Below are 144179 nucleotides of genomic sequence, written 5' to 3' on the forward strand. Positions count from 1 at the left end.
TGCCTTCAAATTCACCCTCAGAGTGCCATTAAGGAGGGAAAAGATACTGCAAGTTTTCTAGCCCAGCTGCTCTGGGCAGTGGGTTGTTTCATGTGCAAAACACATCTTTCACCTCCAGTTTCTCCTGGGAATGTTGCAGTGAGGGCCTGAAGGTGGCAGTTCCCTGTCTCACCTGTGACCATAATGCTGGCTACCTGAGAGCAACAATTCCCATAAGCATATCCATGAATGCTGGATGCTCCATGTCTGTACCAGGATATTTATCCCTTTGCCAGGCTCGTACAGCCAAGTTTTCAGGCTATCTCCAGCCAGAGATAAACCAGCACAGAGATGCCACTCCCACCCTGTGTGGAGCTATGGAACACAAGGGATTGCTCTTTGCTATTCCTTGCCAAAGTACTTATTTGCTGATGAAAAAGCTCGTGACACAGCATGCACCACGAGTAGGAAAAGCTGCTCTACTCTGCAGGGTTCACAAGCCAAGAGGTGAACACAGAAGAGAAGACACTAAAAACACGGAGGGCTGAGTATAAATAGAGAGATAAGGCAGCTTTCAGGGAGAAGATTGATGTTACAAATGCCAAGGGTCATGTTTTCTGTTACAGCAAATAAAGCCTCGTTGAACCCTGGTGAAGTTCATTGGGGCTGTGCCAAGCCTTTGATACACGAGAAGCGAGTTCAAGGCAGCACCTGGGAGGCAAAATCCAGTCCCAAACTCCTGTGCCCTTCACAGAGGTCAGTCACCTCTCTCCGAAATTCCTTCCAGAGACACCAGGGAACATGGGAGACGTCAGCATAGAGCCCACAAGTCCGGAAAGCTTAATAAATTCAATGCCATTATCTTAATTCTAAAGCACTGGAACCTGATGCTTCACTTCTCTCAACACATGTCATCTTCTTGGGTGATGTTTAGCTCTCCATGGGAAGCATGTCTTTGTGTGCCTGATATTTTTTCAGATTATTACAGCAGCATCCACACCTTAAAAATCCTTTTCCTTGAAAAAGCAAGTGCCAAACCTCTCAAAGAGGGTCACAGTTCACAGTCATCAAAGTAATGCCACACACTTGAAATCCTTCACTGTCATCCACCTCTTGATACAGAAAATGAGAATGGCACATTTCTGGGATATCATTATGTCATTGGAATTTGCACTGTCAAAAATAGGCAGGAACCATGGAAAATCAGTTCTTGTCAATCCAGTTAAATCTAACACGATTTAGTCTGGATTAGGAGAGGCTTTCCCTGGTTTGCATAGCCAATCTGGCAGATTGTGGGCATCAAACTATTTTTTTGCTTACAAAGAAAGAAGAGTTGTCTGGGGGGAAAAAAAAAAGAAAAAATCAAACCCATACCACAACTATCTGGAAAATTTCATTTGTGTGAGACAAATTCCTCCCAGATAGCATTAACTCAAGAGAATGTACTGTCATTTCTCATTGCCCCCAGAAATGGGGTTTTATTTTTCATGTGTGTTGAAGGGACTTAGAACACAACACTTCTCTCCATTAGCAGATGTAATGTTTTGCTGACATGTAGTGAGGATGCTTAATTTGCCTGCACAAATATATCCTGGAGGCAGCAGATATATAAGGAATGCATCAGGATAGGGAATCAAATGAGCAGCATAAACTCTGGGATATTCATCAGCTCAACCAAGAGAAATGAACTGCAGCAGCCAGTGAGTCTTTCTTTAAATCTGATTCGTAGTAAGAAGGGCTGGAGGGAGAACTCCCAACCTTCATATCTGGTTGGACTCTTTCTCTCCAAGAGGTTGTTACTGAGTGAAAAGGGACAGGCAGGGCTGTTCTCATTTCTTTGCTGCAAGGAGGATTTTGAATAGGAGGTTTTGAGCTGGAAACAAGGCATTCCCCAGCTACACAAACAGGAGGAAAGTCAATAGTCTTACAAGGGGTGTTCACCGACTGCCAAAAGCAAAATCAGGCAGTGGCAGAAATTCATTCCTTACAGTGACACTGGTTTGTTTGGGGGGTGAGAGAATGAGCTCGTGGGGGAGCCTCAGACAGGCTGATACCATCACATGGACCACTCAGAGAGTCTCTGATTTATTATTTTCTTTGGAAACAGCCAGATTTCATAGATACAGGAGAGTCAACCAGCAAGTTTCAGGCTCAGGCGGTTTCCTACCGAGCTGCTAAAAAACCCCTCAGTCTGGGGGAAACAGGGGGCTGTGTTCCCCTCTCCTTATCCTCCAGCACCGTGCCTGAGCCCCAGGCTCCAGCAAAACCCTGTGATTCCTGTGCTGTTTCCCTGCCTGCTCCCTGCAGGCAGCCTGGCACCGCAGGGATACGCCGGCACGGTCTGGGCGTGCGGCAGGGCTGGAGAGGAGCCAGCCCAGGGTCCTGCTCCTGGGGGAGCAACTGCCTTGGACACGGCTGAACAGACCAAGGCTGCTGTCTGCTGAGATGAAAGAGCTCCCTCTCTGCATGCAAAAGAGGCAGCTTGAGTTTGCTGCTCATTTGGGAAGAGGAGTGGAAAATAAAAAACAAAAAAAACCAAAAAACCAAAACCATTGCATGAGCTCTTGTGACTGATCCCAGAATCAGAGAATCCCAGAATATGCTGAGTTGGAAGGGACCTACAAGCATCATCAAGTTCGACCCTTAGCCCTGCACAGGACCACCCCCAAGAGTCACACCCTGTGCCTGAGAGCGTCATCCAAATGCTCCTTGAGCTCTGGTAGCCTTGGTGCTGTGCCCACTGCCCTGGGGAGCCTGGTAGTGCCCAACCACCCTCTGGGGGAAGAACCTTTTCCTGAGATCCAACCTAACCCTGCCCTGACACAACTTCAGGCCATTCCCTGGAGTCCTGTCCCTGATCCCCCCAGAGCAGAGCTCAGTCCCTGCCCCTCCTCTGCCCCTCCTGAGGAAGTTGGAACTACAGTGAGCTCTCCCCTCAGTCTCCTCCATCTGAACACACCAAGTGCCCTCAGTGTCCTCACACGGCCCCTCAAGGCCCTTCACCATCTTCACTGCCCTCATTTGGACCCAATGAGTGTCCTGGTGTGTGTCCAGTGCTTTGGATGCCAGATGGACCTTTCCTCATGCTGGAGTTGGACTTAAAAAAGAGAAAGTGATAACTCAGCCCAGCAGGTGTAAAAAATGGGGTAGTGCTCTGAATTGAGGCCAAAAATGCTCTGCTGGGCTCTGACTCCAGCACGTCACCTTCTTCCCAGTCTCTGGCCAGCCATAGATCAGGCCACTGCCCCCCAGGGCTCTGCCAGACCCCTCAGGGCTCTGCCAGACCCCTCAGGGCTCCAGCACTCACAGAGTAGAAACCAGTTGGATGGACCATGAGATCTGCATTCACAACATGAAGGCAAAGAAGATGCTGACTGTGGAAATGATGTCTTTTTATAGTTTAATTCTTGATGAGATGAATGTGGCAGTTCAAGCTTCCCAAAATTTATTTCAGGCTCCCAGTAAACTCAGGTACATCCATTCTCAGGGGTTTTGGAAACTTTGGCCATGGCTTGTGAAGCCAAAGGTGGATAAAAGCTTGGATCCTGGAGAACCATAGAATTATGGAATCTTGGAATTGTGTAGTTTGGTAAAGACTTCTAAGATCATCGAGTCCAAACACGTCAAGTCCATCACTAAGCCATGTCCCCAAGTGCCACCAGCAAACCCAAGCAGACAATGTGGGAAGAGTCCTGAATTTTTTATTCACTCTCTATTGCATTTTTCAGTTTATACCTTACAACAATTATTTACAACATTTATCACAAAATTTAGTCTAGAAAATCGTCTTTTCAGCTGGTAAGCCTTTAAACACAGTTCATTATATTCAAAGCAGAGGTTCTCATTATGCAGTCAAAAACTGGGGGTTGATCTATGGACACCAGTGGCAAATACTCCCTGTAGGCAGCAGCTCTGTGATGCATTTGACCTGGCTGTGTAAAACGTTCCATTTCCTGCCTCCTCCACAAAAGCACATGCTGTGTCACATCCTCTGATGATAAGGTGGAGGCTTTATCTCCCTCTCTAGAGCGTGGTTTAGCCCAAGCTTTTAGCTTGTGTAATCTCTGGCGTCAATCACCGATGGTTTCCCTGCTTCATGTGCCTTCTGCTGCCAAGGACTCTTTGTGAGTGGTGAAGAAGACAATTATCTCTCAACAGTGAGGGTAAAATGTCTCTTCATGACATCTCTCATGATGGTCACAACTGGTAGGAATCCCCCCCTTCTCTGGGCACCTTTTATCTCAAGAATTATGGTCGTAGTGATGCTGAAATTCTGCTTATCATCCTTCTGCCCACAGAGCACTGCCCTCGGTGCCTTTTCTCTCCTCCTTGGCTCTGCAAAGCTCTGAGGAGAAAAGGAGAGGCAGGAACCTGGTTCCTCTGTGCCTTTGGCACGTCATGTACCCTGGAGCAGTTTTACAATGTTCCCAGTGTAAATAGTGCTGTTTTAATAATGCATGGGTTTCTACTCACCTGAATTCATTCCAGTTCCAGCAGACTGCCATCTTGAGTTCAGGGAAAGTTCTGGCTTGTTTGGCTGTTTGCACAAGTTTTTTTTTTTTTGGCTTGTTCTTCCTGAGCCCAAAGAGTTTCTCTTTTTCTGCCTAAATATAAATAAGATTAATTTTTTTTTAATTATTATAAGAAAACTGTTTTATCCAAGTACTTCGTGAGTGGATGGTCCCCTGTGGATATGTAATAGTAATTGCAAAGCTTGTTTTTTCTGCTCCCAGTGGCTTTGATTGTGTGAAAATAGATGTTGAGTACTATGAAGCAATTAATCCTTAGTTCTCCTGGGAGTTTGGTAGGTAATTATTGCTATCTTTAGCTTGCAGAGTGAGGTGAGCATCAGGAATTTGCCCTTGCCCCAGAGACCAAGGACAAGATTGTAGCCTGCCTGTTTCAGGTAGATCCTTTTAATTGAAATATTCCATTTCTGCTCTTCAGATTTTTCATCTTCTGCACTGACTTATCCACCCTTGCTGCCCTCAGGGCTTTATGAGGGCATATCATTGAGCAGGTGGAGATTTCTAGGAGAATTTCACTGGAAAACTGTTGGAGACTGCTGGGGATGGAAAGGGAAGAAGGTCTGAGCTTTCAGCCCTGCTGGATTGTGGTCGACTGGCTTCAGGTTTCTCTTAGGGTCACTCTTGTATCTGCACACAAGGCCACACCACGCTGAACAGGGAGACCCAAACCACAGGAAACCACCAACTGTTTATGCTGCATTTTGCAAATAATGAAGTCCTGGAGGTGGGTGTAATTGTCCTGTTTGCAAAACGCCCCAGCCAATGTTTTCCTGCCTCTAATCCCAACGCAAATAATACACAGGAATTTATTTCTCTGTTTGTTTATGGAATAGCGATGCCATCGCTGCATTCAAATAAAGCCACAAAGTGGAAAGCAGAACAGATGCATTGTGTCGGCTTTGGAGAGAAAGCTAAAAGGGGAACAGAACCCCAAGGGCACAGAACAGCAAACCCAGCCCTCAGCAAACTACAGCATGAATCAGCTCTCAAATATTGTCCTTCTAGACACTGCTGTTATTAGTCTTATTATTTCTGATTGCCAGGGGCAGAGAGGAAAAAAACACAGGCAGGAAACGACCCAGTTGCTTTTATTTACCTCTATTATTATCTCCACCAAAATTTCTTACGTTTGTATGATATTTTCCCAAGCAACACTCAGAGAGATAAAACATTTTATGGTGGATGCCTCAGCACAAATGTTAATTACCTTTAAGGAAATGGGTTAAATAATGGTAATGTAATAAGGCAGCCACAAAGATGGACTAGACCAAGCCAGTGATCACTGAAGTAACTGTGCTGCTGCTGATGTGAAGAGGAATTAGATCAAGGTTTTCTTGAATTGTTCATGACTGAGATTAGAAAAGAAACACCTTATACTCTGCAATATCAATTTATGAGCAGACAGCCTGTTCAACACCGAGCAGCTGCCACCCTCCCAACCCCACATCACAGTCCTGGAGCTTAGGAAAGACTTTTGCAGAGAGATGTTGGATGGAAACGCTGTGGGGAGAGTCCAAGCCTCCCAGCACAGCAAAATGGGAGCTGAACTGCAGCCCAGTTTAATGGAAAGTGAAGCAAATGAGAAAAATCCCCCACAACATCCCTCAGTGATTTATACAGAGATAGGCTCAAAACACAACCATCCTTTGGGGGAAATATGCCTTGGTATCAGAATATATGAGTAAGTCAGTTTAATCCTTGGGAATGTACCTGTGCCCACCCACCCAAGACAAAAATGAAGGTTTAAACCATGACCATCACTATGCCACTCTGAAAAAAACACAGTGCACCAATGCTTTGAGTACTTCTGGCTCCAATTCTTGTTCCAAAGAGGATAAACAGGGAGAAGAACAGGTGCAGAAGAGGGTAAAAATGATGCCAAAGGTACAGCACAGGCTCCAAGTGTGGGGATCCAGGGAGCGTGGGAGGTTTTTGGCCTGTAAAAGAGGGACTGATCCAAAATCTTCAGCCACATGGAGAAAAGAATGTGTGTTCACTGATACTGGCAGTGTAAGATTTGGGGGCAGGAGGTGGGTTCAGACCAAACGAGAAGATTCCTGCCGACACCATGGAGTTAATTTGCTGCCTTGTGAGAAATTATCAAACTTTTTAGAGGGTTGTGTGAAGTCAGCGAAGAATTGATGAGGCTGGTGGAAAAAAAACATGAGCTGGCCCCCTCTCTTATCTTGCACCTGGCTAGAGCAAGGACTAACCACGGGGTGATGTCTGGGGGGGCAGCAGAGCTCTCACAGCCTGATGTTGAGGCCCAGAAAAGCCCCCACAGCTCTGTGCCAGCCGTGAGCTTCGCTCCCCCTCCACGGGCACAACAAGCCTTGCCATAAATCTGGGCGTATCAGGAGATAAGGATGCTTGCAAAGACCCTCTAGTGAAGGTCAGGCTGCCTTCACTGCCCTCAGTGAGTGAAGGAGGATCAAAACATTTATTTTACCTATTATATCAACCATAAATTCTGACTGAAAGCAGCCAAGACCCTCATCAAGCCCTATTTGCATATTAACTTTCACACCTCTAAGGATGCAAATGAAGAGAGGATATGCCTTACATGTGTGACCAAAGCCACCAAGTCCCATCTATAATTGTTCTACCCCTTTGGGAAGGGAGAAAAATTATAATATAAAAGAAGAGGGGTTTGAGGAAATAGAAGATGAAGAAGGGAAAAAAAAAAAAAAGAGGGAAAACAACTCTGTTTGCTCGGGATCAGTCTGTGGACTATGTCTCTCCTCCTCTCTTGAGTGGACACCTTTAGGTGAGCTTTGAGTCTCCAACTGTGTTGGAGCAAACTCAGGGATATATATATATGTAAGTATATATATATGTATATAACAGATCTCTGTTACTATACTTTCTGTCACACCACATATTAACACTGTAATTACTGCATTTATCACTGAAAACCCTTAATCTGCTTTCTTATTGCTTTAACAAACCTGACTATGGGGGAGTCTGGACTCAGTCAGACCAATATTATTGGATTAATAAATTACACTATTTGTGAATCTGTGATCACACAAGTTCTTATTGAACCAGATTTATAATGTTGAAACCAAACTATTTGTTAATCACGGAAGTTCTTATTGAACACGACCAGACTTAAGGTGCTGAATTGGTTAAAATCAAGAATTAAGCCCATCTGCACCCAGCCCCTCTGATCTCTGAGGACCAGCTGGATCACAAGGGGGGTTATTTCCTGCCAAATTTCTCTACCCTTAACACAACAAGCCTACAGGGTGTTTGCCAAGCTGGACCTTCACCCAGCACAGTCCACAGGGTAAAAAGTACCATTGAAAAGTGGTTCAGACTTTTGCCGAGACAAAAAAAACCCTCAGATTTCCTGTCTGCAGAGAAACTAAAGAGCAATATCTCCCAATACCTTTGCTCCCTCCTCTGAAATCTGTCCTTATCAAGCTACTTGAAGCTGTTCAGGCTGCATAAATAAATGAAATAAGGAAACATCAAGTGGATATTATTAGGGGGCAGATGCAGTGACCAGCTAACTGGACATGCCCCTGTCATTTTACCATCCAAACTGAGGTTTGCTGCATGCTCAAATCCTTGTACAAATAATTAATATAATTAACATCTCCCTCCTTTTACACTAGCAATTATCAGCCATGATCAGGCCTACAATGGGAAACAAGGGATAGGATTTGTATTTCTCATATCAAATGTAAAAGAAAAGGGAGAAAAGTCTTCCCAATATCAACAAAACCACAGGTCTTTCCATAAAAGTGGAGGGAAAATATATTAAAGATGTTTTTTTCACCCTTTGCAGTTTATCTTTAAAAAGTGAACGTTTTAGTGATTTGCTAACAAGAGCTAAAGAGTGGATATAACTTTAGGGTTTTAACCATTAAGCCCTTTCCCTAAAATTGGCAGGTTTCTTGGTTGTGTCAGTAAGTTGAACAGCCTGGAATTAGGGAGCCATCTCCAGGGCCTCCCAAATATAAGGATTTGGTTTTCTTTCCTTGGCAGGTGGTTTGCAAGACAACAAATCTGTCCATCTGTTTGAGCTTGAAAATGCAGCGGGGTTGGGGAGAAAGGAACAGCAAGGAGGATGTTATTTTTCTTGTTGTTACCTTTATTTATAGGATTTGTTTTGCTTCTCATGTTAAAGCAAGTTATACCTTGTGGTTTGTCTTGAGCTGAAAGGAGCATTGCCCTTAATATTGAATTAAATGTGCTGGAGAGGGGAAAGATTTCCACATTTTCATTAAAAATGAAGGTCAGTCTCGTCTTGAGCTGAGAAAATCCAGAAACACCATGTCACTGACCTGCAGCATGGAACTGTTCCCTCTTTTTTCTGGGGACAAGGGCAAAGAAAGGACATTCAGATCACTGAATTGGGTTGGGATTTGCAAACTTTGGGCCACTTGACCCCTTCTTACCAAGCAGATGTTTCAGAGGAAGCCAAATGCCACCAGCAGTGCTGGGTCACGTTCCCAGCATGGAAATACTGGGACATCTCCTTTCCCTGCCATCCCTGCCAACAAGGCCATGTGCCACCACCCTCTTCAGTGTCCCTCAGGGCTGAACCCAGCAGGGACTTCTGGCTGTGGATCTGCAATCTTCTCACTCTGGAGCTGGAGGAATCCCACAGTGAACATGGAAAATCCAGCTTTGCTGATGTCCTCAGCCTTGGTTTCTCTCCAGCCCATTGATGTGCTTAAAACAAATTAAAAAAAATATACATAAAAAAGTGAGAAACTAACAATTAACAAAGGAAGTGAATGAAAAGAGAAGGAAAAAGGAAATAAAAGAAAGGGAGAAGGGGAAAGCAGAGGCGAAGGGAAAGATGAAGAGATGTAGACTGGGAAAGGGATAAATAGGGGAAAATGGAGCAAAAGGGGGAAATGGGGAAAAAAAGAAAAAAGGGGAGAGAAGGGGGAAAAGAAAAAGAAAGATGGAAATGGAAACACAGGGGAAAAAAGGAAGAGGGAGGAAAGGGGAAATAGGGAAAGGAAATGTGGGAAATAAGAGAGGAAGGGCAGGAGAGGGAGAATGGGGAAAAGAGTAAAAGAGGAATAAAGGAGAAAAAGGGAAAATGGAAAAAGAGAAATGAAAAAAATGAAAATAGGAGAGAGAGAAGGGAAAGAGGAAAGAAAAGAAAGATGGAAACAGGAAAACAGAGAAAAGAAACAGGGAGGAAAGGGGGAAACAGTGAAAAGGAAACATGGGAAATAGAAGAGAAAGGGGGAGGAGACGGAGAAGAGGAGAAAAGGAAAAGGGAAATAAAGGGAAAAAAGAGAAATGGAAAAAGAGAAAGGGAAAAATGAAGAGGGAAGAGGAGAGGGAGAAGGGAAAGAGGAAAGAAAAGAAAGATGGAAACAGGGAAAAACAGAGAAAAGAAACAGGCAGGAAAGGGGGAAATAGTGAAAAGGAAACTTGGGAAATAGGAGAGAAAGCAGGAGGAGAGGGGGGAAAGGGAAATAAAGGAAAAAAGAGAAATGGAAAAAGAGGAAAGGAAAGAATGAAAAGGCAAGAGGAGAGGGAGAAGGGAAAGAGGAAAGAAAGGAGAAGGGAAGGGTAAAGAAGGAAATCAGGAGAAAAAAGATAAGAGAGGGGAAAAAAGGGGGGGGAGGAGGCAAAAGAAGGGAAAATTAATAAAGGGCAAAAGAAGACGGGGGAAAAAAATGGAAGGGGGAGGGAGGAAACGAGTGCAGTGAGGGAGTAGGAAGAGGGAAGGAGCGGAGGGAAGGAGCACCCCGGGCAGCGCTGTCCCCCCCGGGCCCGGCCGTACCTGGGCGGGCGGGGGGCGGTGCCGGGCCCGCCCCGTGCGGGGGGCGGTGCGGGAGGGGAGCGGGCTCGGGGCCGGGGCTGCCTCCTCCTCCTCTCCCTCCTCCTCCTCTCCCTCCTCCTCCTCTCCCTTCTCCTCCTCCTCCTCCTCCTCTCCCTCCGTGCCCCGCTGGATGCGCCCAGCCCGGCGCCGGGAGCCGAGCGCTGCCCGCCGCCGCTCCGCCGGGCTCCGGCCGGGATGGGGAATGTCGTCAGGATGGGGAACGCCGGCGGGATGGGGAAGAACGCGGTGCTGGGCGTCGCGGTGCTGCTTCTCGGCTGCCTCCTGTCCGCGGTGAGTGACCGAGGGGCTGCGGGATCCAGCGGGATCCAGCGGGACCCGCTCCCTGCGCTCGCTGTGCCGCGGGCAAACTTTGGGCAACTTTGGGAGCGCTGCCGGGTGAGGGCAGGTGGATCCGTTCGCTTCCCTAATCCCCCCGTCCAGATGTTTGCTGATCTGGCAAACAGCAGTCGCTTGGTTTCCCTTTTTATTCAGGTGTGCGTCCTCTCCGGGAGTGAGAGGCTCCCTTGAGCTGGAGGAATTCCCTTTGGGATTTTAGCGTTTTGTTTCACGACCGGCTCTCGGTTTCGCTGCCGTTCAGGTTTGCAGCCCGGCTTTCGCTTTGCTTCGGGTTTCTGTTCAGGAGCTCGGTGGTTCCATGCAAAGCTCTCCCCCGCCCCAAAACGGGGGATAACGGGATGAGAATTCCCAGAGGCGATTCAGCGGCAGGGCAGGGGGCTCTGGGGTGGGAGTGGGACCTTCCCCCAGCTGCCCACGGCAAGTTCCGCAAAGTGCTGCTCTCCAACAGCGCAACCTCATGTGGATGCGCTGTGTGAGGGAGGAGCAGGAGCTGGGAGCAAAGGATGTGTTTTCTGGCTGCCGTGTCCCTCCTGGATGTGATTTCCACGCTTGCGGGTCCCTTACTGGGGCAGTGCCGTTTCCTCCCCGGCCGCAGATGGTTCGTAGCTCGGTGCAGGATGAGCAAACGGGGCTGTTTCTGCTGGCGATGTGTCTGTGCTCACACACACAAATACACACACACGTGTGTGCGGGAGCTGATTCCCTGTGCCACCGGGACTCCTGCACATTTCTCTGAGCTACCTGGTCTAGTGGAAGGTGTCCCTGCCCATGGCAGGGGGCTGGAACTGGGTGATTTTTAAGGTCCCTTCGGAACCGTTCCGTGATTCTGTGATTTCAGGCTTTGTTCTCGCAGCCTTGTTTCCTTGCAGTGTTTGATTTCTAGTGAGCCCGTTTCTAATTCAGCAGGCTGGGGGAGGAGGGAGGTTGGGAGCTGGCTGTGTCTGAGTTTCCCTCTCACTCTTAACCTTCTCCCACACTTGTTTTCTCTCGGGAAGGTGAGGTTGCCTCACCAGCATCCCGAGGTTGCCCACTGGAACTGGGTTATGCTGTCAGTACTTTGTTGCTGACCACTTCTGTTTGCACTGCTGGGCTGGTGGGCATGGAATCATCTCAGAATGGCTTGAGTTGGAAGGGACCTCGAAGATCATCTCATTCCAATGCCCTTGCCATGGTCAGGGACATCTTTCAGTAGATCAGGTTGCTCAGAGCTCCATCCAGCCTGACCTTAAAGCAGAGTCAGACCAACCAAGCCAAGCTCAGAGTGGAAGTTAACCCAAATGTGTCACTGCATCACTCACCTCCCCTTTCTTCTCCCCTTGTCCCTCAAGAAATGAAACAAGTGGACTTATTTCAATTTTTTTTTTGGCTGTCACCACATGCCACCCAGCCATCTACATAGCCAAAGACTTTTTTGGTGGTAGAACAGGCTGTGAAAATGGATTAAAGCATTAAAAAAAAATGACCAGGCAATTAGTTCTTGGAATTCTACAGAGTTTGCTTTAGGGAAAAAAACAAAGTAGCTGATGTCCAGGGCTGGAACTGGGGACCGGGAGAAGGGGACAGTATTCCCATCAGCTGCTGGAGGTGCTCCAGCTTTTAATTCCACTGAAGCCCCTGGCAAAAATCCCATTTCTTTAAAGATTGTTGGCATGAAGAGATCCTCTGGGGCCAGATCCTGCAGAGGGGGAAGTCAGGCATCTGCTGAAGTTCACCCTGGAAGTGGTGACAGGACTGAGCCCTTTTACTGATGCTCTGGGGTAGTCATTGCTGTCAAAAAGCACAAAGCCCTAAAGGTTTGGGACAACACCAGGCACAGAGTGGGTGCAATCCTGTGACTCGTTCCTTTTCAAACCTTTCATTATTCTGTTGTGTTAATGTTCCTGGGACCTGGTTCATACTGGTGGGTTAAAAAGATTCACGTGCTCCTTATCAGCACTGATCTGCAAGGTGACCAGTACTGACATGCTTGAGAAAATCCCTCTTTGTTTTGTTTCTCAGCTTAAACCTTGGATTTTGTGCTCATTTTTAAAGCAAAAGTAGCTCTGCAATCGTAACCTGGCTCTGGGACCTGTGATGGCTCAGAAGAGTTTGGTTTGGTTGAGGGTTTTGGGTTTTTTTCTCAAATAATTTATTGTGCTAATTTTTATCGGTGCGTCCTTGGGAAAACTCTGAACGGGGAACAATCGGCTGATCAACAGGTTCAGTGCAATAAAAGCTTTGCAGCCATGTGGTTCCTAATTGCTGTTATAACCTCTCACCTCGGCCTCTCATGGTCTCCCAAGTGTGGAAGGAAAAAAGGGAATTGGGCAAATCTCATTTGCTGTAGTTCACCAGGCCACGCTCATCCAAGACCTGCCCTGGGCAGCTTTGAACAGTGGCAAGAAAAGGGCTAAAGTTGGTGGTGGGGGCACAATGTCAATGCACAATAATCCCTTTTAGGTTCTTTTGTGTCGTTTTGCCTTTTTGAGGATGAATTTAAGTTAATTTGGCCTGAAGAGCTACGAATTAGACACTTTTTTCAGTGTGTGTCTAGAAAATGAGATGTGGATAATTGGAAGCAGTTGGTGGATTCCACGTGCCTTCAGACTACGAGATCCTTGAATTAGCCAGATCTGCCCAGCTGGTGTAATCTGTACTTTTCTTCAGAGTTTTACTCTGCTCCAGCCATGAAATAGAATAAAAAAGAATGGAATGGAAAAGAGTAACAAACCCAGATCTGATCCTTCATCAGTCCGAGTGTAAATGCTGGAAATGGGACCAGTGGTGAAAAATCAGTTAAATTTAAGCTCGTGGCACAACCACTTCAGCTGCATCTGGTTCTCTTTCCTCCTGACATTGACTGAGAACCTAAAAAGTGAGATAAATATATTTTAAAGAAAATAATCACTGTTTTTGCCAAAAATACAAGATACTCACTAGAATCCTCAAGTCTAGTTCCTGCACCCAGCACAAAGATCCTTCAGCTTAACAACATGTGTTTAACAAAGGCCTTGCCACAAAGCCTCAGTGTACCACTGGGGGTGTGATTTATTAAATTTATACTTGTAGAAATGCATGACTGACTTTATTTAGGAGAACCAGTTGCCCAACCTTGTGTCTGGGTAGCTCTGAAAGTCTCGTCTCTTTATAAAGCTGAAAGTTTTCAGAGAACATTTATAATCAGCAATATATTTATTGTAGAAATTCTTATTTAGAGCACAACAGAAAAAAATTGAAAAATAGGCCAAAAAACCCCCCCCTGCATCTGAGTTAAAAACCTGCTCTGTGGAATATTTAAGGCTATTTCCAGCAGTGTGTTACTCCAGCCCACCAGTGTGTCAGCAGAGGGATTCACACCAGCATTATCACATCCTCCCTCCAGCCAAGAGGTCTGTCTCCAGCAGGAAAACTCCAGAGAACCAGGCAGGGTGGGAATTGTGATGTATTTTAAAAGGAGATGAGTCTTTAAAAAGAAAAAGGGATATTTGCCAAACACTCAGCATCAGGAGGAGGATGGGACCATGGACAGAGAAAGCTGCCTGGCTGGTGAATTTGGGAGTGAGGGTGGATTTTCCCCTTTTTACAGCACTTTAAAAATATTCTGGTTCAGACTCCTTCCTTTTGTAACATCAGTGGTGTGAGAGCCCCAGGGCTGCACCAGATAAAAATGCAAATTGGGGTGTGCTGTGTTTTGTGCTGAGTCTGTCAGGTGGTGGCTTGTGAGGCTGCCCTGACATTTTGGTTTTGTTTCGTTGTTTCCCAGTGGTGTGACTTTTCTGAGTCTCTTCTCTGTCTCTTCTCACTTGGCTTTCCAAGGAGGGGTCATGGAAGTTGGTGGATGCAAAGCAGGGGGATGCTCTGCACATTTGGCAGGTGGGGCGTGAGTAAGTGATGGGATCATGTCGGTGAAGAGGGGCTTTGGCTCTCCAGAGGCTGCCTTGGGAATGGCAAAAAGACAGAGTTTATATCAATATTCAGGGGGGAATAATAATAATAATAATAAATAATAAATAATAATAATAAAGGATAGCAGCTTTTCCCCTTTACCAGATGGTCTTCAGCACAAACAACTGGAAAGAGTGGTAACTTGTCAGAACCAATCTTCCACTTCATGTCCTGACTTAGTCTGGTAGGACTGGGAAGTTATCTGGTATTCCAGCTAGATTGTAGACACAAATCCTTTTGGGAGATGAAGAACAGAGGGAAGAGGGACAGGAATATCTCACTGTTCAGCATCAAGTGTCCAGTTTATTGGCAGCCTGAGGAAAGGCACCAGACACTGCGTAGATCAATGAGACCCAAGATATGATGATCTTGTTTTCAAGTCGGATCTGAGCTCACTTGGAGGGGATTTGTCACACTCTGCATGGCCTCAAATTCAGGAAAAGGCTCAAATTATCTGTGCAGGATAAAAACTGTTCCTCAAGTTTTGAGGGGGAACAGGACTCAGCTTGGTTTTGTGAACGCAGTGGGTCACATCCTGCCCTCAGACCAAGTCAGGCCCAGTGTGGCAGTGTCACTTCACTGCTGTGAGTGGGATCCCTACTGCATCCCACCAACTCCAGGGAAATGGGTATGTGGTTTTCCAATGCCTGGGAAAGGTTGTGGGATTAAATATAGCCCCATTCTCTGCTCTCATCAACTCTCTCTCTTCCGCATTGGAAAGAAGAGGAAAGTCCTTTGCAAGAACCAAAATCTGGGAAATGCAGCCAAGAAAAACCCTCAGTTCTGGGCCAAAAACATAAATAGAATGGGTTGGAGATGCTTGGAGACCCCAAAGCAGGAGGGGTTGGAGTTCTGGCCCATCAGGTGGGACAGAGAGCACGGATGGACAGAGAGACAGACTTGCCAAGCCTGCCTGTGCCATGGCACTGATTTGTCCTCCTGCCCTGTGCAGCCAGGCAGGGTTTCCCTCTGTGAGTGCTGAGTCCTTGCTGTCCCATTGCTCCCTCCCTTCCACGCTCCCAGATGTTTTCCAGAAGTCACGAGCTCTCACAGCTTCAGCTGGGTGGAAACTGAGCCAAGAGGGGAGATGCTTTTGCCTCTGAAAATGAGCTCCCAGAGGACTGCAGTGGAAGAAAAGTCAGACCTTTTGTTTTGAGGTATGAGAGGGCCAGGGACGTGATTCCAACCACCAGACTGGCCTCCCTCCAGAGCTCTCACAGCTACTGCCATGGCAGGGAGGTCCTGTCCATGGTGAGAAGGCTGTTCACCAGCTGAGCAGTCTTCTTGTCACTGTTCCCTCTTGGAGCAGCCCACAGTGTGCTTGGCTTCCTGCCTGACCACCCAGGATTTCTCTGGGATGATTCATCATCCTGGGCACAAGCTTCACCTTTTGCATTACAAGACCAGGATGCAGGGAGAGTTCATTCATTAGTGCTCAGAAAGTGCCCTGGGGAAGGTTTGGAGGAGAAGATGAGCTCCCCAAAACCACTGTTTACTGGATACTCCTTGCATCATTATACACCCCTTTATTTGTTAAAGACTTCTTTAACACTGAAAACCTAAAGGCTTTTGGAGATGCAAATAAAAGTGCAAAGTTTCTTTCTGATAAGGATGTTAATACAATGCCAACATTTTCTACCCTGAAACTTCAGCTTTGTTGGGAGCATCTACTGGCTCCAGCCTTGCTGCAAATCACTTTTAAACAGCTCAGCCTCATGCATAAACCCTAATGAGGGAAGAGCTATAATAGCAAGAGCACTTATGTTTAATAATTGCCAATCTGCACAAACATAAATAGCCCGTGTGAACACGGCTTGACCTGCTGGCAGGAAGCAGGTGAGGTGAAGAGGCAGAAGCAGATGTGATATTTCTCTGCTGTTCCAGTCCTTGCCTCTGATGTTCTTGCCCCCACTCCTGTGAATGCAGATGTGGTGCCCTGGTAGGAAGTTGGCTTAGGTGGCATCGGCTCTCAGTTCATTAGTTTTCAGATGGTTGGTTTGTTAAGTGAATTTAGGGACATTTTTGTGTGCTGTGGGTTGCTTAGGGCTGGAAAGCCCACATTAGTGCTGCTTTAGTGGCAGTTTATTGGGCCAGATTTTATCTGCAGCACTGACTGTTAGATATATTTAGTATTTCCGGCACTTAAAAGACTTACTCCTGTACAGGAATTTTAGAGACCCTGCTGTACCTTACATTAGCAAAGTCACTTTTCCAGTCAACTGTAACAGTGGATATTAACAGCCTTAATCTCCCCCATTAGTCACATTAGGTGGATTTCTCCCCCCCAGGGCAGTCACTAACTATCCATTTCACTGTTTGCATTGCTGGGAGATGGAGATTTACACTCCTGTCGTTGGCATTTACACTGAATGGGAATTATTTTCTAATTCAGAATCAAATTGGGATTATTTTGTGATGCATTTCTCTAGTGAGCTGGACAAACAGGGTTGGTGATGTCTTGACAAACCGCTGGATGTCATGGCTTGGCTCCATTGATCTGCATCAATTTAAAGTGGGGAGGAGACCAAAGGAGTTGAATATGGAGACCCCAACTCTGTTTGCTGAGCCACCACCCCCATGATCTTCCTCTTTCAGCAGGGATATTGCTGGTCCTGACAGCTGGGAGGCTGAGTATGAGCTCCACAGTTTTTTTCCTCCTCATCCCTGTCATCTCATCACGAGGGAAGGGGAAAAAGAAAAAAAATCTATCTAAATACAATTCTTGTCTGCAGGGGAAAATATCAATACTTTGTGTCTCCTTTTCAAAGCTGAAATCTATCGGGTGTCTTTTAAAAAGCTGTTCCTTCGAGGCTCCAACCTTGATTCTGTGTTTAACAGATGTTTCAGTTAATACCTGGCGACTTGTAACATCACAACCAACATCTGAGCAGCGTCTCCAGGGCCCTTATAAATGTCCCAGCTATCCAGCCTGGGAGATTCCTTGCAGGTGTCCTCAGGGTGGGATTCCCCTGACAGATCAGGACAAGTTCTGGCATTTCTGTGTAGCTCCCACTGTGGTCAGCCTTGTCAGGTCTGTGCTGCTGCTCCCTCTCAGGCCCCTCAGGCCATTTGACACGTGGGAAAATATCCTGTTGTCCCACATCATCACTTTCCAGGGAGTGAAGCCCCTGCAGGTGCTCTGTTATTTGGAGTCCCTGCCCATGGCAGAGGAGTTGGAATGAGATGATCTTTAACGTTCCTTCTGGGACCATTCTGGGATTCTCTGACTCTGATGCTGTGAGCAATGAAAATAAATTATCTCAGATGGCACCACGTGCCTTGTTATGCACCTTTCTGAACCCTCACTGACTACAGTTCAACTCTTAGGTAGATTTAAGATCTTAAGCTCCAAGCTGAATCCCTCCCCAGGTTTCTCATGGTGTGTAAGAAGGAAAAAAAAGAAGGAAATTTGCTCCATGCTGAGCTTTTCCCTGCAACCTGCTTTATTCATTACCCAAAAGCAGCTTTTATTTCATCTCTCCTAAGTGGCAGCTCAAACTTGGAGGAACACATCCCCTTGCAAGGCAGGAAGGAAATGAAATGGAATATACTGACTGTGATGACCACCCTCCCCCCCAAAAAAAAAAAAATCCACAACAATTCAGCACATTTGCACCAAAATAAAAAGCAGCTTCAATGCTGGCATCAGCATTTTTATGTGCTCAGCTTGGAAAGGGCCAGAATCCAAATCCTGCTGGAGATTATACCCCTTCCACCTTTATTTTGCCATAGCCACATCCAATTCTTACTTTAAGTGAATGTAGTGATTATTTTTATAGCTTCTTTCCCTTTACAGACCCCTGTCCATTTGTCAGGGGGCAGGGGAACCCCTTTGGAAAGTTGATCCCATTTGTGTGTATGTGGGATACATGCACCTGCTTTTTTTTTTTTTTTTAATTATTTTTAAGTCACCTTTCACAGCCCTCAGGAGCTTCCTGAGCAGAGATTAAAGGCAGTGCCCTGACAGACTGTGATTTCTTGCAGAGGGAGGGAGGGAGGGAATGGAATTTTTTCCAGGACCATTCAGCTCTTGCTGGAAGGAAAACCTCTCAGCCCCGGGGCTACAGCAGCACTGGCTGATGTGGTTTGTGGATCCCGCTGCTAAAGCCACTTCATCCTCCTCAGCATGAGGGCTCAGTCCTCAGCTCTGCCCAGTATTTCCTGGCTGCTTTTCTCCCTGTAATTTGGGACAGTTCAGCCAGGATGTTGGTACTTTCTTCCCCTTGTTGAGCTGGGAGCTCCATGGAGGGGTGATGGAGCCCCTCTGCCAGCCTTGCCCTACCTGGGCACCCCTTTGAGAATCCCTCTCTGGAAGGTCACAGGGTTTTCCTATTGCCCTGGGGTCGTTTCAAAGCAAGATCCAAGTGCAAAAGAGCCAACCCTGAGAGAAGCCACTTGTTTCCCTCAAAGTCTGGATCCACCTATTTAGTTATTTTTCATTTTCATCCTCACTTTTAAGAATAATTAGGCTTTTCCAGCCTTTTTTAACAATAGAAACAGCTTGTCTTTGTGCTTGACATACTCAAAGGCAGAGAAAAATGCTGCTGCTGAGACAGTTCCCAGCTTTACAGGGCACCAAAAGGAGGCCAAACGTGAAGACTTACTGAGATGCTGAAGTGTCAACTGCTAAGCTGAGTGAATTTTTGGGGGGAATGATATTAAGCTCAGCTGCAGATCCATGTGGGTCTCAGCTCTGCTGTGCACTTAATTCCAGTGCTCCAGGGATTCCTCTCAAAGGATTTTCCCACCCTTTCTGCTTTGCTCTACTCCCTGACTCTCCTTGTACAGTTTATTTCTTGCACAGTTTCTCCTTTTCCACCTGCTGGAGATGGTGCTTTGTAGCTGGGGCACAGGGATTCTTCTTCTTTCATCATCTCCAAACAGTTTCCTTTGCAGCACCGTTTCTGGCAAAATTAAACTTTGTTCCTCCTTGCCCTGCTCTCTCCTCCCTTTCCTGGGAATTCATGCAGCAAACGGAATATCAAAGGCTTATCTTTAGGCTGTTTGTGTACAATGCAGATGAGGGAAGGTTTTATCAAGAGAAATAACAGCCTATATTGGAACAACTGAAATATATAATTATACATATCTTTTCCTATATATTTATACATAGAAAAATACCTACTTTCAGGCATAGAGGTACTTCTTGATGTTTGAAGGAGAAACAAAGCTGAGTAGTCTTTGCTCTGGGTTTGGCTTGAAGGTGTTTCTCAGTGGGACATGGAATAAAAACCTGTTGGTTGTGGAGTGTCTTGTTGCAAAACCATCGCTCCCATCCTTCTGTGCTACAGACCTACAACATATCTCTGAAAGTCAAGCTCACAAATCAACAATCATGGCTCTTCTGGGCATTAGAGCCCTTAAAATTCCGTGGAGACAGTGATTTTTATGACATGCCACAGTTTTCCTCACGTCTGGCCACCTGCTCATTCCTTGGTGCCACAGAGGTGATAAGTCTTGCCTGTGCCTGCAGTCCCCCAAAGGACTGAGGCTCCCACCTCCCTGACTTAGTGATTTATTTGCTCTGCAGGTGCTAATTACTCCTTTTTTTGTGTGTAATTAACAAACTTTACTCAACTTAGAACAGTGATTTCAGACCTATGCAATGTGCAGCCTGAAGTTTCCTCAGTGTGTTCCAGAGGGAAAGAGCTTTAAAAGCTCTTTTTTTCTATCTCTGGGTGTACCAGTCAGTCCAATAAAAAAATATTATGTCCCATATATCAGTAGTCAATCAAGGCTGTGACAGCACTTGATAAAACTGTGGTATGAGATGTTACTTTTAGAGACCCATTCATCTTGATCCTCAATTCTTTTGGAGACGCTTCAGTGGCTGAAGGTGCTCTGGGAGTGCATGATCTACACTGTAATTTAATTTACACACCATGAGGAAGAGATGTTGAAGTGTATATTTCTGCCTTCCACCTTGGCTTTTGTTTTCATTTGGATCTTACAAGCTTGGGGAGACAAGGCAAGAACAACCTTTCTGTCTCCTTGAGGTGCCTGCCAACATAGGGCTCCTATTGTATTCATACAGTTATTTACCTTTCATTTCTTAAAATTCACTTTTTTACTGTGCTGCTTTCACTGGAAAGCTGTTCCTAGAGCTCTGGTAGTTAAATTGTATTAGCCAATCCCTGATGGTTGTGTAGATGGAAAGGAAATTAAAAGTTTAAGCTTGCTGCCTTGGGCCTACTTGACCTGAACCTCAGAAATGTCTTAGGGGACCAGTAAGCATCTGGAAATATTTTTAAACCTTGCTATAAAGCTGGAGTTGTCTGTTCAAATTGGTTTGCCATGTGGTGTTGTTACAGGGAGATAAAACAAAGCCAGGATTTATTGAGGGGACATCTTCCAAAACCATTACATTCTGTTGTGGAAGAGGAGCTGAGTAAAGGTTGTGATTTTCTGAAGGGAAGGCACCTCACGCTCTCGACAGCACATGTATCTGCTCTTTGGAAAGAGAGGTGGGAAGGGAAAACAGTCCATGTGGCTGTTGCAAGCTGGGATGGAGGCCCCAGGGACTGGCCAGGACCTGTGATCCCAGCATGGAATTGCCTGGGGATATGGGGAGGACAGGGATGAGGGAGAGGATGGAGATGGTGGTAGCTGGGAGCCACTGGCAAGAGAGACTTGAGGGCAGGAACTGCAGCTGCAGAGGGATTAGGAACCACAACCTTTGGGTACATCCATTGTGGAATAACCCCAAATTTGAGCTGAATTTAGTGTGGGTTGACCCCGGGTTTGCTGATCCCACTGTGGTCCCTGCTGTTTAGAAGAATCCCAGAGCTGTAGCATTCCCAGGGATGGCCCGTGCTGGGAATACTGAGCAGCCCAGGTGCAGTTTTCTCTCTCCTGAACTGCTTTATTCCAGCATGAGTTTAGTGGTTTCTTGTTTATTTTTTTTTCTCTGCATATTCATCTAATAGTGTATTTCCCCTCCTGTCCCTCTCTGCTGCAGATCTGACAGGATTTGCTATTACACAACTGCAGCCATCATCATCATCAAACAGCAACTTTGTCTTTGATTTGGGCTTGCTTTCTTCCCCACTATGGGACCACTGAGAAGTCAAGTCTCTCTTTTCAGAAGGGGTATTAAAAATGCTTGGCAGCTTGATGCCCCTCTCCTTTGCAATTGTTTCTTCTCTGCCAGTTCACCACTCAAGCTTCCTGGGCTGTCAGCTCTGAACACAAGTATTAAATATATATTGCAACCCTGGGAGGAGAGCCCAACCAGCCAGAGTGCAATGGACCTAAAAATAAATGCTGATTTCCCTTGCAGAGCAGCCTGGGGAAAAGTACAGGCAAGGAACAGCATCCACTGGGGCAACCATAAGTAGCAGGAGATGAACCACTAAATTCAGCTGCAGTGGAGAGAGAGGCAGCAGTTCAGGATGAAGCTGAGCAGCTCTGAGTTCAGCTCCAGACTCTGGAAATGAACATTCTGCTAGGGGTGGTCTTGTGACTGATTGACTAAAACCCAACCTGGGAATGAGAAAAATATACTTCCTCTACTCACTTTTTGCTTGTTTCTTTTCACTTTTGTCTGCCTACGTCCTGAAGGTGTTGTAATTCGTGTTTGGCTGGATTAGCCTTGCAAATCGATGTCACAAGGATGATGCTGTCAGCCTGTACATGTGATAACATCAGGGAATGGAAGCATCTTCTTTTCCTTCACGGAAGAATTAGGAGAAATTTCTTCACTGAAATTGCTGCCAAGGATTGGAACGGGCTGCCCAGGGAATTGGAGGAATCACCATCCCTGGAAGTGTTCAAAAAAATGTGTAAATGTGGTGCTTAAAGACACAGTTTAGTGGTGGATGTGGCAGTACTGGGTTAGTGGTTGGACTCTATGATCACAGAGGTCTTTTGTGGTCAGACTCCACGATCTTTTCCAGCCTTGAGGATTCCATGATTCTAAAGTGAAGGGCTGGTGCTGGAGTGTTTGTATGCTCGATAGGGTTGAATTTGGCTGGGGGTAGGAAGGTTTGTAGCAGCGAGGGAGTGAGGTGTGAGAACAACCTGCCAAGAGCTGCATTGAGAGCCAGAAAACCAACATCTTCTGTGCTGGAGGTTGGCCCATTTCTGAAGGGGAAGTGTGTCTGTCACAGGGGCTGTCCCAGGAGGAGCCTGCCCGTGATGTGTGTGTTATTCAGGTGCTGTGCAGGGAGAGGAGTTGCTGTGATCCTGTTCACAGGGCAGTGCTCTCCCTCCTGCTCAAGGAAAAACTGACCAAGACAAAACCACCTTTAGCAGGAGGAAAGTATTACCAAAGTGGGGATCTCCCTGTCAGTGCAGGAACAGAAGCTTGGTAGCGTTTGGAGCCACATCCATGTTTTGACTTTGAGGCTGATCAGTGTATGAGACAGAAACAGGTCATCTTGGAAAGAGAACCATTTCTTCTGGTTGAGAAATGAAAATCCAGTATAGAAATGCAGTGTAGTTTGTTGAGAGATGGGCAGGATCTCTCTAGGGTTTCATATGGTCATCATAGAATCATGGAAAGGTTTGGGTTGGAAGGGACCTTTAAGGATCATCTCATTCCAACCCCCCTGCCATGGGCAGGGACACCTTCCACTATCCCAGGTTGCTCCAAGCCCCATCCAGCCATGGCCTTGGACACTTCCAGGGATGGGGCAGCCACAGCTTCTCTGGGCAACCTGTGCCAGTGTTTCACAACTCTCACAGTGAAGAACTTCTTCCTAACATCTAATAAATCTCTTCTCTTAGTTTAGAACCATTCCCCCCTGTCCTATCACTATCTGCCCATGTAAAAAGTTACTTTCCCTCTCTTTTATAAACCCCCTTTAAGTACTGGAAGAGTGCAATGAGTTCTACCCAGAGTTTGGTCCCTCCAGTGTTGCAGTTTTGCCATGTCCCTGCTGGAAAGGTCCCACTGATGATCCCTCTTTTGGCAATCTTCCCCTTGGCCTCTTTGTTTTGGAATGTGTGTGTGAGTGTGCTGGGCTCACTGCTGGATGTGTTTGTGTGTCAGGAAGCTCAAAGCCAGCTGGAGGACTTTGCTCTCCATGTGACAGGGGCCACTGCCCTGTCCCAAATTACCCCCAGTTTCAAGGGATCCATCCACAGTGGACTCAGGCCTTCCTGTGCCAGCCTACAGCGTCATCATTCAGGTTGTCATGAGGATCAGGAAGGAGTGTTTTCTTAGGGAGGAGAGACAGGGAAAGGTTTTCATCAGGATGGCAGTGCTCAGACAGGGGTTGGGTTGGCAGCCCCAGCATGGTGCTTCTCAGAGCACATATGGTCTGATTCTTGTAAATCTTGGGTCATTTTGCCTTTTTAAGGGTGTATTCAAGGTGATTTGGCCTGAAGAGCTACGAATTAGACACTTTTTTTTCAGGGTGTGTCTAGAAAATGAGATGTGGATAATTGGAGGCAGTTGGTGGATTCCACGTGCCTTCAGACTACGAGATCCTTGAATTCACCACATCTGCCCAGCTGGTGTAATTTGTACTTTTCTTCAGGGTTTGACTCTGCTCCAGCCATGAAACAGATTTGTGGGGGAAAAGAATAAAAAAAACTCAGATCTGGTCCTTCATCAGTCCGAGCATAAACGTTTCAGACAAGAGAGAGGTGAAGATTATTATTTTGGATTGCTCTCATGTGAGAAACAAGGAGTCTCACCCAGGTTCTTCACACTGTACTAAAATAACAACAGCAAGATTGAAAACTGAGCTTCTCCCCCGGAAAGATGCAGCCAACCATCTCCAACCCCACATGGACAGGAGCTGCTCAGAAGGGATGAGAGGGAGAGAAATTTAAAATTGAATTTGTACCATGAGGTCTGCAGTGGGGACACCATTAACCTTCTGCAGAGCTCACCAGTTAGGGACTGGAGCTGCTGTCTCACAGTGGGGGGTGTGGGCACTGTCAAATGAAATATAATTGATCTTAAGGCCAAGATATAAAGATTGTCGACCAAACTCTCTTCACATAGACCTTGCTGGCTGTTTGCCTTCTAAATGTATTTTACTTAAAAAAAAACCCCAAACCTTTTAGTTGAGGAATATTCTCAGAAAGGTGTTTTTTTTTTGTTTATAAAGTTGCGAAGGGTGGGGGAGATATTTATCCTTGGGGATTTTAATTCTTGGTTGATGGGGAAATAAAAATAGGGTTGCTTTTCACCCTTTTTCTTCTCATCAAGAAACTGGAAATGCTCATGATTCCTGAGTTATTTTTCTTAACAAAAGGGTGAATAAAGAAAAGAAAAACCTTGTTTTGAAACTTTCTTTTCAGAAATATGCCACACCTTTAATTGGTGGCAGAGCCATTTCTGGGAAGGAGGGAAATACCACTTTCCTCATTCCCGAGCTGCCAGTCTGACACCCTCAGAGAAGGAATAATGATCTGTGTCACAGATCAGGTGATGGAAGACTTTCACTTTGGAAAGTTGTTCTATCACAACGATTTGTTTGAATCATATTCAGTCTTAGAGTCAGGAGATCTCTAACTCACTTCAGCAGCAGCAGATTTAATTGGGGAAGAAAATGTCCAGGCTTAGAAATATAATATTGGACTAAAGTTGTTTAAGAGTCTGAGAAGTTCCTGATCACTGGGATCAGGGGTTTTGGGTGTCTCCTGGGGAGAATATCAGTGGGTTACCCCCAAGTTGCGTTTACCTGCAGAATGGTGGCAGGGAAAAACTGCATTTTCTTCATTCTGTGGGAGACACAGAGATCAATGTGTCCATTCTTGGGTTTGGCTGGGAGATGGTTATTCCAACCTCTAATCCAGCTCCTTGTCCTACTGGAGCTAAAAATCGAGTAACTCTCCCGATGGAAGTAACATCTGATCTCCTTTCTGTCTGCAAGGAAAATGCTGCTGAGTTCCTGTGACAGTGCTGTCCTGATGGGAAGTCCCATAGGATCATGGGTTCAAGACCTCAGTTCCAGCATCTGCCTCAGCATCCCTCTTTCCAAGCAGGAGCTGGCGCGGAAAACAGAGAGATAAAAGCGTGCAGGGGCTCGGTCACACATTCCTTGGGCCCAAGGAATTTCACTGGAAGCTGTGCTTGGGAAAATCCTACCCCTGCAGTCACCGTGCCCAGCCAGAATAAATCAGCTTAGCCCCTGCTGACGTGGCCATTGCTGTGCCCTCGGAGGGTCTGACAGGAGGATTAATGCTCCTGGAAATTGTTACCCTGGAAGGCTGAACCCAAAAAGCAGCACCGGTGCTCCCTGTGATCCAGGGGCTGTGGCACATGGGGTGTTCCTCAGGGAACTCCTCAAGGAGGGGGGTTGGCACAGTTTGTTGTTGCCCTTATCACGATCCGTAAAATTTGTGGTCGCCATATGGAGAGCCCCTGGCAAAGGAAGAGGACTCTGGCAGCAAGCCTGGATGATGATGCTTGGGAAGAAAGAGGTCCTTAACCATTGGAGTGGGATGGTGGGGTGAATCCGCTGGGAATGGGTTCAGCATTTGGCCTGAGGGCACTTCCAAGACAGTGGAAAACCTTTCAGTTGTCTATGAAGACAAATAGCAGCACAGCCAAGGATTTGGAATTAAATGTATAGAGATTAAATCCTATAGAGATCCTTTCCTTAGGAAATTTCCAGGATTCAGCAAATTGAAACATTGAGTGAACTCCAGCTAGTTCAGCCACAGGGAATGAGCTTTTGCATATGCCTTTTTATAGAGATTTTGTATGTTCTCTCTGACTTTTTCTGGTCTATAAATGGGGTGAGGAGAGTTCATGTGGGACAGTGTCCAAAGGGTTACACATGGTTTAGTAGAGTGAGTTTGCTGTACAGCCTTGGAAAATGGGGACTGGGATGACAAAGGTTTCCATGTTTCTTTTGTAATCAGCTAAGTGCTCTCACTCTGATAAGCCAAATATGATTTTAATTAAAAAGCCATTCCAGCTGGATTTAATTTTTGTGCCACTGAAGAGGCAAATTGCTTTGTATATAAAGAGGGGAAAAAAAATAATTGTCTTCTTGTTCCAAAGAGTTTTAATCCACAGTGGCTTGGATTCCAGGTCAGGGATAATTCCCCTACTTCTGGGAAGAAATGTGGTGATTTTTGCTTTCTCACATCTCCTTTAAGATATCCCTGCTTTGACACCACGTGTTAAGGAGTTAATTGTGCCATCCCAGGAGGATGCTGCATTCCAAGGAGCCAACCTTGACTTTTGTTCCTTTTAAATGATGGCTTATAAGAGGAGAGTCCAACGTTTTGGTGCTGAGGGAAACACTTCCCTCTATTTTCTATCCTGCATTTCATTTTGTGGAGCAAAGCCTGGAGCTGGTGCTGGGCTAAATCTGGGGGATATTTAGCCATGTTTGGTGGAAAATGGGTGTGTACACCTGGGAGAAAATGAAGATGTTATTCTGCTCCCTTACATTTTTCAGTCTTATCTGCTCAAGGTGTTTAGTTGGGGCATGAGATGCTGCTGTCAAATATCCCTGGTGACAACTGTCTGACAGCAGTTTGTGTCACCAAGGACACGGATGACACATCTTCCCCAAAGGCTGATAGACAAGAAGAGCAGCTGGATCAGAAATGCAGCAAGGTGATAGTTACAAACTCCACCCAGAGCTCTCAAAGGTCTTGCAGATTTAATTTTATTTATTTGTTTTTTTGTTTATTTTGATTTCATTTCTTCACCCCCAAGAATATTTCCAGTCTGTATAATCACAGTTATGGTCTGGAGTGTTGCTGTAAATAACTGGGGGAGGATCACTGAGTTTCCCTTTCCTAAAGCTCTTTGAAAGGCTCAGTTTTGGATGTGTAGCTGGGCAGGCTGCTGGGTGTGTACAGCAGGATATGGCTCCTTGCCCAGCTTGGGAAAACTGTGGAAGAACATTCCCTCCTCCCTTGAGGTCCTGTGAGCATGTAAAGCACATCAGTTATAACACAGCTATAATTACTGACGTAACAGGCTTTATATTGGCACATACACCTCACAAAAAGGTACTAATCATTTTAGGCTTTTGACTTTAGGCTTTGTTGCTGCTCTTTCCTCACCCTGTGCTGCTGCTGTGTCTTCTGTGTGATCCCCTTGAGCCCGAGCCTGGGAATTGGGGAATGAATTTAAGAGGCAAAGCCGCATTTCCACACTTGGAGAAACCACTTTCTCCCAGAAATACTCTTGGCCTGATAAACCTGGGAGGGATGCACAGGGCACAGCTCTGTCCTGGTGCCAGTTTTGCTGTGATTTAGAAGTGTCTCATCTTTCTGCTGTGTCAAAAAGTGCCATAAATTCTCATCAAAAATAACAGGCCCCAATAACGTGTGCAGGGCTGGGAATGGGATGTTCTGGGCAGGAAGCAACCCTTAGAGGCAGGAAAGCTAGCAAAGGGAAGTTAATGGCAAGAACCAGATGATGGTGAACACAATGTCCACTGCAGTGGTCAAGCACAGGCTGTTGAGCAGAATATCCTCATTTTTCACTTGTCTGGGTGGTGGGTTGTGGAGCTGAGAAGAGTTTCTGAAGGAATCTTGGCCTCAAATGTGATTCCTGTTGGCAGTAACTTGAACTGCCTTGTCTGGAAGATCTTCCCTGGCTGGAGAAGCCTCTGCCAAGGCAGTATGAGGCTGTGCCACTGAGATGCATTTTCAGCTCTGACCACAGACAATCCTCAGGGGAAAGATTAAACTCTCCACAGAAGAATAAAGCAGTTGGGTTGTGAAATCCCAGCACTAAAGACACGTTTTAGGTCCATGTTGCCAGATTAAGACCCAGATGAGTCTGATAAGCCACGTGCAGCGCAACCCTCTTACATGATGGGGCACCTAAAATAGCCAAGTGGGTTAAAGTGCGATCCCAGAGCTCATCTGCAGGCACAGGGATTGCACAATCCATCGGTTTTCATTAAGTACATCCAAATAGCTCAGAATTGGCAGGTGCAGCCAGAGGTCACCGTGTCCCCAGCTCAGTACAGCAAGGCTGGGCTTGTGGGGTCCAGCAAACCCAGAACTGAGGACATGGATGTTCTTGCTTTGAAGACCAGCAAAAAAAAAAAAAGAAGTAAGAATGGTGTATCTGCCCTTCATCCAAGCTGGATTTCTTTCTTCCATACTCTGGAACAGAGGAGGATATTAAGCAAAGGACAGTGAGACTCCAGGCCTCCTTCACCTGTTAGTAAAGAACTGGGTTTAGAGCTGCTGGTCACTTTGGGCAACCCCAAAAGCCAACGAAGCAAAACCGGCAGCGAAAATCATGAAATTATTTAAAAAAAAAAAAAAAAAAAAGGAAAAAGAAAAGAAAATATCGATTTCTCGTTTATTTATCACATGGATTACAAGATATTTGGTATCTTCCCTGTGCCATCAAGATGATGAGAAGCTGCTGCTGCTGGGGTGATAGAATCAGGAAATGGCTTCGGTGAGAAGGGACCGTGAAGTTCATCTCATTCCAACCCCCCTGCCATGGGCAGGGACACCTTCCACTGGACCAGGATGTACCAACCATGCCAGGAAAAAGGAAGATACCTGATGGAATCTTGGGAATTGGCAGCACCCAGTGGCTCCCACAGTTTCAATATGACTTTGCTTTGCGTCTTCTTGCTTCATGACTTGGATATTTAGACCTTGATCAGGCTTTTCTAACAAAAATACCTTAATCGAAGAGAAGTGCCCCTAAAGTGGAATTTGTGATGACTTCTGTGCAGCATTTCCCCCTCTTGAAGCCCAGAACATTATTGAAACTTCATCATTTGAATGTGGTTTTTTTCCAAACATAGAGCAGCAAGAGCATGATTAGAGGCCAGCAGCTATTTGGGAAAATCCAAGTGGAATGAAACATCTCAGTGGCTGGGCCAAGATCTGATATCCAAACCCAGGAAGTCTGTGCAGTTGTAACTATATTAAGATTAGAGTAATCCCTGATGGGAAGGATAGATTATTTTATTTGGCAAATTCCTAAAAGCAGCTAATTTTCACCAGTTACCACCAGCAGGTTGAGTCCAAAAACCTGTTTCTGATAAAGTATAACTTGTTCTCTGTTGAACTCTTCCTTTTCAGGAGCTGAGCTGGGCAGCCCAACATATTTCCCCTCACCCCTGCTATTAATCCAGATAATCTGGAGAGGGTTATGAATTTCTGTAGGTTTTCACTTCACAACTAGATGTAATTTTCTGACTGTAGAGGAACTCTGAGAACATTCAACACCTCATTTAGCTGCCTAAATGTCGGTTCCCAGAGTTATTGAGATAACCTTGGAGTGAGGACACCCATGCCTTGCTCCAGGAGGGTGCAGAGCTCCTCTACATCCTTTTGTGCTTCCTTTCCACACCTTCCTTTGTTCTTTATTGCCCTTTTAAAATCGTTGACGTGAGTGGTGTCACAGGGCAGATCTTCCCAATGCCTTGGAGAAAAGGAGGATTTTCTTCTTGTTCCTCCCCACTGTTCAGTTTATAGAGCAAACAGTTTTGTTTGCCTTTTCTCAGCAGCACATAACTGGGAGTTCATGCTGAATTATTTCCCTCTTTCAGTCCCTAAATTCTCTGCTTCTTTGCCAAAATTCAGGCTACCATACTGGAGGGCTTTGCTGAATCTGTTCTCTTTTGAGTCCAGGTTTTTTATTTGGCTGGATTCAAATAGATCTTCTCAGCCAGCAATTACAAGTGCTTTGAGGTGCAAGTTATCCAGGCCTGCTAATTTTAAATGTTTGCCTCTCGTAGAAGCTGTTTAACATCTGCCTTTGTTATTAATGAATTGGAAAAAGCTTTTTCATCACCATCAGAGCCAATCACGTTTCACTGCTGCTTTCCAAATACAGGTCAAAATCACACGTTGAACTTTCCTCTACTGCAGTGTACAATCTGTAAAATTTTGTTGGTTGTGACATTTTTTGTTACAAAAAAAAAAATCAAACAACCAAAAAAACTCCAAGGAAACAAAACTCAAAACCAACTAAAGAAAAACAAAAAAACCTAGAAATGTTCATTTCTCATTAATCTCTTATTTTTATCAGCTGTGGATTTTTCCTGATGTCTTCAGGGTCTCATATAATGCTTTTAAACTTCATGGTACTACATTTACATTTCTTCATCTATATTTGTCTTAGTTCAGTAAATATTGGGTTGTTGGTTTACTTATTTATTTTCACTTCCAATTCCCCCTTTTAACCCGTAGTTGAACTGATATTAAGTTTTTACTCCAAGTTAATCATTTGCACTGGGAAACCAGGCTTGGCTTGGATCATCATCCCTTTGGCTGCCTGGCCCGTCCTTCCAGAAGAACCATGACCTGTCTCACAGCACTGAGCAACCTGGGCTAGTGGAAGGTGTCCCTGCCCATGGCAGGGGGGTGGAACTGGATGATCTTTAAGGTCCTTTCCAACCCAAACCATCCTGTGATTCCATGATCCTATAAATAGGGCAGCCAGGGGTGGGTGGTGAAGGAGGTTCCCCATCATCAAGCTGGTGCCAGGCCATCAGGAAGAGAAGGTTCCATGGCAGGTGGGATGCCCAGAAGACAAGAGGAAGACGGGTTTTATTACGGAGGCATCATTTGGGGAACCATAGGGATATTTTAATAGGGCACTCCAACATGCTGCTGTTACTTTCTGGATGACAGGGAAGGGAATTTGGCACTGAGAAAAAGATAACATAATCTTAATGACGTCATTCTGGAAGCGCAGGGATGCGCTCCCGGAAAAGTTGGGAAGGATCAACAGAGCAAAGCACGTACGTGCAGCCATCCACTTCCTACAACAACTGTTTACTCAAAAATCGACTTTAATAAACAGTATAATCAGCACAGGGAAATTTCCCACAGTTCACAGAGAGGACTTAAGAGCTGAACTTCATTCATTTCACGCGGGGGGGGTGGTTTTAGAGTTGTTATGAACAACTTAAGTGCTGTTTCATTAACAATTTTACAGTTTACCACAATTAATAACACCAGAGAAGAAAACTAAACATGCTAAATATTAAACTCTCAAACTTTCAGTAAGTAGAGCATGTGCAAATGGGGATCCCCTGTTTGGTGTCATTGTTTCTAGAGATATGTCTGTGTTTATAAAACATATTCGCTATTCATGTGACTTGGATGGCAAGTGAAAAACTTGGCTGGGTTCTGTCAATTAATGGTTTTAAAACATTTTTGGACTATGTTACATGCCCATGCTTGAAGTGTTACTGTGGTGAATGCCTTCTGCAGGAAATCTGGGACTTCCAGGAGTTTATGATGTGGCTGAGAAGCCTCTGCTGCAGGTAAAACTTTGGAGGGAAGAAGGACTGGATTTTTTAATTGTTATTATTTTTATTCTTTTAATGATGCCCCCTGGTTGCTTTAGGATGGCTGGTGTTTTGAGGTTATTTCCTCCCAAGGCATTCTGTGATTAGAAACTTTGATGGCAGCTTGAGCTATAGCAGAGGGACATTTAAAGGAGTTTTAAATCTTCATCTCAATGTAAACAGAATCATTTAGGTTGGAAAAGACCTGGAAGATCATCGGCTCCAACCATTAACCCAGCACTGCCATGTTCACCACTAAACCATGTCCCCAATCCAGAGCTTCTTGAAGGCATAAGATTTATCCTTCTTGGATGGATAAACTCAGCTGGACTCGTTGTAATCATCCACTGTGTGACTTAGAAGATGTCATCTTATTTCCAGTTGCACCCTGAATTAATATCCTGACAGGACAGTGGTGCAGGCAAAGGTCTTACACTGGTTGATGTTAAAGCACCAGGCAAAACGTCACTGACATGAAGCTGTTGTAGACAAAAGGTGAAGGAATATCATGGATCACCAAGGAACTAAAAGGGCACAGGCAGTTGGGGTAGAAAACAGCATTTTCAAGAGCAGTGAAGTCCTGTGTTCACAGTGTCCCCCCCAGACAGACGCTCGTTCAGGGGCACAGAGGTTCTCACGTCAAGGGTGGCTGAAAGGAGGTTGTGGTGAGGTGGAAGTCAGTCTCTTCTCACAAGTAAGAAGTGATAGGATGAGAGGAAACAGCCTCAACTTGCACCAGGGAGGTTTAGATTAGATATTAGGAATGATTTCCTCATGGAAACAATTGTCAGGCACTGGAACAGGCTGCACTGGAACAGGCTGCCCGTGGAGTCCCCATCCCTGGAGGGATTTAAAAGCCACGTAGCTGTGGTGCCTGGGGGCATGGGTGGATGTGGCAGTGCTGGGTTAACAACTGGACTCAACGATCCCAAAGGTCTTTTTTCAACCTAAATGATTCCGTGATTCTGTGATGTCGGGGTCTGTTGACTGGTCCCGGTCAGCTGTACAAACCCTGGGAAAAAAGCAAAACCACGGCAGGTGGAGATGCCTCCTGTGCAGAACCGGCTCCTGATTCCCTCTATTCCTTCAATATCCAAGATTACTGATGGTTGAGGACAGTGCAGTCCTTATGTATAATAAGGAAAATCCCAGGTGTGGTGTGAAACTGTCTGAGGAGCTCTCAGTGAAGTTCATGTGGGGGGCAGGGGGGGAGCTGATGGGCTGCATGGATAGAGAGGAACTAAAATGAGGAAATACTGGGGGGTTTCTAAGAAGCCTTTTTTTTATCATTCAGCATTGATTTTGGGCAAACCTGGTTTTTTTTATTCTTTCTATGTCAACATGAACATATATATCCAAAAGCTGTTGGAATACGTTGTGTCACTGAGGGAGCTGGAGGGGATGAAGGGGAATGCCCTTTTCTAGTAGCTTTTCTGCTTCTCCTGGGGGATTATTTGATGGCTTGAAATTCATTTTTCCCGTTCAGCTGCAACTCTGCAACACAAATATCTGGTGCACTGATATCAGACCTTGCTGAAAGGTGATTATTTTACTAAGACTTAGATAAGGGATCTGGAAGGGTTAATCTCGGTTCCTGCTCCTGGTGTGTAACATTTTGTCCTCCTCATCTTTCTGTGTTTCTCTTCTCCACCTGCAAAATCGGAATTTCTCAGGGTTTTTCTTTTGCCTGTTTTAGTTTATTTTCCACATCAAGGCTGCAGAGGAGGGGCTGAACACACAGACAAACCCTCTTACATATGGCTGCTGATTATGTTAGGCTGGAAGTATGATAAACAATAAACTGGAAGCAAACTTTTGTTTTGGTCAAAGGAAAAGAGGCAAGTGATCCCTGCTGGACTTTTAACTGGAGTACATGTCTCTGTGTTGGGGTAAAAGCACTTGAAGAAAAATGATAAGAGGTCTGAAAAATGTGAAGGGGAAAAAAAAATGAAAGAACTGGGGATGTTTATTCTAGAAAATGAAACACTGAAGGGAGAAGTCACAAGTTGTCTTTTAAGTGTGTGAAAAAAAAACCCTGCTACAAATAAGAAGTGGGAGAAAAAAAATCTCCATAACCAGTCTGGGTAGAAGTAGAAATTTGGGGCTCAAATTGCGGCCACAGTAATTTAGTGTTTCAAAACATAGGCCAGTTCTTTTTGATGGTCAGCAGAGAGAAGCCCAGGAATTGATTAGGATTTATAGGGGCACTGGGGAGTCTCTGTCACTGGGGACAGTTAAAGGATGGGACAAAACCATTACTGGGACTTCTTACTTATCAAATAGGGATTAAATAGTCATGTCTTATGGACTCTCCTAATAATAGTTGTTTTTTCTTTCCCCTCAGGCTGTGAACCCCTTAGACAGATTGTTCAAAGAATCCCAAGAATTGCACCTTCTCCCTTTACTCTCAACTCAGAATCATTTTCATGCCGAATCACGGGCTGGCTGAGGTTGGAAGGGACCTCTCAAGTTTGTCTGTGTGACTGTGTGAAATTTAGTTTGACCCTCTGCATAGCCCCAACCATTAGTTTCTTCTTTTGACCTGCAGTACAAACAGACCCGAAGGATTTGGAAGAGACACTCCTGAAAGAGGCAACTCCTTCCTGTCAATGTTAAACCATCCCCAAGCAGTGCTTTGCTTCTAATCCTCATTTGTCTCATTAGAGAACTCACTCACTGGAATTTGTTAAGCCTTTTTTTTTCCCCCACATTAAATAGATATCCTTGGGAGGAAACCTTTAGTTTAGGCACTTGCTGGGTATGATTGATTGCACATTTTCTTTCTCTCTCTCTAAGTTTAGCTGGGCTTTTTTATTTGCTTTCTTATTATTATTATTTGCACTAGCAGGTTTTCCAGACCTTTAATCATTCCTATAATGCCATTCTCAGTGTTTTATGGGTTGGTTAGGCAGGGTGTATGTTGTGCCAGGTGAAACACTCCCTATTTCCAAGCCAGTAGAAATCCCTGTGTCCGAAGTTTGTCTCACAACTTACTCTGCAAACAGACCACCACCTCCCAGTGAAAATCTAATGGTTATTATTTCTAAAACTGAAAAAGTGGAGCCCTGTAGATGAACATTTGTTGGGTAAGAGAGGGTGATATGGCTCCTCTTCGACCTCAAGTTATTGTACACAATGTTGTAGTCAAAAGGTACTTGAAGAGCAGCTACAAATAATGCAGATTTCTACAGTACAAGGGTTGTGGAACAAAACAGCCACCCAGAAACATACAGTTTCAAAAAATACAGTTTCAAAACATACAGAAACAAACAAACATGTTTGGAGGGTTTTAAGACTCAAGTAGAGAAATCTGTGGCTGAGCAAGAGTAACATTGTTGTGAGACCAAATTCAGCCCTCCAGAGACCCTTCCAGCCCAAAATTCTTGTCATTTGATGATGAGACAGCACTAGGTACTATTTGTTCTATGGCCACCACGATGCCTCTGCTGAATCCTTTCCCTGGGCAATACTGGGGTAATCCTTTGGCCAAATTTCCTGATGAACTGGTTGTTAAAACAATAATGACCAAGGGGATAACTCACCCTTTGTGTGACTTCAGTGTTATGTTGGATGAACCACTTCACAAGTTAGTCAGGCCATGGTTGTGTTGTCAGCTGGAGGCACTACACCAGTGTCACCAGTAGAAGAGCTTTTTTGGGGGCTCAGGTCCTTGCATTCGGCTGGCCAGAGCATCTGGCTGTCTCAGAATACTTTTGTTATAACCAGAAATCGTTTCTCAGCACCACTGAGACAGTTCCCTGGGCTACATTGGTAAAAATGACCATTCTTGTTACAGACTTTGTGCAGGGCTCTGGGTTTTTTTATGCACTGAGTGTCAGTCTGAAATCATCCCACTTCAGAAAGTCTCTTGAGAGCTGCAATCCTGGTGAACTCAAAGGGACACCTGAAAACAAAAAGCCTCCTCTTCTATAGGGGATATACAGTATCCCACATTGTACTCAGTGTTTGAGAGGCACATGAGACAAAGGATGAATGAGCAGGTAGAGCTGTTTTATTCCCAGCAGTTTTCCTTTTGTCCTCTCTCTCACCCTTCTGGGGGTGAATCTGTGGGAATAGATGTTCCCTGTGCTCTTCCCTGATATTCCTGCTGCTCAGCATGCTGCTGCCTGTCTCTCAGTTAATTGATTTTACACACTTGAAGGAGCTTTGGGGAGTCAGCAAAATGGTTTTTTGCCTTAGTTTCATACTTTCTTCCCCAGAACCAAAGTTGAATTTAGTTGCTATCGGACTTTTTTCTTTCTCTTTTTTTTTCTTTCTCATTTTTTCTTTCTCTCTTTTTTTTTCCTTCTCTTGACTTTCCAGTCAGGAAACTGGAGCTAAACCTGCAGGACTGCAGTTTTTTTTGGGTAGCTGTCTGGTGTCACTGCTATCTTGATTTGATGTGAGCAAGCACAGCATGCAGGGATGCTGGGTTGGAGCCAGGAAAGGTCAGGCTCTGGAGGAGAAGTTACCAGGCAGGTTGGGGCTACTGAAGCAATGAGGAGATGGCTGTAAAGGGCTGATTACTCTAAAGGCACCATTATCATGATTTAAATTATCCTTCTCTGTCTTTTTTAAGGGTCTTTGCCCCACCTCTAATTGTGGGCAGTTTGGCCATTTGCAGCCAGGTGATGGATTCTGCACTACCCTGTTCCCTGAAGCCACCAAAGAGCTTTGCCCTGGATCAAAATGATCAGAAAATGCCCCAAGAGGTGTTTGCTGGAGACAGAGAGTCCGTGAAAATTATGTTGCCTATAATATAGAACCAGGCAGCTTTGGTTTACGTGTTCCAGCATCCCTCAAGCACAATCAGATTAACAGATTCTTCTGCTCTGCTGTTTCCAGCAGAAGTTTCCTGTTCTCAAGGACCTTTTTGTTGATTGCTCCCTGTTTCCTATTCTTGTTCCATCAGAACATTTCATTCTATCTTTAGTAGAGCCACTGACTCTTTAAGTGGCTGCAGACCTTCCTCTGGCTCCATATTTCTGCCTTCATCCCCCCCTGCAGCCTTCCCACTGACCATTGCATGGAATCCCAGAATGGTTTGGGTTGGAAGGGACCTTCAAGACCATCCAGTTCCAACTCCCTTGCCATGGGCAGGGACACCTTCCACTAGCCCAGGTTGCTCCAAGTCCAGTCCAACCTGGCCTTGAGCACTGCCAGGGATGGGGCAGCCACAGCTTCTGTCTGTTTAACCTCCCTTAGTTTCCTTCCAGCTGTTGTATTATCCTTGTATCCACTGTTATGGTCGTCATTCCTTTCAGCATAGAATCAGAGTATTTAGTGAAGATAGGAAGGTTTAGATCCACTGATTTTCATCTCACCTCCCACAACAGCAACCTTATTAAAAACCAACCAACCAACCAAACTATTGCTTACATTGCCATGATTTCCTTTTGATAAACCACGTTTTATATTGTATCCCCATCTCCACTTGCTGCCACACTTTCAATTACACTTTCAATTACATTTTCCTTCGAGTGGTGTTCAAAAGCCTTGTGTGCTTTTGTGCTCAGATTAACTTGCTGAGAGCTGTCTGGATCTTTTTTCCTCCCTCCTTCCTACATGTAAAAAAGCTTTACTTTTGTTGACTTTCAGCCAGATGGTCCCACTCCCACCATCCCATCTGACCACGTTGTTCTCTTCTGAGTGGCTTTCACCTCACATATAACAGTTTCCACACTCCTGTTTGCCTTCACAGCCAGCCCTGTTGTTGTTCTCAATAATTCAAGATAAATAATTTCCTCCATGTGCAACTATTCAACTTTGTACTAGTAAAACTATATTTTCACCTCCAATTCTTTGGGGAAGCCAGTGAACAGAAGTGGGGGGTGTTACTTCTCCTTTTTGGGGGGCTGTGATTAGCTTTCACTTGAATTTCAGTACTTCTCATTTTTTTAACCCTGATGTTGTTCTCTTTTTATTTATGTGGCTCAAAGACTTTTTCTGCTTAGCTGAGTTGCTCTTGACAGCCAGGGTGAGACTTCTAGCAGTGCTCAGAGGCTTTCTGCTCATTCTGCTGCTCTAAACATCATTTTCTTTCCTGATCCATCAGCTGCTCTGCCCAGGTGTCCTGATCCCTCCTAATGCCCATCTCAGGTTTTTCTTCCTAAAGTGAGATTTGAAGTCCTTCTCTTGTTCCCATGGAAAAAGGGCCCAACTCCTTTCTTCCCTACTCTTTTTTCCATCCAAATTCTCTTTTTCTCTGTTGGCTCTCTGCTGCCAGACCAGGGTATTTTGAGGAGAACATTGAAATGTTTCATATCTCTGCCAGATGTGGACTTCAGGATACCCTGGCACGTGGAAAGGTCTTTTAGAGACATACAAATGCTGCCAACAGAGAGTGGGAAGCATTTAGGGTTTTGTCTATCTTTGCTATAAGGAAGGAGGTTTTGGAGGCAGACAGACCAACCTGACAGTTTTGATGTGTTGTTTTGCTGTTGGTTTTTTGAGGGGGGGTCATGAGCTGGGGGTTTCTTGGGTTCTTTTTTTTTTTTTTTTTGAGTTTTGTGGGGTTTGTTTTGTTTTGGTTTTTTATTGGTGGTGGTTTTGGTTTGGGTTTTTTTAATTTTTTTTGTTTGGTTTTTGGTGATTTGGGGTTTGTTTGTTTATTTGTTTTTTGGTTTTTTTTTGATCTTAGGCTTTCTGCCTTGGTTTCTCCATCTGTCAAAAGACATTAGAGACACTACCTTTGTAAAACATGCTGAGATCTACAGCCGGTGGCACCACCTGAGAGAGGTCTGGTGATACTGCACCACTAAGATTTGGTTTTGCCATCTAAGCATTCAGTTTCTGTGCACCCTTTTACATTTTCCCTTTCAAACAGGCAAAGCAGAAACATCTTCCCTCTAATCCTTTTCCCTCATCTGTGTTGTGGGCAGGTAAGGAATGACAAAAGAAAATGCCCAGTGGAATAAAGTAGAAATAATTACCTGCCTGAACAGCTGTTTCATCACGGTCTGGTTGCACAGTGGAAGGTGGTTACTCCTTGACTTTGATTCAGGGATGGATGGGAAGCAAAGCTCTTGGATTGCAGCAAAGCTGGTGTGGTGAGTCCCTTCAGGAAGCGAGAGGGTGATATTCTTGCCTCCTTAAAACCATTGTTAAACTCTTTCCTGGTCAAACCTCGCCATGTCCAATCCTTGGAAGTGTTCAAGGCCAGGCTGGTTGGGGCTTGGAGCAACCAGGTCTAGTGGGAGGTGTCCCTGCCTCAGTGGGGCTGGAAATCAATGCTCTGGGAGGTCCTTTCCAACCCAAACCATTCTGGGATTCTGTGTTCACAGTGTGGCAACTGCTAGTGGGTTGTTCTGGTTTGTAACACAGATTATTTCCAGCGTCTGACACTTCACTTGGACCATCTTCACACTCAGCTGTGTGTCGATTTTTGGGATGCAGCCCTGGCACAGCATCCTGGCGTTCTGGGATCTTGAGCCTCCTCTGAGCATCGTGATGGGGAGGGTGGTTGGAGCTGTCAGAAAAATTTAGCTGTGGCCCTCAGGCTCCTGGGAAGACATCAGTGTTCCCGTCAGGTGGAAGTGCTGCATGCTTGCCTGGTTCAGACAGCGTGGGGGAGTTGTGTCATGTCACATTTGTTCAATTCTCCTGCTTGTCCAGGGCTCTCGGGCTCGTGGTACAACCTGTTCAACCTGTAGCTTGGAGTCCCTTCCAGCTGGGAATAGTGGAAACACATTTTTCATTATTCCTGTGTGGGGTGAGTGCTGATAGTTTGGACTGTCACTCCAGCCCTTGTTTTACTGGTGATGTGGGAGCACTGGATTTACACTGGATTTCTAGACACTCTCAGAGCTTTTACTTCCCCTAAAAGTTAAAAGGAGCCGCCCATGTTGTTAAACCAAGACTGTTGTTCCTCCAACCAGACCACTGCAGCATTTCTGAGAACTAAAGAACACTCAGATTACTTTATCCAGCCCCCTGGTTATAAATAACTCCCAATATCCAGCCTTGCAGGAGGCCTGGGGGGGTCCTGTTTGCTGAAGGTTTTCTGTAGGTTTTGTGTGCACGCAGCTCCCAGGCAGTGGGAGAGGTCCAGGGAATGCTTGGGAATGAGAAGGGCAGGGGAGAAGCCTCAGGGACTTCACTGTGATTTGGATCAAGCTCTAATTTTGTCCCAGGCTCTGTACTGCACTGCCCACTTCCCAGCTCAGGGGCTCTCCAGGGCATTGCTCAAATTGCCAAACTCCCTGCCTCTGCATTTGGGAACCCCTTCTGCTCCACCTGCCACACAAAGCCTTCCACCTTTCTGTGGCCAGCTGAGTTCAGTCCAGATCTCACTGTGGTGGCAGGAGGACCTGCTGGATGGGGACACTGGGGTTGGTTTCAGGAGGAAAAGAAGACTCTGGTGCCACAGCTGGAGGTGCAGAGGAGAGAGGGCAGGACTGGGTGGGGGCACTCTGGGGTTGCCCAGAGCAAGAATCAGATCTGGATGGATGGAGACATTGTCAGGAATTAGGATCTGAGGCTTTATAGTCCCTTCTGTGCCTGCAACTGAATTAGGGACCGTTTCTTCTGTCCCACCTGCAGCAAAGAGGTGGCTCCTCAAGAGATGATTTGGGGCTGGATGAGCAGCAATTCAGGGCAGTATTAACACCCACCTGTACATTCTCCTGAAGCCAAGGACCTTTTCTGAACAGCAGCATTTACATCTTGAAAAAAGCCACAACCTGTGAGCAAATTAGAGCACTCACTAGACTTTCACTGAACTTCTCTGTAAGGATCATTCCAGTTACCATCTCACAGCTGCTCTGGGAGTAGGCTGGGGAAGGATGGGGCTGTCTGGAGGGGAATCACTGAATTTAGACATGAGCCCAAGTCTGTGGGTTTATCTCATTTACCTTTAGATATTTGCAGTCTAGACATCCACCCCTGAGCCAGTTGCCTCAGGCTCCCTGGATGAAACAGTGGAGGGTTTCCTCTTACCTATTTTAGACATTTCCTTTAATTTGGAGTGACTCATGCCCTGAAAGTGCTTCCTTCTCTCTTCAGGTGAGGAAGGACAATCAGTGTGAAGCAGACAAATGCAGATGTTTACACACAGACACCTAATTTTTGCCCATTGATCCCCAAATCATGTTTCTGAGTCCTGTCAGGCAGTTCTGGGTCTGCATTTCCTTTGTATTTCTGCTGCCCCTGTAGCTGACTGAGCAGATGCTTTGGAGGTGAATTTCCCACAGGAGGTTTGATCAGTTTAGTGGGTAAGTTTTGGAATACCCTTTAAGAAAAGGAGCAGAGTTTTCCTCTAGCAGGCTTCTTACACCCAGAGGTAAAAGGAAATTAAAAGCAGTCAATCACCAGTAGTTCAGGGAAAACTGCAAGTTACTTTGCTGCCTCCAATTTCTAGAGAAGTCAGGGAGTGGTGTCCACTTTGCTGTCCCTGTGTACTCTTGGGATTATCAGAGTTGTCCCTTTCTTATTTTTTCTCAGTCATAGGAGAGATATTACAGCACTTTGCCCCCCACTCTGAATTGTGGATCTAAGCACAGCTGATCTCAGTGTTGCAGCATCCCTCTATTTCTTCAATAATCTGAATTCAAACCCTTAGTCTGAGCATCCTGGGATGGAAATTCGTACTTACTTGCTCCAGATGATAATTCAAAGGAACAAAACGTGCTTACCCAGCCATCAGAGCTGTCTCCTACTCAGTTGTAAGAATTTACTCAAGTGCTGCCTCTCCTTTAGCTGCTGTGTGTCATCACTCCAGTTCCAGGCTGTCACTTCTTCCTTAAGACCCTAGTTCAGCTCTGTTTTCCAGGAGAGGCTCATACAGGCTTGTCACTAAGGAATTAAGGAATAGCTGCTCAACTTCCCTTCCTTCTGGTTCTCCAAGCTCTCTGCAAAATACCCATTTCCTTGGCCTTCCAACCCCTCCCACAAAAATGGGAAAATCCAGGTAAATGAAGCCTCGGCGCCTCCAAGCTGCTGGATTGGTTTGGCCAAGTTGCCTTTGTTTGACAGGGCCTGCCTGGATAAGCTGGAAAAAGACATCTGCTTTCCTCCTCGAATGACAGATCTGTCATGGGCATGATTGTGTTTGGCAGAAGCATAAAATGGAGTGGTTTGAACAGAAAAGTGAGAGTCAGGATGGTTGGGTGTGTGCCTGGACCTCTTTTATTTGGAAAAGTCTCTGAGGGACATGTGCTGCTCCCTGTGATCCAGGTCATGGGAGAATATAACTTTATAAGTATGTGTATATATATTTTTATATATATATTTTTAAATATTTAAATATATACGTGAGAATATAACACTATATAAGTCTTTAAAAATCACTGGGTTTGCAAGTCCTCCTGCACTGATCCTACAGAGGCCACACAGGATGTTTGGTGTGTTTTAATCGTGGACTTCCCATCCAGTTTATGTCTCTGTAACTGATATCTAACATTTGCTTCCTCGTGTTGTCATATTGGTAACATGGTTTTGGATTCTTAGACAAGGTCCTGTAGAAGAGCAAATAATTATAATACTCCATAAATACTTCCTTTTTTTCCCCCTTTTCCCAAAAGCACCAGAGCTTTAGTAGCTTTTGACAGTCTTATTGTTGGAAATTGTGTCACCCATCATCATAGGTAAAAGTCCTGAGTTGGTGTTTTTCTTTGGTTCACTCTTTTTGCTCATTCTTGCATTTTTACACAGTATTTTTTTGACTCAGGGGTTTTTTAGGAATAAAGCTGTATTTTCCTGAGGATATTTAAAAGGAAGAAACTGAAAAGAATCTAAAATCTAGTTTTAAGACAGAGCTGAAGGAAATTATGGAAGAAATCAAAGCTGAGATTCCTGTGTAAGATGTTCTTCAGTCCTGTATTTCTAAAATAATGAGTATGGATGAAAGCCATGGACTGAAATGGGGAGCTCTTCTGACAAGGAGCCAGAAGTAGCTCCTTCAGGTTATGCTTCTGATGCTTGAAATAAGATCTGGCTGCTAAAATATTTCATTTCCCTTCTGATTCACATGAGAGAAGGTTAAGAACCTTCACCTCCACCTCAAGCAATGACTGAAGTCAAGTTACAGAAATTCTGGGAAGGCAACTGATGCTCTTGTCTTATTCCATTACTGTTTTCCCAGAAGCCATGGGAGTATAGTCAAGGCATAAGAAATCGTCTCTCATAACTAAAAGTTAGTTTTGTATGTAGGATGTAGGCTCTGGGAGCTGAACAGAAATGGGTGAAGGATGTGATTTCATCCCCTGTAGGCTTTTCAATTCTACTCCTTTTTGTTTGACTCCCAATCCTGTTATTGCCGCGGTCACCCCAGTCCTCATCTCTGCTGGATTCTCCACACAGTGAGCTCCAGGCGAGCCCAGGAACACTCTGGCATCAGGAGAAAAGGCCATCCCGAGGCTCATATCACCTCTCTTGGGTCCATATCCTGCTCACCTGCAGCTGTGGCTCTGCTGGGAATCCCACCTGTCCTTGAGGAGCTGCTGTGTGAGCAAAGAGCTGGGCCGTGGTTATTCTGGCCCTGCTGATGGCAGACAGCAGAGATGAGACCAAACATTTCTGCAGCTCCTGCAGTCTGTGACAATCCTTTGAGTTGTATTTAATTAAAGAGTGCACACAAAGGCTTTGTTTGCAGCAGCAGGCTGTGTGATAATCCTCTAACAACTCTTGGGATCTGGGCGGGAAGGAAAACTCTCATTAATAAAGACTTTGGTTGTAACTCCATGTGAGAGCTGCTGCAGGATTGAGAGCTGCAGGAGATCACATCCAGAAGAACATTCCCTTCATCTTTCTGCTCAGAGTGTGAGCAGGAGAAGGAGCCCCTCCACAACAACCCCACACAACTGGTGACAAACCCACCACAACTTTTACGTGTGGTCTTGGCCATGCCAGGAGGGATTAGTGAAGGGGGGGTGTTATCAAGTCTCAACTTCAACTATAACAGATATTCCCAAGAAACTGGATTATTGTTCACTATCTGATGTTGATGTAATCTAACCAGAGCTTGCCATGTCTTTCCTTTATATTTACTTTTTGGATGGGAAATGGGAATCCACGTGCTCCTCAGCCCCCTGTCTGGGTGGCCAGTTGCCCACAGAAAGATTTCGAAGCCCAAAATCTCTCCCTTTTCCATAGCTTAAAAAACCCCAAAACAAACAAAAGCAAAAACAAAAAAACAAAAACCCAAACCCAAACCCAAAAACAAACAAACAAAAAAAACACACACACAAAAAAAAAAAAAAAAACCAGAGCTGGGGAAGTAGTAAAGTGAGTTTGTACCAAGCTGTCTATAAAATCTACTCCAACTTTTCTAGGACAAATACACCAGAGAAAGAGACTTATTTAGTCCCTTATCCCAGGGAATATCCCCCTTGACAGGCAAGAGTTGCAGCTCTTGAGGGGTCTTTTCAGCCACAAACATTTTGCCAACTGGGAGGTGAATTGAGGCAGCTGAACTTGTTGCCTTGCTCACCATCATGCCAGATGTACTTGTGACCCACCAACACAAAAAGACACACTTTCTGTTTCCTAATGATGCCCAAAACTGTGATATTTTCACATTATTTTTTATTCCACTTGCCTTTGTTGGCCTGTATCAATGACAGCTGTGATATGTGAGGGTTATTGCTGTTATCACTAAGGAGGGAAAAGAGGGTTGCTGTGATTGGGTTATTTATTTACTTGTTTACTTAATGTGGCAAATGAGCCATAAACTCGAAGTCCTCCTCTGTGAATCTGTTTGTTGACCTTGGTGATTCAGTTAAAGGTCTGTAGACATTAAATTCACACATCACTGACCTCCTCCAGCTGAGTAGTAGGTGTTTCAGTTTGAACTAGTCCAACTGCAGTCAGGGAAGTGGGATGAAAGCCTTCAGAGCTGATGCTTGCTAGCTCTCTGTGGACTAGGAATGGTAAAAAATCAGTTCAGACTGAACAAAGAGCTTTGACTCAGCTAAAATTAAGGGTGACGTTTCCCACTGAGAGAGAAGTCGAGATACATCCCACTCTTCCTTTGCTTATAGAATCATAAGATCGTTAAGGTTGGAAAAGAGCTCTGAGATCATCAAGTCCAGCCACTAACCCAGCACTGCCAAGTCCCCACTAACCCATGTCCCCAAGTGCCACATTTACACAGGGACAGTGACTCAACCATTGCCCTGAGCAGCCCTGTTCCAGTGTTCACCCTTTTGGTGAAGAAGTTTTCCCCAATATCCAACCTAAACCTCCCCTGGAACAACTTGAGGTCGTTTCGTCCCATCCTGTCCCTTGTTCCCTGGGAGCAGAGCCCGACCCTTCCCTGGATCCATCAGGGAGTTGCAGAGCCAGAAGGTCCCCCCTGAGCCTCCTTTTCTCCAGGCTGAGCCCCCCAATCTCCCTCAGCTGCTCCTGGTGCTCCAGCCCCTTCCCAGCTCCATTCCCTTCCCTGGACACGCTCCAGCCCCTCAAAGCCTTTCTTGTCATGAGGGGCCCAAAACTGGACACGGAATTCAAGGTGTGGCCTCACCAGTGCCCAGCACGGGGGGACAGTCCCTGCCCTGGTCCTGTGGCCACATTATTCTTGGTCCAGGCCAGGTGCCCTTGGCCTTGTTGCCCACCTGGGCACCCCTGGCTCATGTTCAGCCGCTGTCACCAGCACCCCCAGGGCCTTTTCCAGCCCCTCTCCCCAGCCTGTGGCTGTTGTGGGGTTGTTGTGACCACCCACCTCACCCAAAAGATCACAGAAAATCAGCACCAGCACTACAAAAGCCAAGATCACCTGTATTTTGGTGGTTTAGCTACTGGACACTCTTTTTTTCACTGGTTTGCCTAACACAGATATATTTTTCTCTTGGACTATATGTAAAAAATATGCGATTTTAAAAATTATACCTGTAATCAAGTTTACCTGAGTCTATCACAAGCTCACTTTTCAGCCTTATCTCTGTTTTGAAAGGTAATAAAAACAGTTACTCAAAAGAAAATACGGGGGCACTGAGGTAAATATGCAACCTGGTAATTTAGGCCTGAATTTTTAGTGAAGGGAAGAAGTGGCAGTGAAGTACTTGCTAATGGGCTTGGTGCAAAAATTGCTGCATAAAAAAAATAGTAGTAAAGTATATTGTAGAAACACACAGTGCTTTGCCAGCCCTGATCAAGGTTAGAGCAGTATGAATTAATTTTAAAGGGAAAACTGGAGGTATTTATAGACGTGAGATGAATTTGGCAATAGTTTAAATCCAGAGAGTTAAAACTGTCCTTTGAAAAATGCAGATGTTTTGAAAACATTTCAGTCTTTATTTTTACAGCAAGTGTTCTGCAAATCTCTCACGCTTCCCCTCGTGCTTTTTTGAGGTTAAAATAAAAAGGCAACAAGCACTATAAATCAAAACAAAATGAATTTATGGTATTTTAGAGGAGCCAAGATCAAATTTCCAAAGATCTGTTTCCCCTTGGGAAAAAGAAACATTTGAGAATGAAGACAAGTCCTAATGATTCCCCCTCTTCTCGTGTTTGTTTTTTTATTTATTTTCGATTTGACTAGAAAACCACATAATTAATTGTTTATACACCGCTAATCAAGGCCCATTCCCAACCTAAAGGAAATTACAATCTGAACTAGGCATGGTATGAAACAGAGAAGAGAGCTAAAAGGCTAATAGGAAGCGGTGAGAATAAAGTTAATGTGCTAAATTATTTTATAATGTTAATCCAAAGGGAAATTTACAACAAACAGTTGTTCCTTCAAAGGATTTCTGGACCTTCCCCTTTACAAACTTGTCTGGCAAATACATGGGTAGAGCAACGATTACACGTTTTGAAACGAGACGGGAAAAGGGTTTTTTTTTAAATTTAATTTATTTTCTCTACCTATTTCGGATGAAAATTTATGCTTTTTCCAAAATCCTTATGAGTGAACACTGAATCAATGACTTTTTACAGGTTCATGCCATGTCCTCATAATCTGTCCCTGAAGCTCACACGAGTTGTGCTTTCTTCCACATCACATTTGACAGTGAGGATATAAACTCAGTCCAAGACTTGTGCTCTCCTCACATCATTCCCCTCTTTACATCTCTTTGCAGCTGGATTTCTGAATAGATTTCTCCCTCTAAATGCCCTTTCTCCTTCTGAATGCCCTTTCCAATCCCTTTAAAAGAGACGAGGTTTGGTGCAGCCTCAGTTTTTGTGTGTAATTACCATAGCAACGGTCAAGGTGTCCCCCCAGGTTGAGAGCATGTTGGTGACAAGGGGACACGGTGATATGCGTGAGCTCCTGGTTCCTTTTTTGGAGTTAAAAATCAATATTTTCACATTTTATGATTGAGGCAGTTCATGTAAGGAGTCCACGATTAATTACCTGAACATCCACAGCCACTGTTGAATTACAAACACAATATAATTAAGTCTGACTGAGGAGAAACCACTTGAGAGAAAAAAGTCTTGTCACTGGGAATTTCCTGCTTTTTAGCTCCTTGATCTCCTAATCTGCATCAGAGGTTTGGTTCTTATTTGATTTGGTTTTTGTTTTGCTTTGAATTAGCAAGAACCAGGAGACAGCCCCTGTGAGGATGGAGGGAATAAACCATGAAGCCCAGATCCCACTGCTCTTGGCATGAATATTAAAGCTGCTGTCTCCCTGCCCTACATAGCTGGTGGTTTTGGTTATCCAGGCAGGGTTCCTGGAGCACAAAGTAGCAGGATTGCTCCTGATCATCAGGAAAAAATAAGTCATGGGGTTTTTTTTCCTAAGGGAAATGCAGATTTCTCAGCAGGCTCCGGGGTGCACCCTCTTCTCTCAGGCAGACAGAGAATAAGGCTGGTTGTGTGTCACCACTGTGCAGTGGCCCTGGAGAGCTCCAGGTCACTCCATGAGGCCATGAATCCCCAGGGATGCGTCTCTGAGGGTGGGTTTTGCTCACTCTGTCCTTCTCTACCCTCTCTGCAGGCGTCCAGCACACGGCCAGAGTGCAGCATCATGCAGGAGATCGAGGAGGAGCGGAGCCAGTGCTTGGCAGAGCTTATTGGGGATAACCAGACTGCAGGTATGGGAATATGGGAATGCTCTCTTCTCTCCCTGGCCAGCAAGCCAACATCCCCCAGCCTCACATCTGCCTTCCCCAGGCCATTTCTCACCCCTGCTGGAGCAGGGCAGTCACTCCAGGTGATCCTGAGCTCTTTAGGAGGGAGAGAAATAGGCCCTTCCAAAGCACAGTTCAATCAGCCAAGAGTTGGAATAGCTCTCCAGGGTTCCCTCGCTGCCTTCCAGCTGGGTAAGCCTAACTTAGGTGTGTTTAATCACAGTCATCCATCTCTCTGAAGTGGAAGTTCCTTAACCAGTTTTTCCCTGGGATGTGAAAGCCTGAAGCTCCCAGGTTCAAGGGAAGCCGTGGCAAACTTCTCCTTCCATTAAACTGCCCTCCCATCCCCATGCCAAGGTTGCTGCTGTCCTGGTGGTGAAGCAGAGTAAGGGAGGGGGTTTTCCAAGGCTGCAAGGTATCTCTGGAGTTGGGGCAGGCAGCTGAGGTCCTCTCCTTGTTCATGGAGCACACACCACACCGAGCAGTCCTCCTGGAAGGGTCTCTGATCTCGTTAATCCTTTCGGTGATCAGGAAAGGAGGAAGGAACTTAGCCCCAAGACATCCAGTTGGATCTCTCCCCCTCCAAGTGCCTCTCTCAAGTCACCAGTCTTGTTTTTGTAAGTAAAAGAGGTGTAGGGACCAAGGTTGGGCTGTCAAGATCCTAAAAGAAGGGATCACATTGCCGAGGGAAAGGGTGGGAAGATGCATATCCTGCTTGATATTTACATCCCTCTTCCTGAAAGAGGAAAAAGGGGAAGAAGATGTGTCCTCATCCTCTCTCCCTTGGCATTGTGTGCAGTCAGGCCACAGACTGAAGGACTGTTCCATGCTGCTTAATGATGGAATAACATCCTTGGGCCAGCTGATCCCAGGAGGAGCTTTACTGGATGCAAGGAAGGCTTTTGGCCCCTGCTTTTATCTGCTAAGAGACGGTTTGCTTTGATATGGAAGCTGTTTCAAGTGTCCCTGTACAGTTAAGTGGAGCTGTTTGAAGAAATGTTCTCCTGGAATCCAGTAAAGGGAAAAGTCAGGGTAGTTCAAAACATTCATCTGAAAGCCAACTAAATACTTCATTTCGTTTTTGTGGATATTTAAAGAAATTCGATTACATACAGTTCGTTAAAAGCAGAAAAATAAATACTTGAAGTGATAATATTTTTTTCTGCTTTGTCAAAATGATTTTTCTCATTGGAAACTTTAATCCAAAACAGCTTTTTTTTTTTTTTTTTCCTCTCTCTAACCACCGAATTAAACTGCTGAAAACATTTTTCCCAGTTCTGAAGTAAAGACAGGCAAAAGCCCTTAATGCTCAAGCATTAGCAAGTATAGGGAAATCCTTTGGAAGGAGGGGGAGGTTCACAATGGAACACTGAAATATTGGACTAGGAGAAGTTTACATTTCCACCAGTCACTACTCATAAATAGTGATTCAGAGATTGCAGTTGCGAGCACTGTAAACAGGTTTTTGTCCATGGATTGGGTTAATGTCAGATGCTTGTGTACATCAGCATGCCCTGAAATGGTCAGTGGTGACACTGGTGTGGAACAGGGATGTGCAGGGACACAGGGTGTGCCCAGCCAAATGTTACAGGGCAAATTCCGTGGAAGGCAGTTGGAATCCATTTGCCTCAAAACATCATCAGGTATTTAAAGGCTCAGTACCTGACTTTAATCCAGACACTCATGGCTGCCCTGGAGTGAACAGAAAGAAACCAGAATCTCTCAAGTGTTGGCCCAAAAAATGAGTGACTCTGAGTGGGTCAGTTTATGGAGAAGTCTGTTTTGAAAGTGGTGTGGACAGATGATTTCAAAGTGCCTGCATGGGATGTGTTTTCCCTGTGGAGCGTTTAAGGCACAAGTAGGTAAAAAAAAAGATGTTTTTCTGGAGTGGGGCTCCATAACTCAATAAATGGAGCTGAGCAAAATAAAACTTTGACGGTTGTGGGCGAGGGGGAAGTTTGTTGGGGAGAAATCTCTTGAAGGTGCTGATAGGAGATAGTATGAAGGTGATGACTGTCTCATCTGAGTGTTGCTGGAAAGAAAAAACCCAGTAAAACTCGCAGGAAAAATGTGATTTTAACACGGTTCCATCCCCCAGAACAGGATGATGGAAAGCAATTGAGATTCCCTGTGATCTGCAGTGTAATACCTTGATTTATGGCCAGGAGGTGTGTTGCCTTCCGCACATTCCACATCCTTTGAGCAGAAGGAAAATCACTTGAGGTTTAAGAATTTAACAACCAATTTGTTATCCTCGCTAATTAAATGAGTGGAAATAAGCAAACACTGTTTCGGTACATTGTGGACATAAAGCTTTGTTTAGAAGCCATTATTGATTGTGTTGGTGAGAGGGGCTTAATCACAGCTGTAATTTGATGTGTCAGATAGATTAGTCACTCATTAAGAACACTTGATGGTGGTGCTGAGGGTGATCACTGGATAAGCAGGATTTCAACTGATAAACAATAACATCTGTCTTAGAGGTTTTTTGCCTTCCAACACCCATTCCTGGTATTCATTCCTGATGGGAGAGGGGAGGGTATAAACATGAAATTAAACCTCTGTGCTCTCAGTGCTGGTTGTAGGTGCCAGTTGCTGCTCCTGGTGCCACCAGTCCTGGACCACAGGACTCCTGTTGATTGTTCTGCCCCTCTTATGAGACCTCACCTAGACCCCACCTGTCTTCAGCTCTGAGCTTCCCAGCACAGGAAGGACAGGGACCCATTGGAGAAAGTCTAGAGGAGGTCACCAAGATGATCAGAGGGATGGAGCAGCTCTGCTGGGAGGAAAAGGCTGGGAGAGTTGGGGTTGTTCACCCAAGTCACCTTTGGGGTGACTTAATTGTGGCCTTCCAGGACCTGAAAGAAACCTACAGGAAAAATGGAAGGAGACTATTTACAAGGGCCTGGAGTGACAGGGGGGGGAATGGCTTCAAAATGAAAGAGTGGAGGTTTAGATTGGATATTAGGAAGGAATCCTTCCCTGTGAGAGCGGGGAGGCCCTGGCACAGGTTGCCCAGAGAAGCTGGGGCTGCCCCATCCCTGGAAGTGTCCAAGGCCAGGTTGGATGGGGCTTGGAGCAACCTGGGCTAGTGTGAGGTGTCCCTGCCCATGGCAGGGGGTGGGAGTGGATGATCTGTGTGAATCCCTCTATTCCCTGCCAGGAGTGTGATTCAGTGTCTGTGAAGTTTCCCACATTTGAGGAGACTTGACAGTTGGGCTTGATGATCTTAAAGGTCCCTTCCAACCTTGATGATTCTATGATTTTATGATTCCATGACCAGAGGTCACAAAAACATGCCCACCTCTGATGAGGAGAAGTTTGTTTTTCAGCAGGGGAAAGGCCACAGAGGATGCAGTTCGGGAGAAATCCACAGGGAAAAGCAATTGAAGCCGGCGGCGTGTACACGGGAGAATCAAACGGCTGGGAGATCAAAGTCTGGACTTTAAAGGAAGTTTGTAACCATCAGAGGATACCAAACAGCCTTTCTGGAGGTCTGCAGGAAGGAGTGTTTTGTTTTATTGACTTGGTGGCAGAGCTTGCCCAGTTTATGGCAGGGTGTGTAGGACGCGGTTCATGTTGCGGCACAGGGCTGGATTTCATGAGCAGGATTGTCCTTGCAGTCCTGTGCCTTGGTGTTTTATAACTCCATGCTGAAGTAACTAGCAAAGATATAAAATGACATGTGTGATTCAATACAGGAGAGGATTCTTTACCATAGAATCAAGACTAAGTAGACTGAGACTGATTTTAGACATGGCATGGGAATGACTTTTGTCGAGAGATTTGGTTTTAGGCATCTCTAGTGTGTTCTGGCATCTGGTTTAGGATGTGATGAATTTTGTTCAGATTGTCTTGCCTGCTGACAAAACCTTTGTTTACTATGAGGGGATTCTTAGTGAGCAGCTCAGCTGTGTTGGAAATAATCACATTTATCAGATGATCCCCATTTTGATGTTCACTGTCTTGGAGGGACCAAATGAGGTGAAATCCCAGCTCCATGATTAGAAAGGGATGAATCTGTCCATTCACATACAGAACTGCACTTCAGGAGGCTAAACCTTCACTTGGGTGTTAGATGATTTTTCCAGCCCTTTACACCCACCCACCCCCCCCAAATGCTCAATTTGAGGCATTATTTAAAAAAATCCTTTGAAAAACTTGTTGCTGGGCAAGTGACAGGATTCACCTGCTCAGTGCAGGGGAGAATGTACAAAATTCCTCATCTCAGTGCAGACTGTGTTTCTGAAGGACCTCAGACTCAACTGAAATCATTGTGCCATTTTTATGAAGGGCTATAAAAGCCTTTTTTGCCGGGTTTTTCCATGTTCTAGAGGGAGTTTTGGTTATTCCTCCCCTCATTACACAGTTAAAGGAGAAAGTGCTGCTGGATTGAGTCACACACAGACGTACCTGGGTGCTGACTGGTGAAATCTGGAGTTTTATGTGTCAAGTATCCAGCTTTCCTCACCAGAAATGTGCCGTTCTTATGGCTGGGATCATTAGATAAAATACCACAAATGTTTATAAACAGTTCAGCTGAAACTGAAGCACACAAATAAAATAATTTAAAAAAAAATAAAGAAGAGGAACCCTCTTTCTTTTTTTTTTGTTAAAAAGCCAAGAAAGTCAATCAGGTCCAGGCTCAGCTCATTATCTGTTTATCCCATTATTGGTAATCAGTTTGCTCTGCAATCAGATACTCTTTAAGAAGCAGGGGAGTCATTTAGGGATGGCAGTTAAATAAGGAGCTGTTACTTGTGTTTGGGTGGGATGAGAAGCTCTGGAGACCAAGCTGGAGGAAGCAGGACATCCTACAATAAATGGCCTTCATGGAATCACAGAATCATGGAATGATTTAAGAGGGACCTTAAAGACCATCTCATTCCAACCCCCTGCCATGGGCAGAAACACCTTCCACTATCCCAGAGCCTCATCCAACCTGGCCTGAAGCTCCAGTACTTCATCACTGCACTTTATATTTGCACTCTGGACCTGTGTGTCTTGGAAGCAGGAATTAAAACCCAATAAAAAAGTCTGAAAAGTGGAAAACATGAAAAAGAACATAGCTCCAATCCCCCTCCCAATGCCTGTTCACAACTGCTTAACTTCCTGACACCTCACACTTGTGCTGGGCAATGGAAAGAGTCCTGCAAGCTCATCATTGGCACCATCACAGGCAAAAAAATCCAGGTGGGAAATGGCCCGTGTTGTTTAAACTCTGAATTTTGCTTTTGCTGTTCCACAGGCCTGGCTTGAAAAGCCAAATTTGGAGCTTGGGTGGGTGTGGGGTCTCTGTCAGTCCCCTTTGAAGAAGTCAAAGCATATTTGATGGGAGAAGAAGCAGTGAACATATGGAAATTAAAAATCAAACTGGAAAAACGTTGATGAAGTTTAAATTAGGAGGCTGTTTATTCATCACCATCTGCTTATATAGTGCAGCAAGATAAGAAATAATTAATAGTTCCTTGCCTGCAAAAGTTCAAGTGAATTCTCACCTTCCAGTTGCATAAGAACCTCCTGAGATAGGTGATGTGTCAGTCCTGCTCTGTCTCTGTGTCAGGGGAGGTTTAAATTAGATAAAAATTAGATAAATATTAGATATATAATATAAATATGTAAAATATTTATAAATATTCCTAAAATATTAGATATTAGGAAAAAATGTCTTCAAGGAAAGGGTTGTCAAGCACTGAAACAGGATTCCCAGGGAAGTGGTGGAGTCACCATCCCTGGAAGTGTTCAGAAAACGTGTGGATGTGACACTTGGGGACATGAGTTAGTGGTGAACACGGTGGTGGTGCTGGTTGATGGTTGGACTTGGTGATCTCAGAGGTCTATTCCAACCTAAATGATTCTGTGATTCCACCTGTCATTTCAGAATTGTGTAGAGCTCTCATAAGTCTTGTACCACATTCATCAGCCTCTCCAAAAATCTCACATACCCTGGAATATTGGGAATGGCATTAAATGATTGCCAGTAGTCAGTTAAATCAAACCCTGAACATCTTGCCCACATAGTCAAAGAAGCCTGGAGAACAGCTTAGCTTGGTCTAAAACACAATCTAAATCTTGATGATCTCTCAAAGGACCTGCTGGACTTCTTTCCATGTTGTCTTTTCTTAATTTTTGATTTCTTTTTTTTTCCTGTTACTGAGGGTCTGGGTGATACAAAGGGCCTCTTGGTTTCGTTCTTGCTCTGACCAGCAGCATTTGAGCAGATCCTCAGTCCTCTCCTTTCCTTCACAGTGTGGCCTCTCCTACAGGAACACAAAGTTCAGCCATGAGACATCAAGGCCTTAGACCTCAGACTCTCATTTAGGATTGGTACCAAAGCCAATTTTATTTAACAGAAGATTTTCTTCCAGTCATTGTGCAGTGGCAGCCAATTTTATTTAACAGAAGATTTTCTTCCAGTCATTGTGCAGTGGCCACGACACTCAGTTGGGACAGGCCATTCAGTGGGTCCTCCAGATGGTCTTGCTTCATTTTAACCCTTTCCTCATCTGCTCTGGGACTCTTCCCAGCCAACAGCAATCCATGCTGCAGCTCCTGCAGAGGGGGCACGTGCTCCCTGGAAATCAGAAAGGAATAAATTTGCCCTTTAATGTTGAGAGGATAAACCTTCCTTTGACCACACCAGGAAATCTGGCCTCTGAAAGACTAGAAGAAAGCACAGGTTGTCATGGTGGTAAGCTCAGCTTCAACCCTCAGCTGTGAGCAGCCCCCAGACTTTGGGCTTGGCTGCTTTCATCCAGCCCAAAGCTGATGGCTCTTCTTGCAGGCCATCAGTCTCTTCCTGAGGAAATAGTACCCAAAGATGTTTCCCCTGCAAAGCTGTTATTTGGCTGCCCAGTCTTGCTCAGTGACCCACTGCTCAAGGAGGCTGGATGTCTCCAGTGATGACTGCTAATTCCCAGATGAGTTTTGGAGGGATATTTTAGTGGCAGTGCTGCATTAACAGCTGGAGTCAATGATCTTGAGGTCTTTTCAGACCTTAATGATTCTGTGATTCTAATAGTGGTTGCTTTGTGCTGTCTGAGCCCATCCTGGCACCTGGACATCAACAGGATGCAACTCAGAGATCCACACAGCACCTCATCATTCTTCTCTGTAAAGCCAACAGCTGATTTTTGCTTTGAACTCACCTTTCTACAGCCAAAATCAGGAGAAAAGATGTTAAAATATCTGTTTTCTGCCTTAAAACACTGTAGGGGTGGAGGCTTTGCTTTGGTTTTGCCTGGTGCTGACTCGTCCTGGCTGGAAACTTCCTAACAAGCAGCAGTGTTTATTTGATTAGGGAACAGCTGCCTCGTGGCTTGTCAGGATTAACAGCCACTTAGCAGACATAAATCTTGTGTTGGAAAAGGCATTTCAGTTTGGAGAATATGTCACAGTTTTAAATGCCAGCAGACTTTTCGGTTACTTTGGGATAATATACAGATGCACACTGCCTCAGTTATGCAAAGGTTGTAAAAATAAGGAGACTGTGCCATTGGAGAAGCAAATTAAAAACATTTTCAAAGCTCTGGATAATGGCTCGGATTAAATCCATCTGTGCAGAGGTTTTGTTTCTGACAGCAGCTTGGGTTTGTCCCCTTCACATCCCATCAGATTTGTGGTTAAAAAATCTCTCCTTCTTCATCTTTACTTTGTTTTTGTTTTAATGTTGTCTCTGTCAGAGCACTGGCACGATGGAATCCGCCTTTTTTATCCAGGATAAGTGCACTGGGAAGAATTGCAGACACCATAAGTTATGTTGAAAAAGGTGTTCCCAGAGGTTGAGCCAAGCCATCTTCACTAGACATTCTGTCTGGAAATGCCAATATGGGGAAAAAAACTTACAGGAAGGGTAGGTACCTAAATTCACAGTCTGGTTCTCTATAAATCCAGTTTTCCACAACTCCTGGAAGAGCAGAGGGATTTCAGCAAGAAGTGAGGAAGCCCTGGAATAATCCTTTAAGCGTGTTCCATGTCAGATCACTGGAGATGTATCTCTTGTTTAGAGGCTGGTGAGGAGATAAGTCATGGTTTTGGCAAGCCACTTTGTAAATCTTCATCTTAAATCTTGGATCTTTTGTTTCAGTTTACATGTGCTGGAATTAGGCAGAAGGGCTTTTGATTTATAAATTTGATTTTGGAGAGAGAAATCAAATTTGATTTATAAAAAGAGTGATCTGGAGGGATGAAAAAGGCCAAGTGTTTGTTTAGTTTGTTGGTTAGAGAAAGTCTGAAGGATTACAAACTTTTCTTTTTTTTTTAACTTGTTTACTAGTAGATGTTGATGATGGAAAAACTCACAGGATTTTCGTGCTTAAAAATAATCCTCCAAAAATAGTCTCTGGTGATTTCTTTCATGCTGAGTGGAATGACTCAGTCTGGGGGGCTTAAGGTGAGGTTTCCTTCATATGCCTTTAAGTGAAATTTCTGCAAACATTTAGGAATAAAGTCATCTTTTAATATTTCCTGTTGAGTGCTTGGACAGCTTTCTACTGGAAGCCAGTGCAGAAGTGCAAACCAGCTCTTATAGCAAGTAATGGTGTTCTTGGTATAAAATCATGAAGGTTGGAAAGGACCTTTAAGATCATCAAGTCCAGAGTGGGAAAAATGAAATCAGTGTCTCTCTGCCTTGAGATACTGAGGCAAAGTCCAAGGCAAACTCTTTTTGCCCTCAGTTTGGGGATCCTTTTTGCTCTCTGTGGTTGCCCAGGTCCTGCTGAAGTGGAGCTGCAAATCCCTCACTGAGGGTGACTGAAGGAGCCTCAAAGAGCACATCAGTGGTGGGGAGGAAATGCCCCCGTGCCAGGGTTTGCCCTGGCAGGGCTGTGGTTTGCCTTCAGCCGAGTGGTTCCTCCATCACATCCTGCCCACCGTGCTGAAGAGAGGGCAGGCACTGTCATCAAAATACAACAAAAAATATCCACTTTGGCCACAACAACCCCCTGCAGCGCTACAGGCTGGGGACAGAGTGGCTGGAGAGCAGCCAGGCAGGAAGGGAGCTGGGAGTGGGGGTGGACAGGGAGCTGAACAGGAGCCCGAGTGTGCCCAGGGGGACAAGAGGGCCAATGGATCCTGGCCTGGCTCAGGAACAGGGTGGCCAACAGGGCCAGGGAAGGGATTCTGCCCCTGGACTCAGCGCTGGGGAGGCCACCCCTGGAGTGCTGTGTCCAGTTCTGGGCCCTCAGCTCAGGAAGGACATGGAGGGGCTGGAGCAGGGCCAGAGGAGAGCAACAAGGCTGGGGAAGGGACTGGAGCACAAGTGCTGTGAGGAGAGGCTGAGGGAGCTGGGGGGGCTCAGCCTGGAGAAGAGGAGGCTCAGGGGAGACCTCCTCACTCTCTGCAACTCCCTGACAGGAGGGGGGAGCCAGGGGGGGGTTGGTCTCTTTTCCCAGGCAACCATCAGCAAGACAAGAGGGCTGGGTCTGCAGCTGTGCCAGGGGAGGGTTAGGTTGGACATTAGGAAGAATTTCTTTGCAGAGAGGGTGCTCAGCCATTGGAATGGGCTGCCCAGGGAAGTGGGGGATTCTCCATCCCTGGAGGTGTTTAAGGACAGACTGGATGTGGCATCAGTGCCATGGGCTGGGAACCACGGCGGGGTTGGATCAAGGGTTGGACTGGATGATCTCGGAGGTCCCTTCCAACCCAGCTGATTCTGTGATTCTATGAAATGCAGAGCTGTGGAAAGCTGAAAGGGGAGCTCTGAGGGGATGGGTTTGCTTTGGAGCAGTGGGGATAAAAACAAAAAGGCGATGAGGTGGAGCTGGGGGAGGAGAGATGCTCACGGGGTGTTTGAGTGTGAGTGGGGCTGAGGGGAGCAGGGCACAGCAGGGAACACAGTGAATTTTGCAGGGAAGGGTGGGAAGATACATTTAGTAAGCCTTGGAGTCAAGCTAACCCAGGTCAAACCCAATCTGTCATGGAAAAATAAGGTAAAACTCTATTCTGCAAGTCCAGGGCAGGATGGGGAAGAATTAAAACCACAAAAGATACAAAGGAGTAAAAATAGGGAGCTGTTTCCATGCTAGAAGCTACTAAAAAGGCAGGGACACTTCAGCTTGAAAAAGAGATGCCCAAGGAGGGATATTAAAGAGGATTTTATGGTTTTTCTCCCCAGGGAAAGGGATTTTGTTGTTCAGCTGTGAGTATTTCTGTCTTTGTAGAAGAACTAGGCAATTCCTAGTGAAACCATCAATGAGCAGGTTCAAAGTAAATTCAGAAAAGGATATGTTTTTTCTGTCAGTGGACACTTAAAACTGCAACTCCTTGGCCCAGGAGGTTGTGAGTTTTAAAATTTTCCACGGGTTCAGAAGCAAAATTGAGTTGCTTTTAATTTAAAAGATTTGTGGAAGAAAAAGAATGTAACTAAGGTTTTATTATTATTATTATTATTATTATTATTATTATTATTATTATTATTACACATAACTTTTAAATGGAAGATTATCCCTGATTTGGGAGGTCTCTGCTTATTGGAGCTTGGGGCAGTTGTAGTAACCCAAGGCTGATGATGGGTTTTCCTCACCTCCACTCTGATTAAATTCAAGCTGCCTGTCTGGATCTGAGTGAGTAGATTGTTGCAGGAAGCATCTTTTGGGGGTCTATTTTCTTCAGCCAGGCAAAAGCTTAGTGCTCAGGAAGATTGATGCCATGATAATTGGCTGTAATGAGATGGTTGTAATGGGACCAAACTGGGCAAACCCGGGGTGAGCCCCCAGGCTGCTCTTCTGCCTGAGCTTGTCAGCTGGAGAATAAATGTCACCCCAGAGCTATTTACAGCCCTAACTCCTCTTGAGAGCTTGGAAAGTGCCTGCTGATATCAAACTGGAGTGAAAATGAGTTTCCAGTGCAACACACCAGCCTGTGATGGCACCCACTGATATCTCGCCTTGGCTTAACCGAGCTGTGCCTTTGCCTTGCTGGTGTCTCCCGTGGGGAGTGAGAGCCATGCAGAGATACCCCAGGCAACAAATGGGTATCTTTGCATCTGAGCATGGCTTCAAAGAGCAAAATGTGTGGGAATGTCATTCAGAAGAGACCAGGAGTGACCCTGTTCTTTAGGGAGGACTCGGTGTGAGTTTTTAGTGGGCACGGTGGTATTGGCTCAAAGGTTGATGTTCTTGGAGGTCTTTTCCAACCTTAATGATCCTGAGATTCTAAGAAAGAGACGTGCTGGAAGGGGTTTTTTTCTGAACTGGGAGTTCACCTGGGTTCAGAGAGTGCCTGGCACCAGCCTGCTGCCATTCATTTCTTCCCTCAGCCGAACTCAGTCCCATCCCAGAGCCGTGCCAAAGCTCTGGAAGTCATGTTTATTCATGAAGGAAAGTTATTCTCTGCTGCTTCCTAGATAAGCTCTGACTGTGTATTTGCTGTAAGTGGAGATAGGGCTCAAATAAATGGGTTTTATGCTCTAGTCTGCCAGTTCTGCAAACCACTGCGTGCCTGTGCTCACGAGAATTGACCTCATTTTTGTTTATTAACCTTAAAAGGGGAGAGGAGATGAGGGCCTGAGCTCTGACTCACTTTTAGCAGAGACAGTGGAAAAGGTGACCACAGCGTGCAGCTGTGGTGAGGTTTCCTAATCCACTGCAGCCAGGACTGGGTCAGTGGTCTTCAACTACTTCTTCTGGGTCAGAACCTCTTAGAGGAGGGCTCTGCAAAGCCCCGTGAGGCTGATGCAGCCTTTGCCTTGCATGTGGGGCATTTGGCTTGCAAAGGGGAAGGCTGTACTGCTGGATATAAAGGTCTGAGCTCCTGTGTGTGGCCTCCAGCCCAGTCCTTGAGCAAGGCTTCAGGAGTCCACTTTGAGAGAGAGAGGTGGCCACTGGTGATTACACTAATTGCAAGGCTTACAGAGCAGGGAGGACCAGTTTGATCTGCTTATCTGAAGGAAGGTTAAAAGGCAGCTTCATTAGAGTTGTGAAGGATTCTTTCCTGCAGCCTTCCAGAAGAAGATATTTGGCTCCAGAGAGCACTTCACCATCCACCAGGGAAGAGCAGGACAGAGCTGAGGGTCTGGAAGTCACAGTTAAAATAATTGAAGAGAAAAAGACTCTTTATATACATATATATAAAATTGCAAGGGTTTAAAGAGTGTACCCCAATACCCAGGGATGTGGTAAGTGCTTGGAAAAGTCACACACTTATTTTTATGCTGCTTCTCCAGCCTCACCTGTGATCCTTTCCAAAGCAAAGCACAGCCCTTGGCAGTGGGTATTCCTTGGCTTTTGGTAAGAAACAAGTGAGCAGAGCAGTTCTTTTGATGGAAATGAAGTTGAAGGGTAGGTTAATTCATGGCTCATTTGCACCTGCTGCATCAGGTAAGCATTGATAAACACCTTTGCATCCTTCCTACAGATACCAAGTGCAAGGGAAAAGACAACATTTATAATTAATTAATGGAGAAGCACTTACCAATCACCAAACATGATTTAATTAGGCCAAACAACTTGTCATCTTTGTTACGTCCGTGAAGACCAAATGGTGCCACCAGGAAGAGAGAGATTTCCCTTTTCCAAGGCATATTGCAGCAGTTTCTGTCCTCAAATAATTTTCTTGGGTATTCATCTCTCACCCTGACTGAATGTTGCCTGCCAACCCCCAGATCCCAGCAGTTTGCCAGTCTGTCAGTTTGGGAGAATGAAAGGTATTTTCTGGAAGGGTCTTTGATAAAGGTTGTCTGTGTCCTGGGTTGGATGGAGGGGCACAAAGTTTAACCTGATGTTGTGCTGGAATGGTTACAGTGTGAGCAGCAAGCACTGGACTGCAGATGCAAAACATCTTGCAGGTATCAATCTTTGATTGTTCCAGTTCTTTAAACATGAGTTATTCATGCAGGCCCTCTTCTACTCATTGGAGAGAAGAGGACATCTCTAAAAAATTACTGAACTTTAGATAACCAACACAAGAAAGACATAGAACTGTTAGAACAGGTCCAGAGGAAACCACAAAGATGCTCCAAGGGCTCTGGAGCCCCTCTGCTCTGGAGCCAGGCTGGGAGAGCTGGGGGGGTTCACCTGGAGAAAAGAAGGCTCCAGGGGAGACCTCACTGTGGCCTTCTGGGACCTTATAAATGGTCCTTATAAAAAAGACCTTATAAAAGATAGGGAGATCTTAAAGGGACTTTATAAAAAAGATAAAAAGTGAGTTTTACATGGACAAATAGTGATAGGACAATGGTAAATGGTTTTAAATTAATAGAGGAGAGATTTGGATTAGATATTAGAAGGAAATTCTTCCCTGTGAGGGTGGGGAGGCCCTGGCACAGGTTGCCCAGAGAAGCTGTGGTTGCCCCATCCCTGGAAGTGTTCAAGGCCAGGTTGGACGGGGCTTGGAGCAACCTGGGCTAGTGGAAGGTGTCCCTGCCCATGGCAGGGGGGTGGAATGGGATGATTTTTAAGGTCCCTTCCAACCTAAACCATTCCAGGATTCTGTGATCCTATGGTCCAGACAGAGCTCTGGTTTCCATTGGCTTCTTTAGGTTTACACTCCTGATTTTAGATGCGTAAATTTAAGAACATGAATCCCACCTTTAAAACCTGGAGCATTCCAGGGAGCTGCACAAGTACTTTCAGCACGTCTGGGGCAGCAATAAGGAAGAATGGTGGTGTAAGATCTAACAGGCTCTGTAAAGATCTATTTACAGAGGAAATAATTTTTAAAGATACGCTTTATTTGTCCTGCAAGGCCAGTCTTGCATATCTTCACTTTCTTTTAATCAAAGAAAGCTTTTTGTTACAAAACTGAACACCTAAAAGCTTTCTTCATCCATCACAGGTGGTGGTGAAAAATGTCAACACAGAAAAGAGATACAGATCACAAAAATGCTCCAGCTCTATAATTCAGGATATTTAAAAAGCCATCTGATACTATCACCTTGTACTTTATTTTACATTATAACCTGTCCTGAGGTTATGGGCTCACTATAATTTATTGATGTTCAGGGAGGAAAAGATTGTAGAGCATGAAATATCCCATCCTGAAATCATCTGTTTTCCAAGGGAAGAATCTTTAATATCTTAATACCTGTGGAGCTGCTGGCTGTTTGGTGGCAGATAACTATGAGGCTGTTAAAACTGAGCTTTGCACCTGATATTAGGAACTTGAAAACTGAATTCTAATGAACTCTTACAGGATGAGAAAGATACCATCACTTATTCCATTTTTCAGGCTCTGATAAACTCACCTCAGGACTTCATTTAAAAAGTTCCGTTTGTTCGTGAAAGAAGGGAGGAAAAAACCTGCAAAAAAAATCACTTTGAAATAAGCTGAGGGTTCTTTTTCAGCTTCAAAGCATTTCTTGTGTGCTCTCTTTATTGATCTGAGACAGCACATTGCCTCGGTGTGCACAGGCTGATGATGACACCAGCCTTTTTTTATAGCTCAAGTAGTAAAAGATGTTTTAAAGGAGGAATTTCAGAGCAGGGTATAATTACCCAGAAGTGCAGTTTGACAGTGGTTCTCACAGCTCCCTTTGCTTGCACGTGAAAGGCGTTTTCTCAGCGCTTCCTTCTCGCCTCCCTGGTTCTCCTGTTGGGCTCTTGGCCTGAACAGCAGCATTTTAATCACATTTGGGGAAGTGTTGCAATCTAATGGGGCATCACAAATAACTGAGAGCAGAGATGCTGGGAAAAAAGGGAGGTCTGTTGACAACCCACCTGTGTATCCCAGGCAGCAATCTGTTGGAAACAACCCAAACACCTCCCTGTTGGAAATTTAAGGGAGGGAAAAGAAATGTTTTCAAAATTCTATTAGGAATTCTAAAATAGGTAACATATTAAGGCAAAAGCGTATCTGATTTCTTTTTATTTTTTGTTATTTAATTCAAGTCTTCCAACTCCTTTTGGCTTCAGTATTACTGATACATTATTCAACAGTGCAGCCTGTGTGGGGTATTACTAATGCCTTTTGAGAAATAAAAGGGTGAAATCAGAACAACATTATAACTCCTTAGAAAGGATATGCCATGTTTTTCCCCCAGGAAGTTTTTTATTCTATCCAGAAAAATCTTCAGAAATGCCTCATTTTTACAGAACCCCATGTTTTCTCCCTTCATTCCAAGCTTGGATAGGTCAGGTTGTCTCCCACCTCGCACCACCCTTCCACAGAGAGCATCTCCTGGCCACAGCACTGTCCCTCCTCAGCCTACAGCTGTGTTTTGTGCCTTCCCCCTTTCTGAGGAGAAAAACTCCTTCTGGGGAAGGGATTTGGCTCCTGATCCCTTGATTGTCATCCGTGTCCCCTTCCTGCTGTTCCCAGCCCCTGCCCAATCATCCCATTGCAAGGGGAAGAAAAAACTGATGACAGAAGTTTGTGGGAAGCAGAGAAGGAAGGGGGATCGTGTCTCACATTTCAGATCAGGTGTTTTAATGCAACAGGGAGAGATAAGGGCAAGGAAGAGAGAGACTTGATTAGGCATTTCTGCCTTTTTAATCTGTTCTCTACCAACTCTGATTTGCCTGCTTCTTACACCAAATTGCTGTTCTTTCTAGGCTGATTTCTGGAGAATTACAGACGCCACCAGTGCTGAATTTCAGGGACTGGGGTAGCTGAAAGCTGCATGTTTAAATGAAATATTTCAGTGCCTTTCATTCCAAAAGGTACCTGCACTGAGGTGATGGGCTCCACACACCTGCTCCAGTCCCTCTGCTCCATCCAGCAGACACAACTCAAATGTGTCCTACCACCTGCTTTTCTCTTCTCCCCAGGTTGCAGGAGGCAGTGGGACAACATCACGTGCTGGCCTGAGGCAGAGGTGGGGGAAGTCGTGGTACGGCCGTGCCCGAAGTACTTCAGATTCCTCACCTCTTTTCTTGGTAAGCAAATCCCCAAACCTGTTTATGGCTTCACTGCCAGTGGGGTTTCACAGCACATCACAGGGGGAAGCTCCATGATATAATCAGAGGGAGAAACAAACTCTTTCCACAGGGTGAAGGAGGTTTCCAAGCCCTACATGATGCCCAAACCATCCGAGCATCCTCCCTGTCCTTGCTGCACCACCTACTCTGGATCACAGGGATGCAAAAATAGCTCCTGGTGAAATCCAATAATATGGATGTTGTGCAGTGAGAACTGAATAAACCTGTGTGACAGTATGTTTGTTGTACAAAATGAGCAGTTTAGCACCATCATTAATTAAGTCTCTGACAGAAAACAAACAAGCTGAAACTGCACAGAATAAATGATTTTTTTTTTTTTTTTTCTGCTGAAATGACAAATTTGGCCACAGGCCAAGAAATTTAACCTGACAAATAACGGGCAGAGAAGGTTAATGGAGAAAATCTCTTAACTCACTGGGGTGTTTGGGGAAGGTTTGGTTTAAAATTCAGGTCTCAGGGGGCTGTGCAGCAGCAGGACTGTTTGTCTCCTGGTAGTTTATGGTCAGTTTTTACTCTTTTTGTTATGGAATCCCTGCAGGCCTCCACAGAAAATTGAGCTCTTTTGCACTGGAGATTACAGATGGAGCTGATAAGTCTCCACTTTTAGAGCCTTGCAGTCTGAACACACATGAAGGACATGGATGGCAGCAAGGATACAATATCACCCCTGTTCAACAGGCTAGAGCATTGCACTCATTAACCAGCTGATTACATGCCTTGCCCAAGGCCACACCAAAATTCTTTGTAGACTCAGAAGGGAAATTCAAAATCCCCAGAGTCCTGTCCTAGTTCTGACCTCCCTGTTTCCAAAATTCCCTCCTAGTTCATCACTCCTGTGTCAACACCCAGGGAAAACAGGCAGAAGCTGCTGTAATATCACATCTTGCAGGACAAGACCCCTGTGCATTGGTTCAGCCATGTGGAATAATTGCCTGCTGTTCCTGCTTTGTGCCCTCTCCCAAGCACAGCATTCACTCCCTGGGTTTTAGAGGCCCAGCAGAGTTACTTAATCAGGGAAAAAAATCTCTCCAAGAAGTTTTCCTAATGCATCATCCCACCAGGGCAGAGCAATGAGGAAAATATTGTATATATTTGGTCATATATATATATATAGGGCAAGCATTGGAATGGGCTGCCCAGGGAAGTGGTGGATTCACTGTCCATGGAAGTGTTCAAAAATATAGAGGTGGCATTTAGGGACATGGTTTAGTGCTGGACCTGACAGTGTTGCATTAGTGGTTGGATGATCTTAGAGGTCTTTTCTAACGTTAATGATCCTATGATTCTATTTTATATACATACATATATATATATATATATAAATCATTGTGGCTATGTTGAACTTAAGCTAAGGAAAGTGGGATGCCTTTAATTCTGTGAGAGGATGTGTGTAGGTACCTGAACAGCTCTTTAGGTGTCATGTGCTGTGCTGATGAATTCTGTGTTGAGTGTAGTAGAAATGCAGGTACTGAGCTCACAGATGGGCACCTCCACCAGGAACACTGAGGGCTCCATTCAGGTTCCTAACCATGAGCATCTGGTGCTGTTTGAGATGCACTGGAGGATCCAGAAAGATTCCTCAGCTGGTGCTAAGATTACCTGTATTTAGGAAACCAGTTTCCAACCTGGAATGGCATTTGTATCGACTGGTTTTGGAGTTTTCCATAAGTAAACCTATCTCTGAGCTGGTTTTACAGTCAGAGGTGAGAAGAGGACTTCTGAGAGGTGCAGTTCAGATGGTTTTTAGACTGACTTCAGGATGAGTTGGATAACATCAATAAACCACATATTTCTCTCCATTTACAACGGAACAGTTGTGGAGTGGCTCTGGCAGATGGGAACATCTTCCAATCTGGTTGAATCCCAGCTCTACAGAGCAAAAGTGCTCCATCTCCTCCTGTAAACAGAGCAACTGATGCCCTTCCCAAAGCAGAAAGAGCAGCTTTGATTTTCTCTGAGCCATCCACTTTGTACAGCCACACACAAAAGTGGGAAGCAGGGATGGTCTGACATAAAGGCAGGGGAAGATTGCCTCTCGTTTTATGGGATTCTTTGCAAAATTAATGCCATCAAAGTTTGTGGAGCAGTTCTTCCTTTGTAGCAGTCAGTACCACTGAGTAGCTTTCAAGGAACTCAATCATCTGGTTAATGTTTGTGTCGTCCTCTTTGATCCCTTCGCAGGAACATGAAAGCTTCTATCAAGCTGTGAGCAAGAGAAAACCTTTTTGTATATTTATAGCAGGAAAAGGGTGAAATACTGGGAAGCAAAGAGTTAATGTCATTTTCCTGCCTAGCAGAAAATATGCTCTTCAAATGACTAATATCCCATCTCATGGAAAATAAAGGATAAAATATCTCGTGGCATTTAGGAGCCTTAAGATGCCTACCGTAGTCCTGATGTCATTTGACATTGAATTTTTATGGCATTCACGGCTTCAGAAAATTCTCATTATTTCATGACATTCGTCACTACCATGTGAAGGAGACAGATGAGAATATTTTGGGCACCTTCCATTAATAAAGTGCATTACTTGCTGTCCCTTGACCAGAGCATTCCAGCTTTCTTTTAACACATGGAAGATGACATTTTTAATAGGGATTTATTTCTCACGGTTTCTCCAGAAGCAGATTGTCCATCATGCACACGTGGAACAGCATAAATTAGAACTGACAGTCTTTAAGCTTCAATTGTAAGATTAATTGACTTAAAGAGGTGGGGGTGGGCATAACCAATCTCTGGAATCCCACTCACTGAGGTGAGATCCTTCTGAGTTTTGGGCTTGCCAAACTCCTTTTTTTCCTCTAAATTTATTTCCACTCTCCTTTTCCGTCCCTCATGAACACTTTTTGTTCTATATTGCTTTTGAAACTGGAACAAAAATTGAATAAAACGAGGAGAGGGATGAGCAGATAGCAACAGATAATGAGAAGACATCACCACTACTGTAAAAAACTCAAAAATGAGCCAGACCCACTGTTTATTTGCTGCAATGCTCATTTAAAAGGAAACAAGTAGTTGAGGGCATTTGTTGTGGAGGTTTGCTCACTGAGAGCCCTCGACCTGCTCAGGTGCTCTGCTGTCCAAATGTGCCTTCATATAAAAAAGCAGAATTACCTGGATAAAAGGAGGCTCAGGGGAGGCCTAATCAGTCTCTGCAGCTCCCTCAAAGGAGGCTGCAGCCAGGTGGGGGTCGGTCTCTTCTCACGAGTAACAGGCGACAGGAGAAGAGGAAATGGCCTCAAGTTGCACCAGGGGAGGTTTAGATTGGATACTGGGGAAAATTTCCTCACTGAAAGGGTGGTCAGACATTGGACCAGACCTCCCAGGGAAGTGGTGGCCTCACCATCCCTGGAAGTGTTCAAAAACCGCGTAGATGTGGTGCCTGGGGACATGGTTTGCCGGTGGGGTTGGCAGCGCTGGGTTAATGGACTCGATGGCCTTAAAGATCTTTTTCCGACCTAAAGAATTCTATGATTCTTTTATTCCATGATGTATTTGCAATTGAGGTGCCTCAATGCTTGTGCCCCACTCCTCTGAAGGGCTGGTGTTGAGAAGGCTTTTTGATCAGCAGCTGAACCTCTCCACCACCCTCCAGAGCACCCCAAGGATACCCCTGCACACCACGGAGAGCCCTGAAGTTCAAAGCCCACTGTTACCCAGGGCTTGTGGAGTTGTTGTACCCCCCCCTACCCAGAAATGTGCATCTTTTTTTCTTGTGAGTGTTTCCTGGAGTACTGTGATTGCAGTGTCAAAAGATCTAATGGGAAATTTGTCCTAAAGTTTGACAGCTCTGCTTTTAGTATGAGAAAACAGTTTACAAAAGGTGCCTAATTAAGGGGAACATGTGATGTTAGAAAGGGAGGAATTACCTGTATTAATTAAGGATCAAGGCTTTCACAATTAGAAAGTGCAGGAAGGGGAAAGGGAGATAAGGAAAAAAGGGAGTATTGCCCCAAAAACGGGGTGCAGGATATTTCAGGGCACTGGAAATGTGGCTTGAGTGACTGTGGGCCAAGTGATCTGAAAAACAGCAAATGAAGAAAATGAAGGCTGTGCCTTTTGTGTGATATGCTCACACCATGCCATGGGTCCTGCTATGCCATTAAATCATGAAATATAAAAATATGAAATAACGTAAAACACTAAGCAGAAATTTTATTGAAAGAATGACCTTGTGAGATCGTGGCTGAGGCAGAGAAAGCAGGTTTGGAAAATATCTTGTCATGATTACCCCACAAGTTTTTCCCAGATCTAACCACTTCAGCATCTAGTTTAATGCAAGCTGTAGCTGTCTGCAAGTCTCAAGTGCTGCCCAAGAACAGTGGGACGGATCAATAACAAAAATGGAACTATTGATGTGCCAGTGGGCTCAGCAGCACCTCCAGGAGAGTAAATGATAAGGAGTGCTGTTGCTTTAATAGCTTCTGCTTGAAAAAATCAGTTTGTGACCATGGAATATGATGAGGAAGAAGCAGGACGTTGCTAATCAGAGCAGACCTTCCCCTCTGCTTTAGAGGCTGTTACAGAAAAGGGCAAGGGGAGCAGGAGGGGGTAAAAGCAAACACTCCTGAGCAATGATTGACCTTATATCTCTTTGTGTGAATTCAGGCTCCCATTAAAAGCCAGTAAGAGGTTTTCTTCCACAAAGATGAAAGAGCTAAAACAACACCTCTAACACAAACTTTCAGACGTGTCTCTGAGTCTGAAGTGTGTGTTTGAAACAGATGAGAGGCAAAAAGAAATTAAGAGAAAAACCTTAAGAGCCAGACATAGACAACAGCCTTCTGCATTTACTCAGTCTGGTGTTTAACTCCTACCCGGATCAAACACCTTTGATAAAGAAAATGTTCTGGTTTTATCTTTGTTCCACTAACTCCTCCCTTCTATGTCATGAATAAACCACGTCATTCTTCCACCAGGCCCTTTACTGGTTGGTATAACCCAATCTGCAAAGTCATTTTGATTCGTGCCCCTTCCACATCATTCCCAAAGGTATTTATAAACCAGGGAATTGAATAAGAAGTTTTGCACGTGTTTGTTCCTGTTCCAGAAATTCTATCCCAGTTAGTAACTGGTGTGTGCAGTGTTTTGGTGTAGAACAGCATCTCTCCATTTTCCCCAAGGAACAGTGATTGGAAGAAATATTCACTGTGGAACAAAGTTAGATCCTTTGGAAAGGGATATGAGGATCCTGGAGGCAGAGGAAGAACCCTCTGGGTTGTTTGAGTGGGCAGTGGAGGGAAGAAGGTCAAGGCCAGGAGACCCCATGGAAGGTGCAGCTGAGCAGGTCCATCAGGTGGGAGATTCATGTCCAAAGGAGAACAGGGCCACTGTCATTGGAATAATGCATGAAAAAGGGTAGGGACAGACACTGAACAAAACTAGATTAATGCTTATCCATCTGTAAAAATGTGGATTGAAAGGGTCTGAGTCTGAGGTAAATACAGTCGTGGATGTTGTGGAGAAAGTAGATAGGGAATGATTGTTTTATGGTCTAATGGAGAAGGGGTACTGAACAGAATTGTCCACAAGAAGGGCAAAAATAAACATATGGAGGATGTTTTCACACAACATATAAAGAAATTGCAGGACTGAGAGGCCTGCAAGGTACAGGTGAAAGCCACAAGTATAAAGAGATATCAAAATTATTAGAAACAGGTAAGAAAAATTCAGAGTACAGGAAGAAGATAAAGGCAGTGGTGAGGTGTGTGGGACAGCAGCTCATCTGCAACCTCCACTGGAGAGAGATGAGAAGATATTCCCACTCTCACAGGGATATGCAAGACACAAAGCCATAAAGCCATTTAGCTGCTTATCCTGCTCTGCTTCCTAGGAAGATTCAACAGTTCTTCATCCAGTTTGAGGGGAAAAAAAAGTAAGAAAAGAGAAGAGAGTTCTCCTTGTCTCCTGATCGGTGTCACTATTGTCAATTCATTACTATTTGTCATTCCAACCAAAAAAAAAAGATAAGAGTGGTGTGGGATAAGAAGAAAAGAAAAGAAAAGAATTATTCTTTTCTCCGAGAACATTTAAAACAATTAGTAAAAGCTGAATATCCAAAAACTGAATTAAAAACAGGAGTGCTTAGACATTTCCTTCATGAGTTTACAACTGTTAGCTTTTTGTTTTGACTTGGTTTTTTGTTTGTTTGTTTGTTTGTTTGTTTGTTTGTTTGGGGGTTTTTGTTTGTTTTTGGGGTTTTTTTGGGTTTTTTTTTGGTTGGTTGGTTGGTTTTTACTGGGGTTTTTTTGAAATGCTAAAAGAAAACATGAGGGGTTCTAAGAAAAACTTGTCTCAAAATTTAGAATCAGAGAACCATCATCGAATAGTTTGGATTGGAAGGGATTTTAGACATCATCTACTTCCAGCTGCTATGGGTGGGGAATCTTCCAGTTTGTTGTTATATAGGAGGAATTTCCTTCCATCTGTCTTTACTACCCAGGGCAGAGAGTTCCTGAACCCCCCTGCAACGGATAAAAAACTGCTTAGGATGGGTTTGAACCACGTTCCAGGTTTGGTACAACCACACAAGCTGATCACTCACATGGAAACATTCAGATAATTGCTTCCAACCATCAATTCCCTTCCTGGAATAGGCATGCCAGCAAACCAAGCAGATTAGGAAATTAGAAAGGGCTTTGTGAACTCCTGAGAAGTGTTTGCTTAAACCTGGAGCAGCTGCTGGGCCAGATGGCAAAGTCCTGCCCTACAGCAGACGTGGTACTAGAAAGGTGCAGAAGTGTGTGCAGGAAGTGCAATCTCTGCTCCTGCTTCATGTCCAAGGTCATTCACCTCCAGAGCACACTGCAAGCAGGTTTTCCAGAAATACAGGCCAAGAGCTCATCCCAAACCACATGGCAGTCACAACTTCCTCATGAGGGGAAGGGGGACAGGCCCTGAGCTCTGCCCTGCGGGGACCAGTGACAGGACTCGAGGGAATGGCCTGAAGTTGTGTTGGGGGAGGTTTAGGTTGGAGATTAGGAAATGTTTCTCCACCCAGAAGGTGGTTGGTTGGGCACTGACCAGGCTCCTCAGGGCAGTGGGCACAGCACCAAGGCTGACAGAGCTCAAGGAGTGTTTGGACAAGGCTCTCAGACACATGGTGGGATTGTTGGGGTGTGCTGTGCAGGGCCAGGAGTTGGACTTTGATGATTCCTGTGGGCCCCTTCCAACTCAGGGTATTCTGTGACTCTTATGTAGTGCCTGAGGAAGAGCTGTGTTTTATTATACACACATATAGGGCAGGGGGTTGGCACTGGATGATCTTACAATCCCTTCCAACCCAACCCATTTTATGATTGTTTGTTTAATATCATAGAATCATGGAATGGTTTGAGTGGGAGGGACCTTTAAATGTCATCTAATCCAACATCCTCACAACGAGGAGGGACATCTTCAACTAGATCAGGTTGTTCAGAGTCACATCCAACCTGATGACCTTGAATGTTTTCAGGGATTGGGCATCCACAGCTTCTCTGGGCAGCCTGTGCCAGTGTTTTACTGTGCTCACTGTGACAAAAACTAAACCATACAGCAGTTTACACTGACTTAGGTGGTCCATTCTCCCTGGGTAGTGTTTAGGGTGCTGCAGAGTAGCTGGTGTTGAACTTGAGAGACATCTTGCCCTTCTCTCTGGGGCTCAAGCCTGAAGCCACTAAAATGTTTGCACTGCTGTGGTCAGTACATGTGCAAAGAGCAGAGCTCATGGCTTGGAATGGACCAAGAAATGTGGGGAGTTAATTAAACAGTTGTGGCCTGTGATGCTTCTCATGAGCCTTTAAGGCCCCGCTGCAGTAAAACCTCCTGAAAACTGGTTATTTAGGCCTGTGGCTTCACCCCTTGCCTTTCAATAGTGTTTTATGTATTAACTGTCATTAACACCCATATAAATGAGCCAAAGGTCATCTTGTTTCTTATTTACACTTTAATTCCCTTCAGTGGCTTTTATGCCACAGCGTATTTTTGGAATCTGCTTAGTTTCCCATCCTGGTTCTCCTCACTATAGTCTCTTCAGCTTGTATAAGGATTACTAAGGATTCCCCTTTCCTTTCTGCACGGTTACTTTGCTCCCTTTGTTCATCCATCCCCTCCCACCTGGCAGGGAGCCTTATGGAAAGGTCATCACCTTGTTCCCTTTCCAAACCCATCTTTAAACTCCTTTGTCCTCGTACCTGCAAAGAGAAATGACAGCAGTGAAAGAGCTGAGGTGCTGAGGTCCCTCCAGTGGTGCTCAGGACTCACACAAACCCACTTATTGCACTTTAGCAATCACTGTGCCTCTGCTGAGCCTGGATATCTCCCACCTTCCATAAAGAAGTGGTTTCACTTCATGTACACTGCAATTAAACCAATTTAGGCCAGTTGTCTTCCCTCCTCTTTGCATTTTCTAGCCATGGCTAAACTAAAACACATCTCCCTTTCCATAATGAAACACTTTTTTACTGTGAGGGTGACCAAGCACAGGAACAAGTTACCCAGAGATGTGGTGCAGTCTCCATCCTTGAAGGACTCCAAGAATATCCAAAAGGCATCTGGACATGCTTCCATTCAACCAGTTTTAGGTGACCCTACTTGAGCAGGGGGTTTGGACCAGGTGACCTCTGAAGGACTCTTCCAAACTGTGATTGTGGGAAAGCAGGAAACTGAGTTCTTGTAAGACATTACAAGGTTATTGTTACCATAAATGAGACTCAGTTGTGGCTTTTTCAAGTGAAACTTTTTGTTATTTATTTTTCAAATGGAAAACATCATCTTGTTGCTTTTAGGAGCAGATGCACCAGTCTGACAGTTGGTAACATTTCTGATCAAAATGAAATGCAAACTCCACAAAAAGCAGATTGTTTCATGGCTGTTAACTAATACCACCAGAGTATCCCAGGGATTTGAACCTTCTTTTTCCACAACCTAGAGAAGAGTCTGGAGCACAAACTTACTGGCAGTGGGATGCTTTCCAACCTCAGTGAGTCTTCTCCACTCTGCATTGCTAATTACATATAATTGAGTTATAAACCCCGGTCTCCTTTCTCATTAATTCTTCAGGAATACAGTTTAAAAAGTTTTAGCTCCAGTCTGAGAGGATATGAGAATTTTTGGGAAATCTGGTGAATTTCCAAAGACTGGAGATACTCTTTTCAAGCCTGGAAGCACTGTCTGTTCTGATGCTACCACTTGGGTTTTCAGTGTACTTCGTTGGTGCATCATTCTAGGGAAAACTTGTGCTACACAAATAGTGAGAAACAGTTCTGTAAAATGGCACATACAGCTTCTGGTGCTTTGAAAAATTTGCCTTTCCATTGACAGATGATCAGACTTTGTTACCAAAGTCTAGTGGATAAACTGAGAGCAACAGAGACCACAAGAACTGGCTGGATTTTCACTGGGGATCTGTGAAACATAAAAATCTCAGTTTAATACTTGTCTGAAGTTCACTGTCTGTAAACCTCAGAGCAAGAACTAATCTTCTGAGACACTCTTCCAAATTTAATGGTTTTTTTCAATATAGAAATTAATCTGGTAAACGGTAGTAATTAGATATGTTGTTTGGTCTGAGGGGAGACATGAGCCATCACTTGAGCCAAAACTGCTGTGAGGTAAAATCTTTAGTTTTTAACCTTGTACTTTTTACACCTCTCAGACATCAGTGAAAAAAGATTTCTTGTATCCCGCCATGTGGGTGAAGTTGCACATCTAAAAGTGACATGAGCAGCAAAGGGTGGTAGAAAAACTTCTGTGGGAAGTGAGTTTCTCTAAAATCAAAGTAATTGTTATTATTATTATTATTTTTTAATCCCAGTGATGCTGTGTCATTGTGCTTCCCTCTACCTGAGTTTCCCACATCTGCTAAAGTATTAAGACAACTTGAGAGCAGCAAGAATTCTAAAATAATCAAACAATTGTGAGGAAGTGCAATCAAAAAGAAGAAATATGAGAAATTAAGCTGAAAGAAGCACCCCTTAGTTCACTGAGGATAAGAAACAAGGAATCACAAAACCACAGTGAAATCAAAAATCATGCCCAAACAGAAAGGAGGAGTTTTGAGCAGGAAACAGGAAGCAACGAAGTTCAGATAATGGGATCCATTGTAATGAAGAAGAAATAACAGAAATTACATAACACCTCAAAAAAAAAAAAAAAAGGTACTGAACAGTCATGTTCTTGATTTTGTTTGCCCAAGATCTCTTACTGTCCCAGTGTGCAGCCTGGTCAAAGGAACTGCAAACAGTGACGGTGCAGGAAAAGCCTGAGGAGCAGCACCAAGGTGTGCTGGAGTTGCTTCTTCTGGGACAGCTGCGAAAATGAACCTTCAAGAGCTTTCATGGAGTTCAGATCTGCTGTAAAAGCAAATTACAGGGATGGGTTTAGTGTCAAAATCCATCTGTCATGAGGGTTCAACAAGTGACCAAAGCCAGGGGTCAGGCTGCTGCTGATTTCAGAGCAAAACGAGTCCCTGGCTGGGAAGATGTTCAGATGACTCAATTGTCAGAAATTTCTGCAGGTGAAACTCGAATATTTTCATGACTCACAGCTGCAGAATTGATTTGCTCCTGTTTGCAGAGGTTTTCTCACTCTTGTGTGCAAAGAACCCCATTGTTGGAAACGTTTGCGAAGCTCTTGAGTTTCACTGCTGCCATTTTTCATCTAAGAAGCGAGTTTTGACTGCTGTTTGTTCATCCTGGTTTATTGTACCAGCTTTCCAGTCAGGGGTGACAGTTTTGTGTGATGAATGGCACCAAAGGAATGCCACAATGACAGGATTCCTGTGAGGTGGGCAGGGTAGGGACGGGTGGTCAGAGAAGGTGCTGGGGGAATTTGCAGTGTGTTGTTGAATGTGTTTCTGCTTTCTTATTTCTGTATGGCCAACATGTATCTTGGCCTTTTAGGGTACAAACCTCTCAGGGTAAAGCTTATCCTGATTGCTGCTCCCTCCTCCTTTTGCTGGATTAAGCCAATTTGGGTTTAAGGTGCAGCTGGGACAGGGAGCAGAGGTGTTTTCCAAAGTGAGAAGTGCTTTGTTCTTACAATCCTTGATGGATCAGGAAGCCCAGAGTACCAAAGAGCCACGTGAACTTCAGTTTTGCCAGTTTTGGCTGAAGGAGTGAGATGTCCTTGTGTTAATTAAGGCTCTTTTTAGCTGGTTGGAGGCCCCAGGCAGTCAGGAAATCTTCCTGTCCTTGAGTACACACGTTAAAACAGGCAATACAGGTTGTCAGGATGTGTTTTCTCTCCCTTCACAGCCAAATTTTGAAGTGTTTGGTCCTCAGACAAAGAGTGCAGTAGAATTCCCAGGAATCACATTTGACCAGGCAAGGTTTGGGTTTGAAGGACCACATTTGGTTCCCAGGCCCCCAACCTTACCTGCACCATGTGAAGTGAGCATTTCATCTGTCCCTGTCTCAGCTTCTCACAAGCACAAATAATTCACCTGATCTGTTTGGATAAATTTTTTCCACAAAAGAAGGAAGGAACAAGAAGGAACAAGGCAATGTGACAATTACCCTCTCAAACAATACTGGTGCAGTGCCAACAACCAAAGGTCTGGGTACAACTGGCATTATGTACCATTAGAAGAGAAATTTTGTGGGCAATTCAGTATTAAAATGTACTTTGTTTTTCAGGTCTGCACTTTACTACCCAGTGAGTCCCTCCAGTTTATATGTTCTGTGTAATAGGAAAACTTAATAACAGAGAATAAGCATGAGAATTTTACTCTAAGTGTTACAAGAACTGTGCTCTGGCATTTGTATCATGACAGGCAGACATTTGTTTGGTGGGGGGGTGAAAGTTTGTTTTTAAATTGTGGTTTTCTCTTTCCCAACAGGGAACGTGACCCGGAATTGTACAAGCCAGGGCTGGTCGGATGTGTACCCTGCTCCCTACACCGTAGCTTGTGGATATGATTCCAACAGCACTCCAGGGGAAGAGGTTTGTAAACCTGGATGGGTAGACATCAACATTTAACAGGGATCCATATCAGATAGTCTTCCCATGCCCAGTTTTTTCCATTTCCACTCTGATTCCCCAAGAGAGAAGAGCCCTCTGGAGGATCCCTGGAAGCAGAGTTCAAATGCTTGGGCAAAGAAATGATCTTCCCTTTGATTTTATAGAATCATGGAATGGTTTGAGTTGGAGGGGACCTTAAAGACCATCTCATTCCAACCCTCCTGCCTTGGGCAGGGAGACCTTCCACCAGACCAGGTTACTCCAAGCCCTGTCCAACCTGGCCTAGGACACTTCCAGGGATGGGACGTCCACAATTTCCAGGGCAGTGACAGGAAATCAGCACCTGTGCAGATCAGGCCAATGTGATGCCCACACATAACTTCAAGTACTTCATCTTCCATGGTGAACTTTGAAACGAGCCCTCCACATTCATATTTGTCCTTAAGTCGATACGGTGATTCCAGTCTTTCTAGGGCAACATTAGGATCAAAAGGGATAAAAAGGATGTAACACGCCATCAGTGCTGCCCTGCTGAACTCAACCAGCTGAATACCTAGAGCACTGTAAGGAACACACATTTCCATGCAATATTCCTGAATTTTGTAAGGAAATCCTCAAGCTCTCTGGGATATTGTCTGTATATAAATTAGAGATTGCTGACCGAGGTATAAACAGCTTTATGGAGTAGTGTCATTACACAGGGAGGAGTTTGTTATTGGTTTGCTGCCGCCTGAGACAAGAAGGGTAAAGTCTAAAGAGGGTGACAAGTGTCAGAAGCAAAATTCACCTCACCTAACTCAAAGTTCAGCATCTAATCTAAACTAAACTAGCCCCCTATAACTGTCACATAGTCAACAAGAGAAAGCTTATGCTGGAAAAGAATCACATTTCACAGCAATCAGATATTGTAGTGTTTATATTTTTATATAATATGTTTATATTTTTATATAATATGTTTATATCTTTATATAATATGTTTATATTAAACCTCCTCCCATGTTTGTGGGGTTTTTTTTCTGTTTTATGACATGTCAGTGTTTGTGAATGTTGGACATAGGAATCTCAATAATGAATGAATATATGTTTCCAGTACCTAAAGGGGGCTTACAAGAAGACTAGAGAGGGGCTTTTCACAAGGGCATGGAGTGATAGGACAAGGGGGAATGGCCTTAAGATGAAGGAAGACAGGTTTAGATTACATATTAGGAAGAAATTCTTCCCTGGGGGGATGGTGCAGCACTGGAACAGGTTGTCCAGAGAGATTGTGAACTGCCTACCCCTGGAAATGTTCAAGACCAGGTTGGACGGGGTTCTGAGCAACCTGGGATAGTGGAAGGTGTCCCTGCCCATGGAAGAGGGTTGGAACAAGATGATCTTTAAGGTCCCTTCCAACCCAACACATTCTGTAATTGTGGTGAGAGGTCTCTGCGTGTGGTCACACATTCCCAAGGCACTCAGGAGAGGATCTGAACAGAACTGAGGCAGCTTTACGAGTGGAAGAACATAGAAAATAGCCAAGGGAAAGTTGCACAAAGAATTCCAGGGCTCTTCTGAAGAAAGTCTTAGTCTGCCTTCAAGGTCAGCCACCACTTCACATCCTCCAGTGTCCCGTCCCTCAGATGTTATTGGCACTGTGTGGCACCAGCTCAGCACTGCAAAAGCCATTGTTACAGGTCTGCTCTGGGAAGGACTTCCATCCAGAGCCCTGGTTTGTGTTCCAGCTGCAGAGGGGATTTGGGAATTCCTGGGACGTGCTTTGGCGACATGATGCGTTGAGGCATTGCCAGAGTGTCGCGTTACCAGGAGAACCCGGATTGTGTTCTTTTAATTCTTTCTTAATTATTTTCTCCTGATTTCTGCACTTTTGTTATGCTGTTTAAGTCTAATTCGTGTGAAAGGTGACTGAGGGGGGTGAGCAATGCAGTACTAACCTGGGAGGAAGAATAGTTTTTTGTTGGTGGTGTATTGGCTGTCAGTTTGGGGAGGAAGAAGTAAAGGGAATAGGAAAAAAGAACAGCAGGTTGTGTGGGACACGAGGTCCAGGACAGACTGATAACCTTCCATGTGTAGAACACGAACTCTTGGGCTCAAGTTTGGGCCAACATGTTTGGCAACTGAAAGACTTTACATCAGTGTTTCTCTTCTTTTTCTCTTACAAATGGAAATGTTTCCCATTGTAGACCAAGATGCCAAGGGATAAATGTTGAGGTTACTGAACAGAAACCAAGGAAGATGATTCTTAATTAATCTCAATTTAACATCTACCTGAAATAATTGTTATTATCGCATTCCTGTGAAATTAAGCAGAAGCTTTCAGAAGTCAGAGAGACAATGAGGAAATTGCCTAATTTCATTCTGTAAATTGGTCTAGATCTTCATCTAGAATCCAGGTATCCTGCCATGCATTGCCTTCACTTACCTAAATCCCTCTTTTTTCTACTAAGAATATTTTAGTAGTCTGAACCCTGAGTGAAATTCCAATTCCATTCATGCTCTTGGGTCAAATCCTCTGGTTTGATATCTGTAAAGTAGGAACTGATTGTCATTAGCAAATGCAAATGAAGAGTGAGAAGTCATTATGTGCTGTTTCCAGAACAGAGATGACCCCACGTGCTACATTAAAGCTGAATTCAGAACCATCCCTCTCTACACAAGAAGGATTGGTCATCATGAAATATAAAGGCAGGGAATTGCTTGTTGAATAACACCAAGAACTTTCCTGCTCCTGGGAATAACTCTAAGAAGCAAAAGACCTATATCTGTATTCACAGTGGAGAGCTTCCATCCACCACCCCACTGCTGACATCTCCTGTGATATCCCTTAACTTCCTTTCCCCCATTTCTCTGCTCTCCTAAATACAGTGTGGGACAACCTCTTCCTCAAACACAGTCCCCTACCACAAGCTCCCTCCTTCTGCTGGCCAAGTCTTTCCTGGAACATTTCTGCTCTGGTGCCACCAGGAAGGAAACTAAATTATGAGAGAAAGATGAAACCAAGAGGAAGGAGGTTGACTGCTTTTACTGGAAAAGTCTCAGCTGCCTTTGAGATCCCAAACTCCAATAAGGTTGGAAAGAAGACTTAATTTAGGTAGCTTTGAGTGTCTTGTTTTAACCCCCCTCCAAGCTGGCTTGTGCAAATGCTAAAGGATTGCTGCTCATCTCAACCCCACTGGTTCTCTAAAGCACCAAGTACTTGTCAAGGCCTGTGAAAATAACATGAAAAAGTGTCAACTCTCAGTGTTATTGAAGAGCATTTTTCCAAACAAGGTTAGGTTTAGATTTTCTGTCCAAGCTGCTCTTTGTGGTTTTAGTTTTTCGGATTTTTTATTGAAAAGGAGGAAAAGGAAGGCAGAGAAGGGTCAGTCAAGGGCTGGAAAAAAATGACGTTTTCCACAAACTGAGTTAGATTCTCATAAAAACTTAGATTTTTCATTGATAAAATAAATGTCTAAATACTTTTATCTTTTGTCCTTTATTTAAGCTGAAAATCAGAACGTATTGATTTAGAGTGTTGCTAGAAAGCCTTGGAGAGCTGGAGTTTTACTGCCTTACTTCCCTATTTTGTTTAGAACAGGATTCCCTGTTGGAATTATGTCCCATGCTCAGGGATTCCCTCTGTGTCCTGTTGAAGAGAAAAGCCACGAACCAATTTCCAACTCAACATATATTTCTGAATTAACATATATGTGTGGTGTCAGTGAGAATGTTTTAAGTTACTTGCCTAAACACAGCGTGCAACTTCCACAAAAACAAACCAATTTCCCAAGCAGTTCTGCCCTCAAACTTCCTTAATAAACCTGAAGCTCCTCGTCCTCCCCACGTCAGCGGTGATGTGTCAGTGTGCTCTTTAGCTGAACATTAGTCATTCTTGTTCCACGAGGTTCTAACCATGTAGCTGTCTCTGCAAGTGTCAAACCAGGCTCCTTCCAGCAGGAACATTTCCCTGGTGTAACTCCAGCCTGGTTTTGGAGTGATCCAAGCTCTGCTGCAACCGGACGTGTTCTTATTCACACCGGTGGTATTTGAGTCGTGTGCACTGCTGGATGTGAAGGAGTTGGAGTTGTCTTAAGAGGATGGAGAAGGATGATTTCCTTGCCTCACCAGTCAGTGGTGCTGTATTTAGGAATGCATTTTGGCAGCTCATTGAAAGACCTGTTTTGCCTCTTTCCTCTCCCCCCAGCAAACGGCGTTCTATGGCACGGTCAAGACCGGCTACACCATCGGACACACCTTGTCCCTCATTGCCCTCACAGCTGCTATGATCATCCTGTGTCTCTTCAGGTAAGACCATGAGCAAACAAGGCACTCAAAAGGACATGGAAGCTGTTAAAGTTACAGACTTTATAGGCTGTGAGTGTTACAGATAAATGCCAAAAACTTCTGTCACGTCTGAGTTGGATAGCGGAGGAAAGTTCTCCCGTCTTTTGATACCTCTGTTTTTTAGAATGTGATTTGTGGCCTTTGTGTGACATTTATAACCCAAATCCAATTTATTTAGGTGGATTCATCTCACTAAAGGTAGATTGTTACATGATGGATTCCTGTATTAGAGGTCATTATTCCATAAACCTGTTATAGTCCACAGAGTCCTAGTCAGATATATGGATACTATGGAATTTCTACTCAAAGTAGTACCATTTCTACTCAAAATGGTACAGATTAATCACACTCCAAAACTACCTAGAATCACCAAATCCTAGAGTGGTTTGGGTTGGAAAGGACCTTAAAGATCATCTCATTCCAACCCCCTGCCATGGGCAGGGACACCTTCCACTAGCCCAGGTTGCTCCAAGCCCCGTCCAACCTTGGACACTTCCAGGGATGGGGCAGCCACAGCTTCTCTGGGCAGCCTGTTCCCTCCCAAAGCCTATTTAAGAAGCACTTCCTGCTGTAGTTTTATGGCAAGACAGAAACACCCAGAGCCATTTTAGTCATGCTGGTGGCTCTGAGATGTGCACAAGGGTAGCAGATACAATGAAGGACCATTAGGAGACCCAGGCCCTTATGGACTGATGGGCAGATACTCTGCAGCTTATCAAGTGGCATTAGAAGCCCAGACTGCAGCAAATTAATTAATCCTCAGTCTCTTGTTTATAAATGAATCAGGCATCAAAATTTGGGTGCCTCAAATGAAGAAGTCTGCATATAAGTTATCTGCTATTATAAAGTTGTTTTTGTAAAGGGAGAACAGCAAAGATCTGTTCAGCAAAGATGTGGTTCCCCCTCCTCCTGTAGGAAAGAGCTTATATTCTAGGCTATAACTCTCACACTTAGACCAAGACTGGCCTCACCTTTCAAGAACTTTGCTCTTCACCCATGTGTTCTCTCCTCTCACAAGGGAGGAGTGAATCAGACCCACATGCAGATTATCTAAACAAGGTACAAGGTGCCAGGCTGATGAAACTGTGGAGGTTCACACTGTTCCTTTGTGGGAAACAGAGTCATTTGACTTCCCTTCACCTGCGAGTAGAGAGAGCTCAGCTCAGCTACATTATCCTGGCATCGCCCCAGATCAGGAGCACAACCTCTGCCACGGCACAGGGACTCATTAGGAGCTGCTAATTTGATTGTGCTGCTGAGCGAGGTCTGTTGTGGCTCTGGTGTCTGTACAAAGTACCCATCTGCAGAGTATTGGGCTCTTCACATAGCTGGCGTAAAGTCCCACTTGAAAAAAAAAAGAAAAAAAAAACCTACTTGATCAAAATTCATCTTCAAAATGTGTGTTTAACCAAATGCTGATTTTTCTCTGAAGAATATTCCCCCCTCTCATGCTAATAAGATTAATATATACAATAAAGTAAAAGGAATGTAATTATTGTGCAGGATACAAGTGTACATTTATTACTAATTTCATCATTTGTATTTTAAAATAATATTATATATAATTTCTTTTTTAACTGCTTTGCGCTTTTTTTCAGATATGCCTTTGATGAATAACTTTTTCTTCACATTCTTGAGACACTGTGAGCTTAACAGAAGAAATACAATTCTCAGACACAGATTATTATTTTAGTATGATTTTAAATATTTTTCCCTGATTTATCAAATTGACTACCAGAATTTTCACCCAATCTATGCTTTAAACTAGATGAATTCTGGTGGTGTTCTCAGTATCATTAACAACCAATATTTTTTAAGTAATAATATAGTTCATGTTGCTCCAGAAAGCCTGTAATATGTGTTAATTTTGGCAACAGAGGCTAAGAATTTATTTCCCTTCTTGAACAAACATTTCACTTTGGAAATAATGATTGCAGTACAAACATTCTGTAGAAAACAGCCCTTTATTGTGAGCCCAGGCTGCTCAGTGGAAAACATTTCTTTTCCAGCAGAGAGCAGTGGGATGGACCTGTTTTCTGTCATTCTGTATTTTCTCCTGCTTTTCTGAATAATGAAAAAGCAGCAGCACTGCTGCAGATCTGTGGATCACCACGTTTTGTGGATTTAAAAAGGCTTAAGTGGATTTGTGGTGATGTACATCAGAACAGAGCCTGTCTTGGGGTTTCTAATGTTTAATTGTAACTCCATATCTTGGCAGAAGACACATGCAAATAGGTAAATAACCCCTTTTGAGAAGCCTGGCTATTCAGAAATGTTTCATCTCTTCCCGACAGAAAACTACACTGCACTCGAAATTATATTCACATGCATCTCTTCATGTCCTTCATCATGAGAGCCATTGCAGTCTTCATCAAAGATGTCATCCTGTTTGAAAGTGGAGAATCCGAGCACTGCTTTGTGAGTTCAGTAAGTAGCCTTGCACTTTGAAGTTTCCACCTTATTCTGTTGCCCCTCTTAAACAATGCACCAAAAATTACCTTGCAAGTGCACGAGAGACAGGACTTCGGGAAGGTTTCGGGGGGGTTTTTTCATGTTTGAAAGAAAAAATATGATTGCTACAGGTCAAATTACATGGAAAGGGAATAAATTGATTATCAGAGTCAAAAATTTATAGGCATCTTGTCTCCTTGTGAGGTTGGACTCGCTGATCTTAGAGGTGTTTTCCAACCTCAACGATTCTGTGAGGTCAAACCCACAACCGAGGCTCTACAAGATTTTGGGGTTCCTGTCAGCCTGGTGTCCATCTCCCAGCCACATGCTAATATTTGGATATCCTGGTCCAAGGACACTTGCAGTGCTGTGTTTAGGGATTCAATAACACCTTTCCCTCCAGAGTCAGACCAAGATTCACGTAACTAACTCCAGGTATCCTTGGGGTAAGTGCCTGTACATGAGTGTGTAAAGTGCAACCATAGTCAGTCAGGTTCTAATTAATATGTTCACTGGAGCCTGGAGAGCTGTTCACCTCATTTGGAATAAGGCACCTGGATTTGGATGGGCTCCCTGGGCTCCAGTGACCCCACCTCTGCAAGAGTTTGGGCAGGAAATCCATGTGTAGACATCATCATCTATTTTTCACCTGGACCTGTCTCCCACGCTCTCTGTCTGCAGCTGTGAGATTTCCCTACTGGGACAATAAATGAGGGGAATAAAGGAGTTGGGATTTTATTTTTTTTTTTTCACTTTCAATGTTATCAGCTGGAGCAAACATTGAGGAGGGAGAAGGGCTGTTTATCTAAAGGCCATACTGATGTAAGGGGGCACCAGCCATGGATAAATTTAAGCAGGAAATTGAAATCACCAAAACGAAGAGATGTGATCACAAATCATTCAAAAAAAAAGAAAAAAAGAACCTCCATAGCAAATTCATAACATTACATTATGCTTATAACATAACATTATGCTTGCTGGCAATAGCAGGAGACTGGGAACAGCAATCCAGCAAATCCCTTCTGGACCTGTTTTTTTGTGTCACACAGCACCAGAAAAAGCTTCTCTTTCTCTTCCATCCTTCCAGCTTATTCCTTGCCTTCTGGCTTTTCTGTATCCTAACCCTGAGTCCTGTCCCTGCTGTTACAATGAACTTTCTGCTCGAGCATCTCTCAGTTGCAGCCTCCTTTCAGCTTTTCCCAAGAACTGTCTGCAGCAGGAAGTGTTCCCTTTGGAATGTCCCTCCATGCTTTTCCCTCCCAGTGGTTCACTGGGATCTGTATTCTTGCAACTGGTTTTTCCTGGGAGAGTCCATGAATGGTTAGAATGACATGGAAACTGGAATAAAAAAATTCCACTGATGCCAGTTGGCAGAGGAGCCAAGAACCCAACAAACCATGGAGCTTGAACCAACCCCTCACCCCTGGGGGTATTTGCACTGGGTCGTGGCTGGGACGTGACCACAGAGAGCTGTGTGAGAAGTGTTTCCATCCAGAAACAGAAATACAGGAATTTTCCTGAAGAATCCACAGCTCCTGGAAGCCGCTGTGCTTTCAGGTAGACCCATGGGGTGTGTTTATCCCCATCAGAGAACTTTTAAGTTAAGCACCAGCTCAGGGTGAATGGCTGGATGATACACAAGGGTTATGAAATTGTGTGGAACAAACCTGTCTCTGCTGCACAACCCCTTGCAAAATCTGCACAACCTGTCTCTAACCAACCTTATGGACAAACCTTCAAGTTATAGTGAAAAAAATACCTACATAAAACACAGTCAAAATGCCTTTCCTAACATTCATCTGTTTGGAGAAATAGTTACAAAATCCATTGTGTTCCTGTGGGTTTGGTTGGGTTGGCTTGGCTTGAGTTGTTTGTGCTTTGAAATTGCAGGAGAAAGTTTGACTTGGGAGACCTGGGGACTAATTCATGAACCCAGGACTTTATACACAGTTTCCTGAAGGTTTTGTGTGTAATGGCTGGATGTGGCCTTGAGCTCATTCAGTCTGAGGAGAGATTTTAACAGTTTTGTGAGTGCTGTCACCACTGTGCTGGTTTAAAACAGGGCAAACCCAAAGCAATAAAAGTGTTCTATTAGAAGAGAAAGTACCACTCTTAGTTCCTCCAAGGAATAAAAGATAAAGACACCCCCCTCCCAGAACAGATTTAGGGATGCAAAATCCAAATAAATAGAGGCCTCTCCCAGCATTTCTGATGAAGGGACCGAATTCCTGAACTTGGTATTACCTGTAGCAGTAAGAAGATTTAAAATTGTTTTATGCACCAGCCATACAAAAATATGTTAAGCTCTCCAACAAATATGTCCATGTTTAAATCAACTGGGAACTGCAATACATGAAGGTGTATATGCAATTGAAAAAAAGAAAACAAACAACTTTTCCATAGGTTTTACTGCATTTTTACTTCATTTTACCTCGTGTGGGAAACCTCAGTTACGGCGTTAACTCATTTTAAACTCAAATAGTTTTGGATTACCATTGAGTTCAACGTGAACACCCTGAAAAATTAAGTTTGTTGGGCATTCCTCTGGAGCCTGGGAATGTGGCTGTAAGCATTTCGGGCTCAATGTAGCCAAAATATGTGTGATGAGCATCACTGAGTCCTCATGTGAGCCAGCACATGCACTGGGTGATGTTTTCAGAGTGATGTGTGGCACCCAGAGCCTCCAGGAATTCCTTGATCCTACTTTCTTGATAAATCCTCTCCTGGGGGAGAGAAAATTCCTGCTGGCTGGGTGAAAAAAATCAGCCTGTTTTCCTTGGGCAGAAACCCCGAGTTGGTAAGCAGGGCTTGTTTTCATGCCTAAATGTGACAGGTTTAAATGGTCACTGAGCCCGGACCTGCTCGAGGTCTTTGTCCCACCTCAAGGAAACTCAGCATCGGTGGCTTTACAAACATCCTTCACACTTTCTCCTCTTCCCAAGTGTCCAACTCTAACAGACTTGTTTCTAGGCACAGTGTGGATCACTTGGCTCAGGTAGAAGTATTTAGGCCAAAAGTCCACTGCGGGATTTTCCAGTGGGAAACAAAGCACTGCAGGGACCTTGAATTTTTGTCGAGGGGTGGAACCAGCAGAGGGGTCTGGTGGCCACACACAGCACGTTGCCCAAGGTGCCAACCGCCCTGAGTAGACCAAAAACACTTCTTCCCTCTCTGTCAAGCCTTCAGTGACAAAGTACATCTGTAATTATGCGTAACTGAATCATCCTGTTTTCTTCAAAGGCTTAAAAACAGGCCTGTGCTCAGCTGTGTTAGTCTGGGCTTTGAGCACTTGGGTGCAGAGATGATCAGGCTCAGAGGGCTCCGTGGAACCACCCACTTGGACTTCTTCAATAACTGTCCATTTTCATTCATTTTGATTCAGGTTATGTTCTGTCTCAGTATCTGGCCATTCCTGATGGAAAACTCGCCCCCTGTGGCTTTGTTGCATCCAACAATTGCTCATACTGTGGGAAAAATTGCATTTTCCCACCTGGATTTGCCTTTTCCTTTTGTGGGTTTTTTTTCACTGCTAGGCTCAAGATGCCCCCTCAGAAGGTTTAGTTTTTCACACTTGTTTTCTTAGGTCTAGTGACTTTGTGTCTTGGCATTCCCACACTTTATCTTCCCCTTTCCTTGTCTCCCTGGGGAACACCCTGTGAAACACAGCAGCCAAAACAGCAAACCTGGTGGAAGGATTGAACTGAACACTTCAGTTGTTGTTTCATTTGATTTTTTGTGGGTTTATGGATCGGGTTTTATATGGTTTCATTACTCTCATATCTGGATACCATAATAATGATGAACTTCTTACATTTCCAGTCTTGCTGAACAAAAAAAAAAAGCCAACAGTTTGCCATAAACAAAGATCTCATTCTACAGATTAAACTCAGGCTCGAGTTTTGAACTCTGAAAATTTACTTCTGCTGAAGATTCAGCCATATCATTTATCTTTTTTGGTGTTGTATTCCAGTAAGACAAAAACTTCCAACAACAAAAAAAAAAATATTCTTTGCAAAGGAGGTTGGGACTTCAGCAACTGTGAACTTACACATATATCTCGTATTTTCAGAGTGAAAAATTGGGAGTTTCCACACGAAATTCCTCAGACCAAACTCATAAGAGCTCCAAGCCCCAAAATGAACTTTATTTATGGAAGTTGAAGACAAAGACATTTTCTTTTCCAATGCACCCCCATCTGAGGCTCATCAGATCTGTCTGGGAGGACCATGATATTCAGGCTCATGGAGAGATGGAAGAGTAGAAACCTTTTTTATGCAGTTGTGTAAAAGTGAAGCAAATATTAGAGACTCAGCCATTTTATTGGGTTATATCCTTCAGGAAAGGCTGCTCCCACCTACACAGAGGAGGGATGAGCTCTTTAACAGCATCTGCTCAACTTTAGGTGGCTTGGGAGGAAGAGCAGAGCTCTGAAGACAGTGTGATTCTTCCCTTTACTTTAATTAAAGTTGGGTCAGTCCCCAAAATGTGTAAATACATCAGCTGACCCTTTTTTCAGTAGCTCAGCCCATTCCTGCAGAATTGTACCCCTTCCACTGAGCTCAGTGGGTCCAGCCAGGCCCAAAGGTGCTGCTGAGATCAGGAGATGCCTTACAGTCTGTCCTGCCATGGAACTGATGCCCAGTGTGACATGAGGTCCACCTTGTTTTGAGAGGGAAACATTTGGTTTTCATCCCAAGGAGCAGCACAAGGGAAAATAAAAAATCACTACTTATGGAAAGTATAAGTTTTCCACTGTGCTTTTCTACTCATGTATGACCTGAAGCCCCTCACCCTGTCCACAAATGCCTGTGAAATCCAACCAAATGGTGCCTGTTGGCTTAAGGAAATATGAGTTCCAATGGACTTGCTGTCACAACACAGACCTGACACACCCATCTCCTCAGTCTTTATTTTGACCATCAGATTCGATAAAGAGATTTGCATCTTCCAGGCAACTTCTGTGGACTGTTATCCACATATCTGGTGATCTCTTCATGTCTGCTGGTCACTCCAAATCTACTGATCTCTCCTTATCTCCTGATCACTGCTGCAATCTCAAGGTTCACCGCAAAAAAGGGGGGAAGGAATAAAAAGGAAAAAAAAAAGAAAAAAACCTAAGGGAATGCTCCTGTGTATGATACAGACAAGTAAAAAACAAGAGAAAGAAAGCTTGGGGAAGGAATGGAGACATCCTGAAAGTGACCTAGGAGGGAAGGCAGGAAGTGAGACTATGGAAGAGCTCTGGAGGAGGAACTTTCTTTGCTCGAGTGACTCTGTCACAGCAGTAGTGATAAAAATGAGAGAAAATGTGCAAAGTGTGAGGAAGGGCATAGTTAAAACTCTGCTCACCCTCTCTCTTTACTTGCTGCCTTGTGTTTGATTTGTCTTATCACTGAAGATGTGTTCTGAAGCGCCATTATTCTGTGACTGACGAGGACAAAACAGGCACAGTTCACCCCTTCACCAAGACAATTCTATTTTTACATCTCAACTCAACTCTGAGTCACCTGGAGCACAGGCTAGACCAGCCAGAGCTAATCACCATCTCAGAAATACTCCCAAAACTGCCCCCAAAAATCAAATGAGTGTTCCTGAGAGACGAACTCGAAAGGCTGAGTCCCTCAAAGGCTGAGAGCTGTTAAAATGGGTGAAGAGAAATGCTTAAATAGCTTTGAGGGTCACAGTCAGGGGGCTTAAACTTGCTTCTAATGTGAGGAAAAGCAGACAGAAGAGCTTCCTACTGAATCTAACAGGATAGCACTATATTTAAGGAAGCCTGTGTTGGAAGTGGGAAAGGCATAAAGGGCAGTCATGTGGATCACATTTTTTGTTGGTGTGAACTGGTACAGCTTCATCTATTTTAATGCATTTCTCAAGGTTTCTGCAGTGCAGGATCTGACCCCTGGAAGTGTCCAAGGCCGGTTTGGACAGGGCTTGGAGCAACCTGGGATAGCAGAAGGTGTCCCTGCCCGTGGCAGGGGATTGGGACTGGGTGAGCTTAAAGGTCCCTTCCAACCCAAACCATTCCAGGATTCTCCAAATGCCTTGCCATTTTCAGCTGGCACTGAGGAGGTGAAAGCGCAGGTTAAAAACAGGTTTGTCTCTTGGGACTTTGGGTTCCATATGGGTTGAGCTGTTGCTGGAGAAATGATGCTCTAACCAGAGGAATAATAATCTTATCCAGGTGCACTAGTTGGGAATTACTCAACTAGCCCAGCCTTGTTCCAAGTGGAAGTGAAGGCCCGGGAAAGAGATAGAGATTGATCCCAATGGCTTCTTCCAAATGTCTCCATTCTTCCACAGTCTTGATGGGAGCAGGGAAGACTCACCTTGCTGAAGCAGTGTGAGTGTGCCTGTGTGTGTCTGTTCAGGAGTGGCATTTCTGCTTCATGAAAGTGGTGACAAATCACCGAGCTCAGACACAAATCCAGGTTATAATGGCTTCATAAATTGCCCAGTGACAGCTGACAGGGAGAAAGTATTCCAGTGTGTGCTCTCAGACAGCGATGGGTGCATGGAAATGTAATGGATTGTGACCTGGAGGGAAGCAGGTTAAGATAAATGTAATATTTTGCCTCTGCCAAGGCTTGAGAGCTTTCCTTCATAATGTTTCTGGGGCACCACTGGTGCAGAGCAAGATGTTAACAGGGAAAAACGTGTGTTTGGGGCCTCTTATCCCTGTGCCTGAGATAGAGGGTCACTGTGAATCCACTTAAGTTGATCTATCTCTATTTTTAATAATATATTTTTAATACTTAGACTTGAAGTCACAAAGGGCTCAAACTCCATCATCAAGCCATAAGATGATGATTCCCATGAAGGTCTTTTATTTGACCTGAGAGATGAGAAATTGCTTTAGCTGAGAATTTTAACTTGACAATTCAGGTCCTCACAAACTGAGGTCTATGGGCCTCAATCATAAACCACTTTGTTTCTGTCAAGTGGCATTTTAAGAATTTCTTTAATCACATTTCTTTATTCATTTATTCATTCATCTCATTCATTTACATTGTTAAGTCCTTAACACCCAAAATTTCTGTGCATCCTCCAGGAAAATTTGAAGAGTCACCCTCTAGTGCAGCAATTTATTATTTGAAGTTATTTGCTTGTCAAGCTCCATGATTGGGAGGGAAGGAAGGAGACAAAGGCACTCAATTGATTTAGGAGTTTTCTTGTTTGAATAGACCTCAATTCCCTTTCATGATGGAACATAAACTTTGTGGGGCTTTTTTTATTGCTAATCTGTTTGACTCTAGACTAGAGCTGCAATTAAAATGAGGGAAGAAATGAAAGTGATGGCTTTTTGCCAAGCACTCTGGTTTGTTTGTTTTTAATTTGCTTTTTTTCTGCTGTTACACAAAAGGTTAAGTGTGCTAAGCCTAAATTAGCCCTTTTTCCATTTCTTTTTCTCTTTATTTTTCATTTTCTTTTCCTTTCTCTTTTTTCTTTTTTCTCTGCTTTTTCTGTTTTTCTTTTTTCTTTTTCTTTTTCTTTTTCTTTTTCTTTTTCTTTTTCTTTTTCTTTTTCTTTTTCTTTTCCTTTTCCTTTTCCTTTTTCTTTTTCATTTTCTTTTTCTTTTTCTCTTTTTCTTTTTTCTTTTTCTTTTTCTTTTTCTTTTTCTTTTCTTTTTTCTTTTTCTTTGTCTTTTTCTTGTTTTCTTTTTATCTTTTTCTTTTTCTTTTTCTTTCTTCCTTTTTCCTTTCGGTTGGCTCTTTTCCTTTTTTCTTTTCCATTTTCCTTTTTCTTTTTTCTTTTCCCTTTTCATTTCTTTTTCTTTTTCTTTTTTCTTCTTTTTTTTTTTTTTTTTTTCAAGACACATTTAGATCAAAGAAGTACAAAGAGGGACTTGAGTGATTGATACTCCCACCTGTCACTGAGCCTCATTACCCAGTCATGGCAATCCCCAGCATGAGACCTGACCTGTCCCACGCCATGTATAGAATCACTGGATAATTTGAGTTGGAAGGGACCCTTTGAAGGTCATCCAGTCCAACCCCCTGTCTGATCTCTCCTGGACACGGTTGTGACCCTGTGCAGGCCCCGTGTTCCACCCTCACACCCATAAACCCTCCACTCCCGGGGTGTGGAAGGTTTGTGGCAGGGCACCAAGTCATGTTTAAATCAGTTTAAACAACACTTCAGGCATCACTGCTGCAGCTCCTGGCACTGTTTATGGAGCTGGGACAGGGCCTTCAGCCCAGGCCTGGGTGCCCTCAGGGAAAGCTCAGATTTGCCTCAATCCGTCATCAAACCTGGAGGCCTCAAATTCCCCTTTAAGGTCCCTCAGTTCTGTTCCCTGGGCTGCCACCCCTGCTGCAGGAGGAGGAGATTTACACAAATCAACGGGAGACTGGTGAAAACTCGTTTTGTCAGTGGCAGATTTACCTAAATTTTCTTTTACGCTGCCCAGAAGACACGACCTGTGGGAAGGGCTGCTGAGTGACTCAGCTGCTCCTGCCCACAGCAAGAGCTGATCTTGTCCCCACCCTGGTCAAAAAGGTTTCCTCAGTCTTATTTAAAAGCTATTTATAGATCCCACTCATGATCCTAGTGCTGAGACACACCTGGAGGATTGGGGAACACTGGGCAAGCATTGCCTGCTTTGGAGATGCTGAAATTAAGGTTTTCCAGCACGGGACAAACCCGAACTACATCTCCAGACTGTAGTTCCATTTTAGCCACTCATCTAAGAGACATAACTAAAGGGAAAGGGAAAGGAAAAGAAAAGGGAAAGGAAAAGGAAAATGGGAAAAGGGAAAGGGAAAGAGAAGGAAAAGGAAAAGAAAAAGGAGAAGGAAAAAAAGATACGTGAAAAAGATAAAGAAAAGGAAAAGAGAACAGGAAAAGGAAAGAGAAAGAAAAGGAAAAGAAAAAAAGAAAAAGAAAAGGAAAAGGAAAAAGAGAAAGAAAAGAAAAAGAGGACAGGAAAAGGGAAAGAAAAGGAAAAGAGAACAGGAAAAAGGAAATAAAAAGGAAAGGAAAAGAAAACAGGAAAAAGGAAAAGGAAAGAAAAAGAAAAAGGTCCATGCCTAATACAATTCCAAAGAGGGGAAGAAGAGAGGAGCCACTTGGGTGGATGTGCCATCCACAAAGCCAAGGGAAACCATCTCACTGCCACGTCCCATGTGGACATGAGCAGGGCAAAGTCTCTGAAGAAAAACAGGGAAATAAGCTGTTGTAAATGAGATAGTAGAAGGGGAGAGAGTAGAAAAAGCAGCAAAGTAATGCAGCTTTTCCTGCTGAAAATGTCTGTTCTAAAAATAGTCTGTGCTAGTCTTTCAATGCTGGCACATCATGAGTTCTGCTCTTCATGAAAAAAAACCCTTCAGTGAGGTGTAATGGCTCATCTCTGCCCAGGGTCTGTCATCTAAATGGTAAAACATCTTACATAAACATGGATTTTATTTCCCAGCACTATAACAGCCTCTCTGAGGCTGAATCTAATCAATCAGAAAGGTAGAGACCCATTATCAAGGTCTGTATGTAATGAAGTCTCTCAAAAGCCAGGAAGGGCTGTTTTCCAAATGTGTCTCCGAGTTGGATGTCAAAGAGGATTCAACAGGGCAAGTGCATGTCTCATAGAAATATCTGGTCTGATATAAATTTGCCCACTTTAGGCAATAGTGGCAAACCCAGGCAGCAAAAAAAATATCATTATTTAATTTTAAAGACAGGACAGTGCATCCAGCTCTGTTCCAGTTCCAACTCTGCAGAACATCCCCGTGCTGCAGGGGATCCCTGGCTGCAAGAGGTGCTCAAAATGGTCCACAAAAGTAGCTTTTCTCCAGGTAAACCCCAAAATTCCAGGGGTGGTAACAACTGCTCAAACAGGCAAATACCCCTCAGCAAGGTGCAAAGAATTGATCTGCTGCAGGTCTCTCAGGGAAGAAGATGCTAAAACCCAGCTGCTACCCATGGGAATAGAAGAATAAAACCATGGAATTATTAATACTGAAAAGACCTCTGATATCAGCAAGTCCAACTGCTGACTGTGATCCACCTCAGGTCTGTAACAAGCCACCACCATTTTAGGGGAGAAAGTGGGGCCAGAGAACACCACAAAAGCAAAGGTTGCCAATAAGGGAGAAGAGGTGATGGATTTAGGCTCCCAGATCTGGGGTTTCTGCTGTCACAGCCTGAGTTCAGCACAGCTCCTGCTCTGTACAGCAAAGTCAGGCTGGAAATCCCTTCCTGATGGTCAGAAATGATGTGCACTTTCTGTGAGCAGCTTTTCCCTGTCCTGTAAAGTCTTGCAGTTCCTTGTGGTGTGCTCCAGCCTCGTGCCTGTGCCATTAGTGCAGTGCAGCCATCCAGAAAGGATTCCCTAATGTACAACCCCCGAAGGGAATCCATATTTTATGAGTGTGTGGCTGAGATCCCTCAAAACTGCCCCCTTAAACCTCGTGTCTCACCTTGTGAGCTGCTGAGTCAGGGCCAAATATTGATAAAGTGAAACCTTGAAAGGATTCAGTGGCCCCAGTGGGGCTGAGTCCACTCACACCCTCAAATCCCTGTGCTGGCTGCACACACACACACACTCAGCAGGCACTCAGGATTTGGGTGAGAGGAATGAGGTGTGGGAATGTCACACAGCCACCTGCACACAAGAGCAGGAAGGAAAAAAAAAAGAATGTGGTGATGCCACGGGGATGAAGCTGCTGCATCCCCAGCCCTTGTCAGCTCAGCTCTGTGTCACCTTCCCTCCCTGGGAGTCCCTGAAGTCACACACGGAATATTCTGAGTTGGAAGGGAGTTACCTGCCTGCTCTGCCTCCACCTTCCCCCATCCCCACCATGCAGCAAGTCCCTGCCCCTGCCTTCTGCCTCACCAGGGAGCTGATGGGCACAGAAATTGTTCAGCAGGAGCCCAGGAGGGTCCCCAGTGTCACACACTGAACTAATCTGGAGTGATCAGTGGCAACGAGTCCCTTTCCAAAACACGTGGCACCAAGGAGACACTTTCCACACTCGCCTTTTTAACCAGTGTGTTTCACAGCAACTGTTTTCAGCAGGAGAGGGGAACATGGGGCAAAGTGGGACCTTGTCACTGGGGCAAGTCAATTATTGCTCTGAATTCCACACCTTGCACGTGCAGAGCACCAGGGAAGAGCCACTAATCAGCAAGTTCTGGCAGTCAGGTTCTCTTGCAGGGTGTTATTCCAGCAGACTCGTTGAAGGCAACGGGGCTTTTGCTGAGTCAGCATCTCAGTGATGCAACTGGTGACCTCCTGTAAACCTGCAGCTGAACCTGCATTCTTCACGTGCTGGGGCAATAACCAGCACTGGAATATTCCTTAGGGCAACTGATTCCTACCTTTGGGTGTTTTGCAGTGGGTTTGGCCCCTAAGTGTCAGAAATTTCCCTTTTTATTTATTTTATTTTTTTTTTTGTGAGGGAACGGTTCCCATTCCCTGGGCTGCAGTGAAACCTTCACACACTGCGAGTTGCTGTGTTTAATTATTCATTTCCTGAAAAAAACCAATGCACCTTCCCTCTTCCAATCTATCTATTTCCAGTGTAATCAAATATGTTCATGCTTGTGTGTGTTTACCCTGCTTCTCCTTCTTATCCTCTACTTTAAATATATATATAAATATGTATATCCCTGTCCTTCTTTTCCTAACTGAGGAGCATTTTGTTGTAGACTTGGCTTTCTTCAAACTCCTATCTCATACCAGCCCATGGAGTGATTAGAATTACTTACATTTTATAAGTATATAATACTTATAAATACTAGGACTTATAATACTATAATACTAAGACTTATTTTTTGCTTTGTCTTTTTTGGGTTTTTTTTGTTGGTGGTTTTTTGGAGTTTTGTTGGGTTTTTGTTTGTCTTTTTTTTTTTAATCCTGAGAATCATTTGTTTGGGTTTAAGGAGCCAGGTAACAGTAGCAGGCAGCCCCACTGAGGATGATGACCAAGTCCACAGTGTCATTCCTCATGATCACAAAATCATAGAATATCCTGACTTGGAAGGGACCCACAAGAATCATGGACTCCAACTCCTGGCCCTGCACAGGATACCCCAAAAATCACACCATGTGCCTGAGACTGTTGTAAAACCACTTCTAGAACTCTTGAGAGGTTTGGGGCCATGAGCAAGCTGACTGAGTTGATCCCAGCTCAAGGCAGTGCCTTTCTGGAGGGTTCTTCTGGCATCCACTCCGTGCCAAACCAGCTTCCCACAGATGTGCGTCCAAAACTTCCAGAGAACAACCCCGTGCTGGTTGGGATCATGGCCCAGCAGTTTGTCAGCAGGGTTGCCAAGCCTGAGTGCATTCCCAGGCTCAATCAAACAGCACCCAGACCTGAGCTGGCTCTCAAGGACTCTGCACTGTCCATTTAGAGATTAACATGTGTGAACTATGTCCACCCCAAAAAAGCTTGGTAGGGCTTTTGGTTTTTCACCATAGAACTCATTCCAGAAGGACTTTAGGTTCTGCACAGAGCAATCCCAAAGATACACACAGAGCAAGGTTTCCCTGGTAGTTTGGTGTCCCTGCTGCAGTTCACCACTGTTCCTTTCTTCTCTTCCAGGTAGGCTGCAAAGCCATGATGGTTTTCTTCCAGTACTGTGTCATGGCCAACTTCTTCTGGCTGCTGGTGGAGGGGCTGTACCTTCACACCCTGCTGGTCATCTCCTTCTTTTCAGAGAGGAAGTACTTCTGGTGGTACATCCTGATCGGCTGGGGTACGCATCTCCTCCAGACTGAGGGCCAGCAGGACATCCTGCCTGGCATTTTTAGTCCAGAAACCTGGGGACTCAGGTGGGGCAGAGGTGTATTAGACAGTCCTGAGAAGGGCTCGGGGGTGCTGGTGGATGAGAGAACGGACACGAGCTGGGGATGTGCCCTGACAGCCCAGAAACCAACCGTGTCCTGGGATGCATCAAAGGGATCGTGACCAGCAGGTTGAGGGAGGGGGTTCTGCCCCTCTGTTCTGCTCTGGTGAGACCCCAATTGCAGTGCTGTGTCCAGCTCTGAGACCCACAACATAAGGAGGACATGGATTGACTGGAGCAAGTCCAGAGGATGCCGAGGAGATGCTCTGAGGGCTGGAGCCCCTCTGCTCTGGAGCCAGGCTGGGAGAGCTGGGGGGGTTCACCTGGAGAAGAGAAGGCTCCAGGGAGACCTGAGAGCCCCTTGCAGGGCCTAAAGGGGCTCCAGGAGAGCTGGAGAGGGACTTGGGACAAGGGATGAAGGGACAGGACAAGGGGTGATGGCTTCAAACTGAAAAAGAGTATACTTAGATGAGATACTGGGAAGGAATTCTTCCCTGCCAGGGTGGGGAGGCCCTGGCACAGGTTGCCCAGAGAAGCTGTGGCTGCCCCATACCTGGAAGTGTCCAAGGCCAGGTTGAACGGGGCTTGGAGCAACCTGGGATAGTGGGAGATGTCCCTGCCCATGGCAGGGGGTTGGAACTGGATGAGCTTTAAGGTCCTTTCCAACCCAAACCATTCCAGGATCCTGTATGTGTTACTTTGCTGCCAAGGATTTTGTGCAGCCAGGAGCGAGATCAAGGGATGTCCAGAGGGTTTGCCCCAATTTCATTAACCTAAATCTTCAAAGGTATTTAAGGACTCAGTTTGTTCTGGGTAAATTGGTAGTTGAGCTCTTCAGTCTCCTTAAGGACTGTGGGCTTGAAACTCCTCATCACCTTTATAATCATTCAGTGTTTTGATCCTGACTGGAATTCCAAAGTTGATATCACGCAGTGAGCTTAAGTTGTAAGGATGGATCCCAGCAAAGCAGAACTCCTGGACTGAACCAAACACTGCAGCCCGTGACTCCCTCTGTGTTTTACTGAATTCAGGCCAGACAGCTATCCTGGGATTCCCATCACCTGAGTGTCAATGCTGATAACCCTCTGCTTCCTGCATTTAGGATTTCTCCAGCTTTAATGCAAATGTAATGCATTAAATGCATTTCTCCAGCATTAATGAAAAAATCTGGTCTAAAAAAAAAATAAAATTATTAAAAGATAAAATAAAATAAAATAAAATAAAATAAAATAAAATAAAAAAGTGAAATAAAATAAAGAAATAAAAGGATTCTGTGAAATAGAATAAAATAAAATACAATGAGAAAATGCCAAGACAGAATTAAGCTCTTCACAAAGCAACTCACAACTGAATTGTTAACCTGTGCAAATTAATCCTACCAGATCAACTTCTTTTCTTTCTCCAGAAAGAAATCAGAGATCTTATTTTCCCCTTAATGCCATTTGGTTGAAGATTTATGTTTAAGTAAGCAAATAGCTTTCTACTGAATGCTCTCAACAGCTAAAACTGAGAAATAATGAGAGCATGGAAGAAGCTTAAAAAGATAAAATAAAATTGTGTCATGTCCAGGGATACATCTACACTGAGGATTTGATCAATCAGCCATGGAGTAACTTCCATTGGTAGTGACAGGAGTTATGCTTGGGTTCACATCACAAAAGAGGGACAGTTCTCTGTGCTGGAAGCACAAGAAGGGATGACGTTGGCAGGTCTTGATTTAGATGCAGTTAACCAGGTCAGACCTTCTTTAAACATGCCTTGTGCATAGATATCCTTTGTTTCAACACCTTGGAGCTGCAGATCTTAAAGAAAAATGAATGAAAGTAATGATTTTAAATCAAAGATAATTTCTTTCACTCAAAATATGTTCTGAGGTTGTTTGAGTGAAGAAGGGCAATTCCAGGAAATGGCTTGAGGGATCTTTTGGTCTTTTAGTCATCCATCACTTGCAAGAGCATCAGTGATGGATCTGAAGTGGATTATGCATGAATTAATAATTTGGATGCACTAATTACAGTTCTCAGTGGGTTTATTACCATTGCACTCAGAAATCACTGGTAATAAACTATACACAAACTGTGAGTGACACAGAGCAAAGTGACATGTCCTTCCCAAAGTATTTCCAACCTAAATCTAGTCCAAGACAAGAGACAGGGAAAAGAGGGACCACAGTGATGGAGCAAGACCACCTTAGTCCTGCAGAAGATCATGGAGTGAGGAGCAGAGACAGGTTCATCTGGCCAGCTACAGACACCTACATGTGAACTTGTCACTCCAGGCTCCCTTTATGGTCAGTGGAAGTCCAGACAAAACAGTCAAGGGATATTCCATATTTCTTGTCCTAAAGCTCAATGACCTGTGTGTTAGAAGCACGTATTTCTCCCCATTGATGCTGCAGAGAGCTTGTGGTGACTGCCTTGGCTACAAGTGTCCACACTGTAAATGCCTGGAGTGATCCCTATTCCTTGCATTTCACCATCTGAAGTCCTTTTTTAGGCATTGCAACAGGAATTTAACTGCTGGGGAGCAGTTCCAGGAAACTCGTCTCACGTGGCCAGTGGGAGAGGAAGGCAACACGTTGGCCTGTTTGGCCTGTGAGCATTAAAAAGGTGGAGCATTTGCCCAGTCCTGAGGGAAGGCATCACCTCAGGAGAGATGGAGAGTGAGGGAGAACAGCCCTGAGGACCCTGATGATGATTTCTGACAGTGACACCATCTCTTTTCTCTTGCCAGGTGCCCCCTCTGTGTTCATCACCGCTTGGACCATTGTCAGGATTTACTTTTTCGATGTTGGGTAAGCCTGTGGACTCAACTGTCTTTCCTTTATTATTCTTCCTCCCTTCATCTCCCAGGAAAGCCCTGCAGCTTTAGTAACCCACAATCCCAGCAGCCAGAGCAGAGCAGAGGGTCTCCCCTGCCACCACGAGCCAAGAAATGCTCCAAGATCTCCCTGAAGACACATGTTTTATGTCAGCTTAGGCCAGTCCCTCAGCCTCTTTGCTTCCCAATCCCCTGGTCAGGATATTTGCAGGGAATCTGTGAGCAGACCCTGATGTTTTCATTTGGCCCAGTTGCAGATGTCAACATGATAAAGTAAAATGAGTCCTACCAGAAATTTTCATTGCTCAGAGCAGAGCTCTGCATCCTGCAAAACTGATCCTATATCTGCTCATGAAGCAGGTGCTCAACAAACACACCTTTTACCTCTCACACAGAAAAGTCTAAAACTTCTTTTTTTTTTTCTTTTCCCAAGCAGATTTTAGGAGCTACTCTTCATTCTCTTTAACCTTGCAGCAGCCTTTGATATTTTATATAAGAAGCAGATAGAACACAGCTAAGAAAATGAGGCAGATAGCAGAGTTATCCAAGGATATATGAAAGTAAAATGCATTTGATTCTGCAATCTTCCTTGCTTTTATTCAAGCAGTCAAGAGCTACAGTAATTGGAAAGGTTTTTAGGGGAAAACACTCCAGAGAGTTACGGAATTGGGTGCTTATTCTGCCCTCACTGTGCATGCCCTCACTTCTTGCATTTGCATCCTATAGTTAATTCCATTTTCTCCCTCTCCAAGTGTGTCCTGATTCGCCCTCATTTCGGTTGAAGAAGGATTTCTCATTGCATTTTTGATTTATAGTCATGCTCACACATTTCCTGAGGGCCACTCACTTCCTTTGTGTTTTCACTCTCTCTGCATAAAACTGACCTTATTTCCTCTGTTAATAAATAGACTCTACAATGAGATAGAGACAGGAGGATTTAACCATTCTGGGTACCAATTCTTCCTACTATATGTTCCCACTCAGCTCCAGCAATTCTTAATAAAAATATAGACTTCTTTGCATTTTCTGGAGGCTTTAAAGCTCTACGTTTTTGTGCCAAGTAAAACAATGTGAATTTACAGGATATGCTAACACCTAACATAGATTATTCTTTCCATGCTAAAGTTACCTACAGAGAAAAATTACAGGAAATTAATCCAGATGAAATAAACTAATTATGTAAGATCAGTTAAACAACCTTAAGCCTCCATTTAAACATTCTAACTCTAAATTAAAATGACCTTCATTCAGACTGTCTGAATTTGTTTTAAAAATGAAGTGCACTAGACATAATTAGGGCCACTTTAATTCTAAATGAGAGGGCAGAAGGCACCTGACTGGCAGCATCTGTGTGTGAGCAATTTGCTCCATCTCCTTTTAGAATTAGTGGAGATTTAGTCAGTGTAGTCCATGGAGTGCAATTTTTGTCATTCTAAAGTTGCTGCCCAAAATAGGACTCTGAACTGTGCCCTAAAAATGCCTCTGCTTATCTGCTATTGCCTGCACTGTCAACATCCTGAATTAGATGAGCTGAATCCAGGTGGAATTGTCTCCAGCAGGCTCCACTGATCTGTTTCTAACATGAATGCAGCCCAGTTTTCATGAATGCTTTCCTAAAAATGCACCTTCCATCACCTGACCGAGGTCTGCAGATAAATGTGTCCCAAGCAATATTAGTCATTTCCACATCATTCCTCTCCTGTCCTTTCTTTGTTGGCTTTAAAATACAGTTCCAAGTGAGTGGAGTTGTGTGCAGACAGTTCTGACTTTGGGATGAAATAAATCCCATCCTGGACCCAATGAACTTTTCTAAGTAGATCCATAGCTCAGGTACAGATGGATTTAGTGGGACTAATCCCACCACTGGCTGTTATCTTTTTTGGGAGGACGTGGTTGGTTTTGTTCCTGATGGTGCCAGTTGCTCTCTGAAGATGCTCCACCATCATCCAGGAGGGTGGAGAGCACTGGAGACCTGATGGATCTGTAGGTTTGGCAGCATTTCCTTGGAGCAGAGCTCAGTATAGGAGAAATTCAGGAGATCACGATCCTCTCCCACATTCACCCTGCAGAACATCTTCCAGCCTATTCCATTTCCAAGGGGAAAAGAGCTCTCAGGATTGTGTCTGGGGCAACTGGTGCCTGCCAGTGCTCAGAGCCTCTGCAAAGCAAGTCTTTGGCCATTCCCACTTCATGCACACAAGGTTTAGTCCTAATAATCCAGCCTAGATATCCTTTGCTTTTAGGAAAACCTAAGAGGTTCCATATCTTACTTTATGTGCTTGAAGTTTTAAGTCTTGTTTTGTTTCTTTTTAGGTGCTGGGAGGAAATAGTGGAATCCCCATTCTGGTGGATCATTAAAACCCCTATTTTGGTGTCTATCTTGGTAAAGTATCAGCACATTCTGCTGGCTGCAAAGCCATCTTTAGTCCTAAGTGGTGGAGGGGGGGTGAAGGGGTGTTGAGAAGTGTTCTGTAAGTGTCCATGGAAGATGCACTGGCAGGAAAAATCCCACTGTATGTTGAACATCTGTCTTAGGATGAGGAAAAACCCTCCAGATAAACACGTTTACCTTTAGCATTGACCATGGAAGAGTTTGAGTGACTGGGCCACTCAGGTGGAGCTCATTTGATGTACCTTTGGTCATTCCACCTCCTACTTGCCCTGGGCACTCTGGGTGTGTAGCCAGAGGAGGTTGAGGAATGTGGTTGGAGATCCAGGAAAGACTCATTTTGCCTGATGGATCAGTGGATGTCTGAATTCAACCCGATAAATTGTGCTACGAGTGGCTTTGTTTCTCTGAGCTGACCAGGATGACTTGTCCAGTTGTGGATGTCAACACCTTGAAATGAAATGAGTCCCACCATAAATTTCTAGATAAAAAAAAGGGGGTTGATGAATTCCCCCAGGGTATTTGCCTCTTTTTATAGCACCCAGTGCAGAGCTGGATCCCAGCTGTGTGCTTTGAAAGTCGGTTCTCAAGAAGCTTGTGTGACTTCCAGAAAAATCAACAGAAGTGTCTGATTTTAATTCTCTGGATATGATCAGTTCTGACCACAGAAACCAGGACACTTCTGAGGAACTCAGTCCTCACATCCCTGTTGAACATTATGTGTTTCAAGCCAAGCCTTAAAATCAAATGAACTTGAGTTAAACTTAGCTCTGAGTTTTCTTAAATGAAGGCAAGGACGTGTGAAGGGAATACAAAAAAAAATGCAACAGAAATCAGACCAAATATATTTATTTTAGACAGAAATCTTTCCTTAGAACATACATTCTTCTTATTCCACGTACGTCATGACCTTTACAAGAAGATTTTTTTTCTGTAGCATTTGTCATGCAGGGATTCAAAACCGCAGCAATTTGAATAATGACATTTTACTCTGTTTACCTCACTGAAAAGAAATACAGTACTTAGATGACACATCTCAAAATATTTATGTCATCATAGAAAGCTGCAGATAGTACTTTCCCTTTCCTGAGATAAGCTTTCAGTCAAAAAATACACCCTATTATTCTCTTCGGATCAATGAGTCTGTATTTGCTTTTGGCCAGTAAATCATTTCCTCGTTGCCAAACAAAGTTTACCCAGCAGTTCCTGATTTTGCTTCGGCAGATATCCCATGAATCTGTCCCAGGGGAAGGGCATGATAACCACCAGCTGATGAACAGCAGGTTTCTTCAGGGAGTAATGCAACATTTGCTCCATATCCACGGGAAAAAAGTGTATATCTCAATGTAAGGAAGAAATGCATATACAAGATATACAAGATCTTTAAGATACATAAGATATATCTTATATACAAGGTATTAAGCACTGGGAACACATCAAGTGCCTCTGATTATGTTGAAAAAATAAATTAAACAACTTCTCCAGTATCCTGATATCCATATGTTCTACCATGGAATGCTAAGGTTATATTTCCCAGTCCACTCCAAGCCAGCACTGCCAGTATTTAATGCTTCATTCTTACCTTCAGTTCTGCATCTTGTGTGCTATCAATGCTCATTAGCGTAATTGATCTAGATAACAATGTTTTGAACTAATAAATTTTACTTGCCACCAAGTCAGACACAAACCATTTCCACGAGCAAATAAATACAAGGAGAAACCAAGATAAATGGCTCAGGATAGATAAAAAGTGATTAAGCAATGCATCCAAGAAATACCATTAATTTCCAATTACTCATAGCCTTTGAAAGAAGAGTGAGTGTCTAATTGAGAGATGTGCTTCAGTCTATTTTATTCACCTTATTGTTGAGATAAATGTAGGAATTGCTGGAGGAAATGTTACAATCTGTTTTCGCAGGAAGTCCGATTGGCTGGTTAACACAATCCCTTCCAGCTGCTGAGCCTCTGAAAATCAGAGCCATTTGTGCATTCAGTAACCATGAAAGGATAAAGAGAGAGGTTGTGGCCAAACTAAAACTAAGTCCCCAGAAATCTGTCACTGCTTTTCTATTTTCTGTGTTGCATGAATAACAGGATGATTCGATGGATAAGACCTTACAAGCAAATAGAGTTGCATTCAGTCCATGCCATCGACAGCATTCCATTGGGAAAATGCCATTCCTAGCTCTGCACCTTTGATAATAAGGGAGGTTAACATTGCTTGAGTGTGTTGGTGGAGCACTTTGAGATCTTTTGAGTGAAAAGAACCATCTAAAATCCAGGGGGCAGCTCCCAGTCTAACATCCTAGGAGGGAACGTTTCCCGTTGTGTCCACGAGGTCTATCCCTTGCCATGCAAGTTCTCCAGCCTCTCCCAGGGAGGCCATGGCCAGTAGCACTGAGTAGAGTTGGGGTGGGTACTGCTCTGTGTTTTGTTTTGGTCTCCTTGGCTCAGTCTCTGACGTGCTCAGCAGCCGGTCCCATGTCAGCGTCTCCCGAGGGCTTTGACATCCGTCGCTCGGCTCATTCCCAAGGCTCTTTTCCCACCCCGGCGCCGGCAGGACGTCGTGCATAGCTGTGCTCTATGGGCTTGACATCATCATACTTGGGATGTATGACACGAAGTCCCAAGCAGGCTGATGTCAGGCCCAAGATGCCATCCTGTGTCCGTTTACTTTGGGCTCTCTGCTCATGGCTGCTTAACCACAGCTTGTTCCATGGCAAAAACATGGCAGTGGAAGGAATTCCCCTCTAATGATGGGCTCTGTTCACCAGGGAAAAATAACTAATGTTTTGCCTCTCTCTCTCTCTGTGTTCCCTTTCTTCCCATCCTGGCAGGTGAACTTCATCCTCTTCATCTGCATCATCCGCATCTTGGTCCAGAAGTTGCATTCCCCGGACGTTGGACACAATGAAACCAGCCAATATTCGTAAGTCCTGGACTTCTTCTACCATATTCTTTGCTTTTGGGGAAACCTGTTTGGCTGTTATTTCATTACTGCATCACTATTCACTGTGTTCACTGTTGTCTCTGTCTGCACTGATCAGAATCAATTAATTGTTACTTGATCAAAGCTGATCAGAAATCAGGAAATGGAGCGTTTCCTAAAACAGCCGGACAGGTTTGATGTCAGTTTGAGGCAGGTGAAAAGACCTTCTCCTGGGATTAATGATGAAGAAGTGAGAGCAAGAATAATGATCATGAGGCAAAAAAAGTTCTTTCTTTGCATCTTTAATATTTAGCGGATTCTGAAGGCAGAGGAACCCCGAGGGACAACCAAGAGTTGCTGTACACAGTGTATGGGCTTTTTTTTTTCCTGACTCTCGGGTCCCTTTTTCAAAGAAGGAGAGATCTAGAAAATTAATCCATTCAGTAGAATCTGTGGCAGATTTTCCTTATCCCAAAGCAGACCTCTAACCTAAATTGGATTATTTCAATGCATTTCTCCTCAGTGTTGAGAAGGATCACTGCCTCAGAAGATTTGCTTGACTTAATGCTTTTATTCCAGGGATATAAAGTTGACCTTAATGGGGATTTTTATCATGAACAACACGCCAGTGAGATCAACATCTGTCTCAGTGGCCAAGACTGGTCTTAGCTGTAGAATTATAAGAGTGAAAAAAATGTCCATTTACATGGATTTGTTCTGACCTCAATGCAAATAAAATAAAAGTTCAGACCAGCTTATTTTTGACTCTTGCCACTGTCCTGGTTCAGTTTTTCAACCATCCTGGATATTTATTAAATGTTTCCTCGAAGAGAACTAAAATGAAAAAGGTCCTGTATCTACATGGCCACTGCTCATAAACCTTTGTCTTCGTCTGGAGCTGCACTTTGGGGTACCCTGAAGAATCTGAGCTCAGTTCAACTTTCTGCAAGATGGAAAACAATAACAGTCTGTTCCTTAAACATTGCTCAGCCATGACACTGAGCCTGTCTCTAGTGATGGTAAATTATTCATTTCATCTGCCTCGAGAGATTCTCAGATTTATGAAAGAAAAGGCCAGAGTTTGACCTTAACTTCTGCCTGCAGCAGCCAAAGCCAATTACCTCTGTTTTTGTCATCTCAGCACACCAATGTTACCAACCCTGTGCTTTTTATCCCCTATTTTTCTGTATTTCCAACTGGGTGTTGTACCTTTGTACCCCAGGATTGCAACAGCTCTGGCCAGGTGTGGAGATTAAATCAGCATATTGAAATATGTTCTGAGCAGCATCCTGGAGCTGTTGGCTCCTGTTCCCCTCAGCAGAAGTGTTGCCAACATGCACTGAAAGGGTTATGCCCGGATTACCTCAGAGGTCATGCTGAGCTTTGGGTTCAGGGCACATTTTCCAGTGAAGTGGGAAATGAAATTTTCCTGGGAGCTGCCAGGAAAGCTCTTTTTGCCTTGTAAACAAACGTGGCACAGCAGTAAAGCCCAGACTTCCCCTCGCTGACCTGCCCAACGGGAGGTGCTGCTGAAGTACAACTGAGCTCCACATCTGCAGCTCCTCACCTTCCTTCTCCACCTGGAAAGACTCTCAGTGCCATCAGGGAATGAATCAGTTGCTCACTTCATAGGATCACAGAACCACAGAATGGTTTTGGGTTGGAAGGGACCGTAAAATCATCCAGTTCCAACCCCTGACTTGGGCAGGGACACCTTCCACTAGACCAGGTTGCTCAGAGTTCCATCCAACCTGACCTTAAACTTTTATGCGTCCAAGACATATGAGGTGCTTTAAGACACTTCAGTTACTTTCTTGGACGTAGAACCCAGGACCTGTGGGAAAATTTTACCCTTACACAGAGGCATCTGGCCACCAGCCACGTCCTCTGGGACATCTGGAAGTCTCTGTCGACTGTACTGAGAGCTGTAGGACATGAGGCACCACACTTCCCTATGGAAGGAAGTGTTAAGTGTCTCAACTTGAAGGCTGGAACCCAGCAAGGGGAGTTCTCAGTGTGGTCCTAAGTTCTCAATGTTTAGACAGCAACCTGTAGGGACTTCTGGGGTTCTACCTGCAGGACTCAAGAGATCTTAGCAAAAACTGCTGCTAATGAAACATTGAGGGAGCTGGGGGGGCTCAGCCTGGAGAAAAGGAGGCTCAGGGGGGACCTTCTGGCTCTGCAACTCCCTGACAGGAGGGGGGAGCTGGAGGGTGTCGGGCTCTGTTCCCAAGGAACACGGGACAGGAGGAGAGGGAACGGCCTCAAGCTGTGCCAGAGGAGGTTCAGGTTGGACATCAGGAGGAATTTCTTCACTGAAGGGGTGGTCAGGCATTGGCAGGGGCTGCCCAGGGAGGTGGTGGAGTCCCCACCTCTGGAGGTGTCCAAGGAAGGACTGGACATGCTCTGGGCTGGGGGACAAGGTGGGCATCGGGCACAGGGGCGACTTGATGACCTTGGAGGGCTTTTCCAACCTCAGTGATTTTGTGATTCTGTTTGGGTTCCTCCTGCCAAGTCTGATATAAATCTGTTTTAGACTAACAGCATCCTGGATGTCTCATTTGCATTCTCCCTCCTTCTCTTGTTTATTTTATACTGTTTATTTTCTAAAAACACGCTGACATGTTGACAAGCATTGTTCAAACTCCGAGCGGTTTCAGTGTAGCTGCAGGCTGGAAGTTCAGGTGCACTGCTGACTCACTCATTAATGCTCCAGACAGGGAGCTGGGCTTTCATGTATTGGAAACTGTGAAAACAAAGCTCCCAAAACAGTTTTCTGGAAATGACAGGGACATGTGCTATAGTGGGACAGCAGAATTTCAGAGATTTTGTTTTCTACAACAGGAAACTTGAGTAAAATTCATCTCTTTCTATTCTTTACGTGCTCATAGATCAATATTGTCATCAAAGTTTTCCATGATGATTTCAAGGAGCATTACTAAAATGTCCCAATTCCCACTCCCAGGGAGAGGAGTAGGTTCCATGCAGGCTGATGGACACGTTTTTCCTAAATTACCTGTCACCATGTACACCTGTCAGAGAGTCTGGGTCTAAGATGTTCTGGGAATGAGAGTAATGAGTTTTTTGAGAATCCATGGCTTCCAGCAGGAAGATTTAACCAGCTTTACACAGCCTCCCAAGAAGTTCTCCTCCTGCACATCTAGGCTTTATCTTCCTGGGAGAAATTACACCCTGACTGGGGAAGATGATTTTCGTCTTTGCAGTGTTTAGTGGGGGGAATCTTTTAAATATCACAGTGCTGGACCACAGAGCCCTTGCCCTGATGCCACACTGAGATCTAAAACATCACTCAGTGTCTGGGGAAGGAAGTGGCTGGTTTGGGGGGTTGTGCAAATTAGAGGAGGAGGCTCAGCTTTTGGCATTTATGTCCTTTTCATTGCCACAGTGCATCCAGGAGGGAAAATATTGTAACTGAGGCCCCAGTGTTGTCTGCAAAGATAAGATCAATTTTTCTAATCCCCTGGAGGTTGAAAACAGCATTTCTGTGAATATGGTACACAAAGGTAGGATCTCATCATCTCCTCCAGGCTTACTGTTCCTGCAGAGATTGGGGAGGGAGGAGAGATCTCTGCAAATCCAAAAGAAATATTCACTGAACTGTGATCTGCTAAGAAAATGAGTTGCTTTCTCATGTATCTGGAGCTGGGAGCATTAGGGCTTGGTCATACTGGTGTGGGTCATACTGGCCAGAGCTGCTTCTGAGAGTGAGGAACATGGAACACTGATGGTCACCAAAGACAGTGACAGTGCTCTGGCAGAGCAAGACATCCAAGAGAACTCAGATTTTGGATCTACTCCCCATGAGCAGGGATGTGCCTGCTGGTGAGGGATGTGGGAAAGGCAAATTCCTGTGGAGTCCCTCAGCTTCCTACAGGCACTGATTTTGCCTGGAATGAGTTGCACCCAGGTGTCTTTCAGCCAGCAGGTATTCCCTGGGGAGCCATGGCCTCCAAAACCAGCCCTAATGTCGAGCTGCCTTTGGGCCAGGCCCAGGGAAAGCTGAAAAGGTCTGCTGGGAGATACAGGGATGAGCATCATCTGCACAAAGCTGGCACATCAGCCCTCCCAGTGGGCTGATGCAGATGGCAAATAAATGAAGATGGTCTGAGAGGACTGAGCCTGATGAGGCTTTGGAGGTGAAGGACTTGCAGGTGGAAGAACAAGTATTTCCAACATCCTCTCCTCAGCTTCATTTCCTCCAGAAGCCTCTGAGAGATGGAGGTGCCACAGGATGTGGTTGACCAGGGGAGCCAAAACCCCCACATGCATCCTTAGGCTCTTGATTTCATTTCATTTCTGTCAACTATTTTTTAATAACAATTATATTTAATAAATTATCATTTCTTCCTAATTAGGCCTCTGATTACCCAGCCTGATGCCATTAAGCACTAATACTGTTCATCCCCCTCCTTTGGAGACATTCTTTGTGCAATATCCTGTCATTATTCCCAGCTAAACATACCATTTCTCTCCCAGAAGCTGTAATTTTCAGCAATCTCCCAAGCAAACAAAGACAGTGCTAGATGATGATTTAGCTGGTAGAGATGAAAAAAAGCTCTCTGGTGGGAGGGGAAGAAGAGAGAAGGGAGAAAGAAATACCTCCAGTGGAGCCACTAGGAATAAAGATGTCGCATTTTATGGTGTCACCTCGTCTGAAATCAGCAGCTGTCTGCAGTCTGAGGAACAAGGAGAAATAATGTAGGGCTGATTGCTCTGCCTTGGCTGGAGACATGGATATAATTACATGGGAGCTGTTAACGAGCAGGAAGTGCTCCCAGCATGGTCCTGGGTTAGTCTGAGGTGCCACACAGTGCCTGTGCCCAGCTGAGGGTCCACCCCCACGTGTCACTGCATCCCAGCCCGGGTGGGCAGAGGGATCCTGGGGAGGTTGAGCCAGGAGTGGCATCTCCACACCCACTGTTTTGCTGTACCCCAGACACTCCATCCCCCTGGCTGAGAGCAACCTCCTGATGCTCTCTTGCTCAAGGCTGGATGTTCCCAGGACCCCAGGGCGAGTGTCCAATATCACACAGCAAACAAATTCAATGCACCAAATTCAGTGTTCAGGGTTGCACAGGGCTCGGAGCTGTGGGATTTCTCATCCTGTTACCCTTCAGCTCCTCTTCCCTCTCCCCTTCTGACTCATGTTTGTCTTTCCAACAGGAGGCTGGCCAAGTCCACCTTGCTGCTGATCCCTCTCTTTGGCATTCACTACATCATGTTTGCTTTCTTCCCTGACAATTTCAAGGCAGAAGTTAAGCTGGTCTTTGAGCTCGTGGTTGGGTCATTCCAGGTAAGCCACCCTTTGGGCCACCACTCAGCCACCAGGTCTGTCAGAAGGGAGAAGTGTAATGACCTTTGGGGAAAAAGCTCCTCACTCCAGCATGGCCAGCATGGGAGACAAATTTATATTTTACCTCTTGCAATTCCAGAAGGAGATTCTTCCTCCTCAGTTTAGGCACCTGGAAAGAAAATGTACATCTGTACATTAGTCACCCTGGGGGTTTACGTGCTTAAGGGAAAAAAAAGTGAGCATCATAGGTCAGTTTACATATTATTGACATGTTCCAGGCCAGGTTGGAGGGGACTTGGAGCACCTGAGTCTAGTGGAAGGTTGTCCTTGTCCATCTCATGGGGTGTGGAACTAGATGACTTTTAAGATCCCTTCCAACCCAAACCATTCCATGATTCCATAGTGCAAGATGAGACAAATGACCTTTGGTGGGAGTGTCCTGCTGCCCATTAACAGGAGCCTGGTCTGTCTTCAGCCACTTGACTTGAATGAACTTTCTCCTCTCTTCACAAGTCAAGTGCTGCCTGTAGCTCCTGCTCAAGCAGGATTCCAGTTCATTGGTGCAGGAGGCAGCTTCCCCACGAGGATGGATGATGGGGCTGCCCTCCACGTTAGTTCTGATGGAGTTTGGTTCTTAGACCCTCCCACTTCAGTCAGTGTTGGGTCACTAAACTTGCCCCTGAGGCTGCATGAAAAGGAGCCCTTATTCAAGTGTTTCATCCCATTGCTTCTGACCATTGTCAGTCCCAGCCACGTTCTCACAGCCTGGGAGCGGGGTCTGGCTGTCCCCATGTCCCGTGTACATTTCAGTGGCAAGTTTTATTCAGTGGTGACTGAGTTAACATCCCTGTCTACAACATCATCACTTCACATCTGGCATCTGGAAGTGCTCAAAAAACATCCAGATGTGGCACTTGGGGACATGGGTTAGTGGTGAAGTTGGACTTGATGATCTTAGAGGTCTTTTCCATCCTGATTCCATGATCCCTCCTTTGAGATCATTGTGTTTAGTGCTGAAAGCCTGTTCTCTCTTTTCCCCCAGGGATTTGTGGTGGCTGTTCTGTACTGTTTTCTCAACGGAGAGGTAAGATCAGCAGTGTTGTTTGGTTCATGTTTGCCAGCTAAGTGGATTGAGTGTCCCATTCCTGATGTTACCATACCGGTGGGAAGCATCCAAGTCAAATCTCTCACTCCAGAAAAATAGTTCAGCCACTTTCCTGACAGTTTTCAGCACAATTAATAAACATGTCAGGGCTTTTGTGTGCACTGTGTGCATCACTGCTGCTGAGTCCACCCTTTACTCACGAGACAGCACCAGCAGAACCTTGCACAAACCCTGATCCCAAAGGCCCACCTTCAACAGGGAAGGATAAATCCCATCTTAAGCCCTGCCAAGTGCCTCAGTGAATCCTTTACAGGACCAGGCCCGCTGCTGGGATGGAGGCTCATTAGTGCAGTGATATTTTTGTATCATCCCCCACCTGCCCATAAGAAGTTCAGCTGATTAAGCCCATGTTGCAAAGGCTCCCAATAGGTGTGAGCAGCTACAGACTCGGAGCTGCTGTCATCTGGAGCACTTCCAGCCCAATAAACAGAGCACGGACAAGAAAGAAGCAGCTGTGAGCTGGATTTGTGCTCCAGCTTCCTAGGGGAGAGGAAGAGTGTCCAGAATCCCAATTTTCTCTCTCACAGCTCCAAAGCTGCATCAGCCACACTGATGCCATGTGTACATCAGGCAGAGAGCCCAGCTCCAGCAGAGACCTTTCCCAGTAATCCTGCCTGGAACAGGGCAGTACCACACAAGCTTGCTGATGATCCAAAACCAATACAGGCACTGACATGACTTGTTAGTCACAGCAGTGCCAGGTAAACATGTTTTTACCTTGCAGGCACTGATCTTGCCTTTCCCATATTTCGACTCCTGGGATTCTCATCCTGGTATTGTGCTGTTGCTGTGCTTGCTCATCCCAGAGCCCCTCAGACACAGCTGTTTTATCTAATTCATACTGTTATCTAAAAATTTGGGCTGGAAGGCTGCAGGAGGGGACAGGAACAGTGGCCAGACTTGTTCAGAATTTTAATCTGGACAGTGTAAACCAGATCATTTCAGTGAACTCCCCGAGCAGGAACAAGTAGCTTCTGTCAAAAAAATGCACAGCTTTACAAACAAGCTGTAGTTAAATCATTCCTATTTGGACCAAAAACAGGGCAGTGAAAAAAAAAAATCTTAATTATTAAGATTAATTAATTACTCACAAAATGTAGAGTATGTTGAAGCTGAAGTTAACTATTCTGGCACCTTCGCTGTATGAATAAGAAATTCCCTGTGCTCACCTTTCTTCTGGAGCTCAGGGATTTCTACTGTCTGGGGTGTCCCCTCTCTTCTATGTGGCTAAAAGTCCAGGTCAAAATGAGTTTAGTGACCTTTATAAAATAATTCTTGGCCCCTTGGTGGGTGGGTCACCCACGGCTGCTCACACAACGAAATCAGAGCGACAGCAAGTGATTTTCTTGTCTCTCCAACGCCCAGGTCCAAGCTGAGCTCAAAAGGAAGTGGCGGAGGTGGCACCTGGAGAGGTTCCTGGGCTCGGACATGAAGTACCACCACCCTTCCTTGGGCAGCAACGGCACCAACTTCAGCACCCAGATCTCCATGCTGACCAAGTGCTCGCCAAAGACTCGCCGGTGCTCCGGCTTCCAGGCCGAATTCTCCCTGGTGTGATGGGGAGGGGCTCTCCCAGCAGGGAGCATCCAAAAGAGACACTGAGAGACTGAGGGATCCCCAGGAACCAGCGCTGACAAATCCCTGTGAAATGACGTGCTCCACGTGAGCCAACAGAGGACACACAACTGGAAAAGCCACTGGCATCCAGGACAGGACCGGACAAGTCGAGAGGCAGAGAAATACTTTTCCTCTCCCTCTTTTCAGACCTTTCACTCCTCAGTTTCAAGCCCTCGGGGGTTGATAACTATGAGTAAAGGTCCCAGTCGCTTGAGGAAAGCCTGGGGGATGCTGTGTCATAAATGATGAAGTACAGGGGAGGAAGGGAGGGGAGAGCCCGAGTCCTTGGGGGCTTTACCGGAACCGGTATCTCTGAAACAGATAAATTGCACTTTTTTTAAAAAGAAATGAGCCAGTAAAGGAGAGAGGGATGCAAGAAGCAGGAAAAAAAAAAAATGCCAAACATATGAATGTGCCAAAATTCCTGTGGATAAGAGGTGATGATAAGGCACCGAAGACGGAGTCGGGGACACGGGGAGAAGGGACAGGAGGAACATGAGCAGGAAGGGAGAGGCCAGTGCATGACCCCTGTGTTTTACACAGGTGAAGATGAAGCTGCAGCACCAGGAAAGCCCCTCAGAGGATGCCCCAGGGCTGCAGTGTGTGCTGCGAATAACCCACTATCCTCATTAACAAAAGCTTTCCAGGCATCCTGGTGCTCTCTGGAAAAGCAGGTCACTGAGAAGGAACAGCATGAGAATTCTCTTCTCTGCACCGTGTTCAGGACGTGCTGTTTGTTTTGGTTGTGTTCAATGACCAGGAAACTCGGTTTGCATGCATAAAAACCAGGTACAGAGGCCAAAAGCAGAGCATGGCTGTGTTTTTCCTTCAAGTTCTCCCGTAGATCTTGGTGCCTTAATGCACCAGGGATCATGAGGGATCAGGGGAAAATAATTGGGGTGTAATTCATTTGCACTTGCTTAGCACACACTGCCAGGAAAGGGAGATGTAGAACCCTGTAATCACTAATTGAAGCAGACCTGCAGTGAGGAGCCACTCTCCAGATGAAAAAAATTAGTGTCACAGCAGTGAGGAAAATTGCTTTCATCAGGACAAGGTGCTCTCAGCACAGAACTGGCACTGCAGGAGTGAGGAAGGACTGAAGGGGCTATTAAATTGATTTCTTCTTCAGCTTTTGTGGGAAGCTTTCATCCTCTGATGAAGGCATTGTTAGATCTTCGAGATGTGTGTGTGCATTTTGCCTCTTTTTTGAAGGCCTATTAGTTTTCATCTAGGGGCAATCCCTATTTGAGGAATGCACATGGATCCCATTAAAACCAAGGGAATAGTCATGTTTTCTTTTTCTTCTTTTCTTGGTGGAGGGGCAAAGGAGAGGTGTGAAACCCAGTCCTGCTCAAGCACTGCATTTGAGACAATCCCCACACTCCCAAACTCAGTCAGAAGACAGAAAATAAAAGGATACAGATGTTTGTGTCCCACACAAACGGGGTTGCACCAGTTTTACACCGAGGGTGGGAAATTCCTGCTCAGCTCATGTGTACACTCAGTAATTGGGCTGCTCTCACCCTACTCTGACACATCCTCAAGAAGGAGAGTCTGGGCCACCAACACACAAACCTGGAAAGGAAGGTGGGCTCCTCCTTCAGAGTTCAGAGATCTCAACTTGCCTACCAGGTGCTAACTAACAGCACCTGGACTTTTACTGCTCCGTGATTTAATGTAGTTCATTGGAGGGAAGCATCTTTACCTTGCTGGGTTTGGGGTTGCTTTGCTGGTTTGTTTGCCTGCCTGAAGCCTCTGTGATTCACTACCAGCCACCCACGCTGAGCCCAGGGGGAGACTCATAGACCAGGACATCCAGTTCCTTCCTCAGTTCTGAGAGGGCAGTGTTCCATGCCAAAACCATTCCCAGAGCTATACCTTTTATCAACTCCATGCTTCCTGAGTATCTCTCCACGTGTAGCCCTGTGAAAGCGTGGAGGGCTGAAGACAGTGAGGGGAATAAAGAACCCTGTGAAGGGCAGATGTTCAGTCCTGAGTTTCCAGTGAGCTAACTCAGACCTCAGCACAGTGTAGCCATGGCTACTCAGCCTGCAAAACCTCAGAGGATAAGTAGATGTTGTGAAGATCCCTGGAGTTCAAGTGCTGGTGACCCCAGGCCAGCCAGGTGTGAGGAGCCACGTTACTCTGAGGCCATGCCAGCAGTGAGAATCCAGCACTGACGTGCCATAAGGTCATCAGGATGCTCTCTGAGCAGCTCTGATTCCCAAAATGCAGAGAAAGCAAGAGGATGCTTAAAATTTCCCCACATTTCTTGCACTGAAGCCCTTGTGCCCTGACACCTTGGAAACAATATCCCATTTAAATCCTCATGATGTTCTCAGAGGCCAGGACTCTTATTTTAGAGGTCACAGCACCAAGGCTGCCAGAGCTCGAGGAGTGTTTGGACAATGCTCTCAGGCACTTGGTGTGATTTTTGGGGCTGTCCTGTGCAGGGCCAGGAGTTGGACTCAATGATCCTTGTGGGTGCCTTCCAACTCAGGATATTCTGTGATTCTCCATGTGTTTGGTGCTTGTCTGGTGAGCACTTTCAGACCTGGAGTAGGACTCACAAAGGAAATACTGGAGAAATCCCACCAGCACCACCACTTCTTCTCCTGTGCCTGCTTCGAAGCAAGGATTTGACCCAGCTCTGCATTTTGCCAAGTGAATGTCCAGCTGCAAGGAAGCCCAGAAGAAGCAAGGGAAAACTCTCAGCTTCCAAGTCATTCCACTTGGTGTAAAATGCTTTGTCTCAGTGGTTCAGAGTTTTGAAGCAGTGTCAGCCAGGGAAACATTTGATTCATTGGGCTGCAGAGTCATTCACCCTCTTAATCTGTCAGGGGAGCTGTAGATGCCCAGAAAATTCCATGGGCTGCAGAGGAGCATGCCTGATCTTGTGAATGCATCCACTGAGATGCCTGAGGTGTGAACTGGAATCCCAGGTCCCAGACAAGCAAGAGAGGAGCCTGAGCACAGAGCTGTCAAGCAGAAGTGATGCACCATTGCCAACAGGCTCCTTTGTGGGATGTCAGGGAATCCCTGCCCATCTGTTCTAGGCAGTCTTGCTGGGATAGCAGGTCTGTGAGCCATCAGCAGTGAGACACATTGTGCATTTTCCCTCTGTTCACCTTCCTTTTTCCTCTCCCTGTGCCTGGCACTGCACTTGCAGGAGGACTTTCTGCTTTGTGTTTTCAGCTTTGTTTCTGTTTCAGCCCTGTGCTGACCTGTGCCAGCATCAACCCTGTGCCAAAGGCAGTGGGAACAGGTTTGCCTTTTGGAGACACGACAGGCAAAAATCCAGCTGGTTATTTACCCATTCCACAGGGAATGTGGGAGATTCACCACCAGGCTATTCTGCACAGGAGCCTGAAGAGAGGCTGTTTCCTAAACTGAGGGGCTCCTTCAAAACAGGTGGAGAACATCAGAACAGTGCCCCAGGCATCCTACTGGCAATTATTTCAGCGCTGAACATCCAGCCACGTTGCCATTGTGCTGTCAAGGGGGTTTGAGAGATTAAATGAACGTGCTGAATATACCTGCTGTGACAGGCATGGCAATATTAGTGACACAGGCAGGGCAGAGCTGCCAGCACAGCTGCCTGGGCCTTGGATTTCAGACAAACACAGGAGTCAGTGCTGAAATCACAGCTTTTCACTCTGGGGACGTGAGCAATCCAGTGAATGATGACATTGGGATCAGGCCCTCTTTTAACTGGCTTGCTGCAGGAATTTGGCTCCATACCTTGGCCTCCCTTACTCTGTTTTTCATCCAACTCATCAACAAAATGGGAGCTCAAGGACTTCACTACAAATGACAGCCTGAGGTGTCATGTCCTGGTCCCACACAGAGCACACAAGCAAGCCCCAGTCTGAGCCCCCCAACTCCAGTGTAACACAGGAGGGACTCCAGTAAAGCAGCTCCATTAATTTGCTGAAAAATAATATTAATAGTCACATCTGGATATGGGACAGAGATGTTTGAGGATCATGAATTTGGACTCCAAAACTCTTTACAGAAATTAAGCCAAATTCTGATCCCACTCACCAATCAGTTCACTGCAGCAACTCCTGAATTACACTTGGATTTGCCTTTAAAATAATTCCTTTATCTTCAGTCTGGAACTTTTTACTCTCTTCTTACACCAGTGAGAGAGCAAGCCCCTCCTGTTAATTAGTCACTCTGCATTTCAGTGATTAAATGATTAAAAATTAGTGTGGAATAATTACAATAAAAACATTAAAATATGGTCTTAAGGAGTAGAGGTAGGTACAAGCTTCAATACCAAGATTAGACTGTAGATATTTCTGTTCAACTGGGACCTAAAGATATTTCTACTCAGCTGGGACCTATGTTGCTCTGTGACCTCATAAGCAGCAAGAAATGAGAATATGACCCTGTTTGGGGTTAAAAAAAAGAGGAGTAAAGAAATTCTAGGCTGCTGCAGAATTTCAGGGCATTAACTTGAAACTTTTTAAAATCAAAAAGGCCAGGAGATGAAACACTTGAATATTTTAGTTTAGTTTAGTTTGAGTTGGGTTTTTTTTGCCTAGGAAGCAGTTATATTTTTCTCAAGGAAGGTGTTGCTGGAGAAAAGATGTTTTGTGCATTAACTAATCATCAGCTTTACATCTTTCTCAATATCCCACTTGTTTCCCATTCAGGGACAGGGTCACGTCTGTGCCACAGCACTACATGAGCAGAGGGATTAAACCCAAATCTGTGTCCCAATCTGATGGAAATATTTCCAGAGAGAGATACACCTGCTGATTAATGGAAGTTTTCTAGTGTTTTTTAAAAAGCAAAATGAAGTTCCAAAGAAAGCTCAGGAGGGAGTGAACATCATTTGGCTCCATGGCAGGGATTAAAGGGGCTTGGTGGGATTATCTTGTCTCCAGTCCTTCCACCTTCACCCCAGTGTTCAAACAAGGGAAAACCCAGTGGGTTTCTGCGGGAAATATATTTTCAGACTAAAAGGGAATCTCACCAACTGGGAAATGCCAATAAGTGTCTTCCTGGAGCTCATTTCATTCTGTCTGCACAAGTGCAGCTTGGTTGGATAAAGGGCCTGTGGAAACACAGGTGGATCAGGAGCAATGCCCCTTCTCTGGAAGGTGTAACATCAGAGCCCATGTAAAACATTGTCCTTCCCATCAAGCCCCACCTTCTGCTCTCAGGTGGGGTGTTCAGCTGAAAGAAGGGCCGTGGTTGGGGTGCTGACACAGCCCAGCTTCCTTCCCAGCCTTGTGCTTCCCCCCACAGCATCTCTGCAGGGATGAATGTTCCAGACCCTTGGAGTCACGGGGTGCACTCCTGAGCTCCCTGACTCCCAATGCAGCTTTGCACTTTTCCCAGACAGAGCTACTGGTGGGCAGGGCCACGAAGGTGCTTGATAGTAGATGACCCTCAAAAGAGTAGGAGGTCAAGCTCTTGGCCTCACACGTACCCACATCAACCCAGAGTGACTCTGCTGGCATCACCCAGGAACTAAACTGAAAAGTAGTAAGGAAAATAATTAATTCCCAGGATGGTACTTGGGGTCAGGTGTGCCAAAATCCACCGTTTTATTTCAGTCCGTCAACTTTTCGTCCCTTCTCCACACCCAGTATTTACACACGAGTCTGATGAGGTGTAATTACAGTGACTGACCTTGTTCTTTCCCCTGGAGAGCTGTACAGCTGTAAACTATGGCTTTTAGGAATTAGGAGTTGCCTGGGACCACGGACCACCTCTTCCACCTCCTGCTGAATTTCCTGACCGTGCTTACTCGTGTGGTGTTGTGCTGTTTTACTGAAGAGCCCTGGGTTTGAAGGCCTGGTTATTTCCAGGGTACTGTGAAGTCACAGGGAAGAAGACAAACATTAGGACTGGAGACCAGGCAACAGGTCTGTAGGGAAAATGATGCCCCTTTGGGGTCTGAGGGCCCAGACCTTCAGGACACGCACATTTGGCATCGGCGGAGCACTAGAGTTTTGTGCCCCAGTTTTGTGGACATTGTGCATTTGTACATAGGGGGAACCTGAACAGCACATTTAAAAAAATAAATAAACGAAACACGGTTTTGATACTCAGATGGCGACGATAAATCAAGTTCAAAAAGGCACTTTTGAGTTCAAAAGCGCATTTTTCGGGCTCTGCCTCGAACACCTCAAGCTGTTGGTCGGTGGCTGGTGCCAACTGACTCTTCTCACTCAAGCTGTCGGCACCTCTGCTCTGCCCTCCTGTAAATAGGCTTTGACAGCAGAGAGTGATGGGAACTGGCTGTGAGCAGAGACTCACCCTCTCTGTGGACTTTCCTGTACCTTGGTGCTTGTGATGTTTCCTCCATGCCAGTGAGAACAGGCCTGCTTGCTCAGCACAGGTGACATCTCTGCCTTGTTTCATGGCCTTCTGCCTGACGTTATTTATTTTGTTCTGACTCTGTAAATATGCAATGAATTGGCTATATATTTTTTTTCCTTTGTATTTGGTTCATCTCCTTGCTTCAGAGGAGGTTCTTCTCTGTGGTTGACACTGCTGACAACAAGCAATAAAACCATCGTGAAGGCATTGTGTCTAAGATGTTCCACCTGATATTTTAATTTATTTCTCAGAGTCCTGAAGAAGATAAGGACAGAGGAGGAAAGGCTAAAAAGGAGATAGTGAGCTGGTGAGGTGTTTGCCCAGAGTTAGGCAGAGTGACCTCATACTTTGTTTGTTTAACCAGACCAAATCACTCTTAAAATCATAAAAATGTTTGGATTGGAAAGGAACTTTAACGGAATGAGCAGGGACATCTTCGAGTAGATCAGGGTGCTGAGGAGACCTTTGGGAACAGAAGAATCAGTCCCAGCCCCAGCATGAGTGATGCCCAAAACCTCCACACTGAAGGCAACACCACTGCATGAGCTGGGTGGGTGGATGGTCTGCTGGAGGTGAGACTCATGCATGGAGGTGATGGTCCTGCAGTTACAAACACACCATCATTCTTTTGCCATGGCCAAGAGGTCCAAAATGATTCCTGTATTTGTAGGTACGTGGACCCACCCACACAAATATAACCTGTATTGATTGTTGGGTTGGGTGCTGGAATATCCTGCAACTGTCTCTGGTCCCTGGGCCACCCAAATTCATCCCCACAAGATTTCCCCCAGTATCCCGGAGGGGCAGACCAAAGCTACGATCTGTGTTTTATGTCACAGACTGTAGCAGTTCATAACTAGCCCCCAGGAGGAGGAAACCCAAAAAATATATAAAAAAAAAAAAAAAAAAAAAAACACATACACACACAAAAAACACTTATTCTCATTCCCTTCAGAACTGAACACAGAGTCCCAGAATCACAGACTATGCTGAGTTGGAAGGGACCCACAAGGATCACCCAAGCCCCAGCCCTGCACAGGCCCATCCCTAGGAGTGCCACCCTGTGCCCCAGAGGATCATCCAAACCCTCCTGGAGCTCTGGCAGCCTTGGGGCTGTGCCCACTGCCCTGGGGAGCCTGGTCAGTGCCCGACCACCCTCTGGGGGAAGAACCTTTTCCTGAGATCCAGCCTGAGCCTGCCCTGACACAGCTCCAGGCCGTTCCCTGGGATCACAGCTCCAGGCCGTTCCCTGGGATCCTGTCATACCCAGTCATCCAGGCCACTTCTGAGCAGCTTTTCAAGAGCAGACACGATGGGTGCATTTCTCCTGCAGAATTCCCACACCACTGTGAGAGACCAAAATGCTCAACCCAAGAGGTGGAAAACAGAGTTGCCATCCAGTGCTCTCTGCAACACTTGGCATAAACAATGACTAAGGGCATCTGATGATGCAATTGCCAGCTCAAGGTGGTGGTTTGAGTTGGGTTTGTCACAACCAGCTGTGATTCCACAGCGCTGGTGGCATAAATTCATAACCTGGGCATCTTGAGAGCATCGAGAGACACTCAATCCATCCACCCCAGCACTGGACATGCACATTGTCACCGTACATGCATTTACAAACACGGGATGTCTGACTGCAGAATTAATTATACAAGGAACCGATGACTTCAGAGAATCATGGAATCACAGAAGGGTTGGAGGGGTCCTTCCAGGTCATCTCGTTCCAACCCCCCTGCCGTGGGCAGGGACACCTTCCACTAGCCCAGGTTGCTCCAGCCTGGCCTTGGACACTTCCAGGGATGGGGCAGCCACAGCTTCTCTGGGCAACCTGTGCCAGGCCCTCTCCACTCTCACAGGGAGGAATTCTTTCCAAACATTTGATCCAAACCTGCCCTCTGTCAGTTTAAAGCCATAACCCCTTTTCCTGTCACTCCATGCCCCTGCAAGAAGTCCCTCTCCAGCTCTTTTGCAGGTGCAAAGGGAAGCACAGCGGTTGGGTCTGGGGGTTAATCATCCTGCTCCTTGGAAAGAAATGGACTGCTCTCTGAACATGGACTTTGCAAAGCCTCCAAACCTCTGCTAGTGGATTCCAAATCATTATCAAGCCATTTAAATTAACACTTCTTTCAGGTTTGGAACTGCCCAGTAGGGCTGATGATTTTTCACACCCTTCCTTTCCATTTCCAGTGTCCCTGCATTGGTGGTAGTTCTGCAAAGCTGGGCTCTGTCTCTGCCTCCTCCACACAGGGTGCATGCCAAGCTCTGGTGGCTTGTCCACTGCTTGCTGTAGAGACTGTGCTCATCCCCAGCACCTTTCCCACCCTGCCAGGTCACCAGAGACCTTCTGAGCCTTGTATGGTGACCTCAGCTTTGCAGCTTCCACCAGCCTTCCCAAGGGTGCTGCGTCTTCCCTGGATCCTGTCTGTGTCCCTTCCATCCTTGCTGTGTTCCCAGGACAGTGACCCTGTCTTTTGAGGTTTTATTGCTCTGAACAAAGCATGAGCCTTCCTCTGTCTTGGAGAAAAGCCCAGCAGGCAACTACAATTGAACAGTAATTGTTCATATAAAAGTCACATTATTTAATGCACATGAATATCAGGCAGTGAAAATAGGATCACAGTGAGAGGTCAGTGAGCTTTCCCATGTCCATAGGGCCACTTCCACAGCTCTCCCCCTTTTTAAAGCTGATTTACACCCAGTGCTCACACTACTGATAAAAGGCCAAATCTACAACTTGAAATGACAAGTCTTGGCTATAAATGTCCCTCCTTTCCGTATGGATTAAACATTTTCATTTAAAAGCAGAGGGTCTAATGCTCTGGGCCATTCTGAGAAGCAAAGCTGTTCCATACTGACTTCCACTGGATCCCTCTTGTGGGTTAAACCAGAAATCAGAAAAAACAGGTTACAAGGGCTGGGGCAAGGGAAAACCAACCAATTCCATTTATCCTGTGCCTGTGGAGGTGAGGATAATCCCATTCTGCCAAAAGGTGCCTCTTCCATGGCTTGATGAAGGTCACCTGAGAAACCTGAGGTCAAAATCAACCCAACCACCTTCGATCCCAGCTGTGTGTCCTCTGTGCAAGAGCCATCCCTCCTGGCTGACAGTGAGCAGAGCACTGCTTTCCTTAGACACACACCATTCCTCTGGATTTGATGCTTTCCTTAAACACACACCATCACTCTGGATTTGATGCTTTCCTTAAACACACACCATCACTCTGGATTTGATGCTTTCCTTAAACACACACCATCACTCTGGATTTGATAGAAAGTGTGATCACGTACATCTGGACATTTCTGAGCTTAGATTTTGGGGCTCCTCTGTGTAAATTCAGTTTCACGGCCGCAAAAATATCATCCCCTGCAAAAAAGAGCCATGTTTAAGGATGGCCAGTGTCATCCTTTTCCTTTGATCCTCCAAGGTTTCCATGGCAAAATGCCAGAATAAGGACTTCTGTGGTCTCCATGACGTTAAAGCAATTTCCCACGGAGTGAATCAATATTAGTGGTTAAATTATCTTCACTCCACATGCAACCAGTTGCACTCAAGTCCCTCCCACTGGGGTTATAAGGTTTGAACTGTGACTCGATGCAATCCTCAGAAGGAGTCTGGCTGCCCCCAGACAGGTTCAGGAAGACTGTGGATTGTCCAAGGATCCCAAGGGACGGTGGCACAAAGAGCCTTGACGCTGTGTCACTGCTGTAATATCACACTCTTTGAAAGCCTTAAAACCTCTTCTGGTGCTGACACATGTTCACAGAGAAATCATTCCTACTGGTATAACACAGAATCACAGAATCCAGGGGTCACTGAGGTTGGAAAAGAGACCTCTGAGACCACAGAGTCCAACCTGTGACCCATCCCCACCTTGTCCCCCAGCCCAGAGCACTGAGTGCCACGTCCAGTCCTTCCTTGGACACCTCCAGGGATGGGGACTCTGCCACCTCCCTGGGCAGCCCCTGCCAATGTTGAACCACCCTTTCAGTGAAGAAATTCTTCCTGATGTCCAACCTGACCCTCCCCTGGCACAGCTTGAGGCCGTGTCCTCCCATCCTGTCACCGGTTGCCTGGGAGAAGAGGCTGATCCTCCTCTTGCTACAACTTCCTTTCAGGCAGTTTTATGTCTGTTTTATGCTCAGAACTAAACTGTCCTTGCAGCCAAAGACCAGAAAGGCAAGAGTTTTTTGTACATGGCATTAGATCCCTGTTTATGGTGCTCAGTGATGAACCCTCTCCTGGAGTCCACCCCTGCCCCATCCCACTACTGACTGAACCTCTCTCCTTGGAAATATTTCCACTCCTCCCAGTTCAGATCAAAGCCTGGAACCCTTATCACACACACCTTGAGAGTACAGGAAGCAACTTGGCACACTGAAACCAGCCAACATCACTCCAGCTCTTGGTTTTCAGAACAAATCTATGTAATTATTGTGCATTGACTGGGACAGAGAAGAAAGAAAGGAGAACATCTGGCTTGTAAACCTGAGGGCTGGTGTGTTTGGGGAATCAAGACCAAGACACTCTAAAGCACACTTTGTTGTCCAGACAATAGGAGGAAACACAAAATCACAGAATGGTTTGGGTTGGAGGAGACCTAAAATATCATCTTGTTCCAACCCCTCTGCCCTGGCAGGGACACCTCCCACTAGACCAGGTTGCTCAGGGTTCCATCCAACCTGGAACACTTCCAGCCTTGAACACTTCCAAGGGTGGGACAATTAATTCAACTCCAAAATTCAATGCCTTAATAATTAGATGTCCTGGTCGACAAGCAGGGGTCCTGTCAGTTAATATCAGCTCCAAATCAAGGTGTGGGTGGGAGCTGGGAAGCGACTTTTTGAGACCAGTGATGTCAGTATTTGATGTGAATCAAACTGGGGTTGAACCACATCACAAAACACCCACATATCTGTGAATCTTTCCCTTGCAGGTCCTGAAAAGTGGCTACGCCCCATGGTCACTCTTTACCTGAATCCACTTGTGATTCTTATTTTACAAAGGAAGAAGGAAAATACCAGCAGCAGGACCCCAACACTGACTTGGCCACTGCTGCCCAGAGTCTGCCTCCCCCAGCAGATTTACTACCCTGGGATCCCTAATCAATGGCTGCTTCTTATCAGCCACTGAACTCCGAGCTCTTTGGCATAAAGCAGTCAGAATCCATAATATTTCTTTATGTCCCATCTGCTCCCAGCTAAAAATTATGGGGGTATGGTAGAAACATGACTTTGGCTGGCAGTGACGAGGGGATTTATCATGTGTAATAAATTTATGTGTGTAATGTGATTTTTGGTTTGGACTGGGTGTGGGGTTTCATTCCATCCTGTCTCTCATTTCCCACCAAGTCAGTGCCTGTGTCGTCTAATTCTGCACTAAATTCCAGCCCTCTCTCCTTGTGTCCTGTTTAGGTCACAGGAGGCTAAACAGAAGGTTCCATGGGAGCTATTCCAGGAAGGCTCTGCCTTTTGAGAAGGTGCCAAACATGTTTGTCCACGATGGGAGAAGGTCCCTCCTGGCTGAGTCTGAACTCAGCCCTCCCTCAGTTTGTGATGGTCACATTTCCGAGGATCTGTTTGTAAATTAAAAGGTTGTTTGTAATCACATTTATCTGACCTGGAGAAGAAAGCTGGAGGGTTTTATCCTTCCCTGCTTCCATTACTGGCCAGGAACCAGCAGTTTCTGAGAGAATTACTGTAATTGTGGCCAGAACTGGGCAAGGATAAAGCTTGGAATCAAGATTACAGAGTGTGTCTCAATCCTGGGCTCTCAGCAGCTCCCCCATCTCAGAGGAAAGCTTTGGAATTCTCCAGCTGGACTGGTGATTAGGGCTTGTGTGAACAGCTGATTGTGTTTGTTTGGATGAAGGGAAGGGAAGGGAAGGGAAGGAGAAGGGAAGGACCAAATAAAACCAACTATGCTTTATTTTGAACAAAATCTTAAAACAGGCATGCTATGTTTTTTGGAGGATTTTTTCCATGAAAAGAGAAATATAAAAATTTAACTGGGATGTGAAGTGGAATATTTCACTTCAGCCATTTAAAATTATTTAAAAAAAAAAAAAGAAAAGAAAAGAGTCAAGATAAACTCAAATGGACTTGCAAAAAAAAAAAAAAAAGACAGCACTGCCTCCCTTCCACTGACTCACCTTAAAGTCAGAGGAACTGGATAAACTGAGAGCAACAATTCAGATCTTCAAGAAAGTCCTGGCTTTGAGCAACCTGGTCTATTGGGAGGTGTCCATGCCCATGGTAGGGGGTTGGAACTGGGTGGTGTTTAAGGTCCTTTCCAACCCAAACCATTCAATGATTCTAAGATTTAATATCCTATTACATCAGCTCACTTTGTCTATGTACAATGATTAATTTGTATATAGTTTATAATACACATAATTCTTGTGGCAGGTTAAAGCACAAAGGTTGCATCTGTGGAGCCAAGGAGTGGTGAGAGTCAATGGGAACCTTTCCTAAAATCAACAAAAGAGATACAAAATTCAGCAACTCTCATTATTCAAATGCCAGCCTAATTGCACTGCAGAATGTAAATTAATGGAACATTCTTTTGAGAGCTGCTCACATCCATAGTAATATCCCAGTTCTGGAAGTTGCCCAGGCCTTGAACAAGAGTGAAATTCTTCAGATTCAATATTATCTGAAGTGCTGTGGTGTGTTCACAGGGGGAAAGCATTTTAGGTGCTATTAAGGCAAAGTAGTAATTGCTGCTGCAAAGGGAGGAATTTCCAGGGAGCATTTGAGCTGGATTCCAAGTGGGTCACACACGCTCAGCTAGAACATATCTCTTGTCAGAAGGTAAACAAGGAGGGCTTGGAACAGCAAAGTGCTGGAGAGGTGCAGTGTGGCACACAGGGACAAAGCACTTCAGTGAGAAAGATAAATGAGAGTCCTCACTGTTGTGGTCTGGCTGCAGAAGCTCATTACCCAGGTTCCTACTTTTCATGAACCTAAAGGAAAACAAATTAAAACTAACACAGTGCAACTTGGTGAGGTGGAAAATGCAGATCCCCATCGTTCTGTTAATTCTGACCCCTCCATTTAAAGCTGTTCTGACCTTCTCAGGTGTGAGCAGTTAAGTAGGTTTCCTTTCTTCACATAGTCTTCACAGGGCAGTACAAATTCCTCCCATCCCAGGAGATAAATCCCATTCCACCACAGGTTGAATTTAACCACAGAACAGGGAAAAACCTTCCACCCAATGTCTCTCTCCATAAAGCCACTGCATCTCTGTGGAGAGAACTTGAAAAACTGCATTTCATTGCACAGAGGCCGACTCTGCTTTGTCTCTGCTGAGTGGGACAGAGAGTGAAAAATTATTGTCAGCTCTGTAAACACGAAGCAAAGAGCAACTGCTATGGTAGTATTGACTTTCTGGGTGAAATTCCTCTCACCTGGTTTAAAGTATCTATTAAGCAGCTGTTAATGTCAGAGCCACTCATCTGAACTCCTTTCTAGAGAGTTCCTGTCAATGCAGTTAATTCAGTTTAAGGGGAATTCGTCTGTCCAGGTGCAGCAGATTAATTGAAGCTCAAACCTACTCAAATAACTCCAAGCTGTCTGGTTTAGGAAACTTAAAGACAGAGGAGACATTGAAATTCCCAGTTTTTCTCTTTGGAAGGGACAAAGATCCTTTCACACCACCCAGAATGCACTGAATCCAAACTGTAAAGAAGGGATTTAGAGATTCCTGATGGATGTCAACTCCTCTGCAAAGGTTTAAGGTACTGACTACAGAGGTGGTGCCAAGGAGAACTTGGATTTTCAGTGAATGGATGGATCACCAGCATCCACAGCTGTCCTTGACCCTCTGAGGCAGAGCTACTCTAGTTCCTGTCAAATTAGTGAATAAAAAAATTGGTAACAAGTTCTTGGGAAGAAAAATGTGTGTCATGGGAGGCAAGGATGGAGATGCTCAAAAAGCCATTTCAGTTCAAAGCTGGAGGAAGAAACTGTTAGAAATTACAGTTTTGCTTGAAATCCACACCTGCAAAACTCACAGTATATACAAAAGTGCTATATTATGTATATATTATATACATAATATTATATATATAATATTATATATTATTATATATAATATAGCATTATATATTATAGTATAATATTATATATTATAAATATAATTGTCTGGGCTGGTAAGTAACTTAAGAACATATTTATCTGTTCTACATTAATACTGAACACAAATCCTTGTAATAAGAATCTTTGGTGACCAGTGAGCATGGAAACTTTGAGTATTATAATATAAAAACCCACTTATGACCAGAAAGGACATTGCTGTTGCTAAGAACATAGCTATCCTTACTACTCAGAAATTAGTGAAGAGTACCATGTGTAAGCAAAATATAAATCCAGAGCTTTTCAAAAAATGAAGAAAACATTTGCTACCTCCAGTAAGACACATAAAAGTCATGACCTTGGCTCAATGACAGTAATCTTTTAAATTTTAGGCAATGTGGCTTCAGAGAGTGAATTTGGCCCTGTAAAGGAAATATTAGTTGGGATAGAACAACCACCAGATGATCACTAATACAGTTATTTTCCTTATGGGTCATAAGAAGTTCTTTCTTCCCCTAAGACAAAATGAGAACAAACCTGAACTTAAATATATTCAGTTTCTTTATTAATAGAATATTAATTTTTTGCGTTTCACGGGGCTGTTTGGGAGGTTTGGCTTTAATATATTGAAACTGCAGCTGCATATATTTGAATTATTTATGCACCCAGACGTGTAGGCTGTGATTAAGCTTCTTATTTGGTTGTAACACAAGGGTCATTTCTTTTGCTGGTTGATTTAGCAGGAGGAAACCTTCCCTGTGGCTCTGCTTCACAGTAAATTGCTATTGGCAGATAGAAATGTCAGGTTTACCCTCCAGATGGGAAGAATAACAAATCAGACCTTTGCTTGTTCCATTTTTTCCTGCTGCACATGTGACAAGAGACGGGTGTTTCTCTCTGCTCTGAAATGTGGAGTTACAGTGGGGCATTTTTTCACATATTAACTTTATGGCCACCAAAAACTGAGGCAGCACAGCCCAGGGTCCATGAAACTGGCAAAGACAAACTCCTCAGGGCCAAATTTCAGCTTTACTGTTGAGCTACTGAAGCTGAAATAATGTTATTTTTATTTCCTGGATCGCGCTTTTGTGGTGAATCTGTTTATAATCAGTGGGGGCTCGGTCGGAATCGTAGAATGGTAGAATTATAAAATCATAGAGTCGTAGAATGGTTTGCTTGGAAGGGACCTTAAAGCTCATCTCATTCCAACCCCCTGCCATGGGCAGGGACACCTTCCACTAGCCCAGGTTGCTCCAACCTGGCCTTGGACACTTCCAGGGATCCAGGGGCAGCCACAGCTTTTCTGGGAAACCTGTGCCAGGGCCTCAAAACCCTCCCAGGGGAGAATTCCTTCCTAATATCTAATCTAAACCTACTCCCTTTCAAAACCCACAGCATCTACTGTAACTCTTCAAGCCTGCGTTTAAGCAGATGAAAACCTCATCCCAAATTGTTTGAACCCAAAGGATTTCCTGGGAATATCTGGGCTGGAGGTGTCAGGACAGTAGCAGTGTTTGCTGCTTGGCCAGGACAAATCACCTGCTGTTGATTTATTGTGACTGTAAACACTGCATAACAAGGAGTCTTTTTTTCACTGGGTACAAAATACATCGATCTGGACTGTAACTCACTGGTAGTGACAAGGGACAAGTCAGTGCAGTCCAAGGGCATCACTGTGCTTTCCAAGCTCCCAGCCAGAAAAAAAAAATCTTACATCAAAACTCTGGATAAAGCTGCCTCTGTGGGAGAAATGGTTCCACAGCTGAAGATCCAGCCGAGATCCATGGGGTTTTAGGATGTTCACACACTTCTTTCCTCCACCCACTCTGCTGTTCCCATCTTCCTGGACATGAAGGCACTGCCTTCACCTTCCTCACGAAGGTTCAAACCCATTTTTGCTGCACCTTCTGAATGACTGCCTGGAAAAGGCAACTAAATAACAAGTGCTGCCTGCTCCTGATGGGGCAGGGAATGGTTATCCACTACCACTTGCGTTTTCAACGTGGTTTGCAGAGCATCTCATCCCTCCACTTCAAGCTGAACTGCAGCTGGTAAGTAACTTAAGAACGTATTTATTTTATTTCTTTGCTTATTTTTATCCAGGCACTTAAGTGACAGGGCTAGAATTTCATTTTTCCCGTGTTTTATTTTCAGTAGACTCCTTCTCTTAAGGGGGATGTAAACACATCGTGTCACTGCCCATGACTGCGAGAGGTGGTGCAAGGGGGAGGGAGGCAGCAAAAGGAACACTCGAGGAACAGATGTCTTTGGATAACAAAAATGCCCTTAATCCTGCTTTGCCTTTCCCTGCTGCTCCTTCTCCTCACAGCAGATGATGCTTCTCCAAACCAGCTCTGGGCTCCAAAAATACATCACAGGGTGTAATTCGTGTTGTCCACAAAGCTATGGGATGTCAAAGAGGGAAGAAAGATGGGGAAAGATGCTTCTGCTGAGGAAGAACCTCTGGAGGAGTGAAAGACTCATTCCCTGCCCCTGAGAGAAGTGACTTAGAACAGCTTGTCTCCTTAGAGATAAACTTTCTGATTCTGTAGGAAAAAAGATAAATTTTCCATACTGCCTTCCAAAAGCGTTTCCACAAACACTCACCCCTCCAAAAAAAAAAATCCAACTGAAAGTCACACAATTGAAATTTAATTTCCCAGTGACTGGTGGAATTTAGAGCAACTTCTGGATTGTGCAGAAATTCAGAATGTTGCTGTTAAAGTCTTGCCCCAGTGGTGGGAAGCAGTGGCTGATTCATGGCTGCAGGAAGTGCTAAGGTTGAAATCTAATGGAAAAAAAAGAATTACAAGACACTGCAAGTGCAAAGTAAATCCACAATCAATGTTATAAAAGGCCAAACATATTCCACCATTTTTTTTTTGTCCCTGTTTTCCCTGACCTTGCTCTGGGTTCTTGCTGCAATTATCTCTCCTCTACCCCAGGGCACCTTCTCACAGCATCTTTGGGGAATGTTAGATATTTATTTACCATGTAAAAAAAACACAGAGGAAGAAAAGCCATTCACAGATCTCCATCCACCTCTCAAATAACCAGGAGTGGGTTCATGTTTGCAGAAAAAAAAAGCCATTTTTGTTTGTCTTGTTGCAGACACCAACATAAAGAACATTTCTGCTGGTGGCCAGACCCGTGTGCAAAAATCTGAATAAATGAGACCATTTGCCTCAGTCATGGCAATTTGCTTAAATATGACCTCAAGGGCAAACATATCAGGTAGATTTGATGTCAGCTAGATTTTTCTAGGGTAGGTTTTGGCCATGTATTTTTTTTAATTTCCCTGAACTCTGTGCAATACCTGGTTTACACTGAGAAACACAGCACTCATACTCCTGGAACAGTTGCAAAGCTGCATTTGAAGGCTCCTTTATTAATTCATTTTACATTCATTAATAATGAAGCCTTCTGATCCACAGGCACTGGGATGATCTGGGCACACAGGGACAGGCAAAGCCCTCCTCTTCCAGTTCACTGAAATGGGCTAAATGAGTGAGTTTTGTTGAAATAAAAGCATTCAATAGTGATTTTTTTCCCCTGACTAGAAGGTGAATTAAGGTGGAGAAAGAAGATCTTGACAAGCAGAGGAGGATCTCTGTTGAAATAAGTTCTGACAGAGAATCAGAGAATCATGGAATCAAGGAATAGTTTGGCTTGGAAGGGACCAAAATGCTGATTCCTGATTTTCCCAAAGATGTGCCCTCCAGATTTCCTTTCTCAGAGAAAGCAAACAGACACACTAATTTCTTACAGGTTCCAGAAAACCAGATTAGAAACAAGCCACTCTGTTCTTCAACACCTCAGAATAGGTGTTGCACTTCTCTGAGCACCTTCTGGGCTCTAAAACCTTCATTATTCAAATTTACCTGTTCTTTCTCAGGGAAGGAGTCATTCTCACTCTCACTTCTGTAATTTTACTGCTTCTGTAACTTTGGGATGCAGTATTTATGAGGTAATTGTCTCTCATGTCATCAGCAATACTGTCCACTCCTGAAATCAAGTGAAGTGAATCTCAGTGAAATGTCAATCCCAACCCCAACACAAATCAAACCAACCCCCCAAGGTCAGCTACTGGGCAAACCAAACATTTTGGGGCCATTTTTCCAACATTTTGGTGACAGCCAAAAGGAGAAAAATTTCCCCAACAGCTTTGGACTGGATCCTCAACCACCCCAGGAGGAAAGGCTTGTTTTGTCTCAAAAATCATCTCCTCGTGACAGGCTGAAGGTCACTGCTACAGAGGAGTCTACAGCTGTGATTAACACTAATTTAGTGCTTTTTTTGTTAAATCCATGGATTTCTGAGGTGCTCTGTTGAAGTAAGAAAGGATTTTCCAGCGCTGAAGGAACACACAGAGTCTTCATGAAGGTCTTTCTCATTCTGTGTGACACTGGTTTGAGTGTTGTCTCTATTTCTTCACCACCCCCTGAAGTCAAAACAAGTTTTTCCATTTATTTCCCTGACTGCTGGATTAAGCTCTTGTTGTGCTAACACAAGCTTTAAGGTATACACAAAACAGAAGTGTAGTTTCATTAAAAAAAAAAATAAAATTGCTGGGGTTAATGGTGCCAGTTTAATGCTGCTTCATTATTGATTAGCACCTAATCCACCTGAAAATCTCATCAGCAGATCCATTCACAGAGCACAGTATTTTATCAGGAGTGGAGACACTCAAGCCTGCCTGGTTTTTAAAGCTCAGGGGAAAATAAACCTTCCCAGTCCCTTTCCCTGAGCACCCAGGATGCTACAATCACTGTCATGGTGTGTTATCCCATTTTTGCCAAAAATTATTTTGGCCATAAAAGGTGAGAGCAGGAAAGGGACAGTGCCCAGAAGCACTGCAGAGACCCTAAATTATTCCTGTTCCCAACCACTAGCTGGGCATGGGTTCCTTTCTCTCCTCTGAGTGGAGCTAAGAAACAAATCTGCCTCAATTTAAGCCTACAAATATGCCCCAGATGTTTTAATAAATCTAAACCTGGTATCACTACTTACACTGTGCTCACCTTCTTTTCCTCTTTTTCCCATATATTGAACAATTTAGGCCAGGCATTCTTTTCAATCCTATTTTTCCCCCTGAGACTGCTTTTACAGGGAACGTGCTTCTCGAATGGTTGAGCAAGTTCCAATAACAAGGGCAGCTTCTTCTTTCCTGATCTTGCCATCTGTTTCTTTGAGGGATCCCAGCCCTGCTGCAGGAGAGGGATTAGAGCCTGGAGGGTGATGGATGCCACAGGATGGCATTTCTGCTTTTTCCATCTCTTTTTCCCGGGGTGAGACGTTGCCCACCGAAGCGATTGCGTTTCAAAAACGCTTTTAAAACGACAAAGCCGAACCTGCAAAAGTCAGGCAACACCAGTGGGAGTTGGACAACGTGAGAAGAAGGATAAGGGAAAAAAATACACTCACATCTGACTGCACATGCTGCCTCTGAGGGGAAATCCGAATAAACAAGCTACAAACCAGACCAATTCATTTACATGCTTTGTCTGCCTCCAAGGGAGCCTAAAAGAAAGGAGGAATTACAGGAGACTGGGATGAGTCACTGCAGTGCCTGCAAGGCTGGGATCCCTGGGTCTGTGAGCTATTTGCTGCTTAAAGTAGATAGTAAAAATGTAAATATAAATAATAAGCATCAATTTAAATATAAATACAAAATATGCATCAATACAGATGTATTTCGTATAAATAAAAATATAAATATATGTCCTATAAATTCAAAGCTGTACCAGAAGGAGATCCACGAGTCACCTCATCAATGCTACATGAATTTCACTGCCCATTTCTGAAATGTTTGGGTAAAAAAATTTTAAAAATCAGAATCCATGGAGAGCAGGGATTGCAGTATTCCATGTGAGGTTAGACTTCCTCAGATATGCTGTTCTTGCCATCCAACTGTCAAGAAATATCCTGCAAACCCTTATGGTCTGACAATGCAAAGGGGCCCAGAAAGCACTTGGAATAAACACTAAGGATGCAGCTATTGCAGTAAGTGAAATGAGTTTGGGATCCTTTCCCACTGGAATGGCCCATTGCTATTTTATTCGACTCTTAGTTTCCAAAATATGAGGTTCCATCGAAAGCTGTTCTTCAGGAATGAGCCACATGACCTTCCCCCAGAGATATCCCCAAAAATTCTTTGGGAAAGTGCTTTTTAGCCCAGGCACAAGGCACACTGAGGGGTATCACAACATTTTCACTACACAGATGATCGATTCCAGTGTCTGGAAACGCTCCCTGGTACTTTGTAGACATAATTCCAGTTGTTAGCAGGACTGTGGAGGTGGTTAAATCCATTCTGGAAACGTGGCTTTACAGTAGCAGAGTCACAGGTCAATGCACCAATGTCATTGTGGTCTTTCATAGACTCACAGAATGGTTTGGGTTGGAAGGGACCTTAAGGATCATCCCATTCCAACCCCCTGCCATGGGCAGGGACACCTTCCACTAGCCCAGGTTGCTCCAAGCCCCATCCAACCTGGCCTTGGACACTTCTAGGGATGGGGCAGCCACAGCTTCTCTGGGCAACTTGTCCCCTCACAGGGAAAAATTTCTTCCTAATGTCTCACCTAAACCTGACCTCTTCCAGTTTAAAGACATTTCCCCATTGTAAAAGTGCCAAAAGTCAAAAAAAATGTCCTTTAACAAGAAGAGACTCTTTGCCAGAATAGCAGAAGATGCTTTGGAGGAGCTGCAGGGCTTCAGTGAAAGTCCTCAATTCACTCTTTGCTGCTGCTCTGCCAACACTCAGATGCTCCTCAGGTTTCACACAGAGATGCAGCTCAGAGCTTCCAAGCCAGAGGGGATGCTTCCAAGCTCTTTGAGGGACAGCAGGGCTGCAGCCCTTTCTTTTACACAGAGGGAAACAGGCCTGTGCCTGAGACATGGAAAAAGGCCATCTGACAAATGAGTGAAAGAGCAAAAGATGAGTCCCCTCAGGTCACCTGAACCACGTCCAAAGCTGCTCATCCTGCTGAGCCTCCATCGTGGCCAAGCACAGAGTGAAAGAGCAATTCATAGGATCACAGATTGGTTTGGGTTGGAAGGGACCTTGCAGATCATTCCTGCAGTTAGGAACAGCTGCTTGCTGTTCAGTTCACTGGGAAGAAAAAAGGAAGCATTTTCTTCATTCTGGGGTGCTGTGGAAATGGGGAATGAAAGAAGGACAATGAGTTGATGAGCTTTGATCTCTTTTTCAAGTGCCTCTCGTTTTGGGCTCCCAGCCAATACACTGCACCTCTTCATCAGGGAGAGAGCAGCTTTTTCTGCATATTAATGCTTTACAGCTCCTAGACAGAGCCAGGCTGAGGTGAGGAAACACCTCTCATGATGTGCTTTTAATTTCTAGGGTGCAAAAGGGGCCACGTGCTGTGCGACCCACCAGGACATCACCTCAGTGGATCCCCCGAGCACAAAGGGCTCAAACACAGCCTTGGCACTGCAGGGAAGTGCAGAGCAAAGCTGCAGCACATGCCAGAGGAGGTATTTGCTGCTTCTTCTTGGCAAGAAAATTCTCCAGATGCCACTTCTGCAATTGAGAAATGGCCCATAACTGCCACCCAGCACTTACCTCTGTCTCGCTGCCACGGCAGCATCACATCTGAGCTGCCTCTGAAAGACTTTGGGTCATTGTATTGGGTAAAGAAGCACTGTAAGTAAAGGGTAAATATTGTCTGAGGTGATACACTAAATCTGTGGGAGATCTAGGGGCTCCTGGCTTGTTTCCACCATGTGGGATTTAGCTTCTTGTCTGATTCTGACTGGGGAGTCTCCTCTTGGGAAAAGCCACAGGCAATTTGGCTGTGCTGTCTGTCCTCAGCTAAACAAGATTAAGCTGAGTTCAAATATAATCTTCTGTGCCAGATAGTTTCATTTTAGGACAGAACATCATTCTTCAGTCCCAAGGCACACATGGAAGGATTGCTCAGTAACTCAAGCTTCCCAAAATCCCACCTGAATCACAGAATCATGGAGTGGTTTGGGTTGGAAGAGACCTTAAAAATCATCTAGTTCCAACCCCCTGCCATGGACAGGGACACATTCCACTAGCCCAGGTTGCTCCACGCCCCATCCAGCCTGGCCTTGGACACTTCCAGGGATGGGGCAGCCACAGCTTCTCCGGGCAATTTGTCTCAGTCTCACCAGGAAGAATTTCTTCCCAAAATCTGGTCTAAATCTACCCTCCTTCAGCTTAAAGCCATTCCCCCTTGTCCTGTCACTGCATTCCCTTGTAACAAAGAGCCTCTCCTGAAGGAGATCTCCCAGCTTTGACCTGCCTGCCTTGCTTTGGGAAGAGAACACCACAGACATAGATTTGTTCATTCATTTCTTCCCCACTATCTCTGAGCACATTAAAAAGCCCATCACTGACCTTTTTTCTGTGATACAATTTTGAAGCAGCTGCAGCTTCAACACTCACTGGCAGCAGACCTGAAGCTGAGGAGATTGTGCTTTTCTTGCTGAGTTTGGAAATCCAGGTTCAGTTGTATCCTTTGAGGGCAGGGATGCGAGGGAGATTATCCACAGGGCCTTTACAGACAATGGAAAATGAAATGTGCTCTTCCCCAAAGGAGAGCAGGTGAGTTTTTGGGCCCTGCTCTGATTCTGTGTGGAGCTGAGACCTTTCCAAGTGCTTCAGTTGTTCAGTAAAACACTTTGACATCAACAACCAAGTTAAAGCTCTCTTTTCATCCGCTGTGCTAGCAAATTTATGCAACACCAATATCTAAAAGTGCTGAGTGTGGTCACAGCCTGCCTAGACCCTCATCCTGATCTACCTGGTCCCCAGTGTAGACTATTCACTGCTGGGATCCATCCTCCAAGTGGTGCAGCCACATCCCAAACCTCTTCCAGCAGATCCAGCGCAAAGCAAACCCATTTTGCTGCTGGAATGACCTCCCTGCTGTTGCATTCAGGTGGTTAATTCCCAAGCCATGACAACCCAGGGGCAAGAGAGGAGGTGAGACAGCTCAAGAGCTTGAGTTCCTGGCTCCTGGGATTCATCTCATGTAACTGCACAGCTCTAAAAGACATGGTCTAATAACAACTTCATAGATCACCTCTGGACCCGAGGAGAGAGCTGCAAACTCACAATAAATGCCACCAGGTCTCAGCTGGGGTGGCTGAAGAGTTTTCCAGAGCCATCTGTCTCCCTCAATTGACTCCAGCAAGAGCTGGAAAATAAGATTGGGCTAAACAACACGGCCATTTACCAGATATAGATGAATTTCCCCACAAATCATCATCTCGTTCCCCTTTCTCCATCCAGTCCTGGAATGCACTCCTTGATTTGCATCTCAGATTGAGGATTTAACCCTGTGGGAGATGGTTCAGAAAAGCAAAATTGCTTTTATAAGCAGTTTCCCAGGCTCCTGGATCAGATCTGTGCAGCAAGGTTTGGGGAAGGGAAGCACCAGTTTGCTGAGAAGGAGCTTTAATTGAGTGTTATTTAAAATGTTTCTTGGGTTTGTTTTTCTGCTACTCCTTCTGCCTGTATAAAAATGTGGTTACAAAAGTAAAATAAATGAGCCATAGACCCCTGATCAGTTTGAGGAATTGCTGCCATAGCTACACCAAGTAAAGCAAAGCTGTGGACAGGTCAAGAAAAGTTAAGACAGAGAGAGTTTGATGTAATTCTATGACCTGGTCTGTGTGGTCAAAAATGTAATTCAGCTTATTTTGGTCAACCTACATGTGCTGCAATGTCCTCCAGGGGCATCTTGTCTTGGATGCAACCCCTAATTCCAAATTCTCTTCCTGAACCCTGTAGTGTTGTATCCAACTCTTTCTTGACCTCTTGACTGGGTAACATAAAATATTTATCTCTGCTGCTGCCCTCAGATAGTGAGAACTCTCACCTGTGAGCATGCTTTGGAAGATAATATAGATATCAAACTTAGCACTGGCATTTCTTGCTCTATTTATGGTTTCATTCATTGAATTAATGGTATTACTTTTTCCTTGGGTGATTAGTGAGCAAGAAATACCCTAGAAAAGTGCTCACTCACTCCAGAAAAAGAAAAAAAAAAAAGTCTAAAACCTCCCTTGATATTTTTTTGTTTCAATATTTATAATAATTAATCAACTTCCATCCAGCTGCCAAGCATCCAGCTGTGAGCCTAACAGCTCAGCCACACCAGGGCATTCAGATTGCTGCCTGCAGGTTTTAGGCTGGGATCAAGCTTTTAACCTCCTGAGGGCTTTACCCACAGGGACACCGCCCAGCCTCCTCCCTGGGTGTATTTTCACATGGACCCCAGGCCAGCAGACAATTCCCCAGAATTCCAAATTTACCAGGCTGTGTAAGAACGGGAGACTGAAAAGAATGGGAGCTGAAAGCCTTCCTGGAATCACAGAATTGTTAATGCTGGAAAACGTCTCCAAGATCAAGTCCAGGAGGACTGTGTTGGCTTGTGGGGTTGAACATGTTGCCATCAACACAAGAACAAATGCCTTTACAAAGACCTTCTTCATGGAATTTGGAGCAGGTTTCTACCTCAAAACACTGTGTCCTGCAGGTAACAAAGTTAATTTGAAATAAGCAGCTAAAACACCTCTGCCTGGAATGGCTTTGGGATTTTTTAGCACCTCTCTATATTCATCAGGGGTTAAGCAGCAGCTGAGCATTAATTTTGCAGACCCCAGTTTAAGGATAATTTAACCCATCTGATCTGTTGGGAAATCACTTTCCAAGGAACTCAATCACAGTTCTCTCCTTTGTCAGATAGAGAAATTGGAGTCATAAATAAACAGCACAACTACTTAAATGTTACCAGAGGTCAAAGTAGGAATAAAAAGTGCACCTGTGGCACCCCAGCCCTAGCAGAGCAGCCACTGGGATTCCCAGTTTGAAGGCAGGAATGGTCTGGGAGAGAGCCTGATGAGTCTCTCCATTGGCCTCATTAGGATTTGGATCAAATGCAGAGGCTAATCTTTCCATGTTCCCCCATGGAGCTCTGCTCTTAAATGATTCATGTAAATGAGGTGCATACATTACATTTTTGATGCTGTAGGCATCAATATGCAAGTGTTAGAAACAGTTCTGCATTCAAGCAACCTGAGCAAAACCCTGATTCTCCCCTGAAAGCTGAATGCTAAAGGAGCTGGGATAAAGATGATTCTTTTAGGTGCATATCTAAAGAAAGGCAGAATAATTTTGTATGGATCTGTGCCCTCCATTATTCACTGGCAGAGGTCTCATCTTTTGTGCCTTTTCAGAGTCCATGATTATGCATTGTCATGACTGTTTTGTGATGAAATAATCAATCCAGCTGCTCTGGAATTAAGCTGAATTTTGCAAGTGACTGTTTGTCAGGGAAAAAAAAGGTGTGGAGCAATGTCTTGCTCCTGCTATTCAGGGAATCAGCCACATCAAAAATAACTCTCTGAGTTAATTTGCTGATGGTTTGACAGCCCAGCATTTTTTCCAAGCTTTGGAAAGCTTTGAGGTGTCTTCATTCACACCTGAATCTCACCTGCAGGAAGCAGCATTGTGGGTATGATCCCCACTGTTGAACCATGGAATCCTTAAGGTTAAAAGACCTCTAAGGTTGTCAAGTCCAACCATCAATCCAGCAGCACCACCACGTCCTCAAGTTCCACATCTACACATCTTTTAAATCCCTTTAGGGATCAATGACTCCACCACTTCCCTGGGCAGCCTGTTCCAATGCTTGACAACCCCTTCAGGGAAGAAACATTCCCTAATATCCAATCTAAACCTCCCCTGGTGCAACTTGAGGCCGTTTCCTCTCGTCCTGCCACTTGTTAGCTGGGGGAAGAGACTTCTGAGGAACAGATTCAGCTCAGGTGACCCCACAGAAGTGTCTGTTGCCACTGGAGATGCTTCAGGGTATCTCACCAGGCTCCAAATACCACTCCATAAGGACACAGGTCTCTCACTGAACCTTCATCATAACTTCCATCCTCTTATGGATGTTTTTTGGATGCCTCCAGATACGTGCTCTGAAGGTCCCAAGGAAGGTGAGAAAACAAAACTATTATTTTATTATATCTAATTTACAGAAGAAATCATTAATGATTTAATTTGGCAATTACATTAACTGTTGACCCTGCCAGAGGTAGGTATCAACTCCAGATCTCTCCAGATCCTGTTCTGTGCTGTCACTGGAAGCAAATCCTTCTTTCCTTTCTTCCCTCCAAGCTGCAAAGACAAACCCTGCAGAGCAAGTTGGTGCACTGGAGAATTCTGACCTGAGGAAAAACAGGAGAAACTCTCCAGCAACACCTTTACCAGCAACAAAACACTACCCCAGGCTCACCCACAACCTGCTAAACTCTTAGAAAGGCTCTTGTCACAGTTTTGGCCCAGGACAACCTGTCACCAGCACCTTCCCAGTCACTGTCCAGGCACCCTTATGAGTCACCACAGGTCAGGGACCATTTGCTGTTTCACTGAGGAACATCCCTTGTGTCCATCTGGAAAATCAACATCCCCAGCTGCCTGAATTAGGGTTATATCCCTGCTGGCATCATGGCTAAAACCCCATTCCAGAACCAATTACAAATACAGCCCTTTGACATCAGCAAAATTGCATTTGAAGGTCTAAAGTCTCTCCAACCTGGAGCCTGCAGGGATTTTAAAACCTCAGAAAGGGTTTCCTGTATCTCTGGAAAACCAGGCAGACCTGCCTGGACAGGCAAAAATCCCCCAGAGTTGTTTTTCCTCCTAATTTCAACAGCAGGAAAAAGCAAGTTTATAGTTGCACCTTCAAATAGAAGTTTCCAGCACCTAAAGAAAAATATGGCACTTTCCCACATAGATGCAGCAGCACAAGTCAAAGAAGGGGGGGGGAAATCCCCTTTATTTAATAAATATATAAAATAATATGAAATTCTGCTTATAAAGTAGCTTTTCATCAGCTACAGCCCACGGCCTCTCACAACATTTATTAATAGAGCTCCCAGAGAATTTGTTTCTGAGCTTGTGCATAATTCAGACAGAAGAAATAATTTCAGGATAAAACAAATCTTATTCTTACAAAAAAAAAATAGAAGTAATAAATGGTGCAAAAGCATTGTTGGGAGGTAAATAATACCTTCAGTGCCAGCTTCAGATGTTTTCCTTAAGGGATTCTTTAATAAAGGGCTTTTTGCTCAAATGGCACCATTAAAATTCAAAATTCCATTCAAATCCAAAAGGTGAAGGATTTAATTCTGTAAAGCAAGAAAAAGGGGCAATAGAAATGATTTTAAGGATTGCTGTTTGTCTCATTTCTACACAAATAAATTGACAATACCTGTAATAAACCTTCTGGTGCCTCCAAATCTGAGCATCTACTCTGGAAAAAAAAAAGAAGTTTTAGCTATAAAACATTGCCCAGTTTTCCATTACACTGCTTCTGCATAGGAATATTGTCAGAGAAGACACTTTTTGCTAAGCATCCTCCACCCAGAGCTACAGGGAAACAGCTTTTCTGGACAAACAGGCTGAATCAGAAACCAGAAATGGAGCACAAATACACTTCAGAGAAAAATACGGTACTATCACTAAAATCTTGACATTTCCACAATAAGGTGTTCTCAAGATTGTCTCTAGTTAGCAGGGAGAGTTTCAAAACTGCAGCAAATGTTGCAGCAGCCAGGAGTCCATGTCAAGACTCTAATGGCCCTTAGTGCAATTATTTGAGTGAGAACTCAGGCAAATGATCCTTCTGAGAAGGGGCTTTTCCATTTAATGACCGTTAGATATCAAGCTCTGGACGAGTGCCTGGTGTGAGAGGCAGCACTTCTGGTCTGGGCTCCTTGAGCTGTGTTGTGTCTATTTTTGATCCCTCCAGGGAGGCTGCTTATGAATTAACATGACCCCTGCAAATGCAGAACCATCCACTCCTCCATTGTGGGTCACCCAAACTGGACAGAAATCCCAGATAAACCATAGAATTGTGGAATGGTTTGGTTGGAAGGGGCCTTAAACTCATCTCATTCCAAGCCCCTGCCATGGGCAGGGACACCTTCCACTGTCCCAGGTTGCTCCAAGCCAGTGTCAAGTACAGGGGCACAATCACTGCCCTGCTCCTGCTGCCAAACTATGGGTGATCCAGGCCGGGTGCCACTGCCCTTTTTGGCCACCTGGGCACACTCTCAGCCAGCACCTCGAGGTCCTTTTCCACCGCACATCACGTGCAATTCACTCCTGTAGGACAGATCCAAGTTTATACATCATCTATTACCCCTTCTCTTTTCAGAGCTGCCCACGCAGCAGATCTACAAATTCCACCCCATGGTGGACCCCTGGCCCTAGGGATTCATCAAAGTTAAGACACATTTGGTCAGCAGGAGCGTGGTGGGAAGGATTCTCAGTATCCTCCAGGCTGCCAAACCAACTGTGCGTGGCACTGACACTGAAATTATGGGGATTCGCAGATATTGGCTCTTCCCAGAACTAGTTTCTCAAGCCTGGGGTTAAAAGTCATTTCCTCCCTGGTATACAAATCATCTCGACAGTGAGTATTTCCACCACTGTTCCTTTTCTGGTCTAGAAAAGGTTAAATAACTCTATTCACCGACAGAAGAGCAGCTTAGTCCATTATGCCACAAATTGATTGGCTTGTTAATTATATTCTCCAGGCTTCACAGATTTTTCCAGATGTATTTCTGTCTTTTTATATGCACATTTATGTGTATATTTATATACATGTGTAGATAGATAGATAGATTGATAGATGGATTGATTGATTGATTGAGAGACAGAGAGAGAGAGAGGGGGAGGGAGAGAGATAAATATGTTTTAGTTTTTTCAAGTTCAGCATCAAACTGGAGGCAGAAATGACCCCAACCAGACTTGAAATTAAACCTACTGCCAGCTCCTGAAATAGTGCCTTCAATACATCCCCCTCTCCCCACCTCCTTAGGAAGTTACAAAGGAAATACTAATTAGCTCCCAGCATCGGGCACGTCTGTGCTGCTCCATCCAGCAGATCCTGTGCAGTAACTGGGTCACACACACACAGATGCTCAGAATATCCAATGCACTGTGCTTTGCCTGCAGCTCTCCTGGAGAAGGCATGGAGAAATTCCCAGTAAAGGAGGACCCAACACAGCTCCTCGGCTGCTTTTGAGGATGCTTGACTAGAGCTCTTTGCTGGCGTGAAAGATTTATGAGGATTTTTACAAAAGCTTCCAATATCTGCCTGGCAGAAAACTAATTTTGCCCTATTTGAAGGCTGGAGGATCACAAATATGTTATTAACCTCTACAGGTAACAGTGCTGGAGAGGGACTTTTCATGGAGAGTGATAAGACAAGGGGGAATGGCCTCCAGCTGAAGGAGGGCGGGGTTAGATTGGATATTAGGAAAAAATTCTTTACTCTGAGGGTGGTGAGGCACAGGAACAGGTTTTTCCAGAGAGGCTGTGGGCTTCCCATCCCTGGAAGTGTTGAAGACCATGTTGGATGGGGCTTGGAGCAACCTGGTCTAGTGAAAGGTGTTTCTGCAGGGGATTGGAACTGGATTGTCTTTAAGGTCCCTTCCAACACAACCACTCTATGATTCCATGATTCTCTCCTCTGCCACAGGCACCTACTCTTCAAACCCTTCCTCTTCTCCAGAACTGAAATTGGAGCCTCTTCTTTGCTGAAAATATGGTGCATCATTAAAATCTTCACATTTCTGTGGTAAGATATTTGCAGTATTGCCTCTTCTTAGCACAGAGGCCACCAAAATAACCACAATAAACCTTAAAAAGCGTCAGCAGTTCATGTTGACCATGTTCTGAGCTGCAGTGTGAGCACTAAGGGGTGTGAGGGATATGAATCCTCACCTGCCAGGAGCTGTGGTTGAGCCCTGCAACTGCTTAATTACACTGTGGAAAGCTGGGAAAGGAACAGCAGCACGAAAATGAAAGGCCAAATCCTGAGATAAACCAGCTCTGCACACACCAGTGTCACAGTGCTGTGTGTCACAGCAGCTACAGGGAAGTCACCTTGGGTCTTCACTGCTAAAAATTGATTTATTTTCTCCGCAAAAATACATTTATCAGTGAAATCAGTGCCTGCTGCTGGCACTGCCCTGGCAAAGGCTGTAGGGTTGTGTTAGTTTATGCCTGCGGGGGTTTGGGCCTGGATTTTCAGAATTTCAGCATTTTCAGGCTGGGACAACGGGCACTTCTGTTGGCCACACTTGAAAACGTGGCAAGTCACACAATGCTCACACTTTTCCTTCTTTCCAGATAAAAAGGGTCCGTGAGAACTCAGATAAAAATCCTACATGGCACCACACCACTGACTACAGGGGTAGTTTTGCACCCCTGTCCTGTGACAGGATGAGTTGGATGGATTTTGCAAGGAGAAGGAGATGGTCTGCACCACCACGAATGGAGAGTATCCATGAGATGCTTTTCCTTAAGCCAGATCCATCTGTGGAGATAAAACGAGCTTAAAAAGGCCCCCAGAGAACCAGGTATCTTTTGAAAGGAGATGTGGAGAAGCAAAAGGCATCTGTTCCTGCCAGCAGCTCTGCAGGACCTTAAAATCATTCAGTCAGGAAGCCTGACTGAATTTATTCCATTTATTCCGTCCCAGGGAGACATCAAGGCACCTCATGCAAAAAGCCATTAATGGGGTTCCCCCTTTTACTCTTCCAAGATAACAGTTTTGGCCACATTCTGCTCTTGTTCAGAGGTGGAATCCCAAAACACCGGAGCTGCCCACTGTCCCAGGCACTCACCCACCCTGCCACTCACAACTACCCAGCAGATCTCTGGGTGGAATTCTTAAATAGCTGTTTCATCCGAAGGCCTGGATCATATTAAGAAGTTGTAGCAATGGGAATGTGCTGGTTTGAACATCCCAGGGATATTCAAAATTCTCCCGAGATCTTGTAATTAGCCTGGAGGAGAAGGGAATGATAAAGGGAGGTGTTTTCCCCAGGGAGTGATTCTCTGAAAGGGTAGAAGGTGTAACTATTAATAATTTCCAATAGAGAAGGGGAAGGGAAAGGGAAAGGGAAAGGGAAAGGGAAAGGGAAAGGGAAAGGGAAAGGGAAAGGGAAAGGGAAAGGGAAAGGGAAAGGGAAAGGGAAAGGGAAAGGGAAAGGGAAAGGGAAAGGGAAAGGAAAGTTTGGGAAGGGAAGGAAAAATTAATAATAGTGATGACCATCATCATCATGATAACAACTGTAATGGAAATAGAGACAACAAAAATAGAGAGACAAATAAAGCCCAAGAAAGACAAGAGATTCTGGATCAATGCCCAGCCCATCCCTGAGCTGTGACCAGCCCCTCCTTGCAAAGTCCCCCCAATTTATATAACAAATATGATGTTCTGGGATATGGAATATCCCTTTGGTGGGAACCCTTTGGTGGATTCAGCTGTCTCAGTCATGCTCCTCCTCACTGGCAGAGCAGGAGACACTGAAGAGTCCTTGATTTAGGCTGAGCACAGCTCAGCAACAACCAAAATCAGTGTGGAATCAACATTACCCTCACACTAAATGCAAACCACAGCACTGTACCAGCTACTGGGATGAAAATTAACTCAATCCCAGACTAAACCAGGACACATAGTAATCAACCCAAATTTCTTCTTCATTTTGTGGACTTTCCTTGGCCAAGCTGTTCAGCAAGGCTGGTGCAGCCTTTACTGTCTGAGGGATACAGCTTCGTGCCTGGCATAATATTTAAGGGAGACAGAGGAGCCCTTGATCCCAAAGCCAGGATCCTCAGTGCTGCAAAGGCTTGACACACCAGGCACACAGATCCAAGCTTCAAAGAGCAACTCATCATTATCTGCGCTGCACTTGGGGCCAGGGCAGCTTTTGAAGATGCCCAGCAAAGACAAAGGAGCCCTGACCCAAAATACAAAAAAATAAACACCCTCCTGAGATGGCTCCTCTTTGCTGATCAAAGTCAGAGCGAGGGCAGGGTGTATTTGGGAAAATCCCAGAGCCAGGTTCTCTTCATACATGCTCCAGCCTTTAACAAAGCAGAGGATTCACAGGGATTTATCCACAAGCTCAGCACAAAGGCAGGCTGCCCTCCAGGGAATCAGCTTTCCCTGAACTGAGGAGTGGAGAGAAGTCTGGGGTTAGAACTGCAAAGTCCTTCCATGAGGGACCTCCTGGAGGCACAGGGAGCCTAAAGAACCACGGAAATGGTCTGAGAGTTGTTCAGGTTGGTTATTTTCCCAAACCCAGAGCAACAGGCAGCTCAGACAGACCTGCTTTCTCAGCAGTGAGTGTGAAACCCTCCAGACCCCTCACATTCCTTCTGACCTGAGATCAGAAGGTCCCACACCACAACTCTGATGGGATTGGTTTTTCAACTGGTGCATTTGGGATGAAGAACACTTGGCCATAGGGGGAGAAAGGAGCTGTGTGTACCAT

At 44.8% G+C, this 144179-nt stretch overlaps 1 protein-coding gene across 1 annotated transcript; it reads left to right on the forward strand.

Moving 5' to 3' along the window:
* The first annotated feature begins 10427 nt into the window (after positions 1-10427).
* On the forward strand, positions 10428-111623 carry LOC113996142 (vasoactive intestinal polypeptide receptor). The gene is made up of 13 exons (XM_027736845.2): positions 10428-10596; positions 47668-47764; positions 63505-63612; positions 75495-75598; positions 79797-79897; positions 82231-82363; positions 94927-95080; positions 97904-97964; positions 100304-100373; positions 103217-103308; positions 108493-108622; positions 109665-109706; positions 111153-111623. The coding sequence occupies exons 1-13, from the start codon at positions 10501-10503 to the stop codon at positions 111342-111344; spliced, it is 1380 nt and encodes a 459-aa protein (XP_027592646.1). The 5' UTR covers positions 10428-10500; the 3' UTR covers positions 111345-111623.
* The last annotated feature ends 32556 nt before the right edge of the window (positions 111624-144179 follow it).

Source organism: Pipra filicauda, unplaced genomic scaffold, assembly GCF_003945595.2.
Source record: "Pipra filicauda isolate LSUMZ 115617 unplaced genomic scaffold, ASM394559v2 scaffold269_size1075953_pilon, whole genome shotgun sequence".
Taxonomy (NCBI): domain Eukaryota; kingdom Metazoa; phylum Chordata; class Aves; order Passeriformes; family Pipridae; genus Pipra; species Pipra filicauda.

Bases quoted from the DNA above. Each gene is read 5' to 3' on its own strand.
- LOC113996142 (XM_027736845.2), top strand. From the start codon at position 10,501: ATGGGGAATGTCGTCAGGATGGGGAACGCCGGCGGGATGGGGAAGAAC. The intron at 103,309-108,492 runs GTAAGTCCTGGA...TCTTTCCAACAG, and splicing joins AATGAAACCAGCCAATATTC to GAGGCTGGCCAAGTCCACCT. The intron at 108,623-109,664 runs GTAAGCCACCCT...CTTTTCCCCCAG, and splicing joins TCGTGGTTGGGTCATTCCAG to GGATTTGTGGTGGCTGTTCT.